The sequence below is a fragment of the Neopelma chrysocephalum genome, unplaced genomic scaffold, assembly GCF_003984885.1.
Source record: "Neopelma chrysocephalum unplaced genomic scaffold, ASM398488v2 Primary Assembly neopelma1_65b, whole genome shotgun sequence".
In the NCBI taxonomy this organism is placed as follows: Eukaryota; Metazoa; Chordata; class Aves; order Passeriformes; family Pipridae; genus Neopelma; species Neopelma chrysocephalum.
This window is the reverse complement of record NW_020897723.1, coordinates 9,150-153,328: the sequence shown is the minus strand read 5'-3', so window position 1 is coordinate 153,328 and position 144,179 is coordinate 9,150. Positions and strand designations below refer to the sequence as shown.

Here is a 144,179-nt window from a genome sequence, read left to right as displayed (position 1 = left end):
GCAGTCATTTCTGAAGTAGCATTTAAAAGAGCATGGCAACCTGGAACAAAAGGTGAAGAATAACTTATTTAAATGAAATGTGGGAGGAAATCTAGAAAGGCAGAACTTTCCTTTCAAAAGTAGCTCAGGATATTCAGTTTAACAAATTCTGCACATTGTGAAAATTACAACAAGCCGTTGAAAGTACAACATCTGAGATGTTTCACCAGTTGATCAGTCCATCTCCCCCCACCATCCTCATATAGCAACTGCATATTAAGTCCACTGCTGAAGATTTCATCTAGAAAGCCACCAAGTGCAGCAAAAAGGCATTCCTTGGTGACTCCTCATCCAACACTGACTAGGCTAATTCAAACAGCCGGGGAAAATCAGTCAACAGGCACTGCAAAGTACAACAAGACTGTCATTTATATGGCTGTTCTTTCTACCAGCAAATTAAAGGCTCATCTGACAGATTTCCCCACCTGATCATGAGTTTGCTGGCCTGAAGCGAAACCCCGTGGTTTCTTTTGAGGAAGCTATTTGTCATGTTGAAGTGTGTCCTGAGTTCTACCGTGTCCCTCTCAGGGTAGGTGTGGGGGCACACTGTGGGCAGCTGTTGGGCCTCAGAATCCTTCCCATAGTAAATGCAGCACACGACCAGTGTTTCAGCAGCTTAGAGCCATTCCCATCTTCCCTGAACCCCTACTAAGACATGTTTTTTCCAAAGGATGTTGAGGGTCTTTGCTGTTGGTCCCACTATCTACAGAGAGTTCTGTCAAAGGCACTGCCTGGGCCAGGAACTGAGGGTTGGTTTCACATCCTCTGAGACTTTCTCACATCTGCCATCTAACACAAAAACCACCACAACTCAGCAGAGGAGAGGAAGGCACAGAGCTCATGGCCACCACAGGCTTCCAGCAAGACAGCTCACATCGCCTCACATGGCTAGAAAAGCCATGAAGGTCATTTCATTGCCTGAAAACCAACGATGGGAAGGGACCCACTATAAAAGGTTCAGATATGAATTCTCATCACATGAAAGAGATAAGAGAGACACAAGTTTTGGACATTACAGTTCATTGCTCAAAGCTGGTCCCACACAAGAAGGAAATGAAAACTGCAGCATGTGGACAATCATGTGATGTGAAAACTTTATTTTTCCTTATTTCCATTCTCAGTATTTGAATAGCAAAGCCTAAGGAGGGAAGGCTCTTTCTTGCAGTGGTAGTTTCTATGGTACCCAGACAACTGTCCATATGGTCATCTTAGGATTCTCTGCTGCTTTTCTGTCAGGTGGGGGTTTGGAAGAGTGATGAGGAGTTGTAGGGTGCAGTGGTGGGCACTTGCTGTCAACTCTCACAGCTTCCCCCAGCCAGGCAGCATGAAGGGAGTTGCTTGGGATTTTGTCCATCAAAGCTGGAGCTACTTCAGGGGCAATTTCAGGGCAGAGTGAAAGATAGTTGAAGTTATTACTCTGTTAACAGGAATAGATGTCTTCCTTAAAGATGTTCACAGACATCCAATACTAGAAATATTTTTATACAAAAAAAGACACAACCCCCCAGAGCAATAACAGTCTGCTCAGTCAATAAGTCTTTGCTTATCCTGTACAGTCTCAAAGATAATTACCCTTGGAAAAAAATGTCATTTATAGAGGTTTTCCCCTCCCAACTAATTTATCCTGACTGCTCTTGGAATGAAATTAAAATCTCTTTCTCTCTTTAGGATTTAAAATAATCTATTGCCTGAAACCAGCCATCAGAAATCCACAATATAATTTTGCTTCAAGACTAAAGAGGACTAGATAAAGAGAGATAAGTCCCCTCTTTGAGACACAATTATCTTTCATAGCTTAAAAAGAAAAGAACAATGGTGTAAGAAATCATATACTGTAAATGATTAAATATTGCAACATGAATATCATCCTGTAACAAAAACCCACTCCAGAGAATATTCCTGAATACCAATATCATCACTTTCTCACATGATTAGAATTCAGGATTTGTGCATCACTCCACACTAGGTGTTAACTATTCCATGTAAAGCTGATATTGTTTCTATCCTGCAGCAATAAGAAAAAGGTAAATCACTCCATTGTCAGCCTCAGGAAGGAACTACAGCCCCAAGATATAACACTGCAAGTTAATTTCATGGCTTTCATTGCTGGAATATAATATTATTTTATATCAGTACTGTTTTGTGTCAAAGCCTGGACCTCTTTCCCATGAAAATAAGAGGTACAGAGTTGCTATAGCCAAAATAATTCTAACATACTTAACTGTGATGAAGAGATAAATATCACAAATCACTTTTTAATAAAACCCTTACCTGTGTTACTGTTCTTGATAGTAGGACTTTCCTTGTCTTAGCCTTCATAATTCTCATGGCCTCTTACAGAGAATCTTTTTATTTAACTTTAACATATCATTAGAAAACTCAGGTAGCAGGCATTAAACAATGATTTACATGACTGGGTTTACTGTAAGAATGTGTCCAAGCAGACATAATTTAGTAATAATAAAACTTCAACCTTTATAGATACACATAGCATCACTTCAGAAACACAGAAACAAAAAAATGAGTTTAAAGGAATCTTTAGAGGTCTCCAACTCACACTCCTGCATCAGTGAATCCTGGATACACTTAATGTGTTTACTAACAACTTGCTCCTTGCTTGGATTAATGGGACAAAACCACTTAACATCCAGCTCTGGATATCTACAGTTTATATTTGCTCAAAAATATGAATTTCTGACCAAATATATAGATATCAGGGCCTTTCAGTATTCTATGTCATGATAATAAGGCTATGAAATCTTAAGTAGAACTTATTTGTAGGCTTCAAATACTAATGTTTCAAGACGGAATATTTTGTCCATGGTAGTGTGTGTATATCTATAGCAATCCATAGGCTCACTATTGATTATACTGAAGGAATTCTAAGTGCCCCGGGTCCTTTTCTTCCTCATTCTTCATAAGGCAAAACATTGTAATAGGCACTTCTCTGAAAGAATTTCTTAGAATACTATTTGTAAAATGGCCTTTGGTGGATTGCTGAAGTGAGGGGATACATAAATTCAGCAGCATGGAATAAAAACCCAAACAAGGACTAGAAAAACGATTTCTATGCCTTTTTTCAATGCAGATCTGCCTGCAGTGACACATCACTGTGCTGTTTGTACATGACTTCAGAATACAAGCTTGTGCCTGTGTCTCCACCAGAGAGACACAGAGCCCTCAGCATTTTCACTTGTTTTTCTTTGCCCTTCATATTTGGGCCCTCAGCTCATTGCCAATCCAAGTCTTCTAATCCCTGAGCATCTCCATAACCTTCTTTCCCCTTCTTGGGGTGGCACTCAAAGGTCTGTGCAGGCACCAGCCAGGGTTTCACAGCTACATGAACCAGATGGAACCTCTTGCTTAGTTCATGCCAGTGTCACACGTGATCCAACTCAGAGCCAAATGATTCGACCATCTCCTGCTTTCTGCCTGCAGTTCTCACTGTTGGAGAGACACAGGCATCTTACATAATATTTGGGCTGCCTCCCTGAAGGGTGTCCCTGGAGAAAAACTGCCACCATGAGCACAGACACCAGCTGCCTCTTTGTGCTCAGGACAACAATGCAAATTCACAGCAGCAAAGGAATTGGTGCAATCTCTTCAGTCAGGTCATTACCACTTTAAATACAGAAACAAACTCCATAACAAATTAACTCCCTGGCCTGCCTCAGCCTTTGGCCCCTTCCAGCCATCATTTATTGCTTTGCAAGGGCACTTATTGTTATGGCTTCTTGGCATGGGTTTGTATTATTTGAAGACTGAAAATGAGCTTGAAAACCAATTTGAAAATGCAACATCTCTTCAAAGAAGTATTTCTCTTCTCTCGGTAAAAGTGCTACTAAATATAAGCAATGCTGTCTTTGAAAACCTACAGAGAGCTAGGAAATGAGACATGATTCCTTAAATATAGCTTCCTATTTCTGCAGTGTACCTTTACCTAATACATCCATAATGTCTGGAAAAGAATAGGACTGTGTAGGCACTTGAGCAGTGCTAGAAATGGGGAGGAGGAGGTGTTGCTTGCCTAGATTATTTCTAATAATTAAAAGGTTTTCATTCAGCCTTTAACCTCCTAGAAACTTTATAATGGATATTAAATCTCCTTTTTGCAGATCTTCATAATCTGCCCAATGAAAGTAATGCTATTATCAACTGTCATTGGAGAGTTAATGATTAATTTTATGATTTCATGGATATTTTTTGCAAGATTATCCCTCACAAAGATGATCATTGCTTCCAACACCATTTGAGTTAGCTCCTTCTTTAAATTGCAGATTCTCTCAGGAGCAGAGCTTAGTTGTATTGGCCATACCCCACTGACAACTACTGTCTCAGAAGTTCATCTCTTAGGACTTAATACTTCAAATTCAGACACACAAGGGTTTTTAAAAGAAAAAAATAAATTCATAGTTAAATGTCCTTTTTTTTTTCTTCCTTTCAGTTTTCCTGTTCAGCATTATTATGATTCCTAAAGGCAATAATTCAATTTAGGTCAATTCTACCTTCTTCTGCTATGCTACTCTTACCCTACCTGTTAAAGCACTTGCACCATTAATTCCAGCAATCGAACATTAGGCTCTGATGTGACCACAGCCCACAAATACCAAGACAAAGAGACTAAGAATCAGTATTTCTGACCACAGGGGATGTTCTGGCAAATCAACAGAAAACACAGTTCCATGGCTGGAAATCAAAACTGGAAAAAAGATCTGAGAAGAGATTCACATTGTCAGCTACTTTCTGGCTGATACAGATGGCCTATTTCTTGAAGTTTTTTACTGAAGTCTGAGTATCTTTCTAGGAGAGACGCTAATTTTAGCATGAATTCCCAGGGGGTTCCACAGTGTGCAGTGCAGGGTGTCTGGGGTGCCTGCTGTCATTCAGCTCTGACTCATCATGGCTCCATCACCCTCCCCCATTTGTAATAAACTGCCTCTATCTTGAAGACAACTTGACTCATCACATCCAAAGTGACCCATCAGCTCCTGCATGGATCTCTTGATTCGAAAGGGCTTGGAAGAAAACAAGATTTCCCTGAAACACCAAAGCCATCTCTCTCTCCCTCTTACTTCCTCTATCCTTCTCTCTTGATCTCAAACCTTGCTGCATTCAGTGCAGTGATAATTACCTGAATTGCTACCACATCCTATTATTCATCCCTCTTTCTCAGTTCTCCTCACTTGGCCCTTCACAGAAAAGTGATGGACTACAATTTTTATTCACTTTGCCTGAAAGTTATGGGCATGCAAAATTTGGCTGCAGTCTGAATTTCCAAAGTGACTTCCAAAAATGGTGTTATCACTTTTCCTCTCCTGCCCAGGTCAAACATCAAAGGCATTTGAAACATATTGCCAATTAGAAGACTGCTTACGAATGCCATATTAATGTATTCTGAAGCACATTCCAAATAACATCTGCAGTGGATTATGTAAAAAGCAGCCCTCATTTTCTCTTTAGCTATAGGGGTAAATTCATCTGCTGTTCCTGTATAACAACAAAATTCACAGTGATGAACGAAAACTTTCAAGTGGAGACAAGATGTCTCATTACTGTGGCAATAACATGGTCAATGTTATTAGAATCTGTCTCTATCTACATGCAATGACTTCTAGGGAAGGAACAAATTACAAGAAATCAAACAGCTCCACCTTGGTCTACTGACAGTCACCAACAAGGACTAGAGAAAAATTTTACCTCTTTTTATCAGTGCAAGACACAAAACTAGAGCTTGCTGTGTCACCCCATGATATCTTATCACAGACAGTCTGCTTAGATAATGTGTACTTGGTTCAGCTGGTGATTTCTGCTCAGAAGAACCTCCCCAGAGTCACAGACATCTTATTTCAGCACTGAACTTCTCTCTGGAAAGGGCTTGAGTGTGGCTTCTTGCACGTTGCCTCGCTCACTTGGCTAGGAGGCACTGGATTCTGGGGTATGAATATGTAGCACATACTGTGTGCTTCTTCTTCATCTTGCAGGGGAATTTTTTTCCCCTCAACTGACAGAATCAGTGAGTGCAATGTCTCAAAGAAAAGTTGGAAACTAAATTTTCATGCTAGACAGAGGGGAAAACTGAGCAATGGAAAAAACATGGATCAACACTCACAGACTTAAATATTATCTCCTAAGGTGCCTTCCAGACAGGGTTATTCTATGAGCATCTCATCATTGCTAAGTGCAAAAATCGAGGGTATGAAGGCTTCCTTCTTGATTCCAATCCATAGCATAGCAGCTCTTTTACCCATTATGCTTTTTGATAACTATGCTTTGTAGTGGTAACTAATTTATGAACTGAAAATCAGGAAAACATTCCTCTGTTCACTACCAACTCCACCTGGCTTCCTAAGCTACCAACACTGACTCACACCCTGGTCTCTCAGTTCTATCTGCCTCCATTTGTGTTATCCCTCTGTATCTTTCAATCTGCAAAATACAGGAGGAAAGAAAATGTCAGTAGCAGAAAAGCCTAGTTATTTGTTTCTGAGTGCAATCCTTCTTCAAGGAGGGGAAGATCTCAGGCTAAAGGCTGTAATATCTTTCATCAAAGGTGGGTTTAGTTGGGAGCATTGTGTCAATAATAGTGGATTTACTGGGTTTGCACTGCACGACCTGGAATGTTCTAGAATTCAGAATTCATTTCCAAACAACTTGTTTTGTCAGTTGGCTTCCCTTCCTTTCAAGGCACACCAATAATTTTGGCCCAAGACATACATAATCCAGAATGACTTTTTATCATTGTTCTTGCTTTATAGCAAAAAATTCCTACTAGGAATCATGGAACTGACAAAAGAATCTGTTTCTGCCAATTAGAAACAGCCAAGTCCTGTGATACATGTGCTACCTTCCAGATTAATTCTTCCTACAACTTCAGTTTAGGTTTGGTAAGACACCAACTCCCCTCTTACAGGCCTTTCCATGAGAAAGACACCAAGCTGCCTGTTGGCTGCATTACATAACCTATTCCCAAGACTTATGAAGCAAAACATGGTCTTCAAATCACTGCAGCACAGTTTCCTTGTGTTAACTGTGGTGCAGCCACTGCATTTCACCCAGGAACATCGTCCTTTTCCCATCCATTCACTACAGCACTCCCAGTGACCACCTGCCCCTACAAAATGCCAAGCGAACTTCCTGCTTCCAACCTTCCTGCTGCTACCACAGGAGGTTTTCAATGGCATAAGGTAGCTTTGGTGAGCAGCAAGAGCTCCGCTCTGACCCATCTGAACCCTTGAAGTTCAAGGAGTGTCCCACAGGGAAACGCCTCAGTGCTCATCACGCAGCTCAGGTCAGAACCGTGAGGAGCAGGCTTCTCTACATCGTACAACAGAAGTCACCAGCTAAAAGTAGCCATGGGGCAGGGAAAAAAAGCTGATTCTCCACCTTGTTCTGATCCTCTCATATATGAACATACCACGCACACATTGAGAAATTCCCTCCCACTAAATCAGCAAATTTTGAATGATTCAAACTCAGGACACAGCTCTGCTCGGCCTGCCCAGTAAATTATCTAGCAGGGACAAAATTTCTCCAAGCTATTTTATTTTTATGCACTTCCCCATTTCTTTATGTGTGTTCTTTTATTTATAGTTTCTTCTTGATGAAAGAGGAGTAGAAATATATTTTCCCATTTCATTCTATAAATATTTTAGTAATATGAGTGTTCATATCAATAACAAAGATATATAGTAGAAGCTATCTTTGGTTTATTTATTGACATTTACCAATACTTTAGGGATCCACATTCAGAATATGATTACAGATTGGGTTTTTTTTATCATTTGCAATGACATTGACTCTATATTCAAGTTAAATCCTATTCATACTCACATCACAGCCTGATTTATTTATGATGTATCAATCTACAGACACAGGAGAGTACTGCATGGAAAGTTAAAAATGCCCAGAAATCAAAAAGTGGTTGTACTGAAAATGACAAGATAAGTACTGGCCACAAAAATCACAAGACAAATAGTGTGAAGAAGAGTAGGGGGGATGGAGGGAATACAAGCAAACAAGAAAGATCAGCTGATCAAAATACTCTGCTGCAAAGTTTGCATTGGTCACCTGGAAAAGAAGTCTTTTAGGTGAGCTGCTGCCACAGAAAGGGGCCACGAGCTGAGAAAACTCAGAACAAATGCAAATTCAGATGGATTCTTGAAATGATTAAGAATAGCTACAACATCAGTTATCACCAAAGGTAAAAGATTATATAAGGTTATTCAATAACCTTAATTTTACGAGCAATTTCTAAGGTCCAGGTGAATACATGTGTTTTTCTAACCATTCAGTTTAAGAATTTCAGATTCTGAAAGCTGATTCCATTTCATTTTAATTTGTATATGCAATTGAAATAGTATTCAGAAATAGTCCATTCCCTAGAGGCACATGAATATGGACACTGCAGGAGTTGGGACTGGAACTTATCTGTCCCTCTACAGACTTTTAGTGCATGATCCTGATCAAGAACCTTTTGAATTCAGTACCAATTAGATTTTGGTGCCTCCAAAGAACAGTGCCCTGTCTGCTCTAATACTTAATTTAAGTTTAGGTTTGCAGGAAAATAACTTCCTTAATTATAGGGTCATTTTACAGGTAAATTTCTTAAAATTGTGATTGGCTAAAATGTTGTGATGAGAATTACTATATATAGATTAGTTGTGAATAGGCTTCTGAATAGAATCTGCAGCTTCTGATTGGACTCTTGGCCATTCCCTTAATCTGAAGGTTCACAAACTAAATTATTTCTCAGTTACTCCAAGATGAACACCAAGTAACTCTAGAAATAATCTTTTAGGTGCTGAAATGTTGTTCTTATGCCATGTACAGACAACCACATTCAAGAGGACAGCAGAGTGCCTGTAATTGCTAGAGAAAAAAAGCCTAAATTTTTGTTATAGGAAACACCAAAAGATACCAAACACGAAGTCAAGTTAAGTTTTAGAGAGTCCTTTCAGAAACTTTAGCTCTGAAATCAAAAATCTAACATCAGATGCTGGAAACTATATAAGCTACACCAGGTTTTCTTTTATAGAGCCCATAATAAGAAAAAATTCATGAGGATAAGCCAAACAATCCCTATTTAAGATAATTCCTCCAACAAACATGAGTTCTAAAATTCACCTGTTAGAATTGTCTCATCTGCTTCACATTCAAACTCTTGAGCCAAAAATCCCCCTGTTGACAAACCTCAGATCGTTGTGGTGAGATTTTCTCCAAGCACTAAGAAATCACTTGACTACATGGACTATCCATCCACATTCCTCGTCAAAGAGCCTTGGGTGCACTTCTAAGGATGCACATTTACTGTACTGAAACCACAGGAATCTGTCAGAAGAAGATAAGTGATGACACTAGAAAAGGGTAGATCAAACCTATTTCCATAGATAAACTATTCAACCCTCGTCTGCAGATAAATGCTGCCAAGCATTAATTATTATGATACATTAGCATTTTACCCTTCTTCATTACAGAGATATTAAAATTAAAAGTCCATTTTTGGCAATACACTTAATAATTACTGACATCAAACAGCAATGAAAAAGGTGAGAACCATTGAAGGGATGTTCTCTACGGGATGTTCTCCATCAAAGTTGATGCAAATCTTTCCACTGAGTCAGATCCTGAAGCTACAGCTACAAGAACATGATTTATTCTTGTTCGGTTCAGGCACAAACACATCTTTCAAAAGGATTTATCTGCTCTCTTAGTCTTACAAAATAACGTAATAGTCAGGATAAATCAGAAAATTTTCTCCTAAAAATATGTTATTTTCATGGTGCTGGGTACACCACAAATATTTGCTCAGTAGAAGTGTGGGGGGAAAAAAGCCATTTTTAGAATCAATTTCAAATTAGAGCATGCTTCAGTGTCCAAATAGTATCTGACATCATAGATGTTTCTTTAGTTACACATTTTGCATACAGGACCAGTTAAAAGTCCAGTTTAAGTTCTTCTTACACACCTCTAGTTTACACCAAATATGTTTCTCTTCCACAAACTAATAAACACTCACTAGGCAGAAAGAGTAAAAAGTCATCAGCTGTTCTCAGCACTGCCTTGAGGTTTTGCACATCACCATTACAAAGGGGAACAGGGAGTTTGCAACTGAAGGAGAAAAAAAAACAAACCCCAGAATAAATCTGGTGGTGTTACCTGGTATTTCATGCTGATTAGGATAATGCCTTGATCCCCTCTTGCTTATGAACAGCCTGGCTTCCTGCCCACCTGAGCATTTTCTTGCTCCACCTAGTCACCTAAATAATTTGATCTTGGGTGTTTCTGGCCAGCAACAAAAGACAGAAGCGTATTCTGTGAATCCTGAGATGCAATAATTACTCTGCCTCTGCTACACTGACCTGTCCTACCAATTACTTTGGCACATTAATACCCACTTGTGGGCACTCTGCTGATCGAGCAGCAAGAGCAGGGCACCATCTCATGTGCAGGTTGCTAGTGCAACAGAGCTGGGTATTTCTTTTTTCAGATTCCTCATCAATAGAAATATCTAATTGCTAATCAATGAGCCAGCTCAGCATAATACAACAACTCAACCCCCCTTGCAATCATTGCCTCAACAGGACCTTTTATAAAGTGGTTTTCATGCAGTCAAACACAGATTTTTCACTGATGCTCGTGGAGAAGGCTTCCATGATTCGGTCATTACTCACTGGCACTATGGATTTTTTCTCTTTAAAAGCAGAATACAGGTCTTCCTCATTTCTGAATTGAGGCTGCTACTGGCACTGCCACTCCTCTGACCCATGATGCTTCCCCCTAAGATTCCCATGCCAGTCATGCGTTCAAATCTCTATCTATCCATCCATCTTCATGGCACTTGTTCACTGCTCAGGGCAGAAGTGATTTTTATTTTTCATTTGATTGATGTTGCAATGTCCAAGATGAGAGCTGATGATTAGAACCAATTGTACAGTGGCAAAGGATTCTCCCTCAGTTGCTTGTTTCATACACCATAAAAAGGAGCTACATCTGCACCATGCTCTGCTGAAATCTACCCAAGGACTATACAGGATATGCAGCACATCAAAAAACATGTGGGGTGATCTAATTTGCAAAGGCACTCACCCTTTTCAAAATATTACACAGTCCTTGCATGAAGAATCAGCCACAATCCGAGAAAGATGATGAAAAGAAACCTCAGCACTAGCAGTCCTAAATGGGAATAATTGAATTTCAAAAACTGTTTGGTGAGGGGTATTTTGCTTGTTTGTTTCAAAATTTAAAAGCAGTCTTAATTTGAAAAACATTGATTTCAATATGGTCAGGATTTTCCCTTAAGCCTCCATGAATTAAAGGTCTTTAGCCTGGAAATGTCTCCACAAGACAGTCAAGGCTGAGCATCACATATTTCTGTTATTACTCCATGTCACACCCTCTCTTCATGTATTCTGAAGGTCCTGCTCCACTCTTTGTTATGTTTTGCTATCAAACAGTACTTAGTTGATGAGCTCCAAGTAACAGAGGGCTCACTGCAGCCAGCAGAGCTACACATTCTTTGTGTGGATACTTAAATACAAAAAATATATAAAGTATATTAAACATATCAAATTCTTGTTTTTTCACTGGTTTAAAGTGTCCCGGTAAAGAACCATTTTCCAAATCTGAGACTATAAATGTTACAATAATTTCTATAATGTTTGGCCTTTTGTGGCTCATTGAACTTTACCCTGTATTCGACTACATATAAAACACGAACATGACTAGACAAGCAACATCCAAAACAGTGATGTTGACCTAAGCAGAAACCTCTGGTATTTAAATTTGAATTTGAGTCCTACTTAGAGATTTACTAAAACCTATGAGGAAATTTATTGAGGGAAAAAAAAACCCAACTTTTTTTCTTTAATTCCTTTTCATTTTTAATGTCTTAGTCACTAAAAGCTATTACACAAACACTACTATATTGACAGAAATAACAGCTCTATTGCAACTGTGTACCCAACTATGCTGTGAAACTCAGAGCAATGTAGAGAACGAAACTAAAACCAAGGCAAAAGAGGGACTAAACACCTCCACAGAGCAGAGCACCTCAGCGAGGAGCAGGCACAGTGCAAAGTAGCCCAGGAATTTCCTCAGCAGCTCTGCTGGGAGCAGGGGAAGGGACACGGCAAATATGCCCCGTTCTAAACAAGGCCTGGCTGTCAGCCCGTGCTTGGGAACTGTCCAAACTGCTGGACTGACATTTGCTGAGGCCCCTCGGGATGTGCAGCCAGACGGCTCCTGGGGCGAGGCACCAAGATCTGACCTGATGCACTGACTCCAGTGGACCTCGGCTGATGTCGCTGCCTCTTGTGAGCTACTGAAATGTGCTTCTTCTTTTCCTATACGTTAACACCATTCTTGCTATTTATATTGACGGTAACTTATTAATATCAACATATGTCAATATTATCACACATGGGCTCCCATCTCAAAAGATCAGCTGAATAAAGGGCAACTTAATAGTGCTCGTAATCTTTAGACAGATGCAGCTTGTTAAGCAAAACCATCTGCAGCAATCTGCTCCGACGGGGTCTTGTGTTTACTAAAAATATTTTTGAAAATATTTTTACAGAGATAAGGAAAAACAAAGGCCAGATAGCATTAATGATCCCTCTTTCTCTTCCAAAGCATTTGTTGATTGTAAGCATCATGCATCTTAATATGCAAAGCCAACAACTGTTCAGCCAGTGCTGAACAGTTTGACCAATGTTAACTCCTTTGCCTCCCTGTGCCCCCTTCCCTACCTTTTTTCTCTTGATTTCTACACAGAATGCAGTCTCCCGGGAGCACAGTCTGTCTTTTTATTCCGTGTTTGTGACAGAGCATAACAGGGTATCTGATCTCTTCTGTGAGGCACAGCACAGGTGTACTAAGAAAATTTGTGAAGTAAAAATAATGAGCAATTGGCCCATGCCAGACACATTTCCAATTCAGTGTCCCAGATGAACTCCAGGCTGCTCTGTGAAGATCTGAGATATGCTTAAATATAAGGAGAAAATCCTAAAACAAGCAGTATCTAACAAGTAGCTCAGCTGATGCAGCACTTCCAACACTTTCAAGAGATGGAGAAACCACTTCTTGTGCTGAATTAAGTCATCACATTCCCCATGGTGATTTAAATTCTATGTTAAAAATCGGTTTCTTCCTGCTTTGCAGAAGTAATACCTGGATAGTTTTCAGTCTGAAAATTAACATTGCTCTGGTGGTCAGAAGTGGTCCAAACATGAATCCCCATCCCTGAAGAAATCCTCCCAAGATGCTCACATTGAAAGCTCTGACTCCACATGCGTATCAAAGGGCTAAAGGCAGAAGATGAAAGTGGGAATCAAGACACAAACAGCTTAACACGTAAAGATAACACACTTCATCAAGTTCTATGGAATGTGAAAACATATATTCTTCCCCACAAAATGCTGTGTGCACCTTCCAATCAAGCCCTGATTTAACACTGGCAAAGAAAACAGAAATCTTTCACATCCCCAGTGTTCTGAGCAGGAGATTGGTTTAAGTTTTAAGCAAGTGAAGTAAGAGCAGAGGCTTGCACTACTACAGCATCCATTAAAGACTTCTTTAACTTTATTCAAGGGCATCCAGGCAATCAAGGAACAAGCACTGGTAAAGGAACCAAAACTCTTCAGTGACCACTTTTTTCCTCTACTTTTTGATATTTATTTTCTGCTCATGGTTAGATTTTACAGTCATTTTGATTTCTTTTGATTTCTCCATCTCTGAAACAGGGATGATACTCATAACCAAGAATAGCTTTCACAGTAATTGCCTTAGAGCATTTAGAGAAAAAGAAAAAAAAAAAGGTGCTATTGTGATAATATTCACTCACTTGCTCAGTGTTGGCAGGTGTCTAGAAGTGTATGAACATTAGTGGAGTGGTTTCTTTGTCTTTAATATTATGTTCATATTTGTTAAATGAAGAGCCTCAGTTTCTTACAAATGACAGAAACTCTTAGCAAAATCAATAAGAAATTCCTAACTAAAAGAATCTGTGCACAGAGTGCCATTTTTAAAAATAATTGCTTCATTTCAGCAAGGCACAGGCAGGCTGATAGAAGATCCATACATCAGAATTTATGCAAACAGTTTTGTTAGTTTTTCAGATGTTATTCCAGTGGAGCATTTGAAACTGTAGCTGAAGGTGTTGAGTTTACCCATCCAGGCCATTCCTCATTGACAAGTTAATGACTGTGTTTTGCCATAACCTTCTTCAAGCTACTCCATGCACAGTCAATATGGGCTGGCCTGATGAAAAAGCCAAATTACTTGATGCAATTTTCAGGTAAAATGTATAAACAATCACTGCGATTAAAGGGATTATAAAAAAGGTAATTTAGAAGCATGCAGCTTATTCTCTAAATTCTTTTTCTTCCTTGGCCTAGATTAGCTCCTGAAAAAGAAGTTCAAGAATAAGGAAATGAAAAGAAGGAAAAACAGTGGGAGGTTTGCATTTATTTAAGAAGGAAAAAAAAGTTATGAAGGTTTCAGTTCCGTCCCCCCGGAAGTCAGGATTATTCTTCACTTTTTTCCCATGAATCTACTTCTGCAAGTGGCATTTTTATTTCTGCTTCTTTCAATAAGGGCATTTTAACACTGTGCTGAGGCCACACTGCTGCCACAAGAATGCCCACAGAAGAAAAATGAGAGTCATAAATCCATTCAAAATGATTTAGTCACTGTTTCCAGAAAAAAACCAAAGGAGCAACTAATGAAAACAAATAAAGAACCCAAACTACCCACCTCTTTGCTGTAACAATGAAATATTGATAGATGTGTTATCAGAGTTCAGTTTCAAACTGTTGTTCCAGTGAGCTACACGCAAACAGGACAATTTTGTTATAAAAGCCCATTTCTACCACTGAAGTTGTGTTCTTTTTAAGGACTTCTGTTGACAGAATGGTACAACATGACACTTCTGAATAATATCACTTTGCCAGCTAAAAGCTGCTGCCAGTGTGGCCTTATTCAAACCTGGGCTTTATTTAAGCAGTAAATGAAAAAGCATTAAGTGTTTTTCATTGATCCAGCCAGCCAGTCGCAAGATCTGAACAAGAAAATACTCAAATAAGGGTGGCTTAGTGAACAGTATCCATAAAATCTATCCAGTGAAATTGGTCTGCCATCAAATCAGTGAGATTAATGAATATGCCAAAGTTTATCAACAGACACTTCAGGTGTAGAGTAAGAAAAGTTGTCTGTGGCAAATCCTGTGCCCTATTCTGCTCTCTAGAAATTGTGTCTTATTGTGGTAACAGGAGAAATTAAACCCACGAAGATTTCATCACAAGGTTTGGCTGCTGTAGTCATCCTAAAACACAAAGGTCAAAACTCTTTTGGAGCCAAACTTTTAGAACCTAATTGGTGGTTTTTCCCAACAAACAATAGCCAATTAACACACACTACTTCTACTTTTCACTGATTGTCAGAGAAACAGCTCTTGGATGTTTCCTTCCTGAGAACATTTTGCATAAGAACTTTTATTAAGGGAGCAGGAAAGAAGAAATAGAAACTGTGTAGCTCAGAAGCAGATATCAGCAGGAGGGGGAGAAAGGGGCATAAGAGGGACAGACAAAAGATTTTCCACAGATTCAGTCATGGTGCAGGAATTAAGATCATGCTGTTGCATTAACATGTAAAGATCAAGTTTTTCTAGAAGAAAGCCCAGCTCCTTGCTGGCAATGTTAAAGAGATCCCTCAGCCCTCTGGACAGGTGGAACACAAGAGCTGTGGGTTATAGCATGAGTCACCTGCTGCTTCAGCATCCTCCCAGCCAGCAGGGAGGGACAATGCACACAGTACCTGGCACACCTGCACACCCCGAGGCCATGGGTATTTTTAGCACACAAAGCAAGAAGTCACTTCAGATTCCGAGCCAAAGCACAAAACAATAAGCCAAAATGTGCTTGAGTAGAACTGTGCATGTCAAGGGACCAGTGCTAAATCTGAACCACAGCTCTAGAGCTGGCTGATAGGGGGTGTCTAGGCAAGATCTTCAAAACAGAGAGCACGTTCTCATCTCACACATGCAAAGCAGCAGATACTCAGTAACACACTGATAAAATTCTTTCCCAGAACTCTGTACTCAGACACTGGATCCCCTATGGCCATAGAACAACCTGTTCAGATATTCCCCACGTACTCTGGTACTCCACACACTGTAAATGAGGGTTGCTCACTCTAAAAATCATTCCTGTGTGATGCACCGTGACACACTAATCCATTACTGAGAATACAATTTTAGTGGCACAGACAACTTACAGATAGTCATTTACTTTTGAAATGGTGCAGGGAATTTTCTCAAGCTCAGTTTATCAAGACAGAACCCAGAAAATGCATGCAGGTGTCAGTGGGCATGATGGACAACTTATGAATGCACTTCCATGCATTAATGGCCACGTGCCATCTCATTACCTCTTTTCAGAGTAAGTCTTGTTCTCTTTCCATGGAGGACTTTTTCCTCAGTAGAACAAGTAAGCTGCAATGACTGGCTGAGAAAATTCTGTTCCAAATGACTGACTACCCATTATTAATTACATCTGACTTGCATATTAAATTGTGGTGGCCTTAAAAAGGGAGACCAAAACATGACATCCCAATGATTAGGCTTTCTTCTTCATTAAAGACTTCTTTGCACACACTCACAGGAGGGCAGAACAACTACTATGGCAAAGAACAAAACTGAGATGGATCTCATGAGACCCATCAAAATAACCCTTCAGAGGTTTGCAGCTAAATCACACCAACATCCTGAGTCAATTTGTTCTCTTTGTTACCAACACTTCTTCCTGGAAAAAAAACCCTAGAAGCGCTTAAACTGCTAATTCCTAAAAGATCTTCTAGGCTATTGATAGCTCCAGAAACTTCACGATCATGGAGTATTTTATTCAACCACAAAACAAACAACTTTCTTTGGTACCAGTATTTCCTAAAAGCCTCTTACTCTTTGCCCTTATTTGGCCAGGGAATAAAAAAACCCACACAGAAATAATTCAGAAGTTGCTTAAGGGAGAGCATTAAGAAAAGAACCATTAAAGAAATTACTTTGTCTCTTCAGTTAATAAGCTTCATCTTTGCCATGCTGTGCAAGTTCTTCCCACAGACTCTCATTAAAAAGACTTTTGCAGTAGCCATCACACATTTCCACATGGTGGAAGCTCTCTGGTGCCTCAAGAAGGCAGGAAGGTCTAAGAGGTTTTTCCTCAGAACTCCTATGTGGAAGAAAGTTACAGTCAGGAAGTTGGAACAGAGCTCATTACTGTGAGTCAGAGACTGCAGGATCTGGATCATCCTTTAGCCCCAGACTGAATTCAAGGACACGAGACATGCCCACGTCTCTGCAGGAAGGGGAATTCTACACCTGCCATTGAAAGCCAAAGCCTGTCGTTGTCCTGCAAATATTTCTATAGTAGGTTGGAAACAAAGAGATTTCAGCATAAAGTCACTGAAATGTGTAGCCACTGATGGCTTTGAGGCCAAGGGCTACAGAGGGATGCCATGTAGAAATGCAGAGGTGCCATTAAGACGTAGAAGCATCTACAGTTCTGTTTTATTTCCAGCAGCAGCACTGCAGAGAAGAGCTACACAAGGTGCAGGGGCCTTGAAGTACAGAACACCATGTTTCCACATCAAACTGGAGCTGCAAACCCCATGTTGATGCTGTCTTGCACAGAAAGTTATGGGTGTACAGACCAGCCTAGTCCAATCCCTACCACACGCTTGCCTATTGCACAAAAATCCTTGCATTTCTGCTGGTATTTGTTCTGATACCAGAACCTCTGGCATGGCCAAAAAAAAAAATAATCAGTAAAACCAAATAAGTTAAATACAGTGCTGCCTTATTTAACCAGTTTACTGGGCATAACCTATTACCTGATGAATACCTGAATTTTTTCAGAGTTGAATCAGGTGTCTCACCTTTTAGGGTTGGAGATACAGGCTTGTGAAATCTCACACAAATCACAGAATATTCTGAGTTGGAAGGGACCCAGAAGGATCATCGAGACCAGCTCTTATGTGAATGGCCCATCCAGAGATCAAACCCACAACCCTGGTGTTACCAGCACCGTGCTCTAACCAACTGAGCTAAAATGGCTTGGAACAAAAGGATTTGGTGAGAAAAAAAATGAGTAAATTAATGAGTCTTCCTTTCCAGAAACAAAAATAAATATACCAGAATTAACATGAAATAACTGAGAATTAAAAAAAAAAAGTTCTGAAGATATAATGGGCAAAATATTTTACCCTAAGGCCAAAGTTCACCAGTTTTCACTTTGATTTATTTATGCAGCAGCACTTTCGGGTATGGTAAAATTACAGAGCAACAGTCTTCTGAAATTTGACAAATTTGTCATGTGAACAGATGGGCTGTAAGAACAGAAGCTCTGAACTGGGATTAAGGATGATTTGGTCTTGAATGATTCTATCTAACTGCTAGTTACAGTTAAAACAGCTAGATATAAACTTAGATTATTATACGTCTATTATAAATCATTCTCTTCATGATGTTGCTTTTCAGAAAAACTACATATACCTCTCCTTGTAAACTTTCCCCCACTGTTCTGATTCTTTGAAAAAATTATGCTGGACATCAGGTAGGGGAATTAATATTGGCTGACCAGAAAAATGGATGCCTTCCCCTCCTGACATTTCAGTCATCACATTGAGTTATGTCGCTTAAATCTAATCATAGCGTGCTACCTTGTACCGTGCTGTTACACCTGGTGCAATAAATCACTAAATCCTGTTAGAATCAATCCATGCTCAGCTGCGGCACTGCCATCCAACCCCACTGCTCTTGTCATGTTTAAGAGATGCAGCACAAAGCTCATGCTGCAGCAGAGGCTCCACTTCATGAGTGTTGGAGCAGTATTTAATTTAAGGGTATGGACTAAGGTGATTGAGACTTCACTTTATTTGTTTGTATTTTTATTGAAGAACTCCTGGGACTAAGGTCCTTGACTGCTCCAGGAGAAGTAGGTAGCACTTAGGTGGAATGGGCAACTTGGGGATCCTCATTGCTCTTACGTTTATGAAATCTGTAGTAGGTTTGACCTAAAGCTGAAGCCAAGTGATATATTCACATACATTTACGTATCTAAATAGAACCCTTTGACTTAGAAAATCACGTTGTTCTGCTGCACGAACCTGTTCATGGCTGCAAGCAGACACATGTGAAGAAAGCTTACCATGCACCATGTCATTGATCTGTATCTCTGCCTTCTTCATCCAGATCAATATGAAGTTGGGGTACCCAATATGAACCAGTTCATAGGCTACCATTTCCCAGTTTGGTTTTCTAGAGAGCTTCTCTTGAAAATGTCATATAAGTGTGTGCCTGTGTGTGTGTGCACAGATGTTATTTCAAGTCTAGAAATCTCCTAATCTCCAGAATGACCCAGAAAAGAAAAGCTGATATTTCACAGCAAGCCTAACCAGTGATAACTTTAGACTAAAGCATCAAAAAAAAAAAAACCAAACCCACAAACCAACCCACAAAAACTCTACTGGCCTGTGACCACAGCTTCCATAAATAAACCTCCAAACCCAGGCACGGTAATAAAACTATCATAGCTGGCACTGGGGATTACTAATAAGAAAAATGACTCAAATGCTAATCTGCTATAGTACTTCATTAATTAGATCTTCAACTTGTAGAGCACAATTTGCAGGAAATACTGTGCAGTTATGAGCAGTAATTTACACAAAGACTGCTTGTCACAATCCATTCGTTTGGCTCATAATTTTCTTCTCTGCTCTGTCTTATTCACTCATTAACTGAGATAACAATTTCCCAGCATGAATCTACTGTAGCTTTCAAACAGTGCTTTCACACCTTCAGCTACACAGATACTGCAAATTATGTGGTCAATACAAACCCACTTTACCATATGTCAGTGCAAGGGAATAAAATCTAATCCCAGGCTTCCTGAGGCCTGCCATTGAGAATCTTTCCCCCCAAAAAATAAATAAAATAATCAAATAAAAATTAGCAGGACAGCCATTAGAGTCCTAGTTCTTAAGCAAGTAAATGCACTTTCAGCCTTACTGAGCTCACAGGAGTTGTTTGACCACAGCTAATAGAGTTACCGACAGGAGCATTAGGAACACAAAACTTTTTAAAAGTCAGTAAGAGCAACAAAAAGAAAACCCACTTCTATCCTTCACTGATCAAGTTCAACTAACTTTTCCAAATTTAAACAGGAATTATTCAAGTTGCAGAAATTCAGTGCACCTTTAGATAGGTATCATTGCAAGGTGATACTTTCCTTCCTTGCCTACACATGCTATTTTTCCGGCTCACAGTTGGAAACACAGCATCAGTGTGATGTCACTGATATCTATAATTCCCATTTTAATCACACAGGACCCCAAAACTGTATTACATGTGGCACTAGAGAGAGTTGAGTGTATTCCCAATTAAACTTGAAGATTGACAAAGATGTATGTACTGCTTGTTACAAAAATACATTACTCATCTAAATCTGTTGTGGGATGATTCATGAACAATTCATTGGTAAGCTGTGCAAAAACTGTCCCTGTTCAGAGTTCCTTTCTAAATTTAGATTCCACAGCAGTTCACTTTAAAAGAAATATTAAACCAGTGATGAGATGTGGAACATTATTCTTTCAGATAAAAATAAGAGGTTGTCTGAGGATTCTAATTAGTTCAATAAGCTATGAATGAGTATAACCAGCTTTAAATACTGAGAATAATTTTGCATCCCCTTCCACTAATTAAGAAATACCTTCAGTTGTAACTGAACTGAAGAGTCCTGTTAACTGTAACTAATAAGGCCAGGCTACTTTTGATGACAATTGAGACTAGATAAACACATTAGAACTTTTTTCTGCATTGGAAACAGCAAAGCTTTATCTTCACAGTCTTGCCTCCAGCAATGCTTTACATAACTGCATTTTATGAAATGTCATCAGCTCTTTCAGTGCCAGAGGACCTACTGTGAGGGAATGCCACAGTTCTATATATGTCACACATATACTGACTACTTGCCAAAACAATAGGAACATCATTAACTTGATTGACTGCATACGGATCAAGAAGGGTTAAATTGTTCTTTCCACAACTTGACCCCAACAAAAAAGTTTCCAGGAAAACTTTAATTAGATTCAAATTCCCAAATGGACCTCAGTTTTGCCTTAGGACGTGTGTTGCAGATCTTGCATAAACTTGCATTTACAATTGAATGTCAAGGAACTTTATTGTTCCTTAAAACCGATGTGTGAACAAGCATCTTCTTTCCATCTGCCTACACGGACCCCAATTAAATATTCCCATTCAACAAGGAAATTGTTTAAATTCAATACTTCTATTGCCAACAAAGTGGGCTAAGATATCCTTTACTGGCTGGGTACTTGCACTCTGTAAAGTGGTAAGAACCCTGATGTAACTGGGTTTTGTGGGGTAAATGATCAAATACTCCCTAATGGCACGAGGTCCCACAGAGAAGCTCTAAAATGAGACTCCAGACACTCAGCATAAAACTACTTCTGTCTTAAGTTTCTAGGTTTCCAGTTGTAGAACAGGAGCCTTGGCAGTCTTGGAAGAGCAAGCTCAAAACAGAGCTCTCAGTACTTTTCCTTATTTTTAAGGTTAGTCTGGATGTCCTTGCTGGAGAGAGGACATAGCAAATTCTAAAACATCTGTCCCGTGAAAGCAGATATTTTTCTTCTGGAAAAGACATTACTTGACACTTTTGGAAGCTAATTTTATTATAACGTTCTTATATATTTTGCACAAATTTAAATGCAAATGCAAATTAGAGCAAGGTTTTAATTATAAATTGGAATTTTGGGAAAAATATGTAATGATTAATTAATAACTGCACCCTGGTAACAGGGTGAAGAGGGTCATGTAGGTAAACAGAGATACTGTAATTCCATACTGCCAGCAGAATGCAGAGGAAAAAGAGAGAACAGAGAAATTATATCTGAGAAAGGAGCCAGAAAAACATATTTATGTGGTCTTTCATCTCTGGCAGAAAACATGGTGATCTGGGAATTCACCTTAGCAATCTTATCATTAGCTCACAGCCTGTCTAAAATGCACAGCAGACTGAGAAGAAAAACACATACAACTTGCAGAGAAAAACAACATCTTGTTTCACTAAGATCTATGTATTGCCAAAGGACAGTGACATTAAAAAAAAAACAGGAAGGTGGCCAAGAGCAGCCCCTATAGCGAGTTTATGGCAAGAGCTCACAGGTATGTGAGCAGGAGAGAAATTCAGCAAGTAACATCTGCTGCTTTGATTTTGTATTAGGCACTTTCCAGCAAGCCAAATGAATCTGAAAGCCAATGCAAATCATAGCAACTCCATGTTTTTTCTCTTGGAAAAAAAAATAAAATTGTACCAGGTCAGATAGCTCAGCTAACTGAGAATAAAATGGAGGACTAAGTCAGGGAATAAAATAAAAAGAACTTCTCTGATCCTGAATAATACTCTCCAAATGCAGCTCATAAAACAGTGAATAAAGCACATTTGCAGTCTTCTATCCAAACTGCTTCCCAAGGTCAGGTGCTTCATGAATCCAACAGATAAATGTGTGCAAAGAGCTGTTTATTCTCACTATAATTTTTTTTCTTGCTTTTTTTTTATGTATTAAAAATGAGCACACTGAATGTTGAGACCCAGAACGTTGCTTTCTTTAAATGTTTCATTTGTGAAGCTACACATCCACTCAGGGGTCAAAAGCAGCAGCCATTGCCTTTCACCTCACAGGGTGTGGGTCAAATAATCTCCTTTTTCACGTCTCAAACTCATTCAAAAATTGTGCCTGAAAAAACCCTCCACTTTCTCTCATACTCAAGACCACCCTTACCAATACAAAAGAGCAGACAAGAGCCAAAGCTGCTGGAAAATGGCATATCAATGGTGATAAAGGAGTCAAATACTATAAGCTATTCTTAGAGCGAGAAAGAGGAACACCTGGTGAGTGAACATGCTGCTATTGTGCATTTCCCCAGGGCTGAGACATGGACCAGGGAGGACATTTGGTGAGAAGAATCAGTGGTGAAAATTGCTCGGCATTGCAGGGCAGAGAGATCTGCACAGAGGCCAAATGGCCCTCAGCTACTCAGCTCAGCCAGCCACTCCTCCCAATAGTGTTGGGTTTTAAAACTCTACCAAAAAATATAATCAAAAATATTTTTTAAAAGGGAACAGGGAGGGAATAAACAGCCCAAGCTTATGGTATTCATAAACTGCCTGAGTCCCATGTCTTTAAGCTGCAACAAATATGAAAAAAAAATAAAAAATTAAGAGAATCCAAATGAATAAAAATTAGTACTGTGCCAGAGGACAATATGTCCACTGCCAAAAGCAAAGAAAGAGTTGATGAATGATAAAACTACAGCAGACAAAATATAAATCCCTATTTCCCATTCTGAATCTTTTTCAACAAATTATTCATGTAATGAAAAGCAGAGATATCCATGCTTCCATACTGGCTCATCTGCAGGGAGAGTACATGATGTTAAACAGGACTGAGTAGGATTCAAAACATCATCTTATGTACAGTCATCAGGAAACTGAAGTGTTACTGCTCTTTCTGCTTCTGGTACTATGAAATCCTCAGGGTTCACTGCTGCCTACTAAGCCCTTTGCAATGAACCCTGACCAATTTTTACCCCTAAATTATGTTTCCATATCTTTATCATTCTTTTCATTCTCTCTTTTGCTAGCTTGAATATCACAAGATAGGAACAAAACTTCTTCAAGTTGATCTTCTTTCTAGACCTCATGAATCAAGCACTAAATAATTGCCACATAAAACAACAGACTGCTGCTTTCAGCTCCAGCCTCTCCTGCAAACCACTCACTCCTCAGAAGTTTATCTGCCTTTAAAGAACAGCCTTTTTCATGTAAAACAGGCAAGTCTGAGTTTATAGCACTGGATTTCAGCTCTGGACGCCAATGGCTCTGCTACCAAGCTTGCTAGAAATGAAAGCCTGAAGGTTTGATCTTGAATTAAATGAAAGCCTGCAGCAAAGCTTCCATTAATTTAAGGAATACAGCCCTCTAGCTGACTTGTTTAATCCATCAATCAATACCCACTGCACTACCTGCTTTCTGTGTTTGTAGGAAGAACTTTGCAGATTGGCTGCTCTGACCCTTTCAATATCAGGTTGAAATGTGCAGTGTAGCCTGTCTTATCCAACAGGAAGATCTGCTTAGCTTTGAAATATATTCCTCAAGACAACATTATCCAAAGGAAATCTTATTATCTTAATTGAAAAAGATAAAAGAGAGGATAGGTGTGTTTGTAACATCTCCTACATCCCCTGAAAGACAAAATGTTACATCCAGGTTAAGTGGGTTATAGCTTTCGGCCTCCATTTGTCTAATGCACTGTGGGAGATAATTCCCATTCTCTGAATTGTTGTGCTGTACTATAAACTTGGTTTTCATAAAAATTCACCCTGATTGCTAAAGCCATTCAAGCTGTCTATGATATCAATGGTGCTAATCACATTTCCCCTCCATGGCCCTTCCTCTCTTTTCCCTCTAAAATCCAAAGAGATGCTTCTATATCAACATTAAATGAACTTGTTTGCTGCCTAGAAGCCAAATTAAATGTGCTCTTTTATACTCAGCACTTGCAGAATAGGGAGAAATAAGAATAAATGAGAGCCATTAATTAAATCTCACAGGGAACCACATTGCTGCAAATGGAAAACAAAACCTATTTTTCCCGTAACTATTATTTTATGCTAAATGCATCATAATTGCTATTCAAAACCAGATTAAGAGTTTGTTTTTCCAACATGCACTTTCTTTTTATTTGTGATCAGACTGCAGAACTAAGTCTGACTGTGTTCAAACCTAAACAAGAGTTTTCAGAGCCGTGTCTGTGGTGCTGCTGTGACTGCAGAGACCCAACAGCAAGGCTGAGCAGTGTGTGGTATCTTAGGAACCTCCCAGCACAGGCTCTCATACAGGATACCATTCTTGGTAGCATTCTGTGCTCCCAATAATAAGCCCTTCCAAATTCTTCCCCCCATGTTCCCCTCCCAGGTTAAGGAGGGCAATAACCTGCATTTGCTGTACAGGTGCACCCTGTGCCTTGCAAGCAGAACCTGGGCAGGGGGGTGTGTAAGCCTCAAAATCTCTTTTAGGTAGGTCGGGCCATAGAAAGCTAATTTCCATGCTAAAAGCCCTTCAAGTAAACATGGTTTTAATGTATCTATTTGCAAGACTTCCCATTTCTAATTTACAAAGGTGAATGTTGTTGAACTACTAAAAATGTCCATTTGTTTTGTCTTCATTTATGTATCTGTCCCAGAACACTTTCTCTTCCCCTGAAGTGATCAGAGAGAACATCCTAAACATCTTAAAAATCATCTCTGGTGTGGAATAGCTTATTTTTTTAATGAAGGGATTAAATCCATAAAGTTCCAAGTGTGTCTTCCTGCATTTTGTTATATTATGTGTATATGAAAGCCTTCCTAAGCTCACAAGTCTTTTATGACATAAACTGCAGCAGGCCATATAAAACCAAACACATGACATCCAGGAAAGCACTGGGAATCACAAATTCTGAAACCACAGCCTGTATTTAGAGCTACACAGACATTTCTCAGCTTGTTTTGGGGCAGTGTAACCACTCCTGCTCCCTGTACTGGTTAACATTTTACAATCAGCTCCTCATCAAAAGCCTGGCATCACTGTGACCTCTCCATTCCTTAGACAAAAACTGCAGCTCTCTGCAACCTGCACATCCTTGCTTTGCATCACAGAGGGATTACTAACAGACAGCAGTTGTTTCCTCGTGGGCACGCTCAACCCTTTTAATACTCCTAATCCCTGAAAGGCTCAAGTCAAACTCAAATCAAACAAGAAAGGATCTTTATTACAGGGAGGATCCAAGATGTCCATTCTCAAATTTGAGTGCAGGAAACCAGCAGAGGACATGCAATCCTCACACACTTGTAATCACAGCGGAGGCTTGGCAGTGCCTCTGAATGTCCCAACAGATGTTTTTTCTAGACTGTGCTTCCCTGTCCCAGTGAGTAGTTAAGCAGTATGATCCTATCCTCCACAGCAAATAAGTTGCAAAGCCAAGTTCTAACAGATGACAGCCCAAACGAGACAAAAGAAAACCTTCCACTTAATAGACAGCAGAAAGAGACCTCATAGTTTCACAGTGACAATAACCCACAAGTAGCCTCTGGAAAATAATGCATGTATACATGTGCACACACAGGTATGGATGCTACACCCAACAGAAGCTTAAGAGGTTTCCCTGTAACTCAAAATGTTTGTTTCTGTCCCCTCACAAGCACAGGGGATTGGCTTTCCTGTTTCCTATTGCCTTAGGTACTGCAACCCAGAACCTTCTTCTGAACCTCTTATTCAACAGCCCCTGATACACCTGACCATGAATTTTTCTAATCCAGTGTGAATTCATGTGTATTTGTCTTCACAGCTATGTACAAGGGCTTCCATGATTTATACTTTGTATTATGTTTAAAAATACTTTCTTTGCTTTAAACCTTGTGCTGTCTTATTCTCCAGTTCAAGTCACAATTCTTGGTTTTAGAGGCAAGTAGAATTTACACATATACACAGCCTTTTCAAAGTCCAGTTATTCTATTCAGAATACCTTTATTTTACCCACATATAGAAGCCACTCCCTCTCCTTCATCCCAGATACACCACCCCTCTTTTCTACTTCTGCTTTGGGAGATGATGAGAATCAGAATAAAGTGCTGTATTCCACATGTGAATCTACATCTTTGTGAAAAGAGTCAAAACGCAACTTGTGTTCAACTTCACACAATAATTTCTAAGACTGTATTCACATTTTGACTGCCAAGCAGCTCAGGATTGATATATTCAGTTGATATATATTGAACTACCAATGTGTCCAAGTTTTCTCTGTGTGTGCATCTCATCATTATGTTGGCATTGACTCATCATTATTTTTCTACTGTGCCTCCTGTATTTTTCTACAATGTTTTATAACCCAGTAACTCAGTACTGTGAGATTTACATTATAATAGAACATTTGTAATTTATTTAATGACAATGGGGCCATTGATTGTCTTAAAAGTAACCATTTCCTCCTTACAGTAGCTCTGGAATCAGGAAAGGTTGATCATGACATACAAGAACAAATAACCTTCCAAAGCCATCTTCTCTACAGGTCCACAGAGGAATCTTTAAAGTCTAGCAAAGCAGTGTTTTACATGACAACATCAATTCTAACAATACTTAGCTGGCCAAAAAGAAACTCATTTGAGTCAATCACAGCCTGGAAAAATAAAATCCTGTATTCCCTGAGCTCTCTTTCAATCAAAGTATACCAATGATCCTTATTGAATATTCTCAAGACTAAACACTGTACAATTTAACACAAAGCAGTGACTTTTCAACAGATTGGTCTAATTGTTGTTAATAATACACACAAAAAAAGAGAGTATAAAAGAACATAACTCCACCAAATAATTATATAGGCTGGTTTTAGGAGGTTTCCTGCAGGGGTTTTTTGGGCTTTTTTTTAAACATTTAAGAACATTTTAAGAACATTTACTCTGTCAAATGAAAACCCAAGTAATTCCTAACAGCTTGCTGATTTCAGGGTTATTCCTACTGAACCCTGCTGGGTTTATCCCTTGTGATGTGACTCCAAGGGACCTTCCAACATGGGATGGTAAGTGGGGTTTTTTTTACACCAGCTTTTCTCATAAATAACGACGCACAAAAATTTGCATTTATCATACAGTGATTCACACATCCTCAAACATCACTAAAAGACCATACAAAATTATATTGCAATGCATTCAAATCTTCTCAGTGAAATTGCCACTTAAGCAGCAGTTTTATTCTGAGGGGGTTTTTTTTATACCACAGGACTGACAGCACATGGCAATGCAGCTCTGGAGCCAGAAGCCATCTCCTGGCTGGTACATCCTGCCTTCAGAGCAAAGGTGGGCTGCTCAAGTGTTCAGCACCCCCCTAACCATAGAGGAGTTTTACTTTCATTTTGAATGGAAGTAGCATTATTTTACTGCCAGTTTGAATGGTTTTGAAGTAGAAGGCCAAGGGTGTGTTGTGGAAAATTAAGAAATATGAGCTGGCTGCGTGTGAGCACAGGAGTACTGAAAACAGTGTGGATGCAGAGCCATATAGCCTAATTAAAGTCTTAAGTGCTTGAAGTCTGATTTACTTTACTAGAATTATTTCACTCTCTTAAAATTCTCTGCATTTTTTATTCTTATTGCATTTAATTATAGCTTAAATATTTTTCCAAGCCAAGAAAACTGCCACTTGCATGTTGAAAATGTTGAAATGAGATGCTCTCAGCAGTTGAAATCTGTTTCTTAAAGCTTTTTCCACAGGAGAAAAAAAAAAGGATCGAATCAGCCCTTTCCCACACAATTCCGGTTTTGACAAATTGGCATTTCTAGATGAAGTATGTTCTTCTAAAACATCCTGTTCAGTTCTATTTAAATACATAAAAAATGTGAGCAGTGAAATTATGTGATGAAGTATTTTTTATCTGGGTCTCAAGTCGTGAAATATTGAACACGGCTCCAAGGAAACAATCCTGACCTAATTGCTTTCTGGAGTTGTGAGATCACTCAGAGAAAGTACCTGTGTTGCAAACAAAATAATTTTCATGTCATTACTCCTCTCAGAAAGGTGCTCAGAGTATCCAGCTGCTCTTCCAAGTAAAACAGGGGTAAAGTAGTGTTTTTAAACTTGACAGTGTGAAGCTCGGTGCCACCCAAATAGACCCACTTTAGGATGGTATTCCTTACACACAGCTGAGACAACATAAAGATTTTCACAGTTAAATTAGATCTTAATAAATGTTGAGCAAAATAACATTGACAATTGGCACAAGACCGGCTGTTGCATCTTAATTTTTGGATGTGAATTCTTTCCCCAACAGCCAGTACTGGAGACTGCCATAAGTTACTCATACCCATGAGGCTTCACCTACACTAATCAATGAACACAGAATAGGCCAAAATTTTAAGTCTCAATCATTCCTTTTTTTTTTTTGTTAGAAATACAAAATAGAGAACATAATTCAGTTTTGTAAATCTTCATCATTTTCTACCCTTCATCTAGTTCAATAATCATGTTATGGAATTCATTTGTTTTACAAATTCTCTTAATTTTTAATCATATAATTTGACAGCAAGAATAAGAAAATGCAGCAGGCCCCTGTACATTGCTGAGAAGATTTAAAAATAAGTAAAATAATGAGATGAGGAATGCAGAGCTTAAAATGTAAAATTAAAACATTCATTTAAATCCTTAATAATGCAAGTGACCGATTATGTGACTAAAATAATGAGAAATAGATAAAAATATTGGCAAAAAAAATGTAAAACAAGTAACTAAGATTCTCAGCCATGTCTCAGATAATGGACAATAAACAGCCTTCAACAAGTCATTACAGCAATCAATTTTTTAAAGAAAGTCCTGGTAAAATCTAAACTGTAGCAGTAGCTGAACTAGAAATGAGTTTTCAACAGTTGGAAACCTGTAGTAAAAATTTGCTTAAGATTTTCTGAAAATTAACAGAAAAAGCAATCAATAGGAAAAAATTCAAGCCCCACACTGTAGCCACAGTAGTGTTACAACAGGTTATAATCAAGGAATAAATATCTAAATTCAAAAGAGACAACCGTCTCAAATTAATATTGAAGAAGCTTCAGTGCACCTGTTCACCTCCTCTGTGTGCACATGCCAAACTTGGGGCCAGCTGTCAGACACCAAATCAATATTCACGTTCAAAACTAGGTGTGTCCAATTGAAGCCATCCCAGGAAATGCACCTCCCGTCTCTAAAGGATTGCCCAGAACAAAAGATAACCAGGAACAGTTGACAGTGTAAAGACAATGGATAGGAACCCTGGGCATGGAAATCATAGAATCAGCCGAGTTGGAAAGGGAAAAATTCATAGAACATAAATGAAACTAAATAAACCACTTCTTGGTTGCTTCTAGACAGCCTCTCAGTGGTTGCTGAACACAGACCACAACTGGTCTGACCTGGTCTCTCAGATTACTCTTTCCCCACTTTTCTGAGTTTAGACAACGGGAAGAAATCCCAATACAGGGAAGAAATTCTACATGTCTGAAAAGTGTTATTGATCTGCTATTGTAAGCAATTAATAAACCATGTGTTGCAAAAGCCACAGCAATAAGCAGAGATAATGAGTAATGACACACAGTATTGGCCCCTGGGTTTCAAGGATGAACTCACAAGAGGGGTCAGATACAAGCAGATAATGAGTAGAAAGAGAATTTGGATAATCAGCTCTGCTTGTAACAAGATGAGAAGACAAGAATGTCACTCTGCTTCCATGCCCCATCCTACACAGATCAAAAAAAGTCTTTCTCCAGCTTTGGGACCTGTACTGTCCCTGCTCTGATGAACAAATTGATGTGGGTTTCTTTGATGTGTTAGCAAATAACCCCTATAAGTATTCTCTGTATACCTGTGTACAGTTGCATCTTTCTATAGAAGCAAAGCAGGATCTGTGACCATAACACAGCCAGAACAGTGTCACTACAAACAGAGCATCAGAGGGCAATCTGCCATCTGATATAAAACTCATGACATTAATTTTCTTATCTGCTCTTCTTTGCTGTTGATTATATTGTAGATGGTTAAATTCTACATCTAATTACTCAGGCCGTGTTGTGTGTGTGATTGGTCAGGGAAGGTTGTTTTTTTTTTTTCCCACCACACGTGTGATTGGGACTCAGACTGTGGTGGTAAAATTATTAATATCTGCTATTGAGATGTCTGGCTAAGAAGTTGTCATTGTTAAAAGAAGATTCCCCTCACCCAAAAACTAATGGTCTGTGCTTGCTTCCAGCTCCCTACTAAGCCAATACTGAGTGTGTCAGTCTAGGCTCTAACCAAGAGCCATCTCTCTTTATTGTCTGTATTATTTACTGTTTGATTCCTAAAATGGTGGCAGTCAATGAGGTATTTAAGCATTCCACTCCCTTCAGGAAAGGATACCCAGCTTTCACATTGAATGTACTGCTTTTTCCTGCCTCTTTCTCCAACAGAGTTTATAGGTTGGGTCCTGCAGTGCCTTGGCAGAGAACAGGGCAGCAGGAGGGAGCTGCTGTCCCACTGTGCCCCCATGGAGATCACAGTTAACAAAGCTTCTGTCTTGCTTTATTACACAGTTGGAGTCCGAAGATTCTCCAACGAGATATAATCACTATTTAGGAATGGTAATGTATGCAATGTTGGGATTCATACATAAATTATTTATATCACAACTGATTGGGAAATTCACCAGATAAACTACTCATGATTATTATTCTGTTGGCTCTAAACTTTTTGTGAATTATGTATCACTGAAAACAGAGTGCTTGTACCTGGGAGAGATCACTAAACCAGTATAATTTCTACTTTACATGTCAAGATACTGCAAGGAGTTTATACCAATTCTTCTATGATATGGTAGTGTATATCTAACTGAGGACCTGGGTTCAATATTGCCATTAAAAAGTATTTTGTAAACTGCTTACAGGCCAGGATGAATAAATGCACATTGCAGTCTATGAGAAAGTGGGAAGTGGAAAACAGGTTACAAAATATAACAATGAAAACAATGATATTAATGTGTGAAAATATCTGTCCACATATGCAATTTACTGATTTTATTAGTTTCCATATACCTGTAAAATAAGCTTGACCTTGTTGTAGTCTTCACATTATAGTAGCTAGTGTTTGATCAATCATCCTTTTTATATTAATAATTTAGTTCCAGTAATAGCACATTACTCTGAAAAATATAACTGCAAGAATGTCTTCTATACTGTAATGTCACAATAACTAATGTTAAAAAAGCAAGCTTATTTTCACCTTTTATTGTCTCCAGAATTAACAAAACATAACAATATATCTAAATTCAGACTTTTTTTCCCCCAAGCCTATTTTCATAGTAAGGGCAAAAATATCTAATATTTAATTATTACTTTTTTAAAGACTAACTTGTGTAAATATTCCTGGAACAGAGGAGAAGAGCAAAGCTGGGTGAATCAGCAGTATTCTAGTTTGCTGGACAGCTAGAAAACAATAAAACACAAAACCAATTTATTTTAGATCAACCTGATTCAAACAGTGCTTGACCCAGAATAAAACAGTAAGTTACTTCCCATTAATTTCCTTCAACATTTAATTAAGGATGGAGACAAAAATACATAAAAACTAAGAATCAAAATACTTAGGAAACTTTTATCATTAAAAGAAAAATCAAGAAAGCAAGAGATACAATCTGTCTTTTAAGATTCTTTAAAGAATAAAACACTTCAGTTTGCTTATTCTTCCCCCACCCTTTCTTGAATACTGCCAAAGATCAGCAAAACAGCCTGACATTTTAGTGGGCATTGCGTGAATTTCTTCTTCATTCACCCACTTGTTCTGCCTTTCAAAGGAACCACCTCATCAATTGCTTCAGAACCACTGTGCTGTCATTTAGCAAACTCACTTCAGCCTCACTTCAGCCATTCTGCACTAAAATGTTCAAACATTCCTGAAAGATGCAGTTCTGGCTCAGAATACATCAAACATCCTGCCCTTTCCAGCTGTGGTCTAATTGCATCCAAGACTGTTTAGCACCACACTGAAGAGGAACAGAGATATCTATCACACATCCATTTGTGCTGCAGCCACGGGAACAGCAGAGTGGCTTGAAGTTATCTCAGGACCCTTAGTACACCTAAAGTAGTGGTTGGAGTCATCTCCTGAGCTCAGACTGCAACAGCAGACAGCAAAGTGGAGGACGAATCAATGCTTCAAGACAAAAAAGGGAATGGAATGAACAGTATCATAGTAAATAAACAAAAAAGCCTGCAGTGTTTTGTCTGGCCTCTGCAAAGGACAATAGACTTTAAATGAGTTGTTGTATCTAATTGGCACAGCCTGCAGATAGTGCAGGGAAAACACTTCTAAATAAATTCATTATTGATTGTATTGGGGAAAAAAATATGAGATCGAGTAAATCGAAACACTCACGCATGGGTTTATTTTTCCAGAACAAATGCCCAGGATGCTTAATATGTTTCTAACTGCATCATTAATGTATTCCCAATTACCTCACACACAAAATCGCCAAAGTGACTCTAGAAACATCAGCACTGAACTGTTTGGGGACTAAGGTGACAAACCTCAATCCCCCAGGTTTCTTTTCTGAACCTGCCCCACAGGCTCTCCACCAGCCTGGCAACTCCTCAGCTCCACCTGCATTAAATTTGCTCCTTCTCCTCCTCACCTTCCCTGCCTGCTTTTCCACAGCAGTGCTCCAGCCACACGAGCTGGCCAGGAGGTCTCTGTTACTGCAAGGGTTACTTCTTGTGTTTGTGCTTTCACACACTGTGGGCATCTCTGTGCCCTGTTTTGTCATTCCTGAAGTTCCCCCTGTCCCTGTCACCAGACCATTTCAGTCTTGTCCACTGCTGCCTCACTTTGGGGATCAGCCTCTTCTCCAAGGCAACCAGTGGTAGGACAAGGAGACAAAGTCCTGAGCTGTGCCAGGGAAGGTTTAGGGTTAGACATTAGGAAGAATTTCTTCACAGAAAGCATGATTAGACATTGGAATAGACTGCCCAAGTAGGTGGTGGGGTCACTGTCCTTGGAGGTGTTTAAGGAAAGGCTAGCTATGGATCTCAGAGGTCTTTCCCAACATAATTGATTCTGTGATTCCCTGTGGCCTGTAACCTCCCTCCCAGCACTCCCAGTTCCAACCTCTCCTCAACAGCCTGGCATCCTTTTGCAGGTGGATCCCATCAGGAGGAGACCCAAGCAGGGCCCCCACCCAGGCTCCCCCTGCCCTGCCATTGACACTCCTGGGGACAAACAGCAGGGTAAGAGCCGCAGGCCAGACAAGCAGCCTCTCCCCAGCATCCTGGGCCCCCAACAAGCACCTCCACACCCCACAGGAGTGGGTTGGGACCTCATTGGTGCAGGGGGGGGACTGCCCCACCACCCCTCACTGCAGACAAGGTGTTGGGGTGCAGCTCTGAGACTCCACAGGCAGACTTCACCCCCCAGCAGCTGCCGGGGCTCTGAGTCCATTCTGCAGCTGCCAGAGAAGGAACTGCTTTCCACAAGAGTCTCCAGGGTTTCCAGGAAGACCCTGTTGGTCTCTATTCCCCCCACAGGCCAGGAATTGAACACCTTGCAAGACCAGCCTCTTTCACTGCAAAACGTTTTGGAAGAGCTCTACTTTGGGGAGGTATTTTCACAAGTCAAGGTGCACCACATGGCTGCACTTGGGAGCCCTCCCCAGCTCAGCACAGCCCAGATCCTTATCACCAGCTGGGAGAGCCAACAATACATTGGTCTAGAGATTTTTATGGATACAAATCCTCTTCCAAGGTAATTTGTCTGGATCAAACTTTGCCATGTCAATTTGTAAACTTAATTAACTGTGGTCTCAATAAAAGCCAAGATTATGAACATAATGATTAATTAGATCCTTTTAAGTAATGCAATGGTTGAATTAGCTAAATAAAAATAGTGGGGGAACTGGCAAGATAACGCTCCACTGATGGATGGAGGTTTGTCCTACAAAAGCAAATGCAAGAAGCATTATGCATTAGCACAATAGAAATAACTACATGCTTCCAGTGATTAACGTTGTAAATTATACACAGCTCCTTCATATATAAAGGCATAGCCATTGCAGTGATATCTTACCTCAGAAAAAAGGGAAGCTTTAGCTTCTCCATATGATGTCAGAATTCAAAAATTAAACTTTTAGTCTCAGATAAGGAATCAGGGACCAGTCCTGTTAATCTGTATTTCCTAGACAAAATGTTATGTAGATGAAGTTAATGCACTTTTCCTCCCTGGTATTTATGTGGAAGTATCAGGCCTTTAATTAACCACTATTGCTTATCAATACCCATTGAGGTGGTTTTTTTTACTGAATCCTAGATTATTATTTATGTATTTTTATAATATATCAATATATGAGCACACACACAAACCAGCAAATTCCAAGCATTCTGTTCACCACTAGAGCTCACAAACATCGACCATTAGAGCAGAAGTCCTAACAGGTCCTTCCTTTCAAGAGTTTAGAATTGCACCAATGCAGGCTTCTGTGACCTCATGTCTGACACCAGTTTCTCCCATCTTCCTTTTTAAAGTTTAAAAAAATATTGATTCGATCCTCTTGGAAAGCATTTTTAAAAACATCAGATATTATTATGTGGTTATTAGAAGAGTTGCTACACGATGGTCAGAATTTCAGAGGTGCATTACACTCTGGTTTACAGAATTCAGGAAGAATCTTCTAAAGGTTAAATGCTTTTGGAGTATTCGATCAAGCCACTGTATAGCTTAACATTTATAAACCAGACTACAGTGGCAAATTGAAGGGAGAACATTTCTTTAGGTCTACAAGTAATTGGTAGTAAACAAATGGATTTAGAACTATTCTAGTTCTGCAAAGACCTTGCAGGCATCATTATTCATTTGTCCCTAATTTCCCTCCCACTCTCTCTTTTCTCAACTTGGTTAGTTTGGACTAAAAGCCTTTTGGATATGGGTATAATTAAACTAATTCTTTGACTCCTAGCAAAATTAGACTTCAGCCTAACTTAAGTTCTCTTAATAGCAAGAATAATACAAATTAGAAGGTAAAAATGACTGATTACTTTCTACAGGCACGTAAGGTGAGGGTAATCTCCTCCATTAGTTCATTATTTTTCACCTCCATTCTTCAGACTAAAAAGATTTAGAGGCTGCAGATTTTTCATGAGGTTGATCCCCGCTGGCATCTTTTTACTTTGTGGAAAGAAGTCACAACACTTGTTTTTGTTCTAACTCAACAACACCATCACGTGGGATGAGTCTGGTTCCAGACACTGGGGCTACTCTTTGTCACAATCATTGTTCTTTTTACTGGCCAGTACAGAAATTTACTGGCATTATTGTTACAGTATAACTGTGCCAAAAAAGTTCACTTCTTCTTAATTGTTTCCTATGTGCATTTAAATCTGGAATGGTTGCAGTTACAGCAATTGCAAGACTGAATTTCACAGGTAGAATCTAAAATTGTCATGGTCAAAAACGTGTGAGATAGATTGACCAAAAAAAAAAAAATTCAAGAAAATCATAAATCTTTAAACATTCAAAATAGCAGAGCTTTTTAGGAAAGAAAGCAAAACTATGTGTGCTACCTATTTTCTTTTATTCTCATTACAAAACCAGACCTGAACTGAGGAGCTGACTAACTCGATCATTTGCAATGAGTCACAATTAAATGGGGGCTGCCAGACTCAATTAACGTATCAGTTTAGAGCAGATATCATTCTGTCAAACTGAAGGAAGAACTGTTTTTTCAGGTCCCAGGAGTTTATTTCTTCTTGCTTGTGAAAAAAAAGCATACTTCATTCCAGCCTTTCCAACCCCTGGCACCACTGTCTGACAGCACAGAAACAAAACCCTAAGAATTGCAGTCTATTGGGATTCCACACATTTAAAGATATGTTGGCCAAAAATTAGCATAATAAACACTGCCACTTCTGTCCAAAGTTACCTCAATGTATTTTAAAGCCTAACTAGTGGTGGTTGTGCGTGTTCTGATGTGATAGGGTTTGCTGTTTGTTTGTTTTTAAAGCAAGTGTGGTAAACAAAGTAAGATTTATGTAAAGTATCAGACTGGCTTTTCCGGGAGAGCATCTAAGTGGATTTTATTAAGTTTAATAGGCATTGAACTAACAGGCAAATGCCCTCTGTAGGCAATCTCTGTAGGTTTTATCCTGCTCCACCCTGGTCAGTGAACTTGCAGCAACACAAGGGGCCACTGGGCAGACAGAGGAAAAGGTCTGGAACCTCCTTCCCGGAGAGAACCGAGCACAGCACTGGGGAAGGGGGTCAAAAAGAGGATTGTGTCAACATGAGGCAACGGGAGTTGTAAGATGCCACAGCAGCAGATATTACAAGGCTTTCTTTCATTCAAAGGCACAGTACAAGACTGTTTTCCAATAATTTCCAAACTACTCCATCCAGGCAACAGGCCTTTTACTTGCAAAACACAGCAGTTTGCCCCTCCTGAAAGGTGAAATCCACCTTTTGTTTTCAGCTACAAAACACCCTTCTCCATTTTTACATTTCACTTTAAAATCTACAAGCAGCTTGAGCACCCTCCTGAAATGGGGAGGCAGAAAAAAATCCCTCCCTTTCCCAGCCTCCTTTTTACTTCAATAAACATTTCACAGAAGCTCAAGAATACCACATCTGAAGAGAGGAAGAACTACCAAAGAATCAAGTCCCAGCATATTGAGAAGAAAAACTTGTACTCATAACTCACCCCATCAAGCATTTGATTCCACACTCAGACAGTTTTGTGTCAAGCACAAGAGGAAAAATAAAGGGAGCATTAGCTTCTCTCCCAGGAAGGGGTGTGACAGGACTCTAAAGAAGCAGCAAAGCCAGCTGTTGCCAATATTCTTTTAAAGTGCAGGTGAATTCCCTTTAAGGCAGATACACACGTGTAATAAATTGATAATTTAGCTACTGCTGCACAATTTCAGTAAACCTGGCACAATCCCTTCTCCTGAAGTGTGATGACTTGTGCTAAAAACTTCAGAAGAAAACTCCCTCAACAAATGACTATGGGGTTTGTTTCTTTTTTGGGGGAGAGGTGTTGTTGGTTAGAGGATTTTTTGTTTTGGTTTCTTGTTTTTTAGTATTGGGGGGGAGTTTTATTTATTTATATTTAACTGGAGAAGGAATAAGGCCTGTAGCTGACAGCATTATTCTGTTTACCCCCTTTGGCAAAGAACACACCAGCGTTTCAGTGCCACTTACCCTGTTCTCTTTTCATTGCCATTCCTCCCAGCCACACACACACAGAGATTTCTGCTCGCCTTGGAGATAAGTATTGTAGCTCTCTGTAAATAAGTATTGTGTGTCCCAGCTAATGGTCAGGCTCCAAAGCTCACAGCCAATTAACCATCCTTTGGCGGCTCTTGGAGCTTGTGCCTTCTGCCAATATCTGAACCCAATCCATTAAAATCAGCTCTAGCTAAGCACAGATGTTTTCCTGTTTGCCTTCTGCAGACACAAGGGGACAATGAACCTCGCTGCCTGGTGCAAGTGCCTTTCCCAAATGAGCACTGGCCTCTCGATGGGAACATGAATTTCTTATGGAAACAGACAGGAACTGCAAAGGTGCAATGTATTTGTATTCATTATTGAAAGAAAATCTGGAGGAAAAAGCAGCAAAACTCACAAATAAAAATATTTTTAAAACACATTGAAGTTATTTTACATCGCTAGTTTATACTTATTAATCATTAGGTACTTTCAGTACATGGTCCTCAAACACAGTAGCCCTAGGGAATCTCTTAATAACTAGAATATTCTTTATTTCTCATTAGCAAGCAGATAAACAATTCAGAACATTTTGATATTGCCCTGTCACAGTTGGGGAAAGATTTTTACATTAACTATTTAAATTTTATGGCACTGTCTGCAGCATTTTCTGCTTTGCTACAACAACAGAATTATAGGACAAAAGAAAAACAATTCTTTCCAGCAGAACTTAATTCCAGACCACACTTTAAGACTCAAATGTTATTCACTCATGAAAGGATAATAAAAATCTTTAATAACTCCATGCAACTATGCCCTGAAGGAATGAAACTTAGAAGACATGAATAGGTCATCTAAGGGGATTTCTTTGTGTTTGAAACAAGAGAAATGTTGACTGCTGCAAGTGTAGTGACTATGCACATTATCCAGTGATGTGTTCACCCAAAATACTTAAGCAGCCCAGGGAGCCAGTGCCAGATGGGACTAAGAAACCTCAGGATGCACCATCTGATTTTCTAACAGTCTTTCTTTAGCAAGTTAAACTTGCAGTCTCAGCTGGGTGGCCTGAAAGGTACCCTCGTCTCTCTGGCCTTGCACCTGGGGCTAGCGGTCTCCTTTTAGAAGCTTTAGTTTCTAAGTCCTTCCTAAACTGCATAACATTTGCAGAACAATCAGGTGGTAAGTTGCACGTTGATCAGATAATGTGGGGATACTGATAAAAAGTACATGTGCCGCTTTAATATTATTTTTCTTTTTCCTTCTCTTCTGAGAGTACAACACAGATAGCTTCCCTGCTTTTCCTTTTTATTTAAACCCCTCCCCCCCCAAAACAACTAGAAAAACAGTTAGAAAATGAGAAAGCAAAACCTCTTTTTCCCTGGTAAAATGATGTCTTAGCATTTGTTACCAGTAAAAGATTCAGCTAAGACCCTGCACACAGTACCCACACACAATATGTGAGCATACAAGTGGGCACACACAAAAGCACTGTGGAAACGACTGGAAATGTGAACAGGACCTGCAGTGATTCACTGCCATATTTTTACATAATGCCTATTACAAAAATCAGTGAGCTTTCCACCTGTTCTTCTGATCTCCTGTGATCATCCACATACCCAGCAGGCAACACCATCAGTCTCCAAACACGCTGCGTGTGCTCCACACACATTGAAGCCTTTTTCAGGCTCATAGAAATGTAGAAAATAGCTCCATCTGAGAAGAACAACTAAGTCATTGAAGCAAGTTACATAATTGGAAACTAAGCAACTGAAGATGTTACATTTTTTCATATTGAGGGTCCATTTAACTCAGTCCCTTGTCTTCAGCAGCAGCCACAAACAGACCTCGATGCACTTGCAGCTTCACAGTGTCTGATATTTATTTTAATAAAGCCATGACATTTTGGACAGTTTATAAGAATTCAATCTCTTTTCTGGGCCTGACCACAACATGGGGGATGCTTTATAAAACACAAATGTGCAGCAGTTAGCAGCACATCCATCAATGTCAGTCACGTTCCATCTCTCTTAGGCCTTGGCCAGTGCACAAGAGCCCCAGCACAAATCCCTTACAGGCAGCTCAGGTGGGGTAGGACTGTTCTGCTCTCACTGCAGGCCTCAGCAGCCACGAGTGCTGGTGCCAAGGAAACCCACTCCACTTAATTTAATTTGCCAGAGACAAGCACTATTTATGAGAAGTTTCTCTCCCTACAAAAAAGGAAATTTATAATATGGATGGAGCCCAAACCCAGCAAGACCTTGCTATCCAGATCTTCCATCATGTTTCAGCACACTGTGGAGTAATCAGTAGAATTTCCATGTTGCAGTATTTTGAATTTTCTTCTTGCCAGACAGCAAACAAACAACACATCAGTCTGGAAACTTATTCAAAAAAAGTTTAAACTTTAAACAATGCCTGTTTTATTGCAGAGTCTTTTGCTGGGAAACCCTGACAGATACAAGTAATTCTTGGCCCATAGTGAGTTCCAGATTAAGTTTATAGTGTGAAATTATTTTTCCTGGCAGTTATTGGTAGCAGAGATTCCAACAGCTTGCTAGTTAATATGTAATTTTAGTAGCACTCATATTTAAACATTAGTACTGCTAATTTTGAATGCACATAGTGACAAATATCAGTTAAATGGCTGACTACTGCAGGGAAGTTAATAGTGTAGCATTAAGAATAGGTGCAATGGTTCAGCAGTGTTCTCATAGTATAAAACCCAAAAGCTTCAACTAGAAAGAGAAGGCAGGTTTTGAAGTGCAGAACCCTATTGCATGTGAGGTTTGTAGGGAAAGCAGGTCATAGAATCAACATAGTTAATTAGTGAATATTTGCACATAAAGCAAAAAAAGGCATTTGCAAATGTATCCAACAGAGAAAAAAGTTATTTTTCTTTTTCCCCAACTTTTTAGCTTTGTCTTGCCACATTTGCCAAACAATGAAATTCAGACAAAAGCCTGTCTGCACCTACAATAATCTTTTACATTCTTATTTGGCCAGTGTGCCATAAAAATTAGTTTATTATGTTAATCAGATATACAACTGAGCATTTAGAATATTTTATCATCATATATTTCAGGTTTGGGGTTTTTTTTCAATGACAAACTGGAAATTTTGTGTTCAAATGGAGACACTTCCAACTAATTTGTTTTAAAGCATATACACATGGCATATAACCAAACAAACATTAGTCAGTTCACAACAAGTGTAGTGCCAAGCCTTATGGGCAATTGTCTCTTTCAGCCAGAAGGTTTTCAGAAGTTAGAAACAAAGAGAAAATTGAAATTCATTTCAGGCATGCAGAAGCCAACAGTTTGAGACTTTTACAGGTGTAAAGACAAATTAATCTAATGAAGAGATTTCCTTCCTTTCTCCCAGTGTCTTAAAAAATTCTTTAGCATTTCTAGAAGAAGGAAATTCAAATCTGAGCGCAACATCAGGTGCTGTTTAGATATAAATAGCAATAAAATATATCTCCCTTGAAGACAACACTCTTTCTCTTCTTTCTTCCTCTCGACATCTTGGTAGGCAAATATAAAAAAAATCAAGTTTAAAAAAAAAAAAAAGAAAAAGAAGACAGCACTGAAAAGCCTGGTAAAGTGATTTAGCAATTTAGCACAGCCAATCTGCCTGTATTACTACGAGCGAGTAGAATTTGTAATCAGAAATAGTTTTCCCCTAATCTCCACTGATTCCTAAGGCTTTTCTATGTGGCCACATCAAAGAGAATTAACACTTAAATGCATTTGTATGATAAAATTAGTTCACACACAATTCGCACCATCTTTTGATCAGGATTATTTTGAGCATTACAGACAACATGGCATATATGAAATTTTTCAGACCCTCGCATCATGCTGTGTAATTGATTGCTCATCCAATTGCCATGAAAAATCACATCAGTTGGAAATAGCACTGATAAAAAGATATTAAATCTGATTAATAAAAAATCCACTCTTCCTGTAGACTAAGACTGGAACATTATTAAATGTAGTGATTAAATGTAGTAACTACTGAGATAAAATGCTGTAGGCTTCTTCTGGCATGTAGCAAGCTGTTAGCTTACAGTGAACCATCTACAGCCACTCTCAAAACACTGTTCTTGCAAGACTGAGTTTCTCCATATTTTTAGGTTATTACTCTTTATCATATCTTTAGGATATGGTTGATTGTATGGTTTTGTGTACAGGTGTAGCACTGTAGCACAGAACCAGAACTTAAATGACAGGCTCTGCTCTTTGATGCATTTGATAGGCGACCTTATGAAAATTCTTTGCATTCAGTTTGCAACAAAGGGGACTCTCACACTACCTCTGTTATAAATGGCTTTGATATGGACTGACTAAGAAGTGCTTAAAAATTGCCATTGTGAGGGACACCTGGCATCAACATTGGGCACATATTGTAGCACCAGGACAAAGTGTGACCTTCTGGCTGGAGGCAGACTGGGGATGGAGAGTCTCTGTTGTCCCTTCTCATCCAGAGGATGCTGTGACTTTTCTTGCAGGGTCTCCACAGAAAAATCTAAGAATAAGGTGCTCTTCCAATTTATAACTGTACAGCTTTTCTACTCTGCACACACACATGCTCTCATATTCTGGGAGCACAGAGAAAACAGTCTGAAGAAAAGCTTCTGGCTCCTGAGTGTTTGCTTTCCCAGATGCAGATCTCCCAGATCCATGGACTAGGAAGGCTCAGGATCCCAACACTTGCTCAGCAGACCTTTGGACAGCACTGACCGCAGCCAGGCCTGTAGAGGATTGCCTGCCCACAGGCTGATCCTCATTCACCACCAGACATGGGCAGCACCTCTCCCCCAGTGCCTCCTTCTCTGCAGGGCACAGAAGCAAAACCCTTCCCAGAGCAAAACCCTTCCAAAGCAAACCTGGGCAGCACAACCCAGCCTCACAGATTCCCAGTCAGAACTCAACAGAGAGCATATGGACAAATACAACCACAGATCCACTTTCACATGCCCACATTGAAAGCACCAGTAACACCCAGCAGCTCCACCAGTGCGTCAAGGGAAGGCGAGCAGCCAGCAGATGGTCCAGCTCGAGGCCCTGCTCTGAATCAGAGGCAGTGCATCATCAGGAGCTGACTTCATCTGCTGTGGCAAGCACTTGGCACCACTGGAGAATGACTCAAGCGATTGTAGAAAAAGTGCCAACAGGAAATCCCATCGGAACACATCAAGCAGTGCTGATGTGCAGCTCTCAAAGAGCTGGAGCACATGGCATTCCCACAGCAAGGGGGACATCCATCCTGTCACCTCCCAGTGCCACATGCAGACAGTCCCCTGGCTCTGCAGCCTGACACAATCTACTGAAGTTCTTCAGAAGCAGAGGGGACACACTGCTGTTAATAGATGATAAAGTAGGGAACAGACATATCTAAAATTTTCCTTCAATTTTTCCTCTGAAAATCCATAATAAACTAGCAAAGGATTAAGATTTGGTGATTAACACCTGAATAATAAGTCATTATTTTTGAGCCAAACAAGGATAGAGTATTGTGGGTAATTTATACTGGGTAATTAAAGTAATGAATACTTCAGAGTCTATCAAATAAATAGTCCCTAAAAGTATCATTTTAACAGGGGCATGATTATAGACAGCATTAGAGAGGACTAAAACAGAAGCAACATATCTGTTTTAAAAACGTATTTCGAAAAGACATAAATCTCACCACTTAAGCTGTCGTCTAAGTTCATAATTGATTAAGGCCTGTTCTTCTAAGCTTGTCTACGTGGGTAAATCTGCCATTAAATTAACAGGTATAATTATGCCAATATCACCACCTGTCTGAACACACTTTAGACATTTTTTATTCGACCTATCTTGCACCAATCTGTATGATATAATTGCAGGAAGAACAGACTTTCATAGTGTTTCACCCACGGACAGGTGAGCAGAGGGAGGGTTTCCAGCATAAGACTTAGTTTAATTTGCTATCCTCATTGGGGTATAAGCCAATATTCCACCTTTCAGTACACTGACAGTAAAGGAGTGCAAGCATGGACACTAAAGTTCCAATATCACCTCAGCAGGATTATACAACAGGTAAAGGCTATTTAAAAAGTCTGTCTGTCCACAGAGCTGTTGTGTATTGTGTCTAACGCTGAATCAACCCATTTGTATTTCCCATGTCCCCCACATGAGTAGGAGTTTCTCACACAGCAATCTCCAGTGCTCTAACACCAGGTATGGGCAGTGACTCATCCCTCTGAATCCATTGGGGTGCCTTGGCCAGGGAAATGAAGCTGCAGTAATGGTGAGCTCTTCTGACCAGCTCAGCAAGCCCAAACATTATTACTTTTTACAGTGCTCTTCAGCCAATTTATGGCCATTTCACAGCACATCTTGAAATGAGGGTCACTCTTTCTCAACACAGAATGAAGGCAAAGTACAACTGCAGAGGATTAGGGAGTCAACTTGCACGATCAGGACCCATCCTTGCACCTGGGTCAAGGAGAGAATGTCTCCAAGTCACTATGGCCTTGGAACAGCAAGGCTCACATTTCCTAGCTCAGAAAGATAACAATAATCAGCAACATGGGCTTTGCAAAGCTGCAGTGTGTCTCCCTGCAGCAGGACTGAACTTGTAAGTTTGAATGTGATAACATTTGGAGGCAGCAAATTGTTGGATCCAGTATACTCCCTCTGCTAAATTCTAAAGTTGAAAGGAGTGCCTACATTGAAATCTCCTAAATGAAAAGCTAAAAGCTCATAATATGACCTGCTGAGGAAGTATTAGTGGCGTTGGTTTTCGCAGGCAAGATGGAACTTTAATTTTTAATGAAATGTCTAACAAACATTAGAACAAAACTCTAAGTAACAGAATATCCACTTGCATGTGTGAATGCTGGTATCTGAGGAACTGACAGGTTTGGATGGGTTGCCTCATGGTAGCAACAGCCTTACAAAATGGGGGAGAAGTGTTTTTGGAAACCAATCTTTGGATTAATAATCTGCAGTTTTATGCAGTCTCGTTTCACTTCTTCATTTGTCTTCGTGCCTCAGCTTCATGTGACTTCTCAATATCTTGTCCACCTTGGAGTTTGGTCATGACTGATGGTTTGGAAGGTTTCATAGACAGAATTCCATCTCTGCTTTAATAAAACCCTGAGTTTGACAGGAAAATATTCACTAAATCTCAAAGATAACATAATCCTGAGGTTTTTATTGCATTTTGTTGATTGATCAGAAAATTGGTGCTCCTCAAAAAATTTGTCCTTATTTGCAACTTCAGTGGTTGTAAGGGTCTGGTTTAGAATTTTGCATGCCTGTTTGAAAGCATAATGAAGTTTATAATTATCTATTTTCTTCCAGGCAGTTCTCAAGTGCTAATGAATTCTCACTATTATTTTCCTTAGAAATATAGGACAAAATCATTCTGCTATCTTAAAAAATACCTTAATTTTTCCTCACATAAGCACAAGCTATAATACTCAAAGTAATTTATTTCTGTGGAAAAAATCATATGCTGGGAAATTAATTTAATAAGCTAAACAATTAATCACTACCACAGCCCCACCAATATTCTTTTCCAGCTCGTAATTAATATATTACTGAACATTTTTCAATTTGTTTATGGAAGAAGACCTGCAGGCTCCACTATTTGCAGCCAGTGGCAGCCCTGCCCTTCAAGTGTTCATCTTAATGAGTGGAAATGTGCTTTCTGGTCTCTTCATCTCCTTGCTGGGCATTACACTGAGCAGCACTTGCTGTTCCACTCCCTGGGAGTTTGATTCCCACAACTTTCTGGTCAGGTACTGAAATCCTGAGGTCAAATCAAAGATGCTGCTGGCAAACATAAGTTATCTAAAGGAAAAAAGATGATAGTTTATTTTCTTCTTTAAGAGAAAGTATGAAGTTGCTTAATGTAAGAAATATTCCTATGATTTGATGTTATGTTGCATATAGAATGATTGTAATTTTGACAAAAAATAAGATCAAACAAAACCTACATAAAAGCACCACTTAGGTTAAATGTCTGTAGTCCAACAGGAGCAAGAATAAATCAGCAGTTTGCATTTGGGAAAGAAAGGATTCATGAGGATTCATCTGATGGTTATTTCAACAACATCATGAATTGTCCCGGTGTTAAACTTTAGATGTTTTTCCAGCAAAGCATGGAAAGTGTTCCTTAGTTAAACAGCAGATTTTTTTCTTTCTTCATTTAATAACAAGTAAATTAGGAGGAAGCTTTTGTTTTCCATCAGCTTGACAGTTATATCACTGTTTTGCTGGAAATAAGAGCAGTTGGCATTTTCTTCATGCCAACATATGCGTGTGCAAGTTGAATTGTCTCTGAACTACAAGCAATAACAAGACACTCCTTGTGCCAGGAAGCAATTAATGATTGCTCTGCAGCCAGGTTATTCTCATGGGTGAAAGTCCCTGTCATAGAGTCATGTGGCAGTTGCAGCTTCTGTACGATGGAAAATTGTCCCTGGAGTAACTGCTTGGCCCCTTTAAGGAGAAGAGACCTGCCCTCTTCAAAATAAACTACCCAATTTTATTAAAAAGAACCATCTCTCTAACCACATGGAAAGAAAACATCCAAATAAAGGGTGCAACCAGAAGACTGTAAATGGATTACTTGATTTTCCTAATTTTCAAAGGGATTTGAGGGCTAAGACAACTTACCACTCTCACACAAATTACTTTTTTTGGCAGCTTTCTCTGTCTATTAGAGACTCCAAAATCTGCTGTGAATTTGGATTTACAAGATTGGCATAAAGCTTTTCCTAGAAGAGCAAAACCTCTTGAGGTACCAGAGAAACCCACAAACACCCCCTGTGACATGGCAGGAACCTCCAAGCCCCGCAGAAGCACCGCACCCTCAGAGCAGCAAGCAGAGCAAAGGGGCAGTGGAAGCCTTAAAAAACATTTCTGTTTTCACTAACAGAGTATCAAACTGTCCAAATAACTGTGAGGATGAAAGCCTTTTTAATTTTTTTTTCAAAACCTGCTAGAAAGAATTCCTCCAAAACTGCACCCAAATGTACAACCATCATCTCCTACCTCTTTAACAATGTCACTCGAGTTACATAAACATGCCATGCACACTGAATTTCACATCACTGGTGCCACTTGAAGCATGCCATAACATTTTCCAGCCAAATATATGCACGATTCCAGCTAATATGCATATACATATAACTCCAGTACGCAGTTAATGAGATGCAATTATTCACAGCTGATAAGACTCTTGTTCTAAAACCCTCTACATGAAAGCAAGAAAAATTTGAGTTGCAGAGAGACGTTTCCCTTTCATCAGTACTGTCAATTATAATTCCAACATTATGTAAGAAACAGGAGAAATTGGCTCTGATCTGGCTAAAGGTTAATAAATGCAGTGGTTCAGGGAACTAGAGCAGAAGAATACTAATGGCTCCTGCACCTGGAATGCAGCTTCCCTCCTCATTCTAATTATCTTCTCCCCCGTCAGGGCATTTACGATGCATTTGTGCCCAATGCATTTATGAAATAACGCAGGTCTTTGGCTTCAATAAGTCAAGTTCAAGTCAAACAGAAGAAACAGGGTGTTAACAAAAGACAGACTCTGTTATCACTACTTATTTGGCATAAAACAATATTGACAGTTCTTCTGCTTCTCCATTCCCATTAAGAAAACAAAACACATCACCAAAAGCATTTGTCTCTGGGTTAACTTACAAATGTATTTGTTTATTTTCCTATGTTAATATTTTCAGATTTTTCTGTACATATTCTAACTTCTTCTCATGAGCCCACAGGCAACAAAAGATCTGCAGCAATGCTGCAGTTCTTGTGAAACTGTATTCTTGGCAAAACATACGAACAAACTAAACTCAATCAAAATGCTACAGCGAGAGATTTCCTGGCACTGAAGCGGCCAGGAATACACACCATACATTAAATGTCCGATGGGAAAGGCAAGGGAGGGATTTGAGGAGTGATGAACCGCTCATCTCTCACGGTGCTGTCAGCAAGTGCAACAAATTACATACAAGACATGCACAGGATGAAACAAGACTCCTTCCCCCTGTCACAGTGTCCTCCCTGCAGTGGCCTGGGGTCACCAGTGTCACAGAGCTGACACTGGTGGCCTTTGCATCCCTTGCAGCTGGGAGATGAATGATCTCTCCCAGACTCTGCTCACCAAATGACACTCAGCCAACCACCTGCTCTTTGTTGAGTTAGTACCTCATCAAAGAGGGGCAAAGTAAACTCATCAGAGAAGTCTAGACAACATTTCTGTCATGAAATGCACCACATCATTTCTTCATTCTCATTTTGGGTCTTTAGCTCAATAAATGTCGTTTCCCCCGAGCAAATCCAGCTCTTCTGGCTGACCCCCTGGTTTTGGAGACACAGCCTCCAGCACCAGCTGAATATTTAGTGATTTGTGGAACATGCTCAGGGGGAGCAACACTGTTGCTGTAACCAAGAGTGGTTAAGGTTATAAATGGCAGATAAAATTGGGTATCAGAGGGAAAGTCAGTGGAAAGAGTCTGGGCTCGGTAAACTGCTTGTCTCCCAGCACTGTCAAGGTTTGTGAGATGATGCCTTTCAAACCAGGCAACCCTGGGAGGCCGGAGCCCTCCCTCCCTGCTTGTTGGGGCTGTCCCACCCCAGCCAGTGACCTGACCAAGGTGGGACTGTGGCTGAGGCATCACCCTGCAGCCATCCAACCTCCACTAGTATGCCTGTGCTAGGGGTAGGACTCTCGTTTTCTTGATTTGCTTCCTTTCTCCAGGACAGGGAATCCATTCATGCAGCAATGGGAAGGGGATTTTTTTCTTGCAGACAAGACACGGAGAGCATTGACTGCTCCCAGAAGGAAATGACACAGAGAAAACCTGCAGCAGCAGCTGGTGCAGCTGCCAGCACCCCCTGCCTGCTCTCAGACCAAAGTCCCTCTCCTCAGGACTGAGGAGCTGCCTCCTCCTGTAAGGATGCTTCTGCCAGCACAGAAAGCTGATTCCAGAGACAGAGGTATGTAAAAAAGCAGAATTTAGTGAATCCCAGGCATATTTTTTATGTCTAAGGCCAGGGCAGGATGTCTGAAAGTGGAGCAGTAAATAGGATCCTGGAGGAGGGAAATGTTGACCTTCAGCCAGAAATGTACATGAATTCCTCTCCAGAAATTGTTTATATATAACTGCAATGAGGGAGCAAATAGCTGTGGGTAGGGGCTACTCAGGAGGAGCTTCTGACTTGTGGGCACGTAATAGGTGTTCTTGCCTGCAAATGTTCGTGTTAAACCTCTGGAAGGGTTTATGTGGTTAACATGTGAGATATAAAGCTTTAACTCTACACACCCAGTGTTCTTCAGACATTTGGCCAAAGGGTTGCAAGCCTGTGGCCAGTTTATGTAAAACCAAGCTTTACCACTCACTTGGATCACAGCCCAAACCATCTGTAACATGCAGATGTGTTTCAAACATGCACTAAAAATATTCTCCTTTATTTCTTGACTGAAAAAACCAAACCCCTCCTGCCTGTATTTACCTGATGTGTCAGCTCGTGACGAGCCCCATCCAGCAGCTGCTTTCTGCTGTCTCTGTACCTGAGGTTCTCAGTTGTTATTCCTCTGTACCTTCTACCAGGCATGTGGTGAGATACAATCACACAACAAAGTTTACTCCTTGCTGTGAAATTAGTCACTGCTGCCCTTGGCACGGATTCTTCCCTGCATCATAATGTTTAATACAAAGGAAAGATTAATTAAATTTTGTGGAACTGTGGCTCAGGTATCTCGCTAGGGACTTGTTTGCTTCTTTTTATTTAAGCTTTCATTAGTTCACATTAAGTTACAATACAGGTTGTAGCCAGTTTCCCCTTCTTGCAGTCAGCATATCAACTTAGACGCTTTGAGGATTGCAAACAACACAAGGTAATTAGCTCAAGAAATACTCGCTCCCTTCAGGAGTGAGATACCTCCTGCCAAAGGAAACCAGAAGCCCTGTGAGCTCTGAGGAGGAGGGCCAGGCTGTGAAATTCTACTTGTAGGCACATATTCTACAGAGTCAGTACAACATGCATCCCTCTGAGTGAGAAATCCCACCTCTCCCATTGTGGGAAGTGGTGAAAATTACACATACCACGACTTGTATGTTTTAGAAGCCACAAACTCTGCAGACACTTTTGCATGCAGCTGGATGCAGTCACCAGTATTTGGGCTCCGTGTAGTACCATAGTGTCTTTCAGGCCGAGAAAAAACGAGGACCCAGTTTTTGCGGCTGTGCCTCCCCCGTTGCCACCTGATGGTGACACCCATCACCCTGGCCAAGGACTTCCCTTGACCCACTGCTTGGTCTGCTCTGGCACACACACACACGTGCTGCTGAGCAGGGACCTCAGCAGCTCTAACTGACTGGGATGAGAAATAGCTGAGAAAAGGTTAATGTAAAGAAATACTTCCTTTTTTAGCCCAAATATGGCCCATTCGGTTCATGCCAGAGCGCTTCTGAACATGGGCAGGTCAAACAGAAAATCTCTTCGGTCAAAGCACGGCAGAAATACAACTGTTCAGTCATGAGTGTGACAGACCCACTATGCTGCTCCTACAGACTTGATTGAATGTCTCAGAGTCCTTGGGGCTTTCACCACAACTTGAGGGCTCAATGGCAGATGCATTTTCCATCCGTCGGCCCAGATGATGGACCAGAGCCCAGGCATGGCCTTTTTGCACAGGCAGCTCTGCACGTGGCAAGTGCAGGGGAAAACCCAGTTAAAAGAAATAAATAGTTTTAATTTAGCTTTTGTTTTCTTTGTGAAGCCCTTCACCTTCATACCCAGTTCACTCATGGTCTGCACAAGTGTTTGTGTCAGAAGGGCGGGAGCTGAACTCCCCTGGATCAGAGAGGAGCCTCTTATGGTGCTGCTGCTCTTCAGCACCCAAACCCCAGGCTCTAACCTCACATTGCTTGTTTCCACTTGTTTCTTCACTTTCCCTGAATACTGTCCTCCCAGGTTTACCCATATGTTCTGTTTTGGACACAAGAACCTACTACAGGAGTGTATGACTCCTTCCCTTTTAGGACACTTCATCCACCTCTTGCACTCAGGCCAGCCTCCCCAAGCTACCCCATGAGATTTTGCCACAGCCAACTGGACAACTCCAAAGATGCATCTTGAGTCCCAGCACCTTCTGAAAAGTTGCAGCTGAGCAGGCCTGGCCAGAGGGCACATGTTGGAAAGAAGGATCATAACGAGCACTTTGGTTTAGCAGGAATTTCTGTCGATTTGCATTTTGGTGGATGGGTTTATGTTATCTAACATAACTGAGCAGATGGTTTTCAGTATGAGAAATCCATCACATCTACCTGGTGATATGTAGGGAGAACAGACGAATGAGAGCAAGAAACATTATTTAGAAAAGCAAAAACGGAGTCTGTCGTACCAGAGAACAACAGAGGAATGTGTTTCCAGGATGGGATGTTAATGCAGAGTTGCTATGAAAAATGATTAAAAGATGGTAGAACAGACAGGTTGAGCAAAACTGATGTTATCAGGTTCAATTTCATTTTAGTCACTCAAGGTACTGAATCAGAGTTATTATAACAGCCAGTCAATAGTCTGAATAGTTTTTCCTGCCTGAATGTTTATTAGCAGGTTTCTCGGACCGAGGCAAGAATAATGAGCAGCTCACGTTAAAGTACAAGGTTATGAGCACATTTTTCATAGGTTATAAAAACTGCATTTGCCAGGCTTCAAGTTGCCACATTGCAAGGGAAGGAAATTAGAGGGTGGAAATCCATTTGCGGCTGCACTTTACTCCAAAAGAAATCATGTGGGAAAATACACGGATTTTAAAATGTCTACTACATGGTGCACTCAACAGATAAGACATCCACACTGGGAAAAACTGATTTTCAAAGTTTTTCAGCCTGACACAGAAGTCAATGGAGACAATCGGTGCTGCCTGTGCAATACACACACTCAGCTTTTTATTACACTGCACACGCCAGCTGAACATAAAATCTGACAGGGCCTTTCATACCCACCACTTACTACCTACCCTGGCACTGTCTGAACTGAAAGTTTTTGTTCCCTGTGCAACCTGCCCCATTTTTTTTTTTTTAACAGGATCTCAATTTAGTGTTAGAAGAAAGAATGTAGTTCATTGTTCACAGCTCAGCTGAGGTATTTCTGTACCGGCACCTGCGTAGACAGTTTCTCTCATAGGTATGAAAGGACGTAACATCAAGGATGGCTGAACAGAAACAGATTCTTCTGACGTTTGACTGCAACTAGGACAACCTGATGCCACCAAGACAAGAACAGGTGAGAGCTGTGACCCCCCTACACGAGGCTGAAACAGTGTCATGTTCTCTGAGGACAAACCCCAAGGGGGTCCTGCCACCCCCACCTGCTGGTTTTCATCAGGTCTTCATTTCCTTAGTTGTTGTTGAAGATTTAACATAAAGGAAAAACGTGTTTGAAAATGGGTGCAAACATAAAGGGCCATGACATACCTGAAGACGATGTTGCCAGAGTCCACTGCATACATACAGCTCCTAAAAACTTGTGATGCTGCCTCTGTCTGTCAGGGTACATCACAGTGCATAGTTCCAGGAGGAGGAGGAGGTAATGCATTACAGGAGAAAAGGTACTGGAACAAATTTAAAAAAAAAAAAAAAACAACAAAAAAAACCAGAAAGAAAAATTAGAATAATTTAAATAAGAATAATTTATTCTAAAACTTGTTTCTTAAAAGAAACCCCCACACTCAATTTTGTTGAGAGCTAATCATCTTGCTGACTGAGAAATTTGATGCATGTCTTTTTATTCCCCTCTATACCTCTGAGAATATCAGGGTGCCATGTGTTGAACAACTTACTCAGGCCTCATTGTATTTTACCTGAAATTATCTTTCAAAGGACTGGAAAGGTTGAAGAGAGTTTCCAAAATTAGTTAGGCCGCATTAAGCCATCTTCATTAGTGTAATAAAACTTCAAAGTGGAGAATTTATTCCATCTGTAGCAATTAAAATGTAAATAAATACCAGAATTAAAGTACATCATCCAAATATTTGGGGGCATTATATTACTTTTGGGAAGTGTAACACTTACACCAGCACACCAGGGAATGGAAAGCTGGCTCCTCACACTCAGGAGTGATGAATCAGATGGCAACGCTCTTGAATTCAGTGGTGCAGAGCAGGACTGCACTGCACATCCCAGCATTCAGACCCCAAATCAAAATTGCTGTTCTGCATGTTCTGCAGCATTGCTTATTCAAAATGTAACACTTTGATTCAGAATTTGGAATAATTTATCAGTATAAGGAGGAATTTCTTTCACAAGCTGTATGGGTTGAAGACTGACTATTTTCCTTATTTAATGGAGAAATGTGAGTGGGGCACTGCCAGCCCAGATGCTACTCTGGTAGCAGCCACCATGTGACTGTTCCATCCCATCCCCAACACTGGCACACTCTGACTGTGCCTCTTTCTGCACTGGGAAACAAGTCTCAGTAGCAAATACATCTTACAGTTTCAGTGCTCCTGAATCAGTCTCTGCTGGGGATTTCTTTTTCCTTTGAAACAGCCAATCAATACTTTATTTTCTGCCAGTGGATGGACATTTGTGCCAATCTATTGGGTTATCCAGTGACACTGTTCCTCCTGCTCCTCCCTCTCACCTGACAGTTCAATGGAGAGCTCCATGAAAAGCAGTGGTTTTTTGGCACAGGCTGTGCAGGGAAGGAAATTAATAAACATCATAATATTAAAATAGGTTTATCTCCATCTTATACCCACAAAGAGATCTTTAGTTTGATTGGTGGACCATTAAAATGCAGGCCCTTAATGAAGATGTAGCTCTAGCACAAAGATGGTTTTTGGATTATGAATCAACTTTTCTGATTAAATCTCCAAAACCATTATTACAGGACTTTTCTTTTTATAACCTATCTCATTAAAAAAATATTTGGATCCCACTTGTTATAGTTAGCTCAAATTCTCTCATTAAGTCCTCTTTCATGGTCATTTTTCTTATGCTGAAGTTCTGGAGGGGCAACAAAGCTGATTCCTCCAGAGGGCTTTTCCTTTGTGCCCCTTTTAGGGAGGACAGAACTGTGCAGGACAGCTGCTCTGCCCTGTACACAACCAACCAGCCAGCAAAAGCAGTGAAAAATGGAGCCAAAAAAGGAAACACTTTCATATTCATGGGTCCCTGAGGGCACTTCAATGAATTCATAGGGGTCATATGAACAGCAAATGTCACAAGTGTGGTACATTGAAAATATCATGTGGAAAAGTCTTTTAAAAATGATCTAACATAACTTAGATAAGGTTAAAAAAAAAAGGAAGTTTCTGTGTAAGCTGAGGACAAACCATCCAACAAAGGTCACAAAGACTAGCATTTTCCATGTATTGCTGTTAGTTTCAGGTCCTCAGCTTTAAAAGTGGTACTTTGTGTGCTCACACTGCAAACAAATCTCCCCAGTATGAACAGCAACACGGTGTCAGTCCTGTTCAGGATTTGCGGTTTGCCTTGCAGATAACTGGGGAATGAGACCATTTTAAAGGCTTACCTTCATTGTTATATTTTCATCCTAAATGTTGTTGGCTCTAGAGATCTTCTTTGCTTCGTTACTCCTCCCTGTACTTTAGGCTTCTGCTGACAAATGGTCAGATATGGTGAAGATATGCCAATAGCCTTAAAGGTGGGAGAAAAATTAGTAATTTAGTATTTTTAACTATTTTATTGCTGCAAAGCCAGTTGTTCTCTGCCAGGACTTTAGTGTCTCCTCCATATGATAAAATGGCATGAGACTAACTCCAGCAAAGGCCTTACTTACAAACTGAAGAGGAGTTGGATGGAAACCAAAGAGGTGAAGTGACTCACAAGATCCCATGTCAAGGTAATGGCAGGGCCAGCATTAGAAACCAGTCTTTGAGATTTCCAGTCCAACAATCTGTTTTAATCCTGACCAGGAATGAAGCAGGACTTTCACAAAATCCTATTACAAGAAGAAGGCACAAGACTTTATATCTTCACCAGGACATACTGACCACACAGACACGGGCGGCTCTCCCTGGCACAGGGCACTATCAGGGCCTTACCAACCACTGTCATCTGTCCCCCTAAAAATGATTCATATTATTACTGCTAAAATCACTAAACAAGGGTCTCTACTGAGAGGATTGGAGAAGCTGTTTCTTTAAAATATGCACACACATGCACAAGTGTGCACATGCAAACACACGGCCACCAAAATAACAGCAGCCCTGACTTGGTCTCAATAACAGTCACATTCCCAGTCTGCTCAAGCCCTGCAGTGCCTGGTAAGGATTAAGAATCCAGGACTTGGGTTACACCCATGTGATGAAGCCAGTGGGAACACTTGGCAATTAGGAGGATTTAATTGGTCTTTGTGCAGATGAGCACAGCCGTTCGTGCACGGGCTGCTGAGCCACAGTTACTCTGCTTGCACACGGGGGTAATAGACTGCAGCTCACTCTGAGTTAATTTGTGTTTAATTCATCATGGGCTGCCTGTGTGTCAATAGCTACATCTCAGCTTTCTATCTAAAATCATGGGGTTTTGTTGTTACAGCACTGAGGCAAACACTGTACAGCTTCACAATCATAGAATTACAGAATCTTTAAGGTTGCAAAAGAGCTCTAAGATCATCGACTCCAACTGTCAAACCAATCTGAAGCTGCAGCCCACAGACAGCAAGAGGGTACAAGCTTCATGCTGCAGATAACCTCACATCCTGCTTTCCCTCCCAGCCTCAGGAAGAAGAAATGTTTGCACAGAAGTATGCGGAGCCAGCTGGGGAATACACTGATGTGAGCAATGAGCTGGCAACTCTGTTTCATATACATTTAAATCTACCCGCCCACTATGCTAAGAAATATGTACAATACCACAATAAAGTAAGACTTACTTTCACCATTGCCTCAATTTCTCCCTAAAAGACCAGTCCTGTTACCTGCATCCAGCTCCCCAAACAAATAAATTTGTGATTTATTTAGACTGCAGTGTGAAAGAATTGAAGACGTGTGCCATTTTCTCCAGGCATCAATATTTAATACCTTTCTTGATGAACTAAACTGTGGGTTTCTCATTCTTTGACTTCAAAGCATTTAGTGGCCTAACCCAGTACATCACATTACATAATCAAACTTTTTTTAATGCTAAACATTATCTCAGAAAGTCTTCAGCACGTGGGATGCAATATCACAACATTCAGGCCATGGAATATGTAAATCTGTCCAGCATCCCTTAAAACACAAAATTCCTGGCCCTAGTCCTGCTCTGTAGATGACCTGACATTTCTTTGCTACTCTAAACTCATCTGATTTGAAGGAGATATAAAATGGCCTATCAGATTCAAATATTCAGGGGAAAAAAATATTAGTGTTTTGAAATGCCAGAAAAAATAAATACATGCAAGGAGAAATAATTTAAGCTATCCAAATATTTTGAGTGCAAAACCAACATCTGAAAAATCAGGTTATAGATGCCATTATGCTCTGAATACTGAAATCATCTTCTCATTGCAGAATGGCAGTGGAGAAATAAACAAAATGCTAGTTTTTATAGAGACAGGAATAGAAAAGAACACGGAGATTACAATGCCTCTAACTAACACACAGAAATGTGCTGACCATGCAGGTCAGGTTCAAGGTGCAGCTCACACTTCCATGATGTTCTAACAGGGACAGAAATAGAGAAAACTGCTAGGAGTAGATAGAGGGAATGGGAAATAAGAAGGAATGTGATAATATCAGAGCTGTTTAGTTCAGAGAAGTATAAATATAGTTAAGGTCACATTGGCTGCTCCCATTTGCTGAGATAATAGTACATCCATGCAAAGGAACAGCAGTGGATTTAGAGGTGAGGAAAAGAGGACCTGATCATCATTCCAGAATTTCTATTTAATCTAAATAGATTAGCAATTTGAGATTTGATATTTAATTAAAAATAAATTATTTTCTTGGTTGGTTAAGAGCTACTGCTAGATGTTCTTGCTGGTGAGAGGCATATTCAAAGAGATTTGCACCATCTTCTTGCAGGATACTTAGAATTGTCTAGTCCTATAGGAAAGTTTCTCCCATAGCAAAATCCCTCAGCATCATCCCCACCCCTATTTTTAAATATAATTTCTTCACACACATTTATGTAAAGATAAAATGGGTAACAGGAATTAACATGCACTGCAGCTTTCAGAGCCCATATTAGGAAACACTCACAGTGGCCAAATCAATGCAACAGCAGTTTTGTTCTTAGAGGAAAATCAGAGTTATTCTGGTCATCCTCATTCCTACTACTTTTATCCTCTTCAACATATACTAATGGTTCCTCTTTTAAAAGTGCAGGAAAGGAATTCAGAGGCATTTCAGCTACAAGGAGAATTACACAATTTGCCACATTTCTCTAGCTGGGAAAGAGGAGGGTAAAATCAGCATCGTGATATTGTGATACCACTGCAGCAGCTTTTCCTTTGTTTGGCAAACTTCTTGACTGATAAAACTGTACCATCTCAGAAACTGGGAGTAAAACCTGGCCAAGGTTTCTGTGCTCAAGGGAGAACAAGGGAAATGCCAGTTATGGTTCCTGCTTAATTTGCTTTTCCCCATGCAGAATGGAAGGAGGCAGCTGCTCATAACCAAGCTTCTGAAGTGCCAAACAGCTTCAGTCCCCAAAGTAATTAGTGGAACTACACAATTCTTTAACAAGGGGGTCTGACACTTTCAAACCTGGTTAATACTGTATTTTTTCCCTCTGGAGTTCTGTGTTCAGATTTTCTGCTTTTTGTATCTTTCATAGCTCTTTACAGTGTAAATGTTATACAGTCTTTAAATATGAAAGGGTTCAATGATCTCACTGGATGTCTAACTAGCAGGCTAAGGTCCACGCTAAAAGGACCTTGTGCTTTTGCAGTGCAAGGCATTTTTCAAGGATTATTGCTGTTAAACTACACCTGGAGGTGCATGGAGACCCCTGGAAATTGTCTTTGACCTTACAGCAACCTTGTGTAAACAGTTTTAATCATTATTATCTTCTATATTACCATCCCCTGTTGCCTACTGCAGAGCTAACAAACTCCAGATTATTGCCATAATAAAGGAATGATCATTGCTTACATTAGAAACACACGTTAATTTGACAAGCAATGTTTGAGCATATTGATCTGAACAGAATGCAGTCAACATCTGTAATGATCATTCTGCATCAGCTAACTAGTAGCAAATAAATAGTCAATAAACTACCTCCACCAGAAAGGTTTTTTGGGAACTTCTGGAGAGAAAGTACAGAAATCAATGCAGAGACCCTTCAGTGTGTGAAACTTCCCTTCTTCAGTGGAAAGATCAAGCTGTGCTGTACATGGGGAGATGCCTGTTGAAGCAGCCTGCCACGTGGGAGAAGCATAGCAGTGACAGAGGACCACACTACAGATCAATAATGCAATTTGTGGAAGCCACGGTTTGGGTCTTGTACTGCAACAAACCTGCAAGGGGAAGCTAATGCTGTTTGTAAACCACTGGAAGAAGCAGAGAAGCAAGCAGCTACTATGACCAGTGGGAAAACTCACCACGAGTAGGGTGGATGGTGTTTCTGTACATAGAGATGAGCAGACTTCAGCAGTTGGCCTTAAAGCAGGTGGTTTTGCATCCAAATTACAGGAAGAAAGTTGTGTTCACACCAGGTGAACTGCTCAGTTCATGAGGAACGCTGCTGGCACTGCCATGCACAATATGTCAGACTATAAAAGCTTCCATTTCCCAGTCACCACTTAAATTTTATTTTTTTTTTTTAGCAAGCAAAGTCTTAGAGGACTGGTAGTTGCCATAGACACATCAGCAAAGACTCAAAAGAACGATCTGGGAGAATGTGACTATCTTTGAACTAGATCCCAAAGGGAATCAAAGCTGAGGCTGAGATGACTCATAGACACACAGAGAAATCAAGTAAGCTGGCAGGTAGAGCTGGAGGAGCAGCCCTGATGCAAACACTAGCCTGGATACAAACACCATTATCACCTAAAAACAAAGACTCAAGTTCACATAAAGATTCAATACCTTGGGCACACCTCATTTGGTTTCCTGAAATGGGGCTGTTTAGATACAAATAGAGCAAGGTCCCTTTAAAAGAGCTTTCTAGCATAGACAATAAGCCCAGCAGGTTTTTTCTCATTAAAAACCTCATTAAGGACAGAAGTCCGATTTTATCTCTCTCATATTATCTATGCAGTCATGTTTATCTTGGGAACAAATAGATGGGACTGTTCTGCTGTGAGTCTTCTGTGAGCAACCTTTCACCCCATCATTATTTTTATATTCAGCACAAAGCCCCTTTTTCAAAATGATGCTTTGGATTTATATAATGACTTCCATCCCACTGCCTCAAAGAACATTATTCTAATTGCCAAGGGCTTGTTTATGCCCATTTTGAGGAATCAAAGATTTTCATTAGCTGATGAGACATCATGGAAAATGGGGTCCTAAAGAATCACTCCAGAGCACAGTGTGAACGTCGCTTCTTTAGCTCCCGTGGCCAGGAAAATGGTCAAACCTTAGAAAGGACTTTAATTGCTCCACTAAAACCTCTATTTTAAGTTTTGATTAACCAGAACAGTAAAAAAGGCTGGGGATAGCAAAAGTCATAGAAGATGTGAGACATCACTGCCATTTTCTCACCCCCTGGTTTGCTCTCCCCCGTCCTCCTCACCTGACTGACCTCCAAGAGCCACGCCAGGAGCACTCCACTCCTCCAGCTCTCCAGCTCTTCTCAGGGGTGGCATCATTCTTGGCAGGACACCTCCTCCTCAGGTTGGATGCTGTCTCCACAATGGCCCAAAGAGCTCATGCATTTCTGCAGCCAAGGTCATCTCCTCGTGCAGGCCCACAGTGCTTCGTGTCTCCGACGTGTCTCAGAGTATGGGAGAATGGTGCCACAGGTGGGGGGACCATCCTCAACTGAGCTCCCACTGCTCCCTCTGCTGAGGAAGCAACTTTCAAAGCATCCTTCTCACACCAAATGAATTTTGCATAAATTAATTGTCTCCGTCCTTTTCAGGAATTAAATTAAACTGGGATCACCAAGCACATCCTGTCAGCTTTAGCTTCAGGCATCTTCACCTTTAGATAATTTCTAACAGCAAAGGATGGCTCAAAACATGTGGCTGTTAACACCCTTCAAATCAAATCATCGACTAATGGAAAAACAAAGGTTAACCTTCTTCATGGGTGACACTTCATCTTGTCCCATTTAACAAGGAAGACAGACAAGAATGATACCATTGTTCCTTTTCATATCAATTGGCAGAAATTATCTTTATTAGAAAAATGAATTTTTCATATATTTACAATTTTTACATCATGTTATACTTGGCACATGTGTTCTCCTCAAATAGTTATATACATTTCAGTACACACAGACATTCAAGTCCCCCATTCCCTTAATGTTTTTCTACATATTTAACAAAAAAAAAATGAACACAATACAATTTGTAAGACAATCATAATAATTATATATTTCTCTATCATAAAAAGTTTGAAGCAAACATGTTTTTGTTTTTTTTAAGATATGTTTCAAAATATTTATACAGTATTAGCACTCAGTCATGCACTGGGTTAAAATATGGTCAGGGTGAACTGCAGTGAGACAGTGTGTGTAACACAGGAGAGAAGTGTGTGGATCCCAGTTCCTTCACGCTGCACTGGGTGCTCTTGGGTAGCTCCAGCTACCACCAGGATCTCCAAGGCAGGGGCAGAAGGGTGCAGGGGTAGCCAGGTGTGCCTGTATCTGCACAACACCACAGTCAAAGCTGTGTGTGCACAGACACCTGCGTGTTAAAATTCATTTCGCTTTGCCAAACCTATCTAATAAAACAGGCAGTAATTGGAATGTCAAAACTGGATTTTAAATGCTCTCTTTTTCCCCAAACCCCTTCTTTTGAAGAATCCATTAGACTGTGAATTTTATAATGAAATTCTGGATTCTCTAAAAAATTAATTATTTTATGCTTGATTCCATTTCAACAATATTCTTTTATTTCTACTCTAACATCCTGATTTATTTCCCCAGGTGTTAAGAGCTCTTCAAACCTCTCCTATTCTTTGTTAGCAACTGGAAATTTGTGACTTACCCTTTGGTTTGAAATATGACACTTTTGAGGGTGTTACAGTAAATTGCACTAGTAAATAACAGAGGTGATAGGCTTTTTAATTTACTGTGTACAGTTTTAGGTTAGTGCTCCCTGTAACCAGTACAAATAATTACAATTGGAGTTCTTTTCCTCCCTCAGAAAAAAAGCACTGTTCCAACTGTACTAATAGCTTATTTTCTTTGTAGCAAAAGCCTAAGTTAATATTGTGAATTCTTATTTTCTTAGTTGCATTTGATTTTTCATAGTTCAACTGCAAATAACTTTTAATCAAACTTAAAACAGCAACACATTACTTGAAACTGTTAATAAATGATTGTAGAATCTTTGTACAATGCTGGATTTCTGTCTTGCCCCTCAATCACCCCAAAAACTTCATACATATACATATATATATAAAGCTTATATATAGCTTATATATATACACATGTATATATACAAAGACTAATCAGGACAACACATTAAATTGACGTTATTCAAGTAAACAGGTAAAAATGTTTTTAAAAGTCTAATTTGAGATTTTAAAATATTTCTGGTGAGTTTTGTTTAGCAGCACAGAAATATTAGCGTTTCATCTAAGCCCACAAAAATTCTTAAACAGGATGAAAGGAAGCACAAAACACCCTTCAGGTTTTGTGTAAACTGAAATCTGACGAAATAATCTAAACATTATTAACTCACAGGTGAAGTGCTTCTGAGAACCTGGAATGTATGGATGCAAATTTTGCATAAAAATGGAGTACTTAGTTAAGAATCAGGTAGGAGTTTGCCTAACACAGTAATGAATTCTGTTTGTACCTTCTGGTTTCAACAGGGAAGGCACGAGATACACTGTGCATGTGGGTGTGAGGTGTGAAGACAGAGGGATCAAGCTGTTCTTCATCAGTGCAAAAGGGAGGCTCTGAAATGAGTAAGACTATTTCAAAATATTATACCTTATATCAAGAATAAACTGCAAACAGTTCTTATTGAAACTGCATTAGTTTCCTTCCTAGCTGCACTTGATTTTTTGTGAGGCAATTTCCATACCTTTGCAACACAAGGTTTGGTTTGGGACTTTAAAATCTGAGCGTGAACTGCAATAAAGATCTGCTCTCCCATCACTCACTTACACATCCCTATTTAAGTCAAAAGGTGTTTTGCCTAAGTTTGGAATTCAGACCTAGGCCAGGTAAAAGTGAGCTAAGCAAAAATTTTCCTCTTGCAGATGAAGAGCTTGAAACCAAGTTCTTCTCCAAGACAAACTTGCAATAAACTTGTAGACACAATCTGACCCTGTAGAATTTACTATTTCTTGGTTAAGGTGGAAAGAATCGAAACTGTCCAACTCCCCCTTTCAAAGAATTACTTCCAACAAATGATTCCAAGCTATTTTTTTTTTTTTTGGTCATAAGTTTTAGTTAGAGAACTACAAATTTAGAAAAGCAGCCAAATAACACAATCATCCCTCGGTGAAAATCTCCACATCACCAGCAACAGCCAGCTCAAAAGCCTGTGCACTCAGAGAAGTGATTCTGCCTTAAACACCACTGCTAAACCTGTCTCTGCATGCAAAACCGATTTTGGAAACTGCCCAGTCTGCATGGGAGGATACAGGGGCAGCCACTGGTGCACACACCAGTTGGGCTTTCCTGGGAATCTGGTTCCTGAGGTATCCTTCCTCAGCTACCTTAAGGAACATGGTTAAGGATCAGATGTGGATCACATAAGCTGACACTGAGTTTTAAAGTCAGTCACCAGGCCAATAGATCCTCTCTGGCCAAGATTTTTCCAAACAGTATGAGAAGACATCCTTTTCCTATGGCCTTGTTATTTATAGCAAGCATCAATTCCAGCTCCTTCAGACAGGAACTCTCCTCTGACACGTTTCCACGTGTCCTAGCACAAAGCAATCCTGATCCCAGCGAGTCCTTTAGCCCCTTCTGTAATAGGTATCAAACACTACAGTAAATGCTGCTAGAGGGTTTGTAGGTTTGGGAGGTTTGGGAAGGAGAGAAGACAAGCACTTAAAATAAAGCAGTGCTGAAATGTGTCCCACGGCTCTGGGAGATTACTCACACATGACTGGGTTGGGAAGTGTATGCACGCACGCCTGGGTATACTGTATATATATTTAGGTTAACAAGTTTAAACTATTAAGAAACAGCTTCTTATGGTATTTGGTAATTAAAATATCAGGCTTGTGTCATTCAAAATAGTGCAACCTACATAGCAATATACAGGAAAATTACACACATTGTTCCTATCACCATTAATATGCTTGTGCATATCAAGATGATAGGATACCCTTTTCCATAAGATTAACCTTTTGCATATTTAATTGTATTCTTTGGCCCATTTTCCTGTGAAACCTCGTATGAAAGCAAAGACTTTGGCTTTAAAAGAAAAAGAAAACTCCTGTTTTTTCAGTTACTTTCAGAAACTTAAATAGAATTCAAATTAGTTAAAAATTATCATCTCCTCCAGAAACTGCACACCCTACAGCCTGTTACAGACCCCCCCATAGTGTGGCTGACTGTGAACCTCCAATTTCTTTTTATTTTCACTTTTGAAGATCATTTACACTTCACATGTTGCACAACACATCCTCCAAAATTGTCCTTGACTCCTCTAATCTTGTCCCAACTGGGCACAAGGAAGGTCTCCTTCCCCAGTGGCGTGGAAAGGCAGAGCAACCTCATGAGGGCCTTCGACCGCATCACTATTAGTCCAAGTTCAGGGTTTGCAATGTGAAACAGAAGCCAAAATACATTTCCAAAAGGTTTTTGTCATTAAACACCATTATTAAACAGGCTCAAGAAAAAAAATTATCAGACAAAAGAATCCTGTAGCAATGATGTAACACAAATCTCTTCAGAATGGTCATTCTTATGTACTGCAATGCACAAAACAAATTTAAAAATGTATTCTCATAATGCATTTGCTGAGAAAAACATATCATTTCTTCTAATAGTACTAGAAGTGCAAAACAAGACATTCTCCATTAAAATTTCATGTCACTGTAAATATTATCATTTTCCCACATTAAAGCTAAGTACCATTTCTGAGAAGTGAGGAAACCTTCTTCAATTCCCAAGCAAAGTATCATCTCACTTGGAACTTTACAGTGCACTGAATAAGTATCACAATATTTATTGGTATTTATTTTCACAGTTTTATAACGTGCACAGAAATATAATTTTTGAAATATATTAGTGAAAACAAATACTAATACAAAAGGGAAAGGACAAAACATCTAGGAGTATAACTGCTTATCACCACTACTTTTTAAGAGTTGGAGAGTCGAAATCATCTCTCTTTTAAATATGTAAGACTATATTTAGTGTGGTTATCTATTAATAAAGGTATCGCATGACAATGTTACAGCATGGTTATATTCTCTACTAATTTAGCCTTGTTTTCAATACAGGTAAAGAATTAAGCAAAAGGAGTAAAAATTGTCATTTAAGCGCAAAACAACAAAAACCTGGTAAATAGTGAGGTAACTTATTTTTACTCATATTATTTCTGGTTCTTAAATTATAGATATGACAAAATCATCACAAAATCAGCAGTGGATTCTTACAGCTGTTAGAATGGCAGTTGTAAAAAAAAAAAACAACCAGCTTCAACTACAGCAGATACATTCTGCAGTATGTAACAAAAAAGCTCATGAACCCACGAGAAGAACTAAGTGCATTTTCACTGCATTGCAGGGCGATGCACACCTGTATTCCTGACTTCCAAAGCTGCAGGACTTTGGAAGAGCACATATTTTTAGGGAGCACACTCCACACACAGGTCGAGAGAAGCAGGGGAAAAAAAGAAAACAACTAAAAGCTTGAGTGAGGGAAGTAAATGAGAAGCTTATTTACAGAGAGTGCAGTAACCCTCCCCAGCAGGACGAGGAGTGCTGCTCCCACTGAGCAGGGTGACAGACACCAGGGAGCACAACCAACCTCCTCCCCACCCCACAGACACCGCTGCGACACTGGAATGAGGGTGGACATGGCATTATTTCCACAATGGAAGCTGAGCATCGACAGGAATTTTACACTATGTACAGTATGTGCACATCAGACAGAGACTGGTCAGTGATACAAGAGACACGACGGTCCTGAGGCTGCTCCCATTTAACCACAGCTTCACAGGTGACTCCAGCCTTTCCTCTCTCACTCCATATACCTGTCTATACTGATATCTACATCCACAAACACACAGCTGTGATTAAACTGAGCTCCCTCAGCGACAGCAAACGCTAACGTGTTGCTAATACACTGAAATAAGACAGTACAGGTGAGTTTGGGCAGGGAAATGGCTCATATAGTAAGTCATACTTTAAAAGGCCTTTATGTTCTTTCAGAAGTTCCTTCAGCACTGCTATGTTTGGAAGGCTCAGCTCTCTACAGGAAGTTAGTTTAGATTAAAAAAAAAACCCAAACAACAACATTGATAAAGCAAACAACTTAAGTGTATCACTGGAAAACTGTTTTTACATTGCAAATCAGATTGCCCTATGCAGGAAAGGTATCTGCTTTAAAAGGACTTTTGAGCTAAGATAGGACTAGAGCTGGGAAAAGTTAGTAAGGCAATATATGACAGTCCATCTTGAAAGAAGCACATGATGTGATGATTAACACTTGACACAATTTAGCCAAGCCACACATAGTTACTTTTTATATTAATGAGGAGGGGATTTTGCCATAAAAGTTTTGTTTTCACTAGGTTTTATGGATCAAACATCTTAAATGCAATGTAAAACAACAAAAAGATCCACCTCTTGAATTCTTCCTAAATCCAAGCTGAGATTTGTGACACAATTTCTGTTCTATGTTGACGAACCTAGGAAGGGAGGGAATAGTCCCAAACCCTTCCCCATCACTCAAGTACATATGCTACACTGCAGAAGTATGAAAACAGCAAGTTATTCCACAAGGAATAGATTCTGACAGTTATAAAGCAGTTATATACCTGTCAGTTATTCTGACAGGTATAAAGCAAACAATGATCCTGACCAGGGAATACTGCAAACCCCACAAACAACTGCTTGCTTGAGCACAGGAACCTATACACACCTCCAAGGTTGAACCTGGTACTCACTTGCAGATTTAACTGGTACGTTTTTGAGGCTGGAGATAAACAGACTATTGCTTTTCTAAGCCTGCCTAACTGAGATGTCTAAGTTAGGAACCTGTACATTCTAAAAAGGTCACAGTCCTCCAAACTTCCACCAACAGGGAGCTTGCTTTTTCTCTCTCTCTCTTCCCACTGGCCACAGAAAGAGCTCAGCCTTCCAGCACAGAAACTCAAAGCTACACACACAGCTCTAGCTTTTGCTTCATTTAAAACTATGTAAAAAGAGATTTATTTTCACCAGGAAAAACAAACCACACCTGATTTCCCTTGTGAGCCTTATATCACCTCTTAAGTGTTCCTGAAAGATCATAAAGAGACATGTATTTATGAGATGCTGCCAAAACACAGTGAGCTGGCGGTGATTTCGTTTCTGTTTGTCCACAGCACTCTTTCTCCTAACCAAGCTTCTTAGATAGCAGAATAATGAAGTCTAAGCAAAAGCTGCAAAAACATTAAATTAAATTTTCGGAAAATGCAAAATCTCTTAATTTTCCTTAATTTTATCTTATATATTAAAATATCTTATTACCATGCGTTTAAATTAGTGGGTGGCTACACTGCTCTAAGAAACACAAGCAGAACACAAAATCCATTTGAAAGAAAAAAAGGAAGATTTACTGTGGTGAAAAGGGAAAGACAAAAACATGAAGAAATTCTACAATATCTTTAAAAGAGAAAAAGAGCAAGAGGCAGGTATGTCTATGTAGCTGTTTTTACCTCCATGTACCTACTGCATTCCTCAGCAATTCAATATCCTGCCTCCATAAAAGGTGTCGTCCAGGAGCAGTGTAACACTACAGGACATGCTACCAAGAATGGCTCATATCATTTACAGCCTGATTCAGTTCCAGCTGGAGTCACAGGAAATCTTGGTGATAGGAATGACCAACAAACTGCTAGAGCTGTAATCAGGAAAATGTAACAAGTCACCAGCACCATCCAGAAAGGTACAGAAAGGATGGCCACTTATGCAGGAAGATTCTTTTCTCCTCTTCAAGTATAGCAGCAGCTAGAGTGAGAGAGAGGGAAATACAGAAAGTCTTGATCTCAGTTTAATTGAAAGTCAGTGCAAATACATCAACAAAGCTCAGGCAAAATTCCGAATTCCACGCGCTCTACGGCTGAGCCTCACAAGCTGTGGCTTGTGGCTCTACTGTTGAAGATTTTCCTTCAACTTCTCAGCTGCTTCTTCTTTACAAGTAAACATCTGCAACCAGCTACTGCTTACAGCCCTGCACTTCATGCTCTCCTTTCCCCTTTACTGTCTCATGCTTATGCCAAGATCAAAACAACAAATGCATGCAGACTCCCTCTACTTTCATTATCTTTGGGTTTTTTCCTCCTTTAAGGCAGCATCTTTTATTTCCATGTGAACAACTGCTGTGCAACATTATCAAGTCTTCCCTCTGCCTCTTTGTTTTGGTTTAGGGGAGGTGGTTGTATTTCATATTGCAGCTAATAATAATAAATCTCTACGGTCACCAGAAATCTGCTCAGATCAGAAAAAGCAAACACTGCAATATATTTCATTATAACTAATTTGCTTGCACATCTCACAGAAGGATAAATCCACCTGGCTTGAGGATGTTTACAATTGAACCTCAAGAGTTTATAGAGTTTAAATTAGAAAGTGTAAAAGGGAATTTTTCTTTCCCATAACTTCACATACCACACTTGTATACATGCTGAATTAGGTGTGTCTGGTTGGATAGAGATGATGATACAAAAGACTTGGTACGACCAACAAATATTTTGAGAGCTTTATGACAATACAAAAGACAAGAGCCACCACTGAATTTTATGATTGGTAAAATGCTCAGCAATTTCCATGGCACTTTTTGGCACGACATCAGCAAATATCATATCTGCTGAAATACAGCAGACTTTAGTAAATATACTATGATTTGGATCGGATATTGAAATTTGCCTGAAATATTTTTATTACACTGATTACAGCATTATTTATGCCTTCAGTGCATTTGTTTTCCTGCAGACCCAAGACAAACATGTCTATGTCTTTGGGAAAAGGTTTGGGTTCATGACAAGTACTGTTCATCCCATAGAAACCACCCTAGCCCTGCTCAGCTCATACAACTATTCCTAGGAAATATGCATGGTAGGTAAGGAACTTCTGTTTATAAAAATTGCCTCCAGTGAGGAACCAGAAAGCATCCCATGTGAATCAGGGCCAGTAATTATGACCAGAGGCTGAATAAAGAATTCTCAAAACATATTTTTACATGGACAGTGTACAGATACCCATAGATATGCTTTCTGAACACACTTATGATAAAGCATACTGAGATTTCTGGAAGCTGGAAAGAGACTCAGAAGCCCAAATCTCATTACATTTCATTCCTTAAAAATGTCATCCTTCACCAGCATGGTGAACATACAAATACATTTGCAAATACCAAGAATTCATTCTAGACTGTTTGGTGGTCAAAGTCAGCTTGAATCTTCTCAATAATAATAATAATAATAGTAATTAAAAAAAAAGCTGTAAACAATTCAAAAAGCTTTATTTTGACTGTCCCTATACATCATTTATATTATCTCCCATTTGCAACTCTGCTCTGCAGTATGCTGTTCCAAATTAAACACCTTGCATACTGCACCTCTGGCATGCAGATACTTCAATTGCAGCTGACAGGCACAATTCTGCTGAAAAGAGTTTCAGTTTGGAGAAAAGTTAGGGTAATATTCACATTTTCCAATTCACAGTGGTAATGGTTTCCCTGCTCACTGTTCTTCAGTGAAATGGAGGGAATAATGCTTGAATAATCTAAATTTCCTCTACACAAAAATCCTAAAGCAATTTGCAGAGTAGCAGGAGAATGGGAGAGCACCACCCAGTGCAACACTTTCAGTAGTTAAATGTATTAGCAATTATATTTACTTCTTTAGTTGAAATTAAATTAGCAGCTGTATATTCTACTCCTGAAAGGCTTCCTCTCTTCTCTTTCATGCTCCCTTATGGTTAAAATCTAGTGGGGGGGTTTTTTCCAGTGAGGGTAAGGAGGGGTGTGTAGTAGACATTTTATTTGTGAAAGAATCTGATTGACATTTACTAAATGGAAAAGCCATTTAACAATGCACCCCTGTAATGTGAATATCTGCATATCAGTTAGTGATAATAAACATACTCAGTTAAGTGTGCATATATTCAGTTTATATAACAGACTTGATTGGAGAGGTTAAAAAAAATGGTCTGATGTTCAACAAATATGCACAATATTCTGGAAGGAAGAAGTCCTTCTGAAGGTGTTAATCCTTTGCTGTGTATGCAAATAAATGGTATTGCACTCCTCACTGATTACACTGAACTTATGGCTGTCAGTGTTTGATACTGTATTAACAGCTTTAATACTATTAATATACAATTAATTAGTTGTCACTAATACACTATGAACAAAGAACTACAGTGGGTTGGGATTTGGTTTGGGAAGTGAAAGAATAAAAGAAATACTATACAGCCCTGAGTAATCACCAGTAAGGGGCAAATGCAAACTTACGTACACATTAGGCCTCAAGGTTACTAGTAAAGTCCACAGCTCCATAGTAAGTGCCATATAGTGATATCTAAAAATATATACTCTGGATTAGGCAGCTGTGAAATTTCTGACAAGATTACTGCAAACTTTTCAATGAACTTACTTCGTAATGGTAAGTGCATGTGCAATATAAGAAAAGCATTTGTACATGAACGTTAACCAATATCCATGGGGCTTCCTTTTGGTACACAGCAGTTCACATGTTTGGGGCTACTGCCTTCCCATCTACTGTCTGTCAGTCTAAAATGAACCTACTAATTTTGTGCTAAAACACTGTATTTTGTTTATTAAGGTCTTGGGATGTGGGGGTTTTTTTAAATTATTACTTGGCTTTGAAAATGATTATGAAGCTAACATGTATTTTTGAAAGTCTAGCTTTCTGTTCTCTTTTAGAGTCTTACTTTTGAATCTGTGCAAATGCATTCCTAATTCTTGTTGTCTGTGTCATACTACATGCATACCATATTGCTTATCCAGTACTAGAAAATCATTAAACATTTCTAAGGACAAAAGTACATTGAATGATACTTAGCAACATAAATTAGAATAACCGAAATAGTAAAAGAATTAGATACAAAACAGCATAGTTGCCAACATATATTGGGGCTATTTCAGTACAACTTGCCATTTATATATAAAGCATATATAAATGGCTATTTTTTTATCCTTTTTCAACAAGACATATTTTAAAAGGATAGTTAAGAGCATACCAGTTTACCTATTCATGTACAAAAGTACATTGGGAAAGGGAGAGGTTTACGTATCATTTACCAGAGCAGGATACTGTTAAAGGATAAGTTCTCCCTCTAAGATGGTGGCAACTATTCTTTCCCTATAGATAAAGTGTTCATGGAAAATTTAAACATCTGATTCAATGCTAGGCCTTTTCTTATACACACGTGTATTGCTACAGGAATTTAAAACCCTTGGAGTTGTGTACAAGCTATTCCTATTTGCAACGTAAGGCAAAACATGCTCTGAAATGTACATGTCATTATGGATCCGACCATCCCTGGAAGAGTATGATGCTGTAGACTGCATGGATGACCTTAAATAATTATCATTTCTTCCTCTTGTTGGCAATGAATGTTTATAAAGATCAGCTGGACTTCGCCTAAGAGATAAGTGCTGGTCATCACGATACGAGTGCAGAAAGGGATTGTCATCCGAGTGAACAGCGTACAGGGACTTGCTCCTCTTACTGTCCTCTAGAGCATGAGTTAAAAGTGAGGCCTTGTTGCTCAATAGTTTGCTTGAGGGAACACTAAACATGCTTGCATATGGACTACTTTGAAGAAATTTCTCTCTTTCTTTCAAGCTTATACTACGAGAAGGTCTTCCAATATCAATTTCCCTGGACTTATCAGCGATATTATCAAAAGAGTGTTGCCTGCTAATCCTCAATTTATTTTTTTTATGATATTGCAGAGCGTTACTTGTTGACCAAGTACGCTCATATATTTCTTCGGGAAGTGATAAGTTCGTTGTGTCCTGCAGCATCTGATCTTCTTCAATATCATAGAGGTTCCCCATCCTCAAGCATGCATCGCATTTATAGGGAGATCTGGTCGAATAGTGTCCCGCATAAGTGGGCAAATTGGAAAGACAGCTCCTGCAGTGGGTAGAATTCTGTCTGTATCTATCATCAGGTAGGGAAGCATTTTTATCTTTTAGAGTGTAGTGCTTTGCATAAAGTTTATACTGGTCATTGTTTGGAAGACTGTCTTCATTATGCATTGGAGTCCTGTTAGCATGTTCAGTTTTCCTGTAGTTGTCGTTGTGATCTTGATAAACATCAGGAAACTCCACAGTTTCTGGAAGGACAATGTTTTCAATGTACTGAGGTGTGTCCAAGCGGAATCCTGGCTCCTTGTCAGCATCAATCGTGTAGATTTTATCCCGTGGAGAGCTCTGTTTGGTTTTTAGATATGTCAGTTCCACTTCACTACAGTCTTTTGGGTATTTTGATGCTACTGTCCTTTTTTTGAAGTTGTCCTTAGTTTTGTGATGCTTGTTGTTGTTTTCAGCTTCCATATGGCAAGTAGCTCGGCTTGATGTCTCTGATACATCTGAATGGACAATCTCTTCAGGAAGGTATCTTTGGCTTTTCACTGAAAGTTGCCTGTTTTCCTCTGACCCATCATCCCTCTGGGAACCTTGGCTCTGACGTACAGATTCTTGACGTAAAGATTCAACAGATTTCCTCCACAGCTGCCTAGGTCTGGAGTTCACTTTTGCTTCTGTTGTTACTGCAACCTCTACTGTGTTTGGATTGGATTCATTCAGTGTGAGAGGATGCTGACCTTGGAAAACATAGTTGTTAAGATTGTCCTTGTGTCGATTGCCAGGAAGTGTCTGCAGTTCACTTATGTTGTCCCCAAAAAAGTTGTCCTTTGTCTGAAAGGATCTGTTATCAGCAAATATCAAGTTACCCTTATCCATGACCATGTCCATAATCAAAGAACCCCTCTGAATAAAATCAGCTGTTCTTTTGGGGGAGTCAATTCTCGAAGGATTGATATTGGTCATGTTTTTTGCTGTTCGCAGCAGTTTTAACATGTTGGTTTGTGAATTGGTCAAACTGAAGTCAGGAGACTTCTTTTTCTCTTCAATGTGTACTCCATGAATGCAACTGTAAATACCCTGTAATATGAATAATATAAAACAAATTAAATCACGAGGTGCAAATTTTAAAAACTTCCATTCTATTTTTAATTAGTAATGAAGAAAAATTAAACATTGCTTATCTGATTACTGGAAAGATTAAAGTACCTCTCTATCTTTTTATCATTTCCTTACATTGATATGGAAGAGTATTTTCTGCCACATCTGTTGGAATTACAAAGGAGTAAAATTGCCAGTATTTCACAAACCAGTGGCCCCTGATGGCCTCCCCAGCTTATTCCAGAAAACAAGATTAGAAGGGACTCCAAGGGGTTCCCCAGTCTCATCACAAAAAGAATCTAAGCTTCACTAAAGAATATTCACTTATTTTAAAACCAGCAAATAAGTTTTCCCTCTAAACAAGCCTGTCGTTGGGCTATTTTATAGGTAGTTAAGGTGCTCTTCACTTGCACTGAATTGAAAAGGCTTCTAGTCTTATTTAACTTTTCTGTTTCCTATCTTAGTACATATGAAAAAAAACCAGCTCTTCCTAAAGCCTGATTCTGAGTTCATTTTGAGCAAAAGGCTAAAGCCCATCTTCTAACTCCAACGTCTTCGGTCACTCCTGTGAGTTCAATTGACATTTCCAACCCTCTGAACTGGCAATTCCATGTAATTTACCTTTGAAATAAGTACTTCCCCCCCTCCCCCCCGATATGCCTAGGAGAATTTCATCTGTAAAAGGCCAAAAATATAAAGTTCAAATGTAAAATGTGGAGGTTAAGGTGTATATGGTTTCCAGACAATCTCCAACAGGGTAGGGCAGAGTATTCTTAATGCAGTTCCAAAATGGTCCAATCTACTCAACAGGGTAATTTCAGCACATTTTGAAGCAATTAGGCATTTTAGTATCATTTTCAGTTCTTCTCAGCTATACAGAAAATCCACCAAAGTCAATTACCTAATGAAAGTACTATGTGATAAAAATATATAAAGACAAACCCCAACTAATTTGCAAAAATATAAGGACAAGCACACATTTCCCTTTTTTTTTCTCAAGTATCAGTTTTTTAGATATGTAAATCCCCTTTGGATCTGTTTAAGTTATCACTAAAACCCGCCTTAGTGTCTAACCAGACATAAATGATACTTGTGTTTGACCTTTTCTCAAATGGTTTATTCAAGTTTGCTATCAAGAAAAGCTTATAAAAATATTCCACTATATTTTATAACTTCAAATCCTCTTGCTTAAAAAATGCACAAATCTGAGAGCTAATGTCTCTTATCAAATTAATATTTATTTTGCTTGGATTTTTATGTGGAAATTAATCCATTTCCTGCATCTGAGCTCTACCATTTCTTCATCAAAATTGCCCCTTAACGTATTTGTTTTCAGCATTGGATTACTGATTATCCGGGCACATTTGATATTTCATACCCTAAATAATCAAATGGATAAAGACTTCCCATGGAGTGCAAGTACATCTTAAGTCTACTGACTACTCCAGAGCATCACACTGATGCTCTAACACATATTTCAAATGTCCAGGTGGGAATAAAAGGAAAGATAATGTTTTAGGGAGGCAGTGTTTATGCTGTTTGTTGCCTAAAGGGGAAAAATGAAAGTAGTACTGACCCTGCTGATTGAGAACAGCAATCCCGGCCTATCTGAGCAGACTCCAGTGAAGCAGAATCTAAGTTTCCAGTAAAACAAGTGCTCCCAGACAAAGGTGATCAAACTGAGTGCCATGGCTGCTGCAAGCATGTAAAACACTCCTGCCATGTTGTCGATGTCCAGCTGGCTGCTCATGACTTCGTTCTTCTCGTTGTGACAAATACCAGTCAGCCACAGGGTTTCCAACTCTTCCATTTCCCCTGGGGAGAGCAAGGAGTCAAACCAGTTAAAAAAATGCAAAAATCACTGCTTGCAGTATTCGAAAGTCTTTGCAAGTTTAAAAATACAGCACCATTTAATGCTTTATTTGTGGAGCGCTGTAGACTTATCTACTCAGGAGTTGCAAATATAGCAGATTTCAAATCACAGCACCCTACTTTCAGATGTCCTCAGATTTCATAAATTACGTGGGAAGCTGGCTGCTCTAGAAAGTAGGATCTCTGGTTTGGGTAGAACTTTCTTCTGCTTGCTATAACTAGTAGCACTTGTTTCAGAGAGTGGAACTGAGCTAGGAATGGAGTTTAGTAAAGAGCTGGGACAGGCTGTGGTGATCAGACAGAGCTCCGTCAGACAAGCATCCTGACAGTCAACCAGACCCTTTCATGTCCCCACCTCTCCACTGCTCTACATTTGTTCATCTCTGGTCCACTCTGACCCTTCTCTTTGGCCATTCCCTTTAATATCATAAGATAAATTTCACATGTTCTCACAATCCTTTAAAATGTGCCATGAGAAGTTTGTTCTTTCCCATCAGCTCTGTGATAACCTTACTTCTTCTTTTCGTATAAGTTGCAACATTCTGGCTGAACCTCTCCTGCCATGTCTGGTCTCTGCCATCATCTTTGGTATTGATTATTCCTTAGGGTTTGGGTATCTGGGGATTTGATTTATTAGCATTCATGTCTCTCGTTTTATTTTTTATGTTGAACAGCCACTAACCAGACACACTACAGGAATTAGCAGCATCTTTCCAATGCAGTTCTTCTCCTGGATTTGTCTCACTTCATTTTGTTTTGCCCCAGAGACCTGGGTGATGCAGTAACTGCACCTACATGCTCCCAGTCCTCTCATGGTGCCCTGGACACCTCCCTCTGCTCCCTCCTGGCCCTGTGGATCACCTGTATTTATTTCACTGATGAGATTTGGCCTCAGATGAAGGACACAATCACTTAGCTGTGGTGGCTACTGCCAACATGGACAAAGGTGTGCAAGAAACAGCCATTGTTCCTGCCAAACTTTTTTTATAGTGCATGATTTATTCATTTTCAAGCATTTAGTGTTGTTCTTAGTGCAGCACTGATGCACTAAGACCTTTTTGTTCTCTTAGGGATATAGACTGCTGAGAAGTTATAATTTTTAATGTCAAAAACTTCACTGTTTCTAGAAAATATAGCAGGCAATACAGAGGGCCAGAAAGTACAGTATTAACTACCTTGGTGTTTCCCAATTTAAGATATAGCTTCAATCTGGGGGAAGAATTCTCACAGTACAGATCCCTAATCCTTATCCAGTGATTAGGGAATACATTTTCAGTATTATAATCTTGGAGAAAATATCAGAGAAAAATGGCTATAAGCTATATTGACATTTTAGCTACCTTCAAGCTAGACTAGAAGATCAATGACGGGCTGTGCAAAAGCATTTTGCAGGATAGAGTGCCAGGGCAACAGGAAAGCTGCAGCCCACAGATATTTGGATGTGTGAGTTCCAATTGGAAGTGGAACACAAGACTGTGATGGAGAAATTGCTTCTCACAGAATGTGAATGAAAAACCGAAGTAGAAAGGACAAGCACTGAGGCACTTTTGCAAAGGCATTTCACAAATTTGTAAGAGATTATTCAGTCCCTAGTTAATTCTGAGTTTAATTTTGTGCTTGAAGCATGAATTGAACCTCTACATCTGCAAAAGGCAATGTGTCTTCTCCCAAATTACAGTGCTCAATCTTCAAAACACCTAAGAGCATCCCTGAAGGAGAAAGTCAATCCTAATAAATCTTTTAAAAAGTTCTAATCCAGGACACAGGGACAATAAATTATTAATTGTAACAGTATAGATATTGCACACATAGATAATTGGGGTTCATTATTGCATTTCCATATCTTAGAACATTTGGATTTCTTTTGTTCTGCTAAACCTCAGTGGACTGTTTCCCTTGTCTCTCTTTCAAATCATCCCCAAGGTCTATGAATAAAACTCACACAGGGTACGGAAGAGAAAAGAATCCAAGTCCAAAGAGAGAGCAATATTTCTGGTGTGTGCATTAGTAGCTGAAGCTCTGACAACCAGCTCTCATTATTTCCCACAGGAAAATTCACATCTCCCATGATTGTCAGGCATCAATTTGATTTGACTGCTGTGCCCTTTTACTATTCATAACAAAATTCACAAAGGAATTTAAACCTCTTTTTTATTACTGTTTCCTCTGTGTTTCTTTCCCTTTGGCATGTACATCTAAAGTAACTATTGATAATCCACCAACCTTTCCAAAAACATCCCTACAGAAATATACTAAGCTTGTTTTGAGTGGAGATAAATGACAGTGCCCTGGCAAGCTATGAAGAACAAAGCATCCCAGAGTCTCACAGATCCTGCTGTTGCAATATCCCTTCCATTACATCTGACAAGGACAGCAATCACTGTTAATTAGTGCCCAAAAAGAATCCACATTTTTACAGATTGCAAAGCACTACAGAGCACTGGATTGTCATACTCATGTAATGATATTATCTGGGAATGGACAGATTAGGCTGGTAATTCTGGTCTCTCTATATAAAGCAGTTGCCATTTACAGCATATATTTATATACATGTGTACAGTACATATTTATATGTGTGTATGGTGTACACACAGAAACACAGACAAAACAGTTACTAATTTAACTGTAATAACACTTCAGCATAGCTGACCCTATAAAACTGGCAAAGAAGCCCAATATTCTTATTGCTTTTCCTGCCCATTACATTTAAAACCAGATTATTTACAGAAGCCATAACCTTTTTTTTTACAAAATCCTCAGGCATAAGAATTTTCTTATCTGGAGTGTCAATTTACTCCTTTTTAAAATCAGTCTGTTCCAAACATAGCCTGGAGTTGGACTTCAAAACATTGAACTTTGAGTTTAGTTATAACCTAGTTCAGAAAAAAAAATATTTAAAAGCATCAAGTCCTGTTGGAGGAATGATGTCTTTCAAATCCTTTTGGGATTTGAATCCTTTAGGTCACCCTATAGGGTGATGACACCTACAGCAATATAGTGGGCCTGGCAATTGAAAGGCCAGTAATTTGTGATTACCAGGCACTGGAGAGTTCAGTCATCTCCATGTGTGCATAATGCTAATTAGCAAGTGAAAGCTCCAAATATTCCATAAGACAGACCTTGGAAATCTAAGTCAGCAACCTCAATGTACATAAACCCCAGGCCTCAGTGAACCCAGTGTTAATGGAGTTCAAATCTGCCTCTAATAGGGGAGTCTCAAGTTACTCATAAATACTAATCGGGCTTATTTTAAGACTTTTAACTTTAGGCACTTACTATAAGGAATGTAATGCCAGAGTTATTTCCTACCTTCATTCATGTGTGGACTGGATTAACAGTTGCATATCTCAGCAACAAAGTACATCATGACACTAGCATAAGATTAGAAAATGAAGAGTTCCAACATATTTGACAAAAAAATATAGTGTTTATTTTTTGTTTAATAAGTCCACAATATATTAAGCTGAAAAAATCCCAGATAACTACATGATGCCTACATTAAGAGATTTTTAAAAATTCGATAGCACTGTATCATAAAAGATCTGCCTCATTTATACTGTGAGAGTATAAATATAAGCAAGTGTTTTAAAGATCCTTATTTCAAGCAGTGTTGAGTCTCTGCACTCTTCACTCAAAACACATTCAATATATTGCAACATCCTAGCTCTCTCACTGTTAATTCAAGACTATTTGCAATGGGTTTAGGTTACAGTACAGTGCTCAGGCAGATCTCTTTGTGTTTCTCCTGGGTTTGATCCCGTGGCTCTGGTGCTCTGTGCTCCCACTGCTATTTGCACAGGAATGTGCCAGTTGGCCACTCAGACTGAATATCCCACAAGTGCCTTTCTTTCTATATTTTATCAGCCTATCTCACACCTTATCATCCTGGGAAGGAATGATAAGGTTCAGGTGTGTCCCCTGAACAATTTCGTTACAATAAAAATATCATTATCCAGACACAGAAATGATACAGACCAAAGGGTAGAATTCCATGCTTTTCCTCACCATGGCCCTCAGCATGATTTGCAGGTTCTGGTGTCACCTGTCCCTGTCACCATCCCCTCAGGGCTGAGACAAAGGCTGCCCTTTTGCAATCTCTGCCACTGTCTCTTGAAGATGTGTCAGTTCTCTGGGGTTCTTTTAGGGGGTTTACTGGTATCCCCAGATTCGTTTCCTAGGCCCAGCATCTTGTAAAGGTCTCTCATTCTCCCCTGGTTCTCAGCCTTGCTCATGAAACCCTCTTCCCGAAAAAGGCAGTGTCTTCCCAGACAGTGGATCAGCCATGGGGTACTGATGGCAAAAGCTCTCTAACTCAGGGGTCACTTCATTGATGTTATTTTTTTCGAGTATTCTTTTCCCCTACATGTCACACGCACCCAGGAAGATGCAAACTGAAAATGACATTATTTATAAAAAACAGAAAACTTCAAGACCACATAATCCATCATTCTCCACAAGCAGCTATAGAAAATCAATTTGAGGTAAGAGGTTTGGGTTTGTTTGGGTTTTTTTTTGAGAGGTTTTCAATAGTTGGTTTCAACAGGTTTTCAATACTGGGTCTGATACCTTCCTTCTGACTATTAAAAAGTAAAAATTTTCATTATCACCCAAATATGTCCTTAGTTAAAAAATTGCCAGAAATAAGCAAGATATGAAATATTTTCATAAGCACTTAAGTCTATAATTCAGAGTTCTTACTTTTCTTCTTTAAAGGACAGGTGTTTTTCTGCTCTACTTTAATCATGTATGTTAAAGCCATAGGCTCCTGCAGATAATCACTGACAGTTCCCAGGCTGCCTCAACTGCTTCCTCAGGTACTCTGGAGGGGTATTTTTATCATGTTCTTTGCTTAATTTTAACCTATTTAATTATGCTTATAAAGGGAAGAAAAAAAAAATCTATTTTATGTGTCTCTTTTGTAACAAAAAAAAAAAAGGGGAAAAAAAAGGATTTTTAACACTGCATGTGCTGTTGGCAAAGGATAATCTCAGGGTAGCTCAGAGTGCCAGCCTGTCCCTTCACCTTATCACTATCCAAAGCCTGACACTGAGGGGCCAACAGAACACCAAAGAAACAACAAACCTCAAACAAATTGAGGAAAAAATAATCTAATTGGGGTTTCTCTGGCAGTGGCCTTTCTAAAATGGGCTCCTCCTCTCTTGAGAGTGGGTGAGAGATTGGGTTTACAATCCAACAACCAAGATCCACAGCACACAGGCACCTGAGCCGTGGAACCCCCGGTGTGGGTACACCTGCACCACTGCCAGGTCCTGGACAGTCACCCACCTCTGACTCCAAAAAACACTGCCTTGCATCAACGAGAGTTGTCTGGAAAAGTCAATTCTCCCACGTATTGTGTTGTTTCACACACACAAGGAGAGGATGCTCTGTCCACATGGGAAGAGCAGAGCTGCAGCCCAAGGTCCTCACTGTTTTATTGGTTAAGTACAACAGATCCAGTGTCAGCACTTCTCCAGGACTTGCATAAGGTGCAGGGCAGGAGGAGGTCATCCTGTGATGCAGGAGATCACAGTGCATGTGTCAGAGCAGAAGGTGCCAAGGGAACAGGCTGGTATTGACAGGATGAGGGGTGGTGACTCTTGTGCAAAGCTCTAACCTGAGGTTCAGCCTGAGGAGCCAGTAAAGAAAACTGGCATATACCACATATAGATCTTGAGTAGAAGGGTTAGATATAAACATTCACACTGGTCAGATGTAGGGCATCGTCTTCATAAGGCTCTGGTGACATTAGCAGAATCATCTGCTTGTTCAGACTGGACAAAAGGCAATTTTCAAATTTAGGGAAAGACTGTTCCATGTTTACCCTGGTGAGAACTCCCCCTAAGTGACAGAGGAGGAGGGTAATACCCCACCACCTGGGGACCCAAAATAAAAGGGTCTTCACCCTGAATAGAGGGGTCAGCCAAATGGGTTGATGTGCATTTGGTTCAATAAGCTCATCAATGCCAATTTGATCCAGTTATATGATCCATACAGAATGTTTCAAGAGAAGAGATTAAATAAAAGCACAGCAACTTATCAAATTCAGCCTGGATCCCCCAAAACAATCTCTCTTACTCTTGTTTTCTGAGTTATTTCCCCCTGTAAAAATAGCAAGAGGAACACAGATGACTGACAGCAATAAACTTACTGTGAGCTAATGACTTCACTCTGCGTGTCCCCATTAGTTAAGGATGAATTAACAGAACTGCTAAGCACGACTTTCAATATTACAATCCCTCTAACTCTTGTTCAGCTACACAAACGCCCTCCACTTATACACTCACACTCTTCAGTCACATTTGTTCCACCCACTGCTTAAGGAGGACACTAAATATATAAACAGAAAATCACTGTGATTGTGGGTGTATTCTGCCTGAGCAGCACGCACTGAAAATATGTCCTTATAATCACATACGTATTTCCTTCTTGGGCTTTAACAGCCCATGTGAGTCACTCTGCTACACTTCCTTATAATCTAGGCAGAGATTTGGAAGGCTTATGCTAAAATACAAAAAAAAATAGCAAACAGCTTTCCTCTTCCAGATGTAGAGGGGCAAATCTCATTTCCACAGTTACCTATTACCCCTAAGGAGTGGGAAACAATTATCCACCCAGGGAAAACAATTCTCAGTGTATTATGCTCTCCTAAAAGCACAGAAAGATTAAGCAGAACTGAAAGTTATTAGGAAGGGGGTAACAGGCTCTGTGGAAACTCAAACCAGAACCAGTTTTCCTCTTTACATCCCTGTGTCTCTTCTTGCTTTAAAGTTTGCAGCTTTAAGGGTTAAGGGCTTAATACAGCTACATCATCTGCCCTCTTTTCCTGGAGATCTCCGCCCACACTGTCTTTTGAACTGAGCTCTTAATCTTCAGGTAGTGCAATACATTACAAATACCTCACACGAGTAGATGCATAACCTGGCCAGCTAGTTGATATTCTCCCACTCCTCCCCAAAACTGCTCTCTTTACCCAGCATTTTCTGTTCCTTGTTTCGACCCATTTCTGCTGTCATGAGTGTTTTATCCCTCTATTCTGCTGCATCCCTCATATCTAAAGGTTTCTTGCTGTCTTTCTCTCCATCCCATGCGCACCCTGAACCCCTCTTACTCTCTTAATCCTGAAGCAGCTTTGTCATTTGGAGTTCAATAATCTCACTTTCTTACAAATGAAAAAATAAAAGGGGGGGGGGGGAAGAAAGATGAGAGAAAAAAAAAGAAGACAGAGAAAAAGAGAAAGCTAAATTCTCCTCACCTACCAGGCACCAGTGGTTCTACTCCAAATCCCAAAGATGCCATGGGTTTCAGAAACAATGTCTTTTGCAGGATATTTTTAGAAAAGTACTCTTCTGCTTTAAATGGCACACTCAGCCCAAGCCAGAGGAGTATTAGCAATACCTGGGCCTTCAGAGAGTTGGCCAAAGGTTGCTGCTGTGGAAGGCTGGAGGGACATGGGTGCCTTCCCAAATGTTACAGCCTCACTGTGCGTCTGAGCCCTTCCTGCACTATGGAATGGCAACTCATGTGCCACCAGCAGTTGGCAGCTGCCAGGGTAACACTCTGGGTGCTGGGGACGTCAGCCTGCCCAGCTGCTCCTACAGAGGTTGATAAAAGAAACCAAAGCACGTCCCATGCGATCCCTCAGCGCTCAACGTTTCTGTTCTGACACATTCTTGTGGCTGTGGGCGGAAGATCCAAACAAAATGACGGAGCTGTTTCTTAGCAGCCGTATCATTTTGGTTGCTTTTGAACTCCTGGGTGCTTCTATTTCTCAACTGAAGATTGAGGAATTGTCTTCTGTGTCTCAGCAGAAGTGTTGTTATTTCTCTGTTAAAAAACAATGGAAGCTTTGTCTTGTGACCACAGCAAGCCAAAAAAAGGAAGCATAACCACCACTGTGCTTCAGAGAATCATCCCAGTGATCAACTACTTTAAATAAAGCTGCAGATGCTAATCATCAGCTCGAAGCTTTTGCAGATAATGAGATGTGCTGCACAGGTAGTAAGATGAACAAAGCCAGAAATTCATTTCACTCAGATCCTTTATACAAGAAAAAGCAACTCCTAACTCTTTCTATTAAAAAGATTCGGTGTTCCAAAGCAATTAATCTTGTACTAACAAGTGCATACTGATCTCAGCTTCCCATGAACTGAGATATGTATATGAACCTGCACAGACCAAGGGATGAAACCTTTTGAGGATAATTATATTTTTGAGACAATTAAATTGTCAATTCCTCAGCAACTCATTCCCATTCTCCTTTCCTCTGTCTCTTTTCCTCTTTGTTAGAGGAACAAATTTGGCATCCTGTAGCCTGCTTCCTTCCACCGAGACTTCAGAGCTGCTTTCACAGTGTGATTACTAATTGTCAGTATAATTTGTCCACTCAGTAAAAGTATCCTCAGGAGCAGAACACCGCTCATGCAGACACATATAAACCACCCATCCTGAGCTTGAAGTTATCCCTAACACAAACCTACATCCCTCTGTATTTACTTCCTTTTTTTTCCAGTGCCAACAAGATTAAAAAGAGGGTTCGAAGCCATTGGCTTTAACGCAGAAAAAGCATCATGCTTTGAGAAGTATGAAAAGATGCCTCTGCATGAACAAATCATTAATTCTTCAGTCCAATGTTTTACATCAGCAAGGAAGAGGGAAAAGGTTCCTATCCACTGCACAAAAATTTCATTTCAATGTGTAAGTGATCTGGCTTGGATAGGAGAATGATATAGAAGCAGGAAGGAAAAACCAAATCAGAAAAATCACAGGAGAAAGACACACGCAGAGGAAATTGGAAGCTCTAAAATCCATTTCAAAAGGCCATCTCAGTACTGGGTAAATGTAAAAGAGAGATGAGATCATGGTTTCTTGCAGGTGCAATCAGATAAAAAAATCACTTTGCCTTATCCAAGTATAATCTAGTATAATCCAAAAGGTTTTCTCCTCTTGTTAACATAATATTCATATAAAGAAATTGTGTTTGTTGAACTCATTAGGATATTTTTCCTTAGTGTTATGAAACTCATTACATTTATAATCATTCATTGAAATTATTCCATACTGTGATGGATGCTCTATTACATACACTGAATAGTAATTCAATAATACCAGGGGCTTTGCTGTTTTATAGGCTTAGTCTAAGAGAATAATATATTCTGCAGAGGCTCTACATGTGAAAGAAGTATTTCTGCCTTCATTTGTGTTTGCCTATTTACTTAAACAACCTCATCCAGGCTCCTCTGAGGCTTTCCCAGGAGTATCATCCTAAGATGAAACTTCCCCCCAACCATACTTGCTTTTAGTCTAGATAACTTCAAAGAGATTTTTAGTGATACAGCAAAGTGATGCTGGTCTGAACTCCGAGTTCATCCCTTCTAGTTCACCAAAACAGAGTTATGTAAATTCATAGCTAAAAAGATTATCCATCGAACTACTGCAGTTGAACGTAGATTACAAAATCAGGTCACGCTAGTTCCAGGCAATTACTCTTTACATTTAATTTCTTGGTGTTTTATTCCAGTTCACCTGCAATGTACTTTGTAAATCAGTAGAAGAAATTTCATTCTTAGGGGGGTTCTTTTTGTTGTTTCTTTTTCTTCTTTTCCTGCATTTGTTTGGTTGTTGGGGGTGTTTTTTCCCAAAAATTATCATCTAGACCTGTGACAGAGTGAAGTCAGACGAGGTAGCAAAGGTTTCTGGGACTAAAAGAAGCATGCCTACAATAATTCCTACACATCACATGTGTCCAACTGCTGTTCTCATTAATAGTGCCCACACCATTTTCTGAACAAATTTAGGAGTCCTTTACAAGAGAAAATTAACGTTTTAACATTCATGAGTTGTTCAGAGCAGCTTCTAAAGGTACTTAAAAAATGCCATCAACACACTCACAATCCCCATGGTTTGTGCTTCAAAACACTTGCTTATCTCCTGAAGTAATATCTGAGCAAGATGAACAAGGGAGCAGATATTTTGTGACAAGGTTTTATTCACCTGGGTGTCCACTGTATCTATTGCTATTCTATAAATTATTCATATAAAGGTTTTAATACTGAGTTTCATAAATAATTCATTTGTATTATTTTCAGCTACTAAAAATGGGTTAAAGACATAAGCATTTGTATGCTAAGTAAGTCCACAGGTCAAAGAGTAAATACAGGATAAGATTTTTCACACCTTCTTCCCATTCACTCTGCTTTCTCCCTGGTATTCAGAGACAAAGTGACGCATAAAAATGCAGCACCTTTGGTATTTTGATGAGGTTTTTCTTAAATAGCTTCAATTGCTTTCCCTTCTATTTCATTTATTTTCTTTCCTGTGATTTAATTTCTTTTTGTTGGATGAGAAGCATCAAAAATGATGAAAGATGAAGCATGAAGGAAATACAAAGTGAAAAGAAGGAAAACCTGAGTGATGCTCTGGCAACACCTAGAGGGGTCAGCCCACACTGAAAAAGATAACTCAGATCCTTCTTCAGGATACAGAAGCTTTTTCTTCTTTAGTATGGGACAAATAAGCCAATGTCTCTGATTCAACTTGCCCATCTAAAAACGGGTTGGAATTATAGAACCTAATAATTCTTAATATACTACACAAAAAGAAAGAAATTTTCTAAATAGAAAAATAAAGCAAATATTTTAGCCAATTAATTGCAACTGTTTAGCACAAGAGTATGTGAATGCTTGAAATGTAGCCATTGCAGGTCATCTATCCATTCCTTCACCCAAGTAAGCAATGTGTCCTCCTAAGCCTCTCTAAATCCAACAGATCGATAATGATGTCACTAATGTCTCTATATGTGTACCAGACAAGATGCATCAGTCAGGATGGTTACACCTCTTCCAGTTGTTTAGCATTATAAGAGAAATAAAATCCATGTGCTGGAAGACTAACACCCTCATTGCCTGCAGTATGAAAATGAATGTTGTTTTTTATGGAACAGGCCCTGCACTCTGCCATTGCTGTTACACTGAAATTTGCCATTCTTAGTCTCAACAACATGCCATTGGTGACCTTAGGTCCATATTTATTTTTCAATAAAGCCCTCTCTTTCACTGACAGAAAAATGTAAAGTCAACACATGTATCTACGTAGGGGAAAAAAAAAAGATTATGTAACACACACCATATTCCTACCTGATAGAAGATTTTAGTCAGTCATAACATACAATTTTTTTTAATCACCATATTTCTATTCGCTTGCACATATGAAAGGCTTGAAGTTCCACTGTGCCAAAGAATTATTTCAACAATCAGAAAGGAGTTCAAGCCCTCTGTGGAGACTGAGTCATCATTACTGTTTACAAATATATCAAAGATGTGCAGTAAGTTTTCTTCTGCAGGGCAGAAGTGCCAAGAGGACCTACAATGCTTCTATTTTGTGTTAGAATGAAAAATAGTTGTTTGAAATTCAATGAAACCAGTCAATCTAATTCAATTTCACAGATATTCTTTTACCAGAAGTTTAAATGAATCCATCCTACATGAGGGATCACTCACATCAGTCCAGAACTGAGCTAAACACCTTTTAATAGCAAAACAGTCATGCAGAAAGATAACTCATCTACCAAAGAAAAACTCCTCAGGGATTGCTCAAAGGCAAAATAATAAATTTATAAATGCTCTCTAACATTAAGACCATCTTTAATTTGTGATGTATATGAAAACACTGTCTGAAAATAGATGCAGATATCCTTGGCAGTGAGGTGAGTTAGAACAGAGTGGAAGAGAATTCCTGTTTCAGCATCAAGAAATAATTTTACTCATTTGTTTTACTTTTTTTTTAAGACTGCAAGAGAACAGTACTAAAAGCTCAGAGCTACTTAAACTGAATTAACTGTGCATACAGAGGGAAAGAAAAGAGAGGAAAGAAAGTTGGTCCCTACCATCTCCCACAAACTGAAGGAGGGCGAGATCGATTTGTCTCTTCCAAGGTGATCCTTTCTGAAGTGCAATTCCGTAGCCGGTAGTGGCAAAGATGTATCCGCTCCCTATTGTGACAAGTTTGCAGCCTTCATCTCTTCCAGCCTTGTAATTCAGCACTGCTGCATCATAGATAAAAGCATCCAACTTCCTGAAATAAAAGAAAACATTTTACAAACCAAATCATTAGGGACAGCTGTTGTCAGACTTCTTTTGTCCTTGATGTTAAGACCCTGTTGAATATCATATGGATTCTTTGATATCATTAATTACATATCCTGCTCTGCTGTATCTAAAATTAACAAAAGGCATCTATTTTAGTGAGGGGAAAGTAGGACACATAGTTTTGCATTTCTATTTTAAGGGATGCTGTTAAAAAAATACCGAGCAGGAGAAACCAAGCTACAAAACGTCTTGCCCTGTTATCTTTCTATCTATGTTCTCAAAATGGGTAATAAACATCTTGAGATGCAAAACCAAAACCAACAGAAATGACAATAGGTAATTTAGAATAGAAACAACAATAACCAATTAGTTTATTTAAACTGCTGAATGAGATTGAAAACGTGAGTTCACCAGTCTTACACACATGCCCTTATTTTACATCTCTTTCCAAAAATAAACAGTGAAGGTGCAGGTTAAGTCCTTGAAAAGACAAACCGCATTCAGTGTATTCAATATGCTCCAGTACTGGAGCATACTCAATACAGCTATCCAAATCCTGCTTAAAAATTATATAAAACATTTCTTTAAGATTCGCAGTTCCAAACTTATTATTTGTGTATCTGGAGCACAGCAGGAACAAAGGAACTTGTGAAAAAGTTCCAGCCTTTCAGTCCATCTACCTAATAATGTAAGAATGGGATAATCCCATTCTCTAAATAATACAGGGAACACAACAAAAGATAGGAAAATAAATTCAGGAAGGAAGGGAGAAGAGGCAGTGTCCTTCAGGGATACCTTTTCAGAAGCACTGTAAAAGCAAGAGTTAGAAGGCTGGTACATGGATAATTCACCAACGAAAATACACATATAAGAAGAGGAGGCCATTTGGAAGGAGAATCACTTGCCAGTAGCAGATCCCAGTCAAAGAAAAGATACATTCTTATACTGGCAGAAATTCATGTCCAATCTTTAAAAAGATAAAAACTTGGCTTTATTGTGCATTACTGCCCTCCTCTGCAGCCAAAACCTCTGTGATTTCTACCACTTGCTCAGGACCAGCAGACTGCAAAGGTAATAGAAAGAAGCTATTTGGGACTCAGCCCAAAGTCATCACATCCCCCAGTAACACAGTCTCCATTTTCAACATCTTTGTCTGTCCCACAGGAGGCCAGAGGAGCAGGAAGGACACAGCTACACCATGGGCCTCCCAGGATGGTGCAGGTGGAGTCTTCCCCATCACCCTCAGTGGCTCTGCAGCTCCAGGCACTGCCTGCTGTGCCCCTGGAGAGCCACAGTGCATTGCTGTGGAGCACTGCTGACTCCTTCTCATGGGATGCAGCTGACAAAGGCTGGCAAAATACTGCTCAGAAACAGTTGGGGCCTGTCTTCATGGCAAGGGAATCATAAAAATAAATGTATTGTGGCACAAACAGGTAGAAGAGCATCAACTTCAATTACATTATACCAGTATGCACCAGCTGTGAATTCTGTTGCTGTGAAGTTTTGGAATCACACTATCTTAAATCAGTTTATGTTGATAAAACTTTTCATTTATAACCACAGAACAGAGCAAAACCTAAACATATCACATTTTGACTACTGACAGAAAAAAAAAGAAAAAAAAACAACAAATTTTCATGTGCATCATAATGCAATGATTATTCATAAATAACCAACCAACAGATTAATACAGAACCCTATCCTTTGCAGAACTCTAAATCAAGTATCAAAAATGTGGCACTAAAAAACACCCCTGTCTATCTCATGTAAAACCAAGAGAAATACCAGGAAAGAATGAAGTTTTGGATTTTTGTCTGCTGTCATGAAAAAGTGAAAAGTGAAATTCCTGTCACTACTTACTGCACTTTATTGTTTCCCTTCAACGATATTTATCCCAACACTCACCATTCAAGTCATCAAATTGGAATTTAGTGAAGCAGTTCATTTAGAGAAGTACAGGTGGTTCATGCAACCATTAAAAGAAATAGTCTGGCCATCACTTCTTTTGCTTTTCCACTCTTCCCTAAAACTCATTTGGTACAATCCTCAGCTTAAAAAGCAGATTCGCTCCACAAATGCTAGAAGTCTGCCTCACTCCTTCCTTTAAATGGGATAATTTAACATGCAGAAAACAATCACTAAACATCTGGTAGATGATGTCACAAATCCAATCCCCAAATGAAACAGGGATGGCTACGTGGCCCTGGGGTAACTAAAGTGGAGGTATCCAAGAGGGCCCCAGGGCACTGCCCAAGCCTGCAGTTCTCAACACAAGATCAGAGTTTTGTAAATGATGGGCTTTGATTCAGCACTTCAGAGGCAATCTTTGCTTGTGTAGAGAGCAAAACCAAAAATCTATGTCCATGGGGTAGGCTCACAAGGGGAAAAAAACCCACAAACCTGCTTGCTGTATCCTCGAGATACTTGTAACTTCTCTGATCTGCAGCAGACAATTACCCAAATCAATACAATCCAAGCTCATGCTTTGAGACCTCTGCAGTTACCTGTGGTTAAGGAAAGTCACTTCCCTTCCTGGTGGGTGCTTATGGCTCAGGCAAGGGATGGGGAGGTAATGGGTACAGACACTGCTGCAACCAGCCAGCCTCAGTTAAAACACACTCTGGAATTTGTCATCTGTTTATTCTGGGATTTATAGTTTTGCAATGTAAGCACATAAAACACATGCTGGCAAACACAGAGAAAACATAAAGAGTCAGCTATTCTTCTGTCAAAACAGTCTCAGTCAGAAATACAAAGGAAACAGATCTCTTTGCTAAAGGCTCCAGGGCAAAAGCTTTGTGCTACCTCAGAAATCACACTCTTCACAGACTCTTCCTGAGTCACTAAACGTTAGTCAAACCTTGGGACAGAAAGACAAGGCTCAATCACAGTTTCACTCACTCGCTGTGGAACCACATCCCCTGTTTCCCAGGAGTCTGGGCATCACTGCAGTGGGTACAATGAGGAGAGCAGGTTCTGAGGATGCTGAAGGCTTTAGTTTTGAGGGCTTTTTCTATACTACTTCTATAGCACCACAATAAATCTCATTAGGCAAATCAGTTTAAACACATGAGGCACTTTCCTGACAGATGCTGAGAGCTGAGGGTTGTTCTATCAGTTGCTGCCCAATGTCTGAACTATAAATCAAGAAGTTGATTGCCCTGAAAAAAGTCTTGGTGTCTACAAACACAAACTCATATTCAGAATATATATTCCCCATTTCCAACATAAATCTTATGGCCTCTCAAGGCTCAATTATCTCTTCATCATGAGCTGATTACAGAAGTACTGTTCCTGCAAAGCTTCAGAACATGCTGTACCCCTGCAGCGTGGGCAGGGAGTAACAAGCCCCAACTGAAGCTCTCAGATGTTAGGGCACCCAACTCCTCCATCACCAGGAGGTGAATTCCTAACACTCCAAATTTTTAAGAACTTTCAGATAACTTCAAACATTCTTCAGTAAGTGTTTCCAAAAACGAAGACAGCAAAATCCAGGCAAGTCCAAAAATGTGACCCTTTCTGAGTTGTTTGCAGAGCTGGCAGCGAGCATCAGCTCTGGAGGAAGGCACAGGCCAGAAGGCTGCTGGGAACAGAGAGGACTTTCCTTCCTGCTATGTCTGTGTGGGGAAAGCCACAGCTGTTGTTTTGCTTGGCTCTGGTGGAAGAGCTGGGCTGTGTGCACAGCAGGGACTGCTGGACACAGAAGCCCATCCTTGTCTTGTCATTCTCCAGGCAGGACTGGCAAGCCTGGACCTCCAGCTCTCCCTGCTCTTTGTTCTTGTGGCAGCAAAACTGAACTGTGCTACACATGTGAGAAGCTCTGCAGTGCTCTGAGTGCTGACCACTCTGTGCTGGAGTTACATCCTCCCTGCAGAACAGCTCACAGGCAGCACAGCACCCACACCCAGGGAGGCTCAGAGCCTCCTGCAAACCTTAGTCACGTACAAATGAACCAATTAACTTGTCACTTCAGTGCAGCCACTTCGGGGAGTGAAAAGCTTTGTCACACTGTGTAGGTTTAAATAAACTGGTAAGAACTAGTAGAAAGCTGAAGGAGAACCATCAGGACTGGGATGCAGCAAGAGACAAGGTTTATAACTGCCATGAACTTATCAAAAACAACAGGCACCTTCAGCCAGTGCAGAGGAACAGGACCACAGTGCTATGACTCATCTGAGCAATGGGCAGGTTTGCAAACTTCCTCAGAACTCCTGCAATAATCCTGGCTAGGAGGAAAAATAAACAGTTCGGAATATTTACATAAGAGTGACTACAAAGGCAAATGTCTTTCATCACGTAGCAAGCACCAAGAGGAAAGGGGGTGGGGAGAATTTTAGCTCCCACAGCAAAGGAGAACATCAGGTGTTATAAAATTATGAATTGGAATAGTCCTAGAAAAACCGAAAAGAGCATTAGTGAATGTAATAATTTGAAGTGGGAGATCTGTGAAAAACAAATGTGGACAGTCTTGTACCTAAACATTTATGAGTCATCAAGAAGGATAAGAGTTGAAAAATCAGAATAGCTATTGCAAAAACCCATTCTCAAGCATTGCTGCACACAGTCAAAAATGCCTGTGTAAAGAAAATTAAAGTTAAAGGAAAAGGTACAGAAAAGCAATTTCAGAAAAGCTGAAAACAGTTCCCTATAATTTTCCATATCTTTATGTCTCAAATTCCTATGATGGAAACTGAAAAGAAGGATTAGGAAAATGCTCCTTTATTAGTCACTTATTCCCCAGCAACTGAAGTATAACTCAGTTGGAAAATGTTCCTTTGCTTCCTTAACCAACTACTCGATCCTTCAGCGATTTTGTTTTCTTGAGGGAATGAGAAGGAAAACTCTAAAATGCCAATATGCTCAGCAGTTCTGGACTCATAAGCAGCAATCCAGCACATTAGAAATCCATCTCTTTCAGTTACTTTGTGTCCTGCTGTGCTCTGTGTCACAGTACTTGGAAAAGGAGAGGTATGTTCAGGGTAGTCCTGTTTATTCCCCTTCTTCTGTTTCGCTGTCCAGCATTGGAGTGTATGGAACAAATAATATTGTGTTCCCCTTGAGGATCAGAGAAACTGGAGCATGACTGAAGTTGCTTTCCAGTTTTCAAGTGCTGCAGTAAATTCAAACATAAAATATCCACAGCAGAATTAATTTCTTGCTAAAGTGGTACTGTTTGGTGCAGTATTCATCTGTCAGATCCAGGACATTAACTTTAGAATCAATTTTTCCTCACTCTCATTTCTTTGTGTTTTCTAACACCCCAAATATGTTCTTTTCACGGCCAGACAAAAGCTGTGTATTGTTACCAACACAGATTTGGCTTACACAAACCAGGATGAATGTAATACAGAAGTGCATCATCATAGCAATGTGCTTGCACTGCATTTTGCTGCAAACAGCTGTATCACAATGACTCTTCTGCATTATTTTTGATGAAGAGTATCTTGCAACTCAAATATGTACCTTCTGGGGCTTGTTCTGAAAATTTAAAGGTCAACTGCATATTTAAGAATAATTATTCATTATGAATTACATAAATTTTATTCTGAGGAAAGACAGTGAATTAAGTCAGACCCATTTTTGAAATTTGCCTGGGTGTCTTACACTGAGAGATGTTGTTCCTCAAATCTGGTTGTAAATAAATGCAAAAGAGACTACAAAGAATATTACATAGCAGGTGTCATATCTGCTTAATAAGACTCCATTTGTGTCTCTTGAAAGAACAATATTTGAAATTACTTATTGCAAATATCAGACTGGAAGCCTGTGAATCCTCAAACAATATTTTTAACACCATCTCCCCTCTTTAACCCCATCATCATTTAGTTTTGGAGAAACACAGCTCATTTTCAAAACATTCTGCAAAAATCTCCACTACTTTTGAGCTTTTTTTTGCTTTTAAAAAGATTGCATTGCCTTACATGACCCTTAAAGTAGCATTTATAATTTGGTATTAAGCCAAAAAAAAAAGGTATCCACTTAAGGCTGGATTAAACATAAGAACATATTTTAGAGATCATCAATAGCGTTGCTGGGAAGGCAGCAAGTGCAAAAATACTGGGTTTAAAATATGATGGATTTACATTACGAATTTATATTTTATCCCTCCTTTCTCCACAGAAGAGATAAAAGAAAGTATGTCAAGAGTGCACAGTGAGGGACACAGGGTCATTTGTGTGTCTCTGTGTCCAGGGGATGCAGTGCTGAAAGGTCACCATGGAATGACGCAGCAACCAAAGGGAAAGGACACTGCTCTGAAGATGAGGCTTCAATGAAAGCCCTCTAAAGTGATACTTTGATACTGCTGCAGCAAGAGAAGCACATATTTAACCTTTAGCATGAAGAACTGTTGATTTCTTTGGCCCAGATTTTAATAAAATGCATTTCAGGTTATCTGATGCATTTCATCACCAGCAGTGACTTTCTCTTTTAGTACAAATTCAAATAGCTCCACGTAGAACTGAACTTCACGTGCTCTGAATGGATTTCTTGACATCTTGACACTGCCAATTCATTAGGGGAAAATTCAACAACCAACCCCCTGCAACAACACAGCTTAGCAAAGTATAACCCAGTTACATGATGAACTTGTGAGCAGGGAATGAGCTTTCAACTCTTCTCCCAGCTCTGTCCTCACTTCAATCTTCACACAGAAAATGGAGACATAAAATTTGAAAGAGCGAGTTCTGACAGACATTAACACCACAGTGAGAGATTGTGGAGGCTGCACCTCCTGTCAGGGCAATCCCAGCTGCCACAAAACCCGCTGTTAACTCTCCTCCATCACTTGGCTGTGGTCACCTGAACAGGAACACTCACCCTCCTCACCCACAGGAGCTCCCATTCACCACCCTCTGTCCATCCACCTTCCCAGTCCCTCCAACATTTCCCTTAGCAACAAAATAATGGAAAATTTAGTTTGCCTTTATGATTAATTTATACAATGGGAGAGTGTCCCACTTCACGTCTCAGAAGCCAAGCCAAGAAGTTTTTTGCAACGCATCAGTTTATCAAAACACAAAAATCTGAAGAGCCGAGTAGGGGGAATATATTTTTAGATTAAAGGTTTTGTCCCAGTTACAATAGCATAATAAAGGATAAATTCAGCACAGCTCACCAAGCAGCTGATCTCAACCCCAAATCCAATTAATACTAAAACTTAGAATAGCTTCTCAAAAGAGGGGTTAGATGGGACACAGCTACTTCCACCTGCTCATTTAATTTCCAGGTACTTAGTAATATTTAAAGATAACAGATAGATAACTGCATTACCTAAAAATGGTAATACAGACACATGAGATAACCTAAAAAAACCCAAAAACAAAATAAAAAAAAAAACAGCAAAAGAAGTAATGGATTTATCTTATGGCCATGAAGAAATTCCTGAAAATGTAAGAATCACAAGAATATGAGAATAACTGCATTTCCTGAAAGGACAGCAAGTTATGGGGAAACGGGGATCAGCCATCAGAAAAACTGATGCCAGAAAATCCTGCCACAAGTGGAGTCTTTATCTCTGTGCTGCCAGCTTGGTGGCACTTTGTGTGCAAACCCTGCACTCTGCTCACTTCAGCAGTAACACCAGCAGCAAAAGCAGGAAAATTGTGCTCATACAGGCACACACTTCTTTTAAGCTATTAGATTTTAGAATTTATACTTCAGTGAACAGATCCTCTGAAAAAATATTTTAAATGGAACGGCAAATTTAAATGTTTTCATATCTCTGTGGCCTTTCAGCGCAGGCAGCAGTTGCCCAGTTGCAAACCAGCTTCCCCATTCTCAGCTTGGGTGGCTACAGCTGTAACATCCACTGGAAACCATTGCCCTCAGAGTGCAATGCCAAAATGAACATTAGAATGAACACTGAAACAAATATTAGATTGAAGTACAACAGAAAGCATCATAATTTAAATTGAAATAAAGTTACCCCAGCCATCTGATGCCAAACTAAATGAAGTCATTGATTGCAAAAGTTGTCTGAACCTGCTCAACCAGGAGAGAAAATACTGAATGGGCCAAAATTGTTTAGCAGACATTTCTTTTTTTACAGAAGGTCAGGAAGGAAATTGTTACTCACATTATTTGCTCCTTCCTATGGTTTTAAGGAAAGTGCATTTATATTTGTACAATAATTTAGCACTTACTGTCAAAATTGACAGGGATAAGTAGACATTCCAGAGAACACCAAATGTTTTGCTCTCCCAGGTATTTCTGGATCTCTGTTCAGTGCTCTTTGACTTAGAGCAATTATATCTGGTGAGGAATACCCCATGTGGGCAGTAGATCCTCACTGGCTTAGACTTAGGACCTAATAACCTATGGCAGTAGATTATTGCAAACGATAGATAGGGGGAATAAAAGAAAGAAGGAAGGCATGGATGCTACTATCCCTGAACAGATATTCTGGACTTCAGACAAATGGGCGTTTCATGTGCTCCAGGCTGTATTAACCCCATCAGGTTGAACAGCTCCAAATTACCTTCCACCAACTCCTTCTGTTTCTTTCTGAGCTTGTTTAATTTGGTATTCGCAACATCTGATCTCCACGCTGTAACTATGTAAGTTTAACTCCACAAATGCAATATTCTATCAATCACTGCTGAACTTTACAGAGAAAAGACACAGGGAGAGACTAAGAGAGAGAGGAGAGTGCAAAGAGGAGAGACCAGCTCATGGCCACTTTTACTTGAACAAAAATATCTTAAGTGGCTGACAGTTGTGGTTATTTCCACTTGTCAGTACTACAGAACAACAATTTCTGAAGGTATTTCCACTCCAGCTATGAGGCAGAAGGTGTGCAGGCATAAAAGATGATACTCCATATATGATTTATGGCAAAAGCTGCCTGAACTCATCAGTGCTTCAGACACGGTCCAGCTCAGTTTCAGGTTTCATTTGACTGTTTTAAAATCAAAGTTCAGTTCAGCTTTTTTCTAAGGAGTTCCCATAGTCCTGTCTCACAGCTCTATTGAATTTTTTATTTTGTCTTTCAGACCAGCTGCAGAAATTAATTCTTCTAAGCGTCAGCATCCAAAAATGTCCAAAAGTTATATCCAGAAAAATGGTCCAGTGAGTGCCTTTGTACGGAAATAGTGCAATCCAGGAGGTGGATAAATCAGTCCTCTAAGCTATTTTATATTCCTGACCATTAGTTATAAGTACCATTGACAGTGAATTATCTGAAATATTAATTTTTCACCTTATGTCATTTTGAGTCCGTTCCAACTCAGAATATTCTATAATTCTCTGATTCATGTTTTGGATTCACCACTCCCTTAAAAGAATGATCACCTGGCACAATTCACAGAATCACAGAATCAGTCGGGTTGGAAGGGACCTCTGACTTCATCAAGTTCAACCCTTGATCCAACCCCATCGTGGTTGCCCTTTCAGGGTCTGACAAACATCTTTTAAATTAATATCCTATGGATCTGATGAAAATATGGACAGTAATTTTCTTAAACATTTCTCCTTAATGAAACATTTAGAGATGTAAGTCAGATTCATCAGCACTTTCCTCTTAAAAAAAAAGGCTAATTCCTATCTTAGATTATAAACTTTGTTGTAGTAACAACAGATGCAGAGTCAGGAAAATACTTTTCCAATGACAAGTGAAACACACAAGTTTCAGATTCAATAGTTAAACTGGTGTTTAAATTTTGAGTATCCCCAAAGAAAGCCTTCACACTTTGAAAGAGGAGACATCATTCTGTCTTCATTAAGATCAGAACATACTTCAACTACAGGCTGCTGTTTCAGTGACATCTTAAAAACATGAGCAAAGATCACTCAGCTAAGAATGGGCTATTTCAGCTGCTGCATTTGATTTTTAAATCCTGTTTTTAAAGCTTGGGAGAAGCACAAACCCAAGCAGGCTCAGAATAGGGAGCTCTGACAAGTAGCCCATGTGAAAGTAGGAAAACATCATGTTTTAGACTGATAGCGGGATATAAAATTATTGGACACATTATTTTAAAATTTAGCTGCATAAAGTAGTGCTTGTGCTAAAGCTGTCTCCACACAGTTTCTCTCTTCATGTATCATAACGGGCATCCAGGAGGGTTGCAAGCAATAAGTCATTATGACTACAGACATCTCATGCTGCCCATTGAATTTTTCCTTCCTCCCTCAAACACTCTTCAGAGTCAACCACCTCTGGCCAGTTCTTAAAAACTGGTAAAAGAATTGCTCTGTGTACTATAACATTAAAAGTCTAAGTGTGAATATTCTCAGTTACAAATACTGCAAGGTATTGTCAACCAGAAACAGTCAAAAAATATTGAGCCACTAGTTTAAAAGTTTGACATTCTATGTGTGCTTAACATTTCTGTGAGTTCTGGGTGTAAGTTGTTATTATCTGCCCATAAAAATAAATTGTACTTTTAATGAAAAAAAAAACAACTGTAATTTTTATTTCAGACAAATCTTCTCACAGCTTTCTCTCCTCATTGGAGATGAAAAGGTATGAACCACAGAAAGAACAAAAACTGGGAAGGTTTTTCTTTGGTGAAAATTTGATGGCAATTTTCCTAGAAAAATAAATTGAAAATATTGAAATAAGTTTTGCATCGAAGGGGAGATGTGGGCTGGCTGCCTAAAAGACAAGTTGAGTTTGTTTTTAACTTTAGGCACATCACCACTTTAATTGGCAGACCTAATTAACAGAAGGACCTGCTGGGCACAATCTGAACTGTGTTCCAGCTGACAGAAACAGGGATTTTTGCCTCCTGGTTATGCCTGTGCCACACAGCACAAGCTGCCAGGGCAGCCTCTGACCTGGTTGTATTTGTTCAGCAAATAACAGTGTGTGTGAAGCTGTGAATTGGATACAATTTATAATCACTGTGAGCACAACAAAAATCCAATTCAGGCCAATAAACTCAGAGATGGAGGGTTAAAAGGGCGTTGGGGCCTTCTGGGGTCTTCTCTTGCACTTTCTCTGCTTAGTGCCACAGGATACTATAAAACATGTTAATAATCATATTGTTTCCACTCAGGAGAGAGGGCTTGAAGAGAGGAAATAACTCCTCATGCCATTTGCACTGCTCAGACGTTTCCAGGTGTCTCTGCTGGCATTTGCCATGAAAGGATGCTGAGGAATGGAATCATCATGTGTCCCTGTCGGAATGCTGACAGCTCAGGACACCCTGCAGGCCCAGAGCAGCTCCTCAGGGCACAGCTCATTAATTGTGTGGATATAAAATCACACATTTGATGACCCCCCACATGCGAGGCTGTATCTGCCGTGGCTCTGGCAGCGCAGACGTGCTGCCACCACGGCACCACCCATTCCAAGAAGCTTCATAATTCCACCAGCATGTCAGAGACAACTAGGAATCGGGAATTAAACTCCATGTGCATATAAAGTCATAAGCATTGTACCTTTAACATGAAGTCCCAAGTAAACTTTAGAATCAAATCCCTGAATATGCAGCCACAGCTTGGGCTGACAACAAAAACTGTAAACCATTCGTGACAGCGAGGGGGTCTGCAGCTGTACAAGGGGCTGCTTCCCTGCGGAACACCAGGGATTCCTTGCTGCAGGTTCCTTGAGATGAAGTGATGGGCAGCGGGCAAGTGAACATTTCCCATTTTATCTCAAGACTAAAAAAAGCCTCTCCCAATTAAATTTTCTCCTTTCAGCCATTAGCATTAAATCCCAGACTATATGCCACTGTAGATGTGCTGGGGCAAAGGTGAGAACATGAAATGCCGTTCCAGTTTACTGCTGTTGCAATTTCTCCTCTTGACAGTTTTACAGCAGCAAATCACTCATACACACAGAGAAACACTGCATGCAAACTCAACAGCTACGAGCTCATACAACCCACACCAGAGAACTGCAATGGGACAGGTGTTTTTGCCTGCAAGAATATAGTACTCTTTTATTATAATCTCTTCAGGAAAAATATAGCCAGGCAAACAAACAAACCCAAAGAGCCACTGTAAACATGACACAATAATCAGCAACTTCCTATTTGGGGACTTATTCTCTCTTCAAGAAGCAAAATCAATAGGATCTGCCTTTCTGAGAGAGAGGGTTCTCAAAATGTAGATGAATTAAATGAAGCATAGACAGAAATGCTTGCCATGCATTTTTAAACCTGTATTTGATCAATACACTTCTAAAGAACTCAGAGGAGCCATCGTGGCTCTAACAGGGCTGGGCATCACCCACCAAGAATACATTAGCTAATGTCTCACAGACTTCACTCTTCTGAATAATGCTCAGGGCAATAACTGCCATTTCTGTTCTCATTAAAGAACAAAAACCTAGCGAATTCCTGAGTTGCTCAGTCCTGCCTAAGCAGCAATGCCAAGCTCTGCACGTAGCACAACACACGTGGGCCACCTGATCCCTTAAATGCATGAAATTTGGTGAAAAACACAAGTACATTTTTCGACAAGCTTGTAAGATCATGATTGCTTTCAGTGCTAGATTGCATTGAAGGAGGGACAATATTTTGCCATCTTGAAAATTATTAAGTAGTACTTCAATAACAAGATCTTCCCTTTTAAAAGGACTGGTTGCAAACTGATATATTTAATTAATAATTAAAGTTCCAGTGTTGTTCAAATGGTGTTTCAGGAGCTTTCTGAGAACTGTATCTGTGAATCTCAGAAATAAGACCCTAGTGACAAGAGATGGATACTACTGCGACCTTACAGATTTTTTAAAGATATTTTCAGAAACAAAGGTTCATTTCTTATCAAAGGGGGAACACCAATATAGCAGATAAATTTGCCTTTACCAGTGATAGCAACAAGCCTTCGTGAATAAGATTCAATGAACACCCCCAAGGGGATTCACCAGAAGGAGTAGGTATAATGTCAGTGTCAGACTAAAGCAAAAATCTCATTTCCACTTTGATTTGCAGAATTTCCAAGTTGTTGATCTCAAACATTTTTGGTGTTAACCGAACAAGACAGGTCCAAGCCTATTGCCCATGCAGTGAAGTTGCTTGTTCTAATTAAAAAAAAACCAAAAGCAGATACTTTCCTTGTACATTAATTTTTTGAAACACTACCAGCTTCACCTCTCAAAGATGAAAAACAGGAAGGGGCTGGGTATGTTTTCCAGGCTACCCAGATACAGCTGTGTGCACACTCACATCTCTGTGTACAGCAATACTCCAGCACAAGACCTGTCTAACCCTTACAGCAGATCAGGAAATAGAGGCAGGGAAACCATTTATTTTATGCACATTTCTATTTGTATTTCTGCCCCTGAGGTTTTTCCTGGCCATGTTAACAAGTGGACTGAAGCAGTTGATTTTCCGCTTCTGGAGAGAAAGTGAGATAAAAAAAAAACAACAAACCAAACCAAAAAAGTTTTGGTTCTCATTTGTTTTCAGAAATCTGTGCATCTGAAACTTTATGTTTGTTGTTTTCCCACTTTCTTCTTCCAATTTAACTCAGTAACATTATGTTTTAAACACAATGGCCTCAGAGATCAAGATATTCCCAATACATCTCAAGATGCTAATGCTAATTAAAGCTGATTAAAAGATTTAAGAGTTTGAGATACAGCAAAACCAGACTGAACTGTGACAAGACACTACTTACAATTTCATTCTATTTAGCTCAGGGGCAAGATGTGTAGCATTATTCAGTCTTTAAGTATTGCCTCATTGCTGGTATTTTTTGCTCCACCTTAAAATTAGAATCAAACATTATATAAAAGGAATTAAAGGGGACTAAATCTCATGTCTTCAACTAAGAAAAAGTAGTTTTAAAATTAAGATTGGAAACACAGGTTATACAAACACTTTTCAGGAATAACACAGGTACAATTTATTTTACCTCATGGCAGCAGTTATCAACTAGAAAATCTTTGCAAGTCCTTCTCTGGTCTATACATCATGACTGTAATTATCAGGTAGTTCATCTTCAAAAAGCTGTGCAGAAGCAGCAAACTTTACCACCATAAGAAAAGTCACTTGTTCTATCCCCAGTGATCAGAATGAAAAATAAATAAATAAATAGATAAATAAAAGTACAGGAATAGATTTGGAAAGAGATAAAGATGAAAAAAGGCACAAAATAGCCGTAATAAGGTGAGCAGAGCACAAGTACTGAAGAGGAAAATAGAAACTATACATTTGCTTGGAAGCAGAAGCAGTTTGAGAAAGAAGAGAGAGGTCATCCTGAAAAAAGCCATAGCAACACAGACTTCATGGGACAAGATGTACTAGAAATCATGGGATGAAGTAAGTCAGGGAGGGGGGAAGATCAGTCAGGTCTAGTTAAAGACGAAAGGACAAACTTTACACAGAAGAGAGAAAGAATCTGGTCAAATAATTCATCGGGGGAAAGGAAGAAGCCACAGCAACGTATACTGAGAAACAGAACAGAAAAATTGGCACAAAAAGTGAAAAATGATGGTTTTGAAGAATACAAGTCTGAAAGCAGCTGATGCCATACTGTTCAATCCTTCTGAAGGTGCCACCAGACACAATCCTAAGGAGCGCAGCTGTGTGTGGCAGTTACTTATATCGATCCAGAAAACGCTCGTGTGGCAGCTGATTTGTACCATCTGCTGCAGGAATATCAGTCAAGGAAAGCAAGGAACACACCTGGGAGCGTTCACACTGAGCAACCACTTAGAAGAGGAAAGCAACTTCAGCAGGGAAAAAGAAATCTATAAAAAATGAATGGTTTATGCCATCAGAAGGAGCAAAGCTTTTGAGGGAGAGCAGCAGCTGGCACAGGAGCAGCCAGCCTGAGTTTTAGTGGATGTCCTGAACAACCCTGCAGTCAGGTATCTCCCCTCCCCCATTTTCATGCTCAAGTGTCTGACAGGTGGCCTGATTTTAAAGCTAACAGCAGGTTTTCAGGGCTTTCAGTAGCACAAATGGTTGGTGAAAAGCACGAGGAGTACACATCCCCCAGGTAAACCATCCACCCAATGGAACCAGCCCCGGCAATGGCTGAAATCAAGGACAGCTCCTTCTTTAAAAATTCACAGCAGGAATGGCAGCATTCAGCTGACTGCCTATAATGCATGATTTAGCTGTCACCCAGGAAATGTAACTTGCATGGGCCCAGTCAGAGCAGGAGCTCCAGTTTGGGAGATGCTGGGCAAGGCTGATCTCAGGCCATGTTACATGTCTGTTCTAGGATGGGACAAATCACACCTGGGAAGTGCCAGTTTAGAATGCCCTGAGAAACGAGGACAGAGAGAGTCCAGGCAGCAGCATAGAGACAGCAGTGAAGGAAACAGCTGGAAGGATAACTTTTTAAAGAAGGGAATCTTCACTCTAAGAAAAGATTTGGGGATTTCAAGGTGTTTTGCATAAGGAATACAGGTTTGGGAGAATGAAAGTAAAAATTAAAAGGACAGGCGGTTCCCCAAAAAGGACCAAAAGTAACAGGTTATTTTAGAGTAGGAAGAAATGTGTCCTGTGATCACCATAAATAGTAGCAGGAGAGATGTTCCTTGAAACATCCACTAGAGTAGATGTACTTAAACCCACCAGAGTAACTTAGTCTCCTCGCTTCAAAACGAAACCTAAATAAAGTAAATTATGGTTATGGTATTATTAACAAAAATGCACGTTACTATCAAGCCTAAGTGTTTAGAAAAAAATTACTAGAGGTCACACATTCCTGTCACCCAGATGAATACTCATATGAGTAGTGAGTCACTCTCATACCTTTGGAGGATTAAGAATGAAAATTCAGTCTCTTTGTCCAACCAGGCAGAATGGGCTACTTCGGAGAGAGAAAAGGATGGATGGCACTCAAGTCTAAATCTCAGATCTTGAGAAAGAAGGACAATAATATTTGCCAGAATATTTAATAAGAGTGTCAGAGGCAGGATTAGACAGTACTGCAAAGATAACAAGGAACTATACAAAACACGTTCTGCGAGCCTCCAGCCAAATCCAGGTCCATCTGGATCATCTGTCTTCAAATCTGAGAAACGCTAATTCTGCCCTTTGAAACTATTTTACATAGGACATTGAGGCTTCCAAGTAATTTAAAAATAGCCGTACAAATCACAGGCAATCGTTTTCCTTTCCAATATCTGTACGGTGCAGTTGAAATAAAAAGATAAAAGAGCCATTACTGCATAGCAGCCTGACATCAGTCTGTCCAGTATCAAAGCACAGATCAGTATTTCTCAGTTTCTGCAAAGTCTACAGTATTCTTTAAAATTCATGGGAAAAAGCTCACCCAGTTTTCAAGCTGACCAAGGCATCTTCAACTCCTTTCTGATTAAACTTGGTCATGTAAAGGTGCATATCAGGGTAGTTGTTTCTGATATTCCTCTCAGTGCTTCCATTCGGGACCGTTCCAAATCGAAAAGGAGGTGAGTAATCATGTGGCCTTTGAAACTAGAAAGAAAGGGGAAAAGCAAAATGTTTCAGGCATTCAAAATGTAAAGAAGGGCAATTTCAAGCTGAAAAACACAGAAGTTGTATAATCTGCCTCAAATTTCTTCTAGGCAAATGCTGTGGGTTAATTCAGGTCTATTATACCAGAAATTGTCTTCACACTGACTGAACTTACAAAAGCATCTACATCCAAAGTAAAACCAGCTCAATTTTGCCACTCAAATGTGGCTTTCTCCCAAGCATTGTAATATGGCAGGACAGCAGAAACTGGAGCAGAGAGATGCTGGAAGATCCTCATCTGCCAGCATTCTCCCTAGAGAACCCAAAGTGCCAGCAGACACACTGGTAAACAGCAGTGAAAAGAAAACAGTGCTTTGTTGGCAGTCATTTCACACTTCCAGCTCAGCTGGGACACTGTGGGTCCCCACAGGAAGAAAGGGAAGGAGGATCATTCTCAGTATCCAACAGGGAGCACAACACACTGGTGCCAGAGGAGTGCTGGGGATGGCAGGAAGCTCTGCCAGGCAGGGACAGGCTGAGGGCTGACTTTCCTTCCATCACCACGATCCAAGGGAATGAAAGTTCTTGCAGCTTCCCCAGGGGATCAGCAACTACATACCCTGACATGAAAAGGGCTTCTGGAGCTCTCACACCTATATTCCTAGTCCCTATTCATTCCTACAGTTTCAAACTACAAACCATTTGCTTGAGGGCATATGGGTTTATCCTACAATTCTATATCACTATTGCATCAGCACAGACAAACAAGCCAGGGGATATGTGCAAGGGAATGGCAATTGCCCAGGGCACATTCAGGGTTCAGATCTGGAAATCATTCAGATAATCTCACAAAAATTCTTGCTCAGAGATCTGAACATTTTCTATGCGCCTTTGCAATATCTTTGAAAACCAAGTGACGCCTGAGGATTAGATCAAAATGTCTCTTTAAGAAACAAATGAAAAAGGTCACTCAAATTAGAGGAACTACTGGCTAATGAGGAAATTGAATTGAGCAATTGATAAAAGCAGTCACCCATAAATTCCATGGTAAAATGCACTCAGGTTTCAGTGTTGAAGAGCAATCTACATATCCTGTGCTGCAAAAGACAGATAATATTTATACAGTTGCTGATTCCTTTGGGGCTGCATATGAAATATTTCTCTTTTTAACAGTTGGTCTCAGGGCATCAAGAATTCCCAAGATACAGTACCAATTTGCAAAGAGAATACAAATAGGCTTATAGAAAACCTGGGAGTATTTTCAATTCCATCAAACCTTGACTGTGAAATTATTGCTGCAACACTATTTTCTTGTTACAGAGCTACAATTAAATGCTTCATTTTAATTAAGCATATTTTGACAAAGCATAAAGGAATGAACTCTATTTTTCTCTATTTGTTTAGCTAGCAGATGTCTTACTTTTCTCATTTTCCCCTTTCACAGCTTTACTGTTTAAATTATTACTTTGCTACTACTTTTACACATAGTAATTGACCTATGCACTAAAATTACACTGTACACTAGTCATGGTTCTTAGTCTATATTTGCTATCTCCTATTTTGAGTTTATTATGCAGCACTGAAACAAAACCTGCTTTTAAATATATGTCCAGAGATTCTACTGATAAAAATATAGCTTGCTATCAACTTTATTTAAATCTACAGTTAATGTATCTCTGAAGTATTGAGATGACTTCCAATATCTCCTAATATCTGTATCAAATTTCCCAGTCAATAGAAAGGGAAAAAAATAATTAAAGAAACATTGTCGATTTCAGGACCTCTAAAAATTGTTGCTGCTCATATCTCTGACATTTTTTTGGAAATTCAGTTGTGGTGAGTACTCTGCAAGCTCAGTTCCCAATCCTGAGGCATGGCAGGGGACCTGGGGGAACAGGGAGGTGATGGTAGAGCAGTCTGGTAATTTAGAAATGGAGTTTGCTTCTGAATATTCTCACTTTTCAAGACCATTCATATGAATCTAAGATGTTGGGAGGTGTCTCCTCTCATGGAATAGTTGAAAGAATTAAGACATCTGTCCAAATTGAACATTCAAGGAACACAAAATATTTCTGCAGGAGAGCAGAGAGGAATAAAAAGCCCTACTTCATTCAAAAGTCACAGAGATAAAAAGCAGATGAATAGTTCCAAACACCATCTACAGACTGGAATTTCTTGGCACCAACCAGCCAATTTTAACAACCAAAAGGAGATAATTTTTTTTAAACCATTGTCTGCTACTTCTGCTTGCTCACAGACTACTTGTAAGGAAAGAAAAGGGTTTAAATCTTTTTACTAACACTGCACTTGAATCTAAAGTGTATAAAGTTCTCATCAATAATATTAAACTTATATCCTGTGAACTGACACGTCCTGGAGGAGCACACAGGCTCTGTGACTACAGTAAAAAGATGTATGTGGCAGGCATGAGGCAAGAAAGAAAAAAAGGATCAAGGCCCCACATGCATTCATTTTCCCTGAAGTCCCACGATGGGAAACAAAATACATCATGTTTGCTAGGAATTAATTTTCTTCCTAGACATTTTATGGAATGGTAGTTTTTTAAATCATGAACAAAATTCTTAAATTGAATGCACAAGCCCCCTTTCTTGAATCATAGTTGTGGAGAGATCTACTGTTATTCTAAAGACTAACCAATCCATTCTTGTCTCCCCATGCTCTGCCACCCAACAGAACTATTGCAACAGAACTTCAACTCTTTGCTTTAATTTGGATGCCTTAATAAAACTGACAATTTCATTAAGCCAGCAAAGTGATCTTTCACGAACATTAAATACTGACCTAATCTGAAGATTTACTTGCTTGCCTGAAAAGGCTGCTGTTCAGAGCAGCTGTTTGTTATGGTTCTGGATTTTTTTAAGGAACTGTGGAAAACATTACTAAAATAGTAGAAAATAGTAAATAACCTCTCTCTGCAGCAGGAACTCGTTTGGAGTGACAGAACATCCATATTTGAACCCTCTCCTTTCTTTTACCAGATGGAAAACTGACATTCTGATTTCTGATCTTAGAAAAATAAAGCCATTACTCATTCCAAGACTGTTATTATAATCACTGGTTACTGAAATGCAGTCAATGTCTACATCTGACCACCCTCAGAAAGCACTGTAAAGGTCTGACGTTGGGTAGTGGTGAGAAGGGTTGGGGTAAGAGGGTCACCCCAACCACCCATCATCCATTTGCCTTTTGGTCTCAGCCTGCTCTATTTTCACAGACGCATCTCTGGGTAACTGCAGAACTTGGGCCATCTTAGTGCACAAAAATATAAGGCCAAGGTTACAAGAATACTCTGAACCTTGCAAAAATAAAGAACCTGTAAATGGCTTCCTATTAAGGTGGGTGAGCACCTCCTGGACTGCATCTAGGTGAGGCAATAAAGCGTGGAGGAGTCCCAGCAGACAAACACTTTGCAGGACAATTCCGTCCACTGCTACCTACTCTCCCTTAGTAAACTTATCTCTCATTACATGTAACAGGTATAAATGGTCTCAAAAGTAAGAAATGTCAGCTTTGCTGGATAGTTTGGACTCATTTTCTGTACCTTTCTATGAAGAAAAAGCTTTTAAAAATCTTTTACATACGCAAGAGGAACGTCAAAACATAATTTTCTCCTCATTTTCTGAATCATTTGAGTTTAGGAACACCCACCCCTAGTAACTCCAGTACATGCTGTGCCATGTATTTCTGGGTGACACTTGGATGACATGGCATTCAGGAATTCATTAGCAACATTTCAAAGGTTGAGGAAACTATGAAGAGATCTTAAAGCACCGAGGGATAAATAGCACGTTATCAGGTGTCCAGAGTGTAACACATTTCCTGAATGGAAGGATACTGAATGCTGAGGGTTAGGACTGCTGAGAGAGAAGGATTTTTTCCCTGATTTTTTCTGTAGTCTATCCCATGGGGAGCTGGAAAAAAAATACTGAAATGCTGAGAAACCCCAGTATCTCTAAATGGGAATACTTCATTGTATTGACAGGAGAGCCTGACTCTTCAGGTGTGGCAGTGGGAAAAGTGAGAGAGGGGAAGAATAAAGAATAGCAAACTGATTTACCAGTCCAAAAGAGTAATTTTTATTTTTATTTTTTTTAATTTAGTGAACTTTTAGATATTACTTATTCCAAATTGATCACGCACATACTTCTGGCCCTTCTCACTGGCCTTTGCGTGTGAGTGCTTGGTTTGCTGCAAGGGACAGAGTTCTCTTCTGAACAACAGCAAAATCCTAAATTCCTGAATTTTTCTCCTACTAACAGCATTTCAGCAACAAGGCAAGGAGAGGAGCAATATAATTTAATATCAATCAGATTATATTCCCATAAATTATCCTTAATTATTTGAATTTTTTAAATCTGAGAAACCTCAGGATTGTGGAGGAGGTAAAACCTGTGTACAACAAGAAGAACGTTCAGAAATAGATCATTGCTTTTCTGGACTTCTGACTTGTTTAATTTAATCAGAAAAGGCATGGCTCCCCTGACTTATCTCTGTGAGCTTCAGGCAAAGTTTGAAGAGCTGAAAAGTAAAAACAAAGGAGGCAGATCAAATAAATGATCAGCAGACCACACAAAACCAGATGGTATTTTCTGATTCAAGTATTTTTCTATTTTCATTCTGCTTTTTGCTGAAATAAAAATCCTCCTTAGCAGACAGAGCAGAAAAATGACAGAACCCGGGCAGTCATTAGGCAAAAGCTACAGCACAAATCCTGACCTTTCCCAGCCCATGGGGGAGAGGCAAAGAGCCAAAGAGGGGGAGGTGAGGGTGCTCTGTCAGACCCGAATCCCACTGCTGTGCCAGGTGCAGCCCAAAGCCTGCCAAAACCCAGACTGCCCAGGAAAATGCTCTGTACTTTCTCACAAACAGGAGAAAGACGTTTCTCAAATCCATTTTTTTTTAATCCTCAAGAGAAAATACCTTTTATTTGTCTCTTCTAAGAAGGCTCTCTTAAAACAGAGGTATATTTAACCCCCTTCATGCTCTATCAAATGTTTTATGACAACGCAACTTAATGAAAACAAAACTAGTATAATTTTTTGTTTCTTTTCATCTGTCTTTCCTCTAGCCATGCTTGCAATTCATGCTTTGATATTCCAGGCAATCAATCAAAGGCTGGTCATAAAAAGCAGTTAAAACAAAAAAGACAGACGGGAGGCTATCTGGGCCGTTGCCTTTTTTTGAATAACAATTTCTTTTATTTTCTTTCCTTTGAGAAAAGTCCCTTGTGAAGTCATCCCCTGGGCTACACTGTATTTAAATGTCTCCTCCTAATGTCAATATTTAGATTCATTTTAAAACAACTGGGCACAGACTTGACAACAGCACACCCTTCACGTATCTTGTGTATATCCATCACAACAATAATTCTGCAAATAGACTTCAATCCTTCTGTGCAATATCACTATTACAAAACAGTCACAGAAATGAAATAAAAAAAGAATTAATTGCTAGGTTGCTGATTTATAAGACTATTGATTACATTTCCAAGTACAAAGATCTGGGAAGGGTTCTTTCATTAGAAGAAAGTTCAGCCTAGCTAATACAAAATAAAAAATAAGAATATTTATATTTAATAGTCTGTGTGAAACTTGAGTTTAAGTGAACTATAAAACTGCTGCTCAAAGTGAAGTTCTCCCAGAAGTTTTTGAATTAGAAAAATATCTTCCACAAGCACATCAAAATTCTGTGCCTTATCATTTGCAAGTTACATCTCTCTTTAATGTGATAACACAAACTGCCATATTTTCTTACCTATTTTTCCTATTTATTCTTGCATTTTATACAAGAAAAACATTCAAACATCCACAGACAATATGTATCATTGTTATCTTTCCTCTTTGTTTATTTATGCAGGTGCCACATTAAATGTGAACTATTTCTATCACTTTGTTGCCCAGTACATAGAGACATACAAAAAGACATATTTTCAGGAGCATTAACTGGCTTCTGAGAATTACTAGAATTAGATAGTTTCTGGATTTATTAATATTTTGTCTAATAATACATTGCTAATATTTCACGCAATTTTCCAAGCTTTTCTATATTGGTAATACATTCCTTTTAATCAGAAAGTGATTGATTTCCATCACAAAATAAAGGTACTTTTCAATTAATGCAGTTACTTTTGAATAGGCAACTCCAGGACTTTGAAAGCAGTCTGGTATTTTCATGCTTTGGGTCACAGTTTGTTAATAATAAAAGGTGAATGAAATAATCCAATTTTAGTTTATCTTGCTCAGGGTTTTTTATCACAAAGTACAAAGGATTGTGAAGAATGGACACTGATATCCTTTGAGCTTAAGACCTACCTTTTTATCACTCAGTCCAGTCACTTGGTCAACAAATTCCTCTTGAATCATAAAGGCAGCTAAGTTGGCAGTATAACTGGCCAGGAAAATGACAGCAAAGAAAGCCCAAACCGACACCATGATTTTACTTGTCGTCCCTTTGGGGTTTTGCACAGGCACAGAGTTGTTGAAGACCAAACCCCACAGTAACCACACTGCCTTTCCAATGGTAAAGGATGGGCCATGGGGATCTGTAATTGCAAAAAAGCAGTTAAAATAAACCTTGGCACTATCCCCTGCATAAACAACACATTACTCAGAGACAGGGTTAAAAAAATATTTCAGTACATATTCACTGTACTCCCAATGGAATCACAGGACTCACCATAGGTGCCTCCGTTGTAATTATATTAATTTCCACATTTTTAAAAAATAATTCAACATTTTTCTATGTGGCATGTGGTTCAGAAGGTTTAAAAAGAAAATAGAAAGCAAAGGTTTGGAGGAGAAGTAAAGTAGTGTATCTCTTGCAGTAGGATGTGTGCCACAGTACCAGCCCTGTCAGTCTTCTGTGCCAGCAGACAAGTGAAATGGAAAACTGGAGGTTTAAGTCTTAATGATTCAATTCTAGTACTTTTCTTATCCAAATTATTTTTATCATCTCCAGAGTTCCAACATTATGCTTTTTGAACATTATGTAAGCATATTTAAGATCAAAGTGTGTGAATATGTCACCTACTTTTAAGCACCTTTGTACTCAGAGCATAAATCAGAAAGACAGCACAAAGGAGCACCTGTTTTGTGCTGCAGTTCAGAGCAAACCAGGCTCTGGCTGTCTCTCATGTTCAGAGTCAGTTCTGTGGCTCCAAATGTGTTGGCATTGCAGGTAAAGTCCTGTCCCAGTTAGTCCATTCTGCAATTATTGCTATTCCTATTTTCAGTCATGTTTTAATTCACCTCAAAGCAAGGGGTCAGCACACTCCCCCATTCTCACATAGGGGTAGAATTACCAATTAAAATTAGAATTAGCAATGCCATTATCCACTCCAAAGGCCTGGTTTGTAGGGCCCTATGAGAATAAAGGGCAGTTTATTCTCACCCAGCTCTAGGTAAGTACAGTGCACTAATCACAGGTGCTCATCATCTAAACTCCCTTTACTCTCAATGGAGAGAAACAGGCCTCCCCTGACTGTGACTCATTTGACCAATTCATAATTATCTCCTTTCAATTAAATCGTAATTCAGTCAATAAGGTCTGATGCAGACACCTGTAACATCAACTCCTTCCCTGCCCCTTTTTCCAAGGGGATGCACATTACAAACGCAGATTTAGCTGTTAGTTTAACTAAAATTTACTTTAATAATAATTCAATTATTATTGAAGTAATAAAACCACAAGTGAGTATAGTCAGTGTATGTTCTCACTTCAGCAGAAATGCTCTCTAGGTAGTGAAAATATTTCACTATGCAATCAAGCACTACATCTTAAATTATCCTCCTTCTATTCTGCAGCAGTATTAAGATGATAGAGTCCAGTAAAATAAACACAATGGAGCTGACTTTTGGTTTATGAAACCATCTTCTAGATACATTTAGGACTGAACTGATACAAGGACAACATGTATTTTTCTGAGCAATAATGTTAGGGAAAGTATACGCCAAGGAAGCAGTCTAAAGTTCTGTTTATGCCACTGGAGATTGTATTAACATTGAGCTTCATCCTGCCAAAAGTGCCTAGGGAAAGGAGGCATCTACATAAAGATTCCCCTTTATTTTAAGCTTCCCATGTTTAAAATTTATGGCATCTGGCTTAGTGGCAAGTATCTGGAGCTCAGCTGGGATGGTCCAGTGCCATAACACGACCTTGTAGCTGTAAGTACGCTGTATAATCAGTTCTGGCACTTGAGGTGGCACAGAAGAGAAAGCCAAGCCCGTGGATACTCAGTGTCTATATTCACCTTTGAGTTCCCTTTTTTTAGCAGTGTTTATTCTGGACAGAGGTTACACATTTACCATCTTATTAAAATGATAACATCTGGACATTGCAATAATCCCCTTTTTCAGGGAACAAACCAGGCATAATCTAGAAGAAACCATTAGCTTTTAATAGTGCCCAGAACTGTGTTCACCAAGCTGGAAGATCTCTTGTTATAAAACAAGGCAAGAACAATTTAGAGATTAAAACAAAGGCTGCACTCTCAAATGTCAGTTAAGTAATGGAAGGATGAGGGCATTGCAAGACATGGAATCCTCATTCTTGGGTCAAAGTTGTATATAATAATATAAAACTGCAGCTTTCACGGAGAAAGGCAAGCTCTGTATTAAATCTATTTTGAAAATGAAGTTTCTACAGCCATGGATATTACACAGAAAGGACTCATGCTTTTCTGCCATTGGCCTCATTTCAGGGCTGAGCTCATCTGACTTTTTATAGGGACTACATAAAACTACGTACAAGGGAACCATTATTTTTCCAAATTATCCACTAGAACACAGAAGTTTAGATAAATTTCTCTGAACTCACCATGAATTCATAGCAGTCAGGACTAGAACCTATTCCAATGCTTTTTTAAGCTGACACTTTACAGCTGATACAGTGAACTAACCAAACACTGCCTGAATACAGCTGATATCACTTATCCTTCCATATGTCTTTATTCCAATGAACTGGAGTACAAACATGACCAAATATGCTCTCAAGAAATCACACTTTAAATGAAGAACATACATGGTTTCATAGCTGCTTTCACTGTTTTATTCCTATGTTATGTTTATTTGAAAAGAGGGAGGGCAAGGGATGGGAAATACATGATTTTTCATAGCCGAGGGGTTGTGTAAAATGCAAATCTTACCTCTCCCTTGTGCTAAGTTCCTGTTATATCCTACAGGACTAAAGTACTCAAATATAAAGACAGCCATGGCAGACACGATGAGAAGCATCACAAACATCATCACCCAGACAGAAGCACTAAAAGGCTCTGCAGCAAAACAGACAAGAGAAACAGAAACAGTTCATTAAACCAGTCGCAGCACAAGAATTCTAATGTCTTCGCTTAGGCAAGCCCAGCAGCTTCCTTTAAATTAGCTTTTCCCAACCAAAATGCTAGCAAATAACTAAGTAGCAATACATAATGAACTGCTGTTAGTATATATGCACAAAATCCATAAAGTCAAAAGCTTAAATGTAAGCTGCAATTCAAAACCAAAGGCTGCACGCTTTTCTTTGACACTGAGTGGGCACACCATTGGTTTGATTCACTGCTTATTCAGTCCACAATCAGGTTGCCTATTTCTATTCACCCCATGTTATACACATTTATCACCAGAACGGTCCAGCCAGTATGACTGTTTTTCTGCAAAGCAAAAGCAATTAAGCATATGTTTAATACATTTGGTAATTCAGTGAAGTAGACTTCTCTCTCGTTTTCTACCATACAAGAAGTGTTAGAGGAAAAAAGACAAACACTTGCATTCAAACTAAATGTTTCTGCTTCAGAATTTTCTTCTCTCTGTGTTCACGTTCATCTACCTGCAGTGAAGATGATGTTTTTATCAATTGCAAACACATACTTTTGAATGTCTCATTCTCATCTGGGAGCAAATTACTGAAATCAAAAGGGCTTTATGGAAAACTGAATGTCAGTTTGAAAGACAGAAAAACCATAATTAAGTAAAAGAAGTAGGTTGGAGAGTAAAACTAAAAGCAGTTTCAAACACCAGACTAAGCACCAACTTTTTGAAAGGATTGAGTGTGGTAATAGTATGTGATAACACAAAGTTCTCAAATTTCATCTTTCCCAATCACAAATTCTCTGTCATTTCTCTTTATCAGGTCAACATATGTGGGGGCATTTTATATCATAATTTAGGTAAATAATGAAAATGTGAGTGTGCTTTGAAGTGTGAGAAAACAACTCTTAGTATACTATTTCTAATTAGCATAGAATCGAGACACTTGAAATTACAAGAAATTAGGGTTTTCCAATGCTTTACCTGTTTGTGAAAGCTAAAGCAGTTCCTCTCTCCTAACTGCTTCATTCTTTGAATTCAAATTAAAATTAGAACCACTGAAATTTCTCCCATCACTGCAGGAAGGGACTGTGACTGGGAGCTGAGGTGTGGAAGCCCAATAGCTCATTCTGAGCCTTGCCCCAGTTAGCACGACCGACTCATCCAGAATCAGAATGAAAGGTAAGAATTTGTGCCCAACCATAGAAAACTGATGAGATCTTTTGCCTGTGCTACAATTTCTCCAGAATTTTGGAACTAAGACAAGATCAAATGCCAAATACCTCCACTGGCGATTTTGGATAGTAACTAAAAAGGCAAGGCAGGGAAGTTCTAAACCAAACTGTTCTCCTTCTGGTTTTGAGGTAAAGTGAAGGAGCAGCATTTTTTTTAAATTAATTATTTTATTTTTTAAGGCTGAGTACGAAGTTCTTTCAAGTGCTATAATTATTTATTTGGGAGACAACAGTAAGTTAGGAAACCAACAGAAGTTGTAAAAGGCAGAGAAAGTTCTGCTTAGATGCAGGCAGGGAAAGGACATTATGCAGCCAAATGCAGTCTAACAAACATTTTATGAATTCAGATATTAACTGGATTAAATTGAAATTCACATAGAATTACCATACAATTTTGACAGCACCCTCATAGAAGAAAGCAAGGCTGATAAAACCCTTATCAAAAGCAACAGTGTAGAAACAGCAATGGAAATTTGTCAAAATCTAAACAAGGCAAAGGGCAAAACAAGCCAATGTTCAAAAGTGAGGTATAAACAACAATTTAATCAGATTGCTCTTTAATAATTTAAGGAGTCTGGTAATGAGGTGGAGGATTAAAAGAAGCAATAGGAAAACAAAAAGCTATTTAGAATAGCAAGCAGTAAGACTGAACAAGTACAGAATCAATTGAATAACAAAGTCGATTTTTCTGTCATATCAGAGATCCAATTACACATTCAGCACTGTTCTTTGATTCTCAAAGGACAGAAAGAGAACTTCCCTCAGGCAAGCATCAGGTTTTAAAAGAGCTTTCAGTAAAGCTATGATATGGCAGAAAAATACTAATATATGACTTGCCAGTGTACATTTCAAATGACTGACAATGGAGAATATTGATCAAGGAAAAAGATGTCTTTGAGTTTTACCTCCCACCACCAAAACCAACACTCAAAGAACATATTAAATAACAAGGGGCATAGATTTTCTATTCCACCAATGCCTCCAGAAAATAAAACTGATCTCACCTATGAACCCTCTCCCTCTGAAAAATATAGAAAATGAGATTTGAGGTTTCCCTTATTTTGTCTGTTTATATAAAGTTGAAGCAAACCTCCACAAAATCACTTAAAAATTATCTGTGGATCTAGTATATATGAATTCTAGTACAAGGTGAAAATGTTTTAATGTGGATAAAACTCTCATTTGAAGGAGACACTCCAGAATCAGAACACAGCAGATAATGAGGAAGATGCTGTCACAGCCCATCAGTTCCTCAGATCTATTGGACACAACTGAAGGGAAAATCTAGTCCCACAAAATCCTGTGCTTGTCTACACTCACAGAAACAATTCACAAACCCAGATATTTCAGGAACTTTAATCAAGTGCTATTTTAAAAAAATAATATTGTATTTGACAGATTTTTAAAAATCCTTTAAAGGAATTATGTAAGATGACTGTATTCTTAGACATGCACTTAATTGAAATGAAATCAGTCTGTGAATAAATTCAGTATCTCCCTGATACTATTTTGCAAGGCAAAACATTTTACTACTACGCAATTCCAGCAAACTGGCAGCTTCATCTAGGTCTGAAAAACCAGAACATACTTCTGAGAGCACAGACTTGATTTATTGGTGCAGTAAATCAAATTTCTTCCAAAGTAATGCTATTCTATAGAGCTTTATAAGAAGGGGTTATTTTTGCTTTTGGAATACACGTATGCCCAACTAAACTAATAACATTAAATGCATTTTAGAAATCTAATAACTATGTTCCTGTGAAAAATGCAAAAGCAGCCTCTCTTTTGATGGTGGCCATAAACAGGTTTTTAAGAGATAAGTAAAAAAAAAAATAATAACTGCACTTGCAGCACATTTGGAAAACACCCCAATGCTCATATTTCAAAGGATAATTTCAACATGCTGAAACTGCAATTTAAAAAATGAACTTTACAACTCAATAACTTAGAGAAAAGAAAAGATACTATTTGAGTATTTTCATTACAAGTAGAATCTCTTGCAATTTCACTTAAAAGTCTTTCATTCATATCAAACACCGACAAAACCTGCTTAGGCATCACCACATCTGAGAAGTTATTTGATTACTCACTGTGTTATATTTACTTACATCATCTCTGTAATGTGCTTTTATGGAACAGAGATGAGAAAAAAGGTCTGTGGTGAAGTGATGATTCTTGTGCAAGAAAACCCAATTGTTTGCCTCCTTGTAGCTGATACTACACGAAGAATCTGTTCCTCAATGGCTATAAGGAGTTTCAGTGGAAGTGAAAATCTTCCACTCTGCAATCTAGAAACAGCCCCACTGCTGACCCAGTGGACCTGAACACACTGAACTGTTCCATCAGATACCTGGAACACACTCATCTTTCATTTTTCCACTTAATAATTTTAGTGTCAGTAGCACTACTTTTCTGCAAAAGATATCTTCAAAAATACTGGGCCCAGGAACATAACAGCATTTCAGGCACTTCTGATCCACCTCATGGCTCATTCTCTTTTCAGCTTCAGGTAAATTCAGGCCAACCACCAAATGCTAAAGTAAACCATAAACACTAAAAGAGGAGGAGAGAGAAATAATGAAAGGCGAACTGCACAACTGAAACAAGAAATATGTAAGAAAAGAAATCCAAAGTCTTGGTTTCTTTACATCCCACCTCCTCTCTGCCCAGCCTTTCATTTCTTTGCTGCATCTCCACTGTTCAGCTGCATCAATGGAGAAAGCACTCAGCTCTCCAGTGCAGTAGTGGGGTATTCAGAAGTAAGAGGTAACTACTGTCAAATTACCCTTCAGATTATATCTAAAGATATAATTAAACCAATTATAATGGGCTAAAGAAGCATAAATTATTTTGTAAGGAAGAGGGTTTGAGGATGTAATTTTACCAACTGAAGATTTTGGGGGATTTTTTGAATTTCATATCGAAATCACTAGCATTGGGTTTCTCTTCAAGCATCTGAAACCAACAGCATTATCTTTGTGTGTTAATAATCACGTTAATCAGCACATCAACATGGTACAACCTTCCTAATGTAAAATTCAAAACTCGACAGAAACGTGCCAATGCACTATGTATCTTAAAAAATTAAACCAACCAAACTCTATAGAAATGCAATTAAATGATCTGGATGGGTTGGAGAACCATACCTAGGAAAGCAGATGGCGAAACTGTGCCGTTGCTCCGTGACACCATGACGCTGATCCCAGTCTCAACAAACGGCACCGAGAAGTCAACGACCTCCGAGCGCTCCTCGTTAATGGTGAGGGACCCCACGGCCATCACTGCCCGGTGATACACCACCTGATCCACACAGAGAACACACACCAACATCACTCAGCAGAGAACACCTCGGTTCTCCAAATCAACTAAACCCAAACGTTGCTAAGCTCTTACTGAAGAGCCCTTTTACCAAACAGAACTTACTTCACCAATCATCCCATTCCACACATTATTGACTTTTTTGCCATGTTTCCCGTTCGTCACCAAATACAGGTCGTATGTGAACTTGACAGTTTTAGACAACTTCTTCAAGATATCTATGCAGAATCCTTTGCAGCACTTCTTCACGTTAGTTCCCTCGTTAGTTTTGTTGCTGTCAACAGAGAAGAGACACATAAATACTCCTGCTAGGAAAAACAGAAGCACCACAACAGCAGGATTCAGCATGCTGTGAAACAACATTTTGTCGTACTTGTGAGTGGACATGTTTTTCTGAGTCAACAGAGGAATAATCCACAGGATGTTTTTATAAATATCTGGTGTTTGCAGCTTTTACTAATCGTAATGTAGCTGCTTGATGAGACAGAGATAATGTTACCTTGTATGACATGATTGCTGCTGCACTATCCAGCCCAACACACTGCACTTCTCCATCAAGCCATAGTCTCCTTTTACTAATCTCTCTCTTAGGATTAGATTAATCATTTATTACTTTTACTCTCAAGACATCAGACTACATGTCATTTAGTAATTAAAGCACATGTAAGCTATAAAAAGGCACAGCAGTTCACTGTACTGAAAGTGGATGCATCTTCTCAAAGTGCACTTTTTCCTGCACTTTGAGAAGGTGGATTTCAGGCCACCTTTGAGTGCAATGACGTAGGTTTTCCCTCTCCCTTTCTCTCTGAAATGCTCACTTTGTGACCTCTAGAACATTTTAGTATAAGCATCTTCAGAAGCCAAGGCAGTATTTTACCGCCATTGAAAGAATTCAAAATTAAAATAAAACTAGTTTGGAACCTCACTAAGTACAGTTATGTCAGGAAAAAAAATTCTCTGGACTTGAGGAAGCACTTGCACAATCATTTAGCAGTCTCTGGGAATCCTGAGAAACATGCATCATATTCCCTGACACCTGCTCAGTAAAAAACCTGCTGTTATTATATTCAGTTCATAAATACGCAGAGCAAAGCACAGAACAGGTGAAACACCCCTGATAAATGCTCAGTGAAACCTTTTCCACTGATTTCTAATGACTGCTCCAAAGATATGGAGCAATAAAAGCAGGGAACTTGTCTCTCAGTGGTAAGTCACAGTGGTATTTTGTGCTGGAGTAGTTTATCCTCTACCACATTTCAGCATAAACATAGTTCTTCATTAAGAGACATTCTCAAATTGTTAAAGACTAATGAAAACAGGCGTATCTCAACATAACTGGAAACAATTGGAAGAGGACTCATTAAAACAGCCCCATTCTAGAACACAATCTTCTTTCATATGACTGAAAAGGGCTAATTCTCGTTGACTTTGAATTTACTATAAACTTACTATCTTGTTGTTGATTCAATGTGACTCGCATGTGCATAACCAGAACCTTTCTACTTTTTAAAAAGGAAGATGTGCAAACAAGAGCACACCATGTGGGAAAGGGAAAAAAGAAAGAGGACATGAAACACCGAAGAAATAGCAAAGACAGGAAGCAAGGGAAAAAGAGCAGCAAAGTATCAGAGAACAATTATACAGTGAAAGAAGGGAAGAAAATAATTCATGAGGAATTAGGGGAAATGTATTTTGCGCTCGGAAAAAAGGAATGCTGGGCATTTACTCACTTCAGCCTGACAAATTTTCGGCACGGCACGGTGTTTTTTTGGCAACTCTCCATCAAAGGATCCACGTCCTCCACGATGACAAAGGGAGCCTCCTCCAGGGTGACAATGCTCAGGTGGTTGTCGTCGGGGTCGCTGTCTGCGAAGGAGCTGTACCTCGGCCACACCGAGTACTTCAGGCTCAGGGAGTTGTTCTCCCACTTCCCCACCTGAAAGGCCAAGACCCACAGGCTGCTGAAGCTGCTTGCTGGTGTTTGACAAACGGGGTCAGATATTAAACGTGCTGGGATACAGGCACAGGAGATTACACTGCCAGGACAGTTGCTTTGGGTTTTTTTTTAGCTCAAAATTACTTTAGAGCTTCTTACTAATTTCGTGAAGCGAGAAAATGCACTGTGGCAAAGACAAACAAAGTAATGTTATTTTAAGATAACTGTTTTATAAAGACTGGATGTCATCAGTCAACTCTACTTATCACCTGGCCATAGGTGCACTGAAATCTGATATGCATCGTTTCCATTTGAGCCAGAACAGCAAACAGATACTCCCTTTGTAATCAGGACCCATTTGAAGTAATAAGGAAAAAGTTCTCAACAAACTCCCCCCCAAAAAACAAACCCTAATCCACCCCACACACACATCTGACTGATAACCAAAATATTATAATGCCATTTCTGTATCTTCCCAAAAAGAGAAGACTATTCTATACTTAGAGCTTGAAAAAACATTGTGAAAGCCTTTTTTCCAGGTTTTCATTGCACCTGAGCCAGGTCAAACCACATTTGTAGTAAGATGCTCTATTAGAAACAGTTCTTATTAGAAACAATGTGTTTTATTCTGCTTTAGATAATGCCAGCTGTTGGGCAGGTTTAAGAAAGCATATCCCACTTTACATTAAAATTTCCTGTTTATTTACTTTTATAAATTACCTCTTCTAAATTAACCTATGTTTCTTTCTACTTCCAGATCACCAGAAAGGAGTGTACAATTCAAATATTTTTAAAAGTCTAGCATTTTCTTCCTCAAATTGTGTTTTAACTACTTCTTATCCATAAATCTAATTACATGTTTTGTCAGACGACAGATAATATAAATGAGCTAGCAATCCACATAATTTATAACCTAATACATTTTAATAATTCTTGAGTTCTTAAGCTAAACAAATAACAACATAATCATAAGAGTGTTAAAACATTTCTTTTGGAAGGAAAGTGGTGGGAATTGACAGCACAATGAGAGACTCAGGCCCTAAAAAAAAGTAAAAAAAAATTATCACCTACCTCCTGTCTTTAAAGTCTAGAAAATGAATCATAAAAATTCCCAAAGAACATGATTTATATCCTATTTAGGGAAGCATATAAGCACATGACCTTTGCAGTTTCCTTTCCATCCTGTTTATAAGTCAAGATGTTTTGCTGAACTTCAATGTAGGAGGCATAAAATGCCAAATCTCCACACACTTAAATCAGGAAATCTAAAATATCTCAAGGGAATTAGGAATTCTCACTTAAATCAATGGGAATTGATTGTAGGATATATGTACAATGCTAGTATGAAATCTAACCAAAACACAGGGGATGAAGCCTTTGTGAGACCAACTATTCCAGACACAGGGAAACAAACCTCTTGTTTCTATCCATTTAACTCTACATGAGGAACTATTGTAAAAATAGTTTAATCATCAATCTATAGCATACAATGGCAGTCACAGCAGTGTGTGCTGGTTTGTGTGAGCTTACACGGTGTCACTCACAGCCCTAAATACTCCATGGCCATCTGGGCTGGGGAGAATTCCAGCCAGAGCAGTGCTTCAGTCAAACAGCAAACGTGCCAAGGAATACAGGGAATTTCAGAGGTGGAAAATGTGCCTGCTCCAACCATCAAGAAACGAAACATGATGGCATTTGTGTGGTCAGGGCTACAGTCACCTGCCTTCCTAAACCACTCAATCCAGGAGCTGTGAGGAGGCAGATCCACCTGATCCCAAAGCTCATCCCTCTGCCAGCCCCCCCCAAGTCTGCACTGCTGTCACACAGACCAGCAGGAACACAGGCTGCCCACCTCAGTGAGCTCACCTGATCCTACCAAAAACATAACCACTGCTTGGGTGCTGTTAGAAGAGAAATTATGATACTCCTTCATACTTCAACTGGAGTAACTCCTTTTTATTGCTCTGAGGAGGATATAATGATATTTTTAAACAGCTGGATTTGGGGAAATGCTGATTTCTTTTGAGAGTTGTATCTACAAGAGTGGGGAAGGCAAAACTCTGTTAAGAAATATTTTGAAGTAATAAACACAGCAGTGTGCATTTCTAAACCAAACATTTTTTTTTAAAAAGAGAATTCAAGTTGAAGATAACACACAAAAAATGCTGCAGACATGCTCCATTATGGAACTGTCCAAAACTGCATGCAAATACCTTTACTGTACTGTATGGAAATGCCACAAAACATCCAGAGATTTATGAAAAATTTCTGTCATGCCTAGTAACACTGATAATGATGTGGCCCCAATCCCAGAGAAACACAGAAAATGGCCCTCACTTGAAAAAAAAGGGCAATAGAATCATTTTGGGGGTAGATCCTGGCCCAAACCATAACAATCCTTATCATGGCCAAAAGAGTGTGACTTTAATAAAAAATGCATTTCCAATGGTGAATCAAACCCTTGATTCACTACTGTAGGTACAAAACTCAGCTTCAAAGTACAGACATGCAATGGTAGATATACCATTGTATTTCTTTTGAACTTGTACTTTCTTTCCTGTTTTCTCCACCTTCACATGCAGTCTGGAATATTCCCTATGGTTTAATCTCTACAGGATACAGGAAGGGAAGCAGAAAATTGCTGAGAGCATGGAAGAGCTTGTTTGAAGTCAGACTGAATTAGCAAACACAGGGTCCTCACCTCACCCACCGCTGCCTAAAGCACCTTACATCTGACTGCAGGGCACACGTGCTCTCACCCCCTCATCCAGGACTCTTTTATCTTTTGAAGATTGCAGCGAAGAAGGGTGATAATGAAGAATTTGGTGTGTTTCTGTGTAGCAGTTAGATAAACACAGCTATGCAAAGACAGCCAACTTGCACAGTTGCTGCACCTCAGAGTCCCCTCTCCTGCTGCACCCTAAAGCAGTGTCTAAACAATATAAGGATGATTGACATAATCCTATTCACACACCTTCACAGAGACCATCAAGCCAGAGAAAATGAGCAAGGCCAGATCCCGAGAAGAGCTTCCTTGTGGGCCAATGTTGGCACGAAAAGGATGTCTGTCACACCGGCGTATCTCACCAAAAACAAACAAATAACCCGGTCCTGTCACCCTCCTCCCAGCAGATGGGAGCTGTACTCAATGCACAGTCATCACCCCTTTGTAAGAAAAAATGTTACATGACAACATGGATACTAAATGCACTCCCTGGACTACTCAGCCAAACCTTTGAAAAGAGAAAGATTTTCAGGGATGTTGCCCTTGCATTAAACACACACACGTATTGCAAACATGCTGTTTGAGCTGTCCCAGTTAAGAAAATAATGCTGAGCAAAAGCAAAAATCGAACTCTTCTTGCTTTATTGAAAAACTATTTACTACTATTTTTTTCATCACACTTTTCCACTTAAAAGGAAGAGCTACTTCAGCAAGGTTTAAGTCAATAACTAAAAAGCATAGAGTTTGTCAGGTTAGCAATAACAGCTGCAGTACAAAGCACAAGGGCAAAACCCTTCCTCCTGCTGGACACCTGCTGCTGCAAACTTTTGTGTCACTTCATGTTTCTGAAGGTCCTTCTATGACAACAGCCCTCTAAATTTAAAGGACAAAATATGATGTGAGCAATTCCATGTCTTATTAATAAGAAGTGTTTTACAGTCCTACGTGGTTTGAAGGCCTCCATTTAAAGACCTTGAAGTTTTCAAAGTTTGCTGCAAAATCTCACATGGGCTATGCAAATGTCCCACTCTTCCCTCATGGCTGTTCCTGACACCATCAGGAAGACACCAGTTGTCCAACTGGGAAGGCCCAAAGGAAAACACAGGACCCACCGAGATTGTAAATGAACAGGAGGATAAAAAGAAAAGCTACCACCTCCTGCAGCCTCATTTTTCAATAGAGAATTATTAACTAGCACTCACAAATCCTCAGTGACTGGCTTAGTTTTGGTTCTGCAAAATGTCCCACATAACTCTACACAGCACAAGAGTTCAAACTCATGCCAGAGAAGCCATTTTATGAGTTGATTATGTCATTAGAAAAGAGTTAATCAAATTGACAGCCCCTTCCTCCACCTCCCAGCGAGGAAAGACTTTTTGTTACCTCTGCAGTCACTGCAGATCTTACAACTCTCCAGAAATGTCCAGTCAGCCGTACCTTTACCTCCTGAGATGAAGAGGTAGCCTGAAAGTCTTCCTATTCCTTTATCTCCTCTCTAATACATAGATTTAAAGAGCAGGAGCAAAGCACACCACCCATGGTTTCCATGAGAGCTGCGATTCCTTTATGGCAGCAAAGAGATGGGGACCATCCTCCTTGGGAATACACGATTTAAGAAATGCTGCACAATAACTGGTGCAATTCAAACAACTCAGCCCAGTAAAGGTCAAAGGAAAGGCCTTCAGGCTAAGCAAAAGCTCACTGATACAGAAACAATATGCAATTCTCAGCCGACAATAAGTGTCAGGACAGGCATATTTACAGGAAGACTAAATACACCAAGCAACAAGGATGGAACAGAGAAAATGACAACCCAACAGATGTTAAAGAGCACACTGCTGCTTCTCCTGTGGGCAAAGAATATATCATGTTACGCCACAGAGCCACCGACAGAAGATACACCCGCAAATAGAGGATTAGCTCATGCAGTTTCAGCTGTTCTGCTTAAAATACATGCACCCCTTCACAACTTGCAGGGAATGTCTATCATGAGACACCAGGATCCTTCAGCTATCACAACCCCTGCTCTAAATCGAGATTTCACAAGGAACCACCCTGTACCATCTCAATGACTTTTTATCACCACAGGGCTCTGACAAAGCGCTCTGTCAGAAATCTGACCGAGTGTTATTATGTTCTCAGTTCTTGCCCAGGGAATCAGCTCCACCATTAGAGACAGGAGCTGCCTTTTCTCAGCTACGTGTCGGTGGATGTCAGGAGCCAGATGGAGCTCTCTGTGAAGACCTTGGTTCATTTATTCCAGGCAGGAACCGCGCACCCTCTGCCCACTCATTCCTACTTAGATACAAATGTGTACAACCCCACACAGAGCTTGTAAATCTGGCATATGCTAGTTAATCAGAGCAAAATTAAGTTCTACATTAAATCCTGCGTTAATAGAAAGTTAAAGATGACAGGCTATGTTTAGAATACACCTGGATGTAAGTACTGGCTCTTGCAGTGGTGTTTCAGTAGCAATTGTGCTATGCAGTACACAAATTCACCCAGAATACAGGCCACCATGGTAATTTTATCTTCATCTAACTAGGAGCAGCAGTAAAAATTGATTTTACCCTGGAACTCATCTTTACACATGGAAGACACCCATCTTTAAATTCTACACAGTCCTTCACACTTCACCTAAAATATATGATATGCACTGCTAATTAAACCACCTATTTTTTGCCACTGCTAATTATATTCTAGGATATGATTTTAATATCAGATTGATTGATTTTATTTCCACATCAGAAAAAAAAAGAAAGACAGAGTAGCAGACTGTGAATTTGGCAACTCAGTGAAGTTGATACCCAGGTCACACCACACTAAGGAAACATTACCAGGAGAGCTGCAGCTGGGTCTGCTGGACCTCTGAGGGTTATTTAGCACCAGCACAGGGTTCCTGCAGCTCTTTGGTGATATTTGGGCAACGCTGTTAACTCTGGCAAACTTATCAAGTTTCACTGAAACAAGCACATTAAACTTGTCTTCTTAGAAAATCTCCTGCCTGAGAACAGCATCCCCTTTGCCTGTCAAGATTAGCAGCAAGAATATGAATGTTGGTGTCAGAAGTTTGAGCAGTTGCTTTAGGATCTGTCAAAATATCTTGCTGGATGCCTGCAAAACATGCCCAAAAATGTGATTTTCAGTCTTCAAACTATTATCATCCAACCAGCTTTTTTCAGCATCTGATATGGGACAAATCCCTCATTCAACCTCATTTACATGTGAAGTTACCATCTCAAAGTTTCAATACTGAGTCACTTATAAAGGAAAAGGAACTTATTTCCCAAGGGGTAGTATGTATGCTCTTCAACTATGGTTGAAAGAATTTTTGATAACCTCAAGCCTTGAGTCAAGTATATCAATTTAGATACCAAGGAAAAATTGTATTTGAGTCAAATCAGATTAAAAACCAAATAAAATTGAGTTTAAATAATACATCTTGGATTTTCAGTAAAAAAATTTTCACATAAACCCCAATTACTCTTTCTACATAAATAATAAAGTAGCTGCTCACAATTTCTGTGTACATTAGTTACATTATGAGGATTAACAAACTGTTGCACTGTCAGTTTTTCACATGAGAAAATAATTTAATTAGATTCTGGGACTCGATGTTTGCCATATAGGTTTGGGGATATTTAATAAAACTTCAATAAAACAATTCTGTGATACTCATTGCTGTACTGTAATAGGAAGGAAAAGCATGTGCCTGGCTGGAAACTCAGAGCAGGAAATGTTAGATCTCAGATGAGTAGCTTTGACAGTTTTGAAATTGAGCAAAACAGCTCATGGAAAATGGAACAAGAGGAAGAAAATGGGCTAAGAAATGTGGGATAAAAAGTGCAACTTGGAGAGAACGTTGAGACAACCCCAGAGAGATGTTCAAATTAAGCAGTGTGTAGGGAAGGGCTTCTGAAGTCTCTAAGCCAAAGGAACTGAAGTGTTCAGTGACGCTCTGCTGATAAAGATGTGGGGCGTTCCGAGATAGCCAAGAGCTACACCCAGCTCGCCAGGAAAATTGATTAGTCAGTTTATTTGTCTTCATCCACAGAGGCAGGGATCAGCCCGTGGTCAGAAGAATAATTCTGGTGGTGACAGCCTGTTCTTGGCCGCCTTTTCCTTCTCCCCTCTGACATAATTAAACCTGGCCCCCTTCCCACAGCCCAGCGCTGGAGCAGCAGGCACGGGAGCTGACACGGGGCCGGCTGTCCCTGCCCAGCACCTCGCCTGGCCTGCCACCAACAGGGCTCTAAAGCAGGGGCCAGAGAGGAGCAGAAGCATCTATTTTTTTTCTGGGCAGGAGCCTCCTTCAGTCCCACTGTTCTTCCTCCTAAAAGCCCCTCAAACACAACAACAAGCAGGGAGGGATTTACCCGATGGAAAACTGCACAGGCAAACATAAGGCTCAGCCTACAGCTGAGCCCAGCAGAGCAGGTGGTGTGGGCACTGCTGCCACACAACACGGTAGGCACACCAAAACCTGCCCCAAGTCCTCATCCTCTGATAGGGGAGTCACTGCAAGGTTAAAACAGGCTCAAGTTATTTCTTAGAAATAAAGTTGGTTAATACACCTACTATTTCTTTGCTGCTGTTAGCTCATTTTTCAAAAACACACCCATCTCTCCTTGTCCTTTGAATGGCCTCTTTAGAGAAGTTTCAAGGTACAAAATGTATGAAATTATTTTAACATAAGCATTGTTGGCTGCCTCTTTAAGCATTTTCTGCCTTTGGCGCTTCATACTAATAATACTCTCCAAGCAGTACAATAATTTTTCCAGAACATTATATATGATATGCAGAACGCTGAAGAATTTTAAAATAGGGTAAGAAATTTTCATAATGGTTAGCGAGCAAAAGATTCCTCCAAAGATTCAAATTGACACATTTGGAAAGGATTAAATTTATCCAGAGAATTAAATTTGCATCAAATGAACATAAAGAAATACGCAGCATAATCTAGGACTACTCTCTGGTTTTGCATGAGTAGCATATTTATTGAGATGTCCTTCAGTAATTCTGATTTTGTCATTATTATTCATCACCATGAAGAATCTTGTAGCTTTACAAACTGGAGTTTAAGTTGATGTTATGGATTCCCAAAACTATAAGAAAAAGAATTCATAAATTTCAGCAGCAATTTAGATAATGCAGGATCATGCTTCATGAATTTGAAATAAAACTGAAGGATGACAGTGATGTATCTTTACCTACAGTCTCATATTACAAGCAGTTTCTAAGGTTCCCTGTTTTTAAACCAGAGATATCTCACAAACCTCAGAGCCAAAACAATCACAGGCTGAGATTGGAGTTTTAAAGAAAAGATGTTAATGATAAACTTTCTAAATTACTATTTGCATATACAATTAACCCTGATATTAAGTCACTTTTCTTTCTAGTCTATATAGAGGTCTATGGAGACCACTTGTCTACCTGAAGTAGTCAAGATTATAAATTTTTCAGGCAAACCTTGTTGGGATTATCCTCCAATTCGGCAGGAACTTCACAGTTTAACAAAAAAAAAGTGTGCTTTTATTTAAATCTGTCAAAAAAAAATACAAAACCAAGCAAATGAAAAGACTGGAATTGTCAAGATGTAAAAATCCATCCAAATTGAAGTAGCCGAGGACCAAGCTTTTGGAGATTTTTCAGTCATCCATTTTATTTTACTAAATTGTAAGAAGAAATGGAAACGCAGGGTGTGTTTCACAGAAATCTGAAACCCACATGGCTTATCTGTTGCTTTCCCTGTTAAAACTCCTTGGATATATGCTGAACCAGGCAAAGTTATCTCTTCTGAACTGTTGTGACAAACCCCCTGGAGCAGAATTTCACCAGTGACATGCAGGACACTAATTAATCTGCCTGCTCTTCATTACCAGTGCCGTTCCAAGTCTCTCCCACCCCTCAGATCCTGTTCCCAGGGCAGGACTCACCTTCTCCCACTCCCGCTCGTTGTTCAGCACTATCACCACCAGCCTGGGGTGTGCCTGGTAACCATCGGCCGTGAAGGACAAATCTCTGCCTTCCCAAGTCACATTCATCATAAACCTGGAAGGCAAGGAAAAAAAAGAGTTCCTTGAGAAATTAATGAGCTGTCCAGCAGTTAATAAGCAGCCAGTTCAGTCATCAGAACCACTGATTAAACACATGCACCAAATCCTGCCAATGCTGCGAAGAGCCTGCACTTGCAGCACAGGAGTCAGAGCATTTTGAGGTCCTTCATAGCACAGAACAAAGCAAAACACTGGTTTTGTATGAATTTTAATGCAGATATAATTTTTAAAGCGGCTTCCACATTATATATGACCTGCACACACCATGAATAATCTTTCTGGCACTTTGTACCACCTCACTAGTTTTTCAGGACCATTTTAAACATATCGACATCAGCTCTGTATGTATTATATTATTGTCTCTCTAGAGTGATACTCAGAGCAAAGTGCACCTGGTCTGTCTGCCCCTATTCAGACCTCCAAGAGTCCTGTCAGCCCTTCCCAACACTATGCTGTCGTGACATGTGGATAAATTCCACCAAGGCCAAAATCAGACATGAAAACTTTGAAGGGGTTTATAATATTTCAATTCAGTAAACTCAAAAGAGAAAGAATATATGCTTTAAACGTTTTTGTATTAGGTTCATTTTCAATGGTTTTCAAAAGATATACAGATTAATATAAATTAATTAAAAAAAAAAAAAACAGATGGACCCAGATTAAAATGTACAAGAAGGAGAACTTTTACATTTTGTTGAAAACAATCAAAACTCCACACTGCCAATTTGAGCCTGACAGAGCTAACCCACAGGTAAGAGGTAAAAGTGCAACTCAAAGTCTTGGTGATACGCCAGCACTTCCAGAAGATTATGTGCCCTCCAGCCCATGCCATGTCCATGGTCTGAAGTTAATCACATTGAATTGCACTGAATTTCATTGCTGTGTATTTCACTGAAACAAATTCAGCCCAAGATTGATGCAGACAGAAGTGCAGACATCCGTCCCACAGACAGAAGTGTTTTAAAGGGCAGAAAGTTACTTTAGCTATTCTTCATACATTACTCACTAATATTTTACCCCCAAGAAACTGATACAGGTTTACATGTTTGTATGGGTTTGGAGGTTTTTTGGTCGGTTGGTTGTTATGGTTGCTTTTTTTAGCAGCAGTAGTAGGATGGTCTCCTGGTGAATGTGGTATAGACAAAATTATTCAGCTCCAGATTCAAAGGAGAAGGCTTTGTATTGACACAGCTGCCTGAAAATCCCAATAGCAGAAGCACACTAAATAAACATTTATAGACCCAGAAGAAATAGTGGCATTGTATCATAACAGTTAATAATTAAATGTGCACTGCCCTGAACAGCCATCTTAACATCATTCAGCACCGGTTTGACAGCAATTTGTAAATTCTCCCATCGTAATAACTCATATTTTGTGACAGACTTTCAGCGTGAAAATTTTCCCCTTGGCAGAACTTTGCTGTTCAGTTGAACTAATTTCCCATATATTCCATTCTTCATCCAGCAGTGAAAGAGCTTGTTTGGGAACAAAAGGCTTGTTTGCCACCTTGAGAGACAACAAACCACTAAACAGAATTCACTTGTGCACACATGTAAGGAACCAGCACAACATTTACTCGCTGCTGAAAATCAAATGCGTTGTGACCCAGGCAAGTGACCACAGGGGGAAAACAAGGATGTGCTGTGAAAATACACAATACTTGCATCTGCACTTCTGCACCCTCCCTCAGAGGCTCCCTCCCAATTCACACACGTGAAATAACACCCCTCACAATGCACACATCGTCTGACAGGGCCAGGCAGAAACCACCTCATGTCAATAAACCTGAAAGCCAAGCACTTTATCCCCTCCTAAGGGCTGGACCCCAAACACACACCCTGTATACGTCAGGCTTTTGCGTCCACTTGGCTTTTTAACCACATATTGGTGACTGGACTTGAGTTGAGGCCTTCCTTTATGTAATTTGGTAGGATCACCACCCCAGATTTCAAATGCCACTCATCATATTTTTGGATTAATTTGCAAATGTCCTAACCAGTCAAGGGCCATCACAAGATGCAGTGTTGATGCTCAAGTGTTCCCCTCCCAAAAAAAAAATAAAATATGAACACAAATCTAAACTGAAAAGCTGAACTCTGTGTACATTTTTAATCCATGTGAATTTACCAGCTATTTAGTACTGAAAGATATTGTGCAAGTTTTTTTTTTAAAAAACTCCCTAATCTGTAAAAGTTTCTTAAAATTGTATTGTCTGATCTGCATACAAAGGTACCCATGAGTGATGCAGTCTGAGCTACCCCAGTTTCTCATATTACAACAATAAAAAGGACTTCAAAGAGATTCTTGTTTTCCCAAGCACATTCTTCTGTATGAAATTCATCAGCTGCCCCGTGTTCTTCAGAAACAAATGCCTGCAACCTACATTCCCTTTTGAATTGTCATTTTTCCTCTGCAAAGGACAGAAGCCCTGCTCTGCTTTCACTGGCCGAAATCCCAAACCGCTTATCCCTCCAAAAAACAACTGTGTGCTTTTCTGCTCCTGGTTGGGAAGAGACAGTAAGGAAAGCATTTATAATATGTTATTCTTACAGAGTTTTAAGTTTATCCAAGATTAATTCTGTGCAAGATGTCTTTGGCCTCTGAACTGGACAAAATGCATTTCTGAAGTAGCTTTGGAAATGCATATTCCTGTTCTTAACTAAATGATGTTCTTGGTTATTTGAGCTTATTACTTTAAGGGGGCAATTCAGCGCACACCTTGGATTAGCAGTTAATCTGCTTTCATACCTCATTAATGCTGCAGCCTTTGCAAAGACATGATAGCAGGAGGCCTTGTGATGGTATTATGACACTGAAGTCTTAATTAACTTTTGCAAACTGAAATTTGTAAGATTCCCCAGGTGATACATGATTCAAAATGGTAATTTTTTTTTTTGGACAGAAGTTAAGCTCTTCTCACAGTGAATACAAAACAGGTTTTTTATCATGCAAAGAACCAAACCTTTACTATTTATTTAAAAATACTTTTAACATTTATACAATCCTTTTTTGCTTGTCATTTTCCCCAACACAACTGAAAAGGGTTGCGACACCACAGCAGAACACTCTTGCTGTTGTATTTACAGCAAGCCTTTGAAGCACCAAGGTTACAAACTTCTCTCAAGGTTTCCAACTTCATTTTTATAGACTTAGAAAGATCAAGTAGTTCACATAAAGCTTCGGAATAATGCCAGAACTGTGCAATATTTATCCCTGTCAAAATTCTGACCCTATCCATAAAAACAGAACATACTGAATAAGGTGGGTTTTCCTACCCTGTAAATACTATACCACAATTTCATTGACTCCAATTTCTGTTAATAAATGGGCAAAGACTTTGCCAAAAGGATGAGACCTCAGTTTTTTGAAGACCATTTGCTAGGATACGATATTGCTGATACAGAGTCACCTTTCTGGCCTCCTTACAGAAGACGTGGACCTTCTTGTCCATGGGGTGTTTGCTAAGGATTTCCTATCCTGTGTGAAAACAGTAGAAACCCCAGCAAAGCCACAACTGCTCCTGGAACAGAATCTTTGAGACTTTCTATTTCTATGTTATACAACAGCAGACATGTTTGCAGGCTATGGCATTTCTTTTGAGGTTTAACAGACAGATGTACGTTCAAAATACACGAGTGCTCCTGTAACGGGTGCAAGGATTTGACAGCAAAAGCAAGAAGGATTCTGTGCTGGGCATTGTTTCAAATAAAACAAAAAAACCCCAAACAACATGACACTATGTAAATTATAAGTTATTATAAAGATCACTTTGCCTCAAACAAGGATCAATCCTAGCCCCAGCTTCATAAACTTCAGGAGAGCAATCCCAGGAAACCAAAGCAAGTATGATGTCACCTCTGGAGCTCCCCACCTGGCTTCACCTCCACCTGCTGTATCTCTGGGATGCCAGGGAGGAGAACCTTCATAAAAATTCCCATGCTTGGTACTGGCCCACCCCATGTCCCAGAAGACCCTGCAGGACTGGTTGGGCTCAGGAACTCAGCCAGCTCTGCAATAACAGGCTGGTTTATAATTAGTGTGAAATCCACCTAGTCTGCAGCTCCCAAACAGATTAGCAGCTGGGAAAAACATGATGGGTAAGGCAGAGGCATTAATGAAAACATGTCACTTCTAAGCTGCCTCCAAAGGAGAGAACTTAGTTACCAGACCTGTAAAATAAAGCACAGGGCCTGGCAGCTGCAGGGAGCAGAAATCCACTGGACTCCTCGCTGCCAGGAGTTCAGACCCACGTTTCCTACCCTCATCCTGCAGCTCAGATGAGATAATCAACCCTGATAAACACCTCAGGTGCCATCACTAGGGACTATCACTTCTCATTTAGTGCCTTCTTCACCATGGGGCAGTGCTTCAGATCTGAGACAACTGCAGGCAACGAGGAGAGAGGCAACAGAGACTTGGGGAAACACATGTTCCGTAAAAGAAACTCTCCCCTTTCTCCCTCAAAGACGGAATTTCCAAACTGAGATTTAAAGCAGATGAAATGCCTCAAAACCAACCTGTTATCTGGCAATATTTCTCTTTTTTGCAAATAGTGTAAAACCCAGCCATTTTAATAATCTAGACAGCCAGCCTGTCTGGCCTTGGCATTCACTCAGCCTCATACCTAAAATTAGGATTCACTTCTGCTTTTTTGTCTTTTCTTCCTTATCTTCTTGAGGCTCTGAACTGCTGAACTTCCTTACTACGATTCTACCGTGAAATTGGAATGATACTTATCAATAGAAAACCCAAGACAAATTATTTATCGTTAAGAAACAGATTTCTTATGTAAAATTAAATCAAGAAATACTTAATGTAGAATATATAATATGTGGCCTGAAGTACATATAGAAATAACTCTGCAACAGAACACTATTAAACAACATAGATGCATTTTTTTAACTAATTCTATGTCTTAGGCTACATAGGAATTTTTTTCTGAATTCAAATCCTTTTAAGTGATGCAAAGAGTCTCTTCTTCCTCTTTGTGCACCCTCCTCCTCCACTTCCCCCAGCCCTCACTCTCCTGAGTGCAACTCCATAACAGTCCCTTGCTTTGGAGCTGCATCTCCCCAGGCCTTGAGCCAGCATGGATGAGTAAAACTTTGGGAGCGATCTGCTCAGTGGCTGTGAATAAGGAATGTCATGCCAGCTCCTCGTACCTCCTGCCAGCTGCTCCTTAAAGCATTAACTGCCACTGGGTCTGGGAAACTCGTTTTGCCCCAGTTCTGCCAGACAAGCAACAAAACTCTTGGGAAGCCCTTCTGAAAGGGGGGCCAGGGGAGGCAGCAAAATCAGAAAGGGCCCAGCTCCCTGGGAGGCTGCCACAGACTAAAACATCAGAATGTTCAGTGAGTTAATGTTATTATTAGCAATAACATTTCTTAGAAAGCACTAATATGGCTGCATTTTGCTGCACCACCTCAGAAGCATCCCAAACCCTTCCCTGTGAAGTGTGTCTGGCTTCCTGCAAGGGGATGGTGTCTGCAGCTGCTACGTCTCCAAGAAGGTTCACTTATATTTTGAATTTTGATCCCTGCTTTCAGCTCTGAAGGCTGGCTCTGCTCAACTCCCAGAGAGCATGCTTGTTCTCGTTTTAAATTATTTTAATTATCAGAATAAGGGGATAATGATTTAAAAGTCCCTAATCCAGCAACTGCTTGATACTTTCTGCTTCCTAAGCTGACATAACCTGAGTGAAAATTTTAATACAGATTTTCAATACTTTCTTGAAACATTTTGTCAGCAAATCAGCACTGTGTTGGGGTCTCTTGGTGGAAAGTTTTGCTCCATAACCCCTCTTTTGTTGCCAGTCAAATTTAGTTTTACTTTTGGACAAACATGACAACAGTTTCATCCATTCAGTTCCTGCTGTATTATGCAACTATATGGAAAATGCTGTCTGACTGTAGAAGAGGGTAATTACAGCACATGAATTCAAAGAAGTGCAAATATCTGGTTGTTAATGTTTAAGACCTGCTCATCAGCAGTAAATTAGACTTTGTGCATCCCTGTGTACCAATCCAATTGCTACAATACTACTGGGTCTCCTGATCAGAAAGAATCCCCACACAAATGAAGGAGCAAAGTGGGATCCTGCCACTGACAAAATTTTTTCTTGAGTATATTTTCTAATTCATTTTTTCATGTTGACAATAACAATTTATTAGAATCCAGGATGTCTGAAATTAGTTGTTAACATGAAATCTAGGACTGGCAGCTTGGTATATCATCCTCATTTGGATTTGTTTCCATAGAGCAGCATTCATGGTAGCAAAGGAGAAGAATAACCAAATCCAGCAAAACCTGAAACTTCTTCATGCTTTAAAGCTACCAAAAGTGAACTACTAAATTGAAAGTATGCTCAAATTAGCTGTTCCCCTCCATGACACTTAAGCATCACCCTGTATATAATGCACTCCCATGAACACCCAGTGGCTCCAGTAAAACCTCAGTGGGATCACGAAATGGGAAAGACAAACAAAATATCCCAGGAAGTCTTAGGTGGAAATAAATAACATTTGTTTCTCTGCACAGCAAATATACTACTGGTAAAAAAGCATTTTTCTTCATGTATAATTAAATATTTATACACCTTCAATTTTACAATAAAGAAGATGATCCTTATTGTTCTTAAGTCTTCTGACTTAAATGAACAAATCCTCTATAAATTGGCTGTTGATCTATATGCAGGAAAAGATTATACAGATTTGCTGGATTATTCATCAAACCATTGTGTCCATTTAATGCCTGACTTTGCTCAAAAGAGGCAAATTTATCTGTCATGCTAAAAGCTGGAATCAAAATACTGAACTTGATGGATGACTGTCAGGACTAGAGGGACAGCAAAGCCATCGCTGTGGACAGAACACTGCTGTAGTTGTGCTGAATCCTAAGAGAAACACAACAGCAAGGACAAGGAAATGAACCATGGGGTTGTCCATGGAATTGAGCAATGCTGGGCGTTGCTTTGACATTTCAAAACACTCTCCCCATTAATTTTTAAAGTGGGGTCACTCAGGGCAGGATCAACTTCGCTGCTGTACCTGTCCCTTTGGACTTCCCGTTGCTGCTGCTCCCTTGCTTGGGGATGAAAAATTAAGGAAATTGTGCTTGGGAAGGGCAGGATGTGACAGCCTGCCCAGAGGACTTGGGCCAGGTTTCTAGACCTACACCTTCACTGCTGAAAGATGGGCCTCCAAATCCTGCCTATTATTTGGCTGAATGTAACTGAACGTAAGCACGGCGTGGTAAACACCTGACTGCCTATGGACAGACACATCTTTTTGCTTTTCAGGATAATGGCAACAGAGCAACAGCTTTGCCATCCTCATCCCTTCCTGTACAGATCAGCGTGGTTGGAAATGTTGCCGTGAAATGTGTCTCCCGGGGTCGTGACTTTTATACACACCCTGAGTACTCTTCTAAACAAAGCAGCAGCATTTCAATTCAAAAGCAGCAGCGTTTTCAGGTGATGACTGGCAGGGTTATTGTGTTTTGCTGTTTGTTTGCTTGCATGTTTTCCTTTTTTTGAGAAAGAGCAAGCATTTGTTCAGCTGACATGGCATTAATGAGGTGCTAATTCTATTTATCCTGCTGCTCCAGTATTTCACACAGTAGTGGTTTTCTGCCTTGGGAGATCTGGGTCTTACACAGATAGGAAAGGATGAACTGAATCAATACAGATAGAAATACACATATTATCCATGTTTTTAATGCATTGAAAATGAGCCCTGTATTTTATTATAAATCCTTTATTCATAGGGAAAAACTAGTTTTCCCATGTGTATCAGAAATGAACATTGATCAAATCATTGCAAAAACTAAAGCAAACCTGATTTTCTTCTGGATGTAGAAAGCCAATAAAAGCATCTCAGAATCGCAGTGACAGAGGAAAGATAAATTGTGTGCTTCAAAACAAATATATCTTCAAACCAATTTAATACTCAAAGGATTTGAGAAAGAGGGAGGAGGAGCTTTCACTTCATGGCTTTCTTTACATAGAATTTCTTCATAAATGGAGATGAAAATTGCTATCTAGATGTGGGAAGTCACACATAAAGCATTACCAATTTCCATTTACAAGCAAATTAGCAATTATGGCATAGTCTTAAAATACTATACTCGGTTTAAAGCTGAATTAGACTGTCATTACAAAGGAGGAGTCTAAAAATTCTGGTTTTTTGCTCCATTCTCCAGGTTTTTTTGCTCAGGCATCACCTTACATAGCCTTTTCCCTGCTTTCTGAGTTCTCTGCTTCTGAGCTTGCAGGCTGTGTCCTCTCATTCAACCCTACTTCTCCAACACTGATTTTCTGCATGAACAGGGAGGCACAGTACAGCAGATCCCAGGTCCATAAGCTGTTTCCAATTACTTTAGCCCTTTCCATTGTGAGGATGCTCCAAAATCCTTTGCTCAAGTCAGCTTCTTAATACAGCACATATACACTTGCAATTTAGAATACAAAGCTGCACTATCTGTGACCTGAAACTGTGAAGATTACACTTCAGAATAAAACCCCAATTTAGGCATTGATTCGTCACATAAAGAAGAAACCCACAACTTAGTGATGGGGATGAGAAAGTACAATGAATTTATGTAATTCACCTTGGCATGGAGAGACTGGTCAGCTCCCAGAGATTACTTAGTACTGTAAATGCTTGCATACACTTGCCTTTCTTGCAGATTATATGTGACAAGAATAGTCTTGGGAAGTTATTACATAAGAAGTACTATTTAAAGTTTATTCATTTTAGTGTAATTCTGACATTTCTAGATTAGAAACAGCCTTCTTGTTCTTGTGGTGTTGGGGAAGCTCAAAGAATCTCCAGTGCCAAAAATCTATTCTCGCTTCATAGCTCAGTTTTTCACATGGGGAAGTGACTTGATTAACCAGAGTGCACTACTTCTCCTATTAATAATTTCTATGTGCATCATGCACTGCACGCTGCAGAATCTGGTGAAGTCTGATCTCACTGCCCTAACACTCACAAACCCTGTCGAAGTCATGAAGATTTAATCACAGAATCACAGAATATGTGAGTTGGAAAGAAACAACAAGGATCATCCAGTCCAACTCCTGGCCCTGCACAGGACACCCCAAGAGTCACACAATGAGCCCAAGAGTAATGTCCGAATGCTTAATGAGAAAATAAAGATTGTTTGAAGAAAGACAGCTTGTGCTGAGTACTGAATACCTTATTCAGATCTACACTAGTGTATTACCCAGACAATGGGGTGGGAGCCTTTTCCAAAACAGGTTCAAGTTTTTGTGCCCCTTCCAACTGAACCAGAGTATTTTAAACACCAACACTTCTGATGACAGAACACAATTTAACTTTTACAGAAACTGGAGTTCAATTATTAATAGTGGACTTCCTTGTCTGTAGATCAGATCCCAGTGCTAAGGCCTAGAATTTGGTTGAGAGGATGCCATGAGCTTCCACTTTCACCTGGCAGTGCCAGCACATGCACTGAGAGCCACCCTTTGAGGCTCCCAGGCTGGGTGCAGGTTGAACAGTCATCCCAGCAGAGCCTCCCAGCTGCTCTGCCCTGACATGAGGGACAATGCCACAGCTTTCCCAGAGCCACCCCAGTGCTGTCTCCTGCCCCTTCCAGGGGCAAATGGGGCAGCAGGAAAAGAATCACAGGTTTTCTGCAACACCTCTGGTGAATTTGCAGTTTTAGAGGCAGAGGCTAACAAATAGGAAAGGGAACACAAAAAAACCTAAAGGCAAGTTCTCTTTAAGGATAACTGTACAGCTCTTGAAAAATACATGTATGAAATGTTAAAATTCATTTACTTTGCAGAATTTGGCTTTTAAGAAAGCTTCTAAAGAATTTTGTGTATAAAGATGCTGTTTTCATGGAAAACCACAACTGTTCCAGGACATCATCCAGTAACCAGCTCCTAACCTAAATGTGCACATACAACTTAAGATTAAAAGTGTTCCACAATCTATCTGAAATCAGCATCAAATTTCCTTCCTGTGCCAATTTCATCCTGCTTTTCTGTAGAAAGTGCTTCATCTGCACTATTTGGTCAGAACAAATTTCATAAATACTGTTTAGTAACTTCCATATGAGGTATTGTCAAGAGCTATTAAAAAATATGCAAGATACCTTTTAATTCCTCTCACAGACCAGATTAAAAAATATATTACTGTGTAATACACATTATGCAACAATTTTGGATATAAGTAATCAGGAGCATCATGTTTGAAAGGGATAATTAAAAATAAAATTATAATTAAAAAAAAAATCCTGATTTAAACCTTGGCAGTTCCCATCTGACCAACTGTTTTGAGAAAATATCTATATCAGTTTGGATCAATGCAGATTAATTTTGCAGTTATTCTAGCAGAGGTGACAAAACCAAAACCCTCACAAGTAGAAGTGACAGATTTCAGTTCTTAGGTGATAAAAACTGCCTAACTAATTTAATACTTCTATAATTTCCAGCAACATCCTCTTTAATGCTGCACATTGCTTGTCTTCTAAAATATTACCAGGTTCCTGCTGATGCAAGTGATTCAGGCACAGCCTCTAGAGCATTTTGGCAATTTTATCTCATAAGTACACAACAGCCCAATTTTGTTAACTCAGCTTTATACCCTCTAAGACCAATTTCTGTCATCTTCTACATTAGATTCAGAGCAGTATTTATTCTCCACAGCAGATAACATCATCTCCAGGAGCACAATTATCAGTGCAGCAAGTCCTCTTGCACATTCTCCTGGAACATCTGAAAATCATTGCTTAAAAAAGGCATGATGGGATTAGCGAAAAACAACATTCTCCTTCAAGAAACACATAGAATAGAAAACTACCAAGGCTATGTAGGTAAGAAACCCCAAACCAACAAGCCTTACTTGTGCAAGGTTTGAGAGGGCCTGTCATTTTTCTCCAGTTGTCCATAGCAGCTCGTTCTGGCCTCGGGAATGAAGGAGTATTTTTCCAGCATGGCTGAGGCAGCAGTGGCAATGACCCCGAGGCCGTCCCGCACCCGAGCTTCTAAACTGTAGTCCCACTCATCGTAAGCTGCTGAAATGAGTCCTGAAGGAAACTCCTTGGGAGTGATTTCTGTGTTACCACTAACCAGGCTGGGAACTATCCAAAAGAAATCATAGCCAGTGAGGCCCAGGGACCGAGCCTCATCCAGAATGTAGACAGCTTCATCCTTGGAGCAGTAGAGCAGGATGACAGAGGAATGGATTTTCTTCAGCTGAATTTGAGTCTTGGCATCATCTCCAAAGGCAGTATCAAGTATGATGACGTTCTGCATGTCCCAGCCCACAAAACTATTTTCCACAGTGGTCTTAATGACATTGATGAAATCTCGGTATCCAGGGAAAGTGGTGGTCACCAGAGAGAACACGTGCCAGTCATAATCCTGCATGATCTTCAGCATGATAATGGCTTCTTGCTGGATGGAAGCCCCAAACTGGAAGAACGTGGACATCACATCCTAGAACACCAAACACAGCAAAAGATGAGTAATTTGGTACAAGTCTGAAGGGAATAGAATCTCTAACTCTTCTGCCCTCTTGTTCTACCATGGCTACCAAACTTCCTTTGCATTCCAATAACTTTCTGTGACTTATCTTATTTGTATCACTACTAAGCCACACTGATCATAAGTACTACATATTATTTCATGCAGCATAAGGAAAGAGGTATTGCTTATTTTAACAACATCTATCAGAAATAGGCAGCACAATATATTTCGTTGGCACTAAATTTACAAACATTTCCATTGGTCTATTTTTACTAAGTTGCTGTGAGATCTACATTTATTTTTGAATTTTACATTCGACACTGACATAGAATTATTAGAGTGCCAAATATACACAGGAAGCTGTATAAGTCTTTATTTTTGTTTTACTTCAGTATTTATTCCTGACCAGTAGCGACAACTTATGTGCATTATTTTCAGATACAGAAAGCATGAACTCCTGGTGAAACAAAAGCTTATGATTTAAAAGTAAGATATGAATCATCCAAGGTTTCTTCTGCAGGCTTCAGAGGAAAGACACATACAATGCATTTAATTTAAAGAGTTTTATGAACATGCTTGCAAGCTGCTATCCTATTTTACACTTGCAGGGAACAGAAACAGATTAATTGACTTAAGTTTCCTGGCAAGGTGGTGTTAAACATACAAATATTAGTGAGAGTGGTAACTCAGCTCTGCAAGCTCTGTAAATCTGTTCCAGGCAAACTGTCTATGTTTTTTTAATAGAAAATGAGGAGTGTTATTACTTTCCGAGTGTTAAGAAGCTGACACCTGGATTTTATACAGCTTGACAGTAATAAAAGTCTTACAACTTGTGCCAGACCATGAAGACTGATATTGAAGGTACAAAATACACACTGCTGGTGGGAATGAAATCATCTGCCATGGCTTCTTTGGTACCTCAGAGATGACATTCTGAATGCCAGTGCCAGATTTGAAGTGGTTTTGGGTTAAATACAAATGTTATAAAGCTCATTTTGGAGAAGAATTGAATTAGGAAGATTTGGTTTCCGAATGCTTTTAGGAGCTGTTTCCTGGTGACCTGCACTAGATACTTAAAATGAGGCAAACAAGCTTTTTATCTGGGGACATTTACAGCTAAAGAAACCCAGCACACAGGAAATCTGCTCAGAGCCAGCATTTAGTGATTTAATTACTGATTTACTGTTACAAAGTAAATTAGATATCTAGAGAAAATGCCATGAATCCAACTTTGCTGCAGCTTCCTAATTGAACATAAAAAATACTGTAATGCAAAGTCAATCACTTCAGTTATCTTCTCCAGCTCTTATCTAATCCAAGTTTCTATTTATGAAATACCCTGTAAAACGATTTACAGTAAATTAAATAGATTAGATACACCATATCCTTTAACTCTCCCCCATTTCTGTATGCGGTTTATGGCTACTAATGCAGTGGAATAATTCTTTCAAACAATACATACACCTTGGTCCTCCATGCATGACAAGGAACTTCTCCAATGAGGTAACTGAAGATGAAGTATTTGAGGGCAAAAAACAATGAACATGGACATCTCCAAGTGTGACCTTTCTAACAAGTACAGATTTTTAACCTAGAGCAGTCCTTGACATCTTCCCTGGCAATGAACAACAGTCCTGTGCACAACACCCTGTGTCACCATTGCAGGAGTCTGACAACAAAAGAAAAGTACTAAAAATAAATCCTTTCTTTCTGTAAACATTTTGTTAAAAAAAATAGTTTATGAAAGGAGTTTCGACTAAACATTTTTGTAAAGGTCACACTCATATTTCAAGAATCCTTTTCATGTAATTGTGAATGTGAAGGCCAGTCAAAACCAGGCAATTAAGATCAATTTGCGATTGGAATGGTGAAAAATAACCGCTGTAATTATATGCTGAAAACAAGTTTGGGTTCAAGAAAAGTGGAGACACAAATATCGCAAGCGAGATTCTCATCTGAAGAAATCCCATGTAACTGCACTGACTTCATTTGGTGCTTTTATGGAGCTGAAGACCTGACTCTGTGTGTTTACAATGAATCTGAAACAGATGGAAGATTACAAGCAAATTGCAGCCTTAGGAACTTCAGTAGATATTTAAATGCCTATAAGGAGAATATTCAAGGACATATCCATTAAACTGGGGGTAGGGAATGGGGAGGTTTTGTGAAGAAACAGCAAATAAATAAATAAAACTGTAACAAATTGAACTATTGTATCCTTAAACGTCTACAGAACTGTTCATTTGGAGTTTTTTTAAGCTCCACATTCTTCCCAAAAAGCATTATTATTCCTCTGCTTTATAGAGACTTAAATTACATATGTGTAACAAAATACTAAGTTCTACTTTTCTATATTCAAATGCAAACCAGAGTGATGTTTGTAGAAAACCAAAATTATTCAGTTATTTTCATTTAACTGTCATCTTGTCATCTATTCAGACATCCATCTAAATCATTGCTGAAGTAGGAATACAGATGTAATATCAGAGGTGTTTGAAATGCACACCAGAAATATGTTCTTTTTCTTTCCTCAGTGTTTCCAGCTCTTGAGATTATTGGTGGAGGATGCAAGGAAGTGGTACCACTTATTAAGGGCAGGAAACATGTTACAGATGAATTCTACAGATAAATCCCAAAGCATGAAAATTGTTACACTGACACGAGCAAAAATTTAGTCATGGAAGTTGCGGAAATGATTGAGGCTTTATTTGATTTTTCTGATTTAACTTCTTAGCTGGATTCTACCCCAGCACATGTGAACAAAAAACAGCAACGAAAAGGGAAAGGAAAGAACAAATGCAACCTTTTTTTTCTTTCTGTCTTGCACATGAATGTAGTTTATGGCAAAACATCTCCCCCCCATATGTTTCACACCAGAAGGATGGAATCCTCCAATTTCTTCTTGCTTAATGTTATCCTCGACTTTTGTACACAACATAAAATTCTGGCATTGCAGGAGAAGGGCACTTCAATGTTCTCACGCTTGTGCACAGAACACAGCAGCTCTCTCTGCTGCTGTCATTTTATAGATTAATATATTAGAGTAAGTTGCTTTTTAATTAGTGTACTGAGTCTATAAATCTGTCGCTGTTGTCAGAATTGCACATTTCACTTCCCCAGTTCCAGCAAATTACAGGAATATTTCTCTCAAAACCTCATCCTCAGCTATTTTCATGACATCTTAGTTTCCAGGCTCTGGTTTTTCCATGAGATCAGCGGGGTATATTCACAGCTGTTGTAACAGCTGAGCTAAGCCCTGACAGGACTTTGTGCCTACTAGGGAAAAAGTTGCAAGAGTTGGTCAGGTAAGAAGGTAAGAAACATTCGTTAAGTAGCATACCTTTTGTTAAATTAAAATTAAATGCTAAACCAGAACAAAACAGGGGTCAACATGAGACCAAATCAATTTTCCACTTGGCAGACTCATCAAGGACAGTTATTTCACTGGTAAGACAATATTATGACAGGAAGCAAAAAACAATATGAAACACCTTTAAAAGCAATCCAGAGTATGATTTTATTCGGCTAGCAACAATATTATTATGACAGGAATATAAGTAGGACTTTAAAGTTATCTTAATTGTTTCATTCTTTCTTACTTTCTATTTTCCACAGAGATCCAGCAAAAATCATTTTTCTCCTATTTTACACCACATTCCATTCTTATAAAGATTTAAGGCATGTGGTGCCAGGTCTACATATACAGTGCAAGCTGTTTCCTGTTTAATGAATTATAGTAGTTATTTGGCATTTTTATGAAGACCGGGGGAAAATGAAAGCCAGAGATTAGTCATGAATTTAACTGAATAATTTAGCATCACATCAAAAATATCCTGAAGAAAATTATTTGTACTGATCTCAAATATAGGTTAAAACAAAAAAATGTATCCTGCAGTGTGTTAACATGGTACCATTTTTCTTGGATTTTCTTGAAGTGATGTGTTGATCCCCTGGTAAACATGAAGTGAATTGTGTTTCTCTGTCAGGAACATCCAGGCGCCAGCCATAGGATCTTCCTTTGTGGAAGGGCACAGATCCTTGCCAAACTTCCAGTAAATGCAAACACTGAAGTGGAGGAACTGAAAGGGAAACCTTTCCTCCCAAGACACCCTGCACATTTCTGAATTCTTAAGTTATTAAATTCCCCCTGTATTCATTAACAGCACAGAACATGCAATTCCCAGCACAAACATCTCACTGAGGTGCCCAGGGACAAAACTCCTCCATTATCACCATGGGAGCAATTTGGGGGAAATTATACACGATTTCGTGCTCTCATACAAAGCATAGCAACATGTGAGGGTGGAAGTAATTTACTCATTTTTACAAAAAAAGCAGAAAACACTTGCCTGCCAAGGACTTGACTTGTCACCTCACACATGGCAAAACTGTGTCCAACCTGTTCCCCTGTCCAGCAACACCTGGACCCCCAGTGCCAGCCCTCCCAAGGCATGGGCTTTCTGAGAGAGCAGAAAAAAGGATGGAAATTTCCTTCCTCTCTAATTTAACTGGTGCAAATGCACAGCCACCAAATGTATAAAGGTCAACTAAAAGGACAAAGCGAGGCCTTACTTTTTATTTTAAAAGTTTGCTCTAGGAGAGGAACACTGAAGTTAGAAAAGGGCAGTAGCAAGCAAGGGAGTACATTATGGCTCTCCACCATCTGACATGTCCCCTTTTATTATTTCAAGGAATAAATATCAGAGAAACATGATTTCAAAAGGTTAGCACTGGCTTAATCAAGCATGTTCTTTCCCATTTCCAGAGGGAGTCTGCAGGAATTCATTTTGCAAAGATTTCTGTATTTTCAGGTCATGGTTTTATCCCAAGAATTTTGCTAGATAACAGGTTTCACAGGTTTTTTATTCTCTTTAATATATCCATTTAGTTTTATACTACCTCCTTGGCTTGTACTGGCCTGATCCAAGAGCTGAAATCTGTCACTAAATCTGTACCAGAATGACAAGAAAACAACTACAAGGAATGAGAACAGAGTTTCTACAGATCATTGCAGAGTCCCCTGGTTTTTGATCTTTTACATTCTTCCAATAATAGCTGTCATGTCTAATGGAAGCAACTCAACAGGCCATTGCAGTGAAACAACCTAATTATGGAAGACAACTAGTTTTGCACAGAGCTCATGAACCATTCCCTGGGCTGGAACTCACCATCTGGGTTTTCAACACATCTGGTTTTTCTTTCACAGATTGTTCAAACATTGGAAATTGTGGTGTCTCAGTCCAAGCCCCTGTTCAACCAGAATAGGCAAGTGAAAAACGCTTTTGAAGGCTGAAATAACCCCAAAAAGCCTCTGATCAGACTTGATAAAATCCTGGAAAGACTCAGCAGGGATTTTGCTGTGGTCATTTGATAAAAGATTTATTGACAAGATGCCTGTTTTCTAGATAGATTTCAGATTCCACAGATACAGAAATGTCTTACACCATGAATATT

At 39.5% G+C, this 144,179-nt stretch overlaps 1 protein-coding gene and 1 long non-coding RNA gene across 5 annotated transcripts; one reads left to right on the top strand and one right to left on the bottom strand.

Moving 5' to 3' along the window:
* The first annotated feature begins 48,779 nt into the window (after nt 1-48,779).
* LOC113967977 lies at nt 48,780-61,925 on the top strand. The gene is made up of 3 exons (XR_003534322.1): nt 48,780-48,868; nt 51,965-52,162; nt 61,818-61,925. It is a non-coding gene; the product is annotated as an uncharacterized LOC113967977 (long non-coding RNA).
* GRIN2A (glutamate ionotropic receptor NMDA type subunit 2A) lies at nt 60,152-138,691 on the bottom strand. 4 transcript variants are annotated; one of them, XM_027684087.1, is made up of 12 exons: nt 138,100-138,691; nt 127,108-127,222; nt 118,238-118,443; nt 116,613-116,781; nt 116,336-116,489; nt 111,798-111,923; nt 108,967-109,196; nt 102,474-102,634; nt 86,093-86,280; nt 73,913-74,151; nt 70,661-72,315; nt 60,152-67,127 (listed from the first exon to the last, which is right to left on the bottom strand). In XM_027684087.1, the coding sequence occupies exons 1-12, from the start codon at nt 138,687-138,689 to the stop codon at nt 67,112-67,114; spliced, it is 3,849 nt and encodes a 1,282-aa protein (XP_027539888.1). In that variant the 5' UTR covers nt 138,690-138,691; the 3' UTR covers nt 60,152-67,111. The 4 variants fall into 4 exon arrangements, 3 of the variants coding, with proteins under 3 accessions (XP_027539888.1, XP_027539889.1, XP_027539887.1); XM_027684088.1 differs by having other exon boundaries at nt 70,721-72,315; XR_003534321.1 differs by having other exon boundaries at nt 65,089-65,099; nt 66,208-72,315.
* Between the last annotated feature and the right edge of the window lie 5,488 nt (nt 138,692-144,179).

Bases quoted from the DNA above. Each gene is read 5' to 3' on its own strand.
- GRIN2A (XM_027684086.1), bottom strand. From the start codon at position 138,689: ATGTCCACGTTCTTCCAGTTTGGGGCTTCCATCCAGCAAGAAGCCATT. The intron at 116,490-116,612 runs GTAAGTTCTGTT...TGTGTGGATCAG, and splicing joins GGAATGGGATGATTGGTGAA to GTGGTGTATCACCGGGCAGT. The intron at 86,281-102,473 runs GTGAGCTTTTTC...CTTTTATTTCAG, and splicing joins TTGGTCAGCTTGAAAACTGG to GAAGTTGGATGCTTTTATCT.